At 40.1% G+C, this 139,403-nt stretch overlaps 16 protein-coding genes across 18 annotated transcripts; 4 read left to right on the forward strand and 12 right to left on the reverse strand.

Moving 5' to 3' along the window:
* The first annotated feature begins 5,887 nt into the window (after positions 1–5,887).
* Positions 5,888–7,018, forward strand: fibina (fin bud initiation factor a). The gene has a single exon (XM_079223842.1). It carries the CDS (start codon positions 5,917–5,919, stop codon positions 6,541–6,543), a length of 627 nt encoding a protein of 208 aa, XP_079079968.1. The 5' UTR covers positions 5,888–5,916; the 3' UTR covers positions 6,544–7,018.
* A 3,665-nt stretch (positions 7,019–10,683) lies between these two features.
* On the reverse strand, positions 10,684–12,245 carry tmem276a (transmembrane protein 276a; the record flags this gene model as incomplete). The annotated part of the gene is made up of 4 exons (XM_079223244.1): positions 10,684–10,931; positions 11,081–11,218; positions 11,318–11,431; positions 11,855–12,245. The coding sequence occupies 4 exons, from the start codon at positions 12,243–12,245 to the stop codon at positions 10,684–10,686; spliced, it is 891 nt and encodes a 296-aa protein (XP_079079370.1).
* Positions 12,246–13,823: 1,578 nt separating this feature from the next.
* Positions 13,824–17,281, forward strand: spi1a (Spi-1 proto-oncogene a). Its single transcript, XM_079223077.1, has 5 exons — positions 13,824–13,948; positions 14,366–14,459; positions 14,548–14,735; positions 15,620–15,782; positions 15,892–17,281. The coding sequence occupies exons 1-5, from the start codon at positions 13,922–13,924 to the stop codon at positions 16,200–16,202; spliced, it is 783 nt and encodes a 260-aa protein (XP_079079203.1). The 5' UTR covers positions 13,824–13,921; the 3' UTR covers positions 16,203–17,281.
* Positions 17,282–17,914: 633 nt separating this feature from the next.
* On the forward strand, positions 17,915–23,108 carry LOC306741651 (protein regulator of cytokinesis 1-like). The gene is made up of 14 exons (XM_079223967.1): positions 17,915–17,979; positions 18,403–18,535; positions 18,633–18,755; positions 18,845–19,078; positions 19,166–19,336; positions 19,441–19,590; positions 19,693–19,840; positions 19,938–20,074; positions 20,165–20,260; positions 20,655–20,801; positions 20,894–21,004; positions 21,134–21,244; positions 21,950–22,114; positions 22,676–23,108. The coding sequence occupies exons 1-14, from the start codon at positions 17,969–17,971 to the stop codon at positions 22,742–22,744; spliced, it is 1,806 nt and encodes a 601-aa protein (XP_079080093.1). The 5' UTR covers positions 17,915–17,968; the 3' UTR covers positions 22,745–23,108.
* Positions 23,109–24,201: 1,093 nt separating this feature from the next.
* Positions 24,202–26,790, reverse strand: LOC306740919 (uncharacterized protein; the record flags this gene model as incomplete). Its single annotated transcript, XM_079223164.1, has 5 exons — positions 24,202–24,336; positions 24,426–24,527; positions 25,092–25,262; positions 25,364–26,023; positions 26,668–26,790. 5 exons carry the CDS (start codon positions 26,788–26,790, stop codon positions 24,202–24,204), a joined length of 1,191 nt encoding a protein of 396 aa, XP_079079290.1.
* A 756-nt stretch (positions 26,791–27,546) lies between these two features.
* Positions 27,547–36,977, reverse strand: clpxb (caseinolytic mitochondrial matrix peptidase chaperone subunit Xb). Its single transcript, XM_079223748.1, has 14 exons — positions 36,863–36,977; positions 36,252–36,329; positions 35,105–35,265; positions 34,862–34,976; positions 33,382–33,536; positions 33,110–33,269; positions 31,613–31,789; positions 31,336–31,500; positions 30,529–30,617; positions 30,221–30,385; positions 29,814–30,113; positions 29,333–29,425; positions 29,147–29,253; positions 27,547–29,004 (listed from the first exon to the last, which is right to left on the reverse strand). The coding sequence occupies exons 2-14, from the start codon at positions 36,304–36,306 to the stop codon at positions 28,914–28,916; spliced, it is 1,833 nt and encodes a 610-aa protein (XP_079079874.1). The 5' UTR covers positions 36,307–36,329; positions 36,863–36,977; the 3' UTR covers positions 27,547–28,913.
* A 933-nt stretch (positions 36,978–37,910) lies between these two features.
* LOC306741436 (uncharacterized protein) lies at positions 37,911–46,880 on the reverse strand. 3 transcript variants are annotated; one of them, XM_079223722.1, is made up of 33 exons: positions 46,542–46,880; positions 45,579–45,630; positions 45,462–45,479; positions 45,304–45,375; positions 44,836–44,928; positions 44,568–44,669; positions 44,132–44,188; positions 43,932–44,015; positions 43,658–43,729; positions 43,198–43,272; positions 42,942–43,028; positions 42,763–42,852; positions 42,539–42,616; positions 42,370–42,444; positions 42,069–42,149; positions 41,883–41,975; positions 41,722–41,796; positions 41,502–41,582; positions 41,318–41,410; positions 41,157–41,231; positions 40,930–41,010; positions 40,746–40,838; positions 40,585–40,659; positions 40,363–40,443; positions 40,179–40,271; positions 40,018–40,092; positions 39,797–39,877; positions 39,617–39,709; positions 39,462–39,530; positions 39,246–39,305; positions 38,872–38,997; positions 38,607–38,757; positions 37,911–38,514 (listed from the first exon to the last, which is right to left on the reverse strand). In XM_079223722.1, exons 1-33 carry the CDS (start codon positions 46,857–46,859, stop codon positions 38,043–38,045), a joined length of 3,321 nt encoding a protein of 1,106 aa, XP_079079848.1. In that variant the 5' UTR covers positions 46,860–46,880; the 3' UTR covers positions 37,911–38,042. The 3 variants fall into 3 exon arrangements, with proteins under 3 accessions (XP_079079848.1, XP_079079847.1, XP_079079849.1); XM_079223721.1 differs by having other exon boundaries at positions 39,246–39,320; XM_079223723.1 differs by lacking the exon at positions 44,568–44,669 and having other exon boundaries at positions 39,246–39,320.
* A 1,916-nt stretch (positions 46,881–48,796) lies between these two features.
* LOC306741099 (brain aromatase-like) lies at positions 48,797–51,507 on the forward strand (the record flags this gene model as incomplete). Its single annotated transcript, XM_079223352.1, has 9 exons — positions 48,797–48,941; positions 49,478–49,628; positions 49,700–49,854; positions 49,957–50,133; positions 50,270–50,384; positions 50,471–50,585; positions 50,673–50,835; positions 50,932–51,170; positions 51,256–51,507. The coding sequence occupies 9 exons, from the start codon at positions 48,797–48,799 to the stop codon at positions 51,505–51,507; spliced, it is 1,512 nt and encodes a 503-aa protein (XP_079079478.1).
* Positions 51,508–52,897: 1,390 nt separating this feature from the next.
* ap4e1 (adaptor related protein complex 4 subunit epsilon 1) lies at positions 52,898–63,382 on the reverse strand (the record flags this gene model as incomplete). Its single annotated transcript, XM_079223036.1, has 21 exons — positions 52,898–54,455; positions 55,119–55,279; positions 55,362–55,552; positions 55,644–56,195; positions 56,443–56,698; positions 56,778–56,916; positions 57,006–57,117; positions 57,736–58,038; positions 58,707–58,825; positions 58,957–59,069; positions 59,732–59,871; positions 59,959–60,068; positions 60,175–60,297; positions 60,386–60,459; positions 60,575–60,741; positions 60,819–60,978; positions 61,118–61,239; positions 61,317–61,390; positions 61,599–61,722; positions 61,836–61,907; positions 63,242–63,382. 21 exons carry the CDS (start codon positions 63,380–63,382, stop codon positions 54,295–54,297), a joined length of 3,414 nt encoding a protein of 1,137 aa, XP_079079162.1. The 3' UTR covers positions 52,898–54,294.
* Positions 63,383–64,404: 1,022 nt separating this feature from the next.
* gnb5a (guanine nucleotide binding protein (G protein), beta 5a) lies at positions 64,405–67,688 on the reverse strand. Its single transcript, XM_079223286.1, has 10 exons — positions 67,581–67,688; positions 67,437–67,478; positions 66,528–66,604; positions 66,297–66,429; positions 65,816–65,959; positions 65,628–65,719; positions 65,331–65,379; positions 65,155–65,251; positions 64,856–65,022; positions 64,405–64,761 (listed from the first exon to the last, which is right to left on the reverse strand). Exons 1-10 carry the CDS (start codon positions 67,671–67,673, stop codon positions 64,750–64,752), a joined length of 906 nt encoding a protein of 301 aa, XP_079079412.1. The 5' UTR covers positions 67,674–67,688; the 3' UTR covers positions 64,405–64,749.
* Positions 67,689–69,224: 1,536 nt separating this feature from the next.
* Positions 69,225–79,045, reverse strand: myo5c (myosin VC). Its single transcript, XM_079223040.1, has 40 exons — positions 78,962–79,045; positions 78,481–78,591; positions 78,196–78,367; positions 77,950–78,094; positions 77,721–77,877; positions 77,374–77,517; positions 77,209–77,290; positions 76,993–77,100; positions 76,810–76,916; positions 76,442–76,707; positions 76,268–76,349; positions 76,030–76,170; positions 75,824–75,946; positions 75,610–75,693; positions 75,351–75,482; positions 75,105–75,202; positions 74,928–75,014; positions 74,729–74,840; positions 74,418–74,629; positions 74,169–74,334; positions 73,913–74,059; positions 73,673–73,837; positions 73,494–73,587; positions 73,349–73,412; positions 72,964–73,238; positions 72,802–72,865; positions 72,639–72,719; positions 72,329–72,509; positions 72,141–72,234; positions 71,976–72,039; positions 71,723–71,891; positions 71,472–71,556; positions 71,293–71,391; positions 71,032–71,186; positions 70,613–70,702; positions 70,347–70,497; positions 69,966–70,251; positions 69,712–69,886; positions 69,543–69,623; positions 69,225–69,404 (listed from the first exon to the last, which is right to left on the reverse strand). The coding sequence occupies exons 1-40, from the start codon at positions 78,986–78,988 to the stop codon at positions 69,249–69,251; spliced, it is 5,232 nt and encodes a 1,743-aa protein (XP_079079166.1). The 5' UTR covers positions 78,989–79,045; the 3' UTR covers positions 69,225–69,248.
* A 1,383-nt stretch (positions 79,046–80,428) lies between these two features.
* On the reverse strand, positions 80,429–94,753 carry LOC306741360 (unconventional myosin-Va-like). Its single transcript, XM_079223640.1, has 40 exons — positions 94,630–94,753; positions 94,108–94,218; positions 93,433–93,604; positions 93,012–93,156; positions 92,740–92,896; positions 92,515–92,658; positions 92,039–92,120; positions 91,823–91,930; positions 91,577–91,683; positions 91,205–91,470; positions 91,025–91,106; positions 90,801–90,941; positions 90,548–90,673; positions 90,216–90,299; positions 89,829–89,954; positions 89,410–89,507; positions 89,202–89,288; positions 88,986–89,094; positions 88,667–88,878; positions 88,426–88,582; positions 87,453–87,692; positions 87,050–87,298; positions 86,075–86,168; positions 85,828–85,970; positions 85,482–85,595; positions 84,990–85,124; positions 84,813–84,869; positions 84,389–84,616; positions 84,210–84,277; positions 84,042–84,116; positions 83,757–83,955; positions 83,278–83,371; positions 83,029–83,172; positions 82,793–82,947; positions 82,613–82,702; positions 82,366–82,516; positions 81,976–82,255; positions 81,343–81,517; positions 81,180–81,260; positions 80,429–81,076 (listed from the first exon to the last, which is right to left on the reverse strand). Exons 1-40 carry the CDS (start codon positions 94,654–94,656, stop codon positions 80,924–80,926), a joined length of 5,466 nt encoding a protein of 1,821 aa, XP_079079766.1. The 5' UTR covers positions 94,657–94,753; the 3' UTR covers positions 80,429–80,923.
* An 808-nt stretch (positions 94,754–95,561) lies between these two features.
* On the reverse strand, positions 95,562–97,944 carry LOC306741978 (cAMP-regulated phosphoprotein 19-like). Its single transcript, XM_079224319.1, has 3 exons — positions 97,810–97,944; positions 97,169–97,291; positions 95,562–97,069 (listed from the first exon to the last, which is right to left on the reverse strand). The coding sequence occupies exons 1-3, from the start codon at positions 97,852–97,854 to the stop codon at positions 96,899–96,901; spliced, it is 339 nt and encodes a 112-aa protein (XP_079080445.1). The 5' UTR covers positions 97,855–97,944; the 3' UTR covers positions 95,562–96,898.
* Positions 97,945–99,106: 1,162 nt separating this feature from the next.
* On the reverse strand, positions 99,107–101,630 carry rsl24d1 (ribosomal L24 domain containing 1). The gene is made up of 6 exons (XM_079223209.1): positions 101,504–101,630; positions 100,139–100,252; positions 99,982–100,054; positions 99,823–99,886; positions 99,593–99,678; positions 99,107–99,287 (listed from the first exon to the last, which is right to left on the reverse strand). Exons 1-6 carry the CDS (start codon positions 101,582–101,584, stop codon positions 99,211–99,213), a joined length of 495 nt encoding a protein of 164 aa, XP_079079335.1. The 5' UTR covers positions 101,585–101,630; the 3' UTR covers positions 99,107–99,210.
* Positions 101,631–104,857: 3,227 nt separating this feature from the next.
* On the reverse strand, positions 104,858–118,086 carry prtgb (protogenin homolog b (Gallus gallus); the record flags this gene model as incomplete). The annotated part of the gene is made up of 19 exons (XM_079223353.1): positions 104,858–105,271; positions 105,369–105,476; positions 105,635–105,773; positions 105,888–106,011; positions 106,567–106,749; positions 107,346–107,516; positions 107,681–107,808; positions 108,068–108,254; positions 108,353–108,448; positions 110,260–110,445; positions 111,256–111,561; positions 111,827–111,991; positions 112,622–112,869; positions 112,972–113,131; positions 113,348–113,644; positions 113,746–113,879; positions 114,022–114,166; positions 117,095–117,394; positions 118,020–118,086. 19 exons carry the CDS (start codon positions 118,084–118,086, stop codon positions 104,858–104,860), a joined length of 3,558 nt encoding a protein of 1,185 aa, XP_079079479.1.
* A 5,328-nt stretch (positions 118,087–123,414) lies between these two features.
* Positions 123,415–128,496, reverse strand: rfx7b (regulatory factor X7b). Its single transcript, XM_079223354.1, has 6 exons — positions 128,374–128,496; positions 128,137–128,277; positions 127,839–127,911; positions 127,534–127,741; positions 126,918–127,213; positions 123,415–126,822 (listed from the first exon to the last, which is right to left on the reverse strand). The coding sequence occupies exons 1-6, from the start codon at positions 128,481–128,483 to the stop codon at positions 123,457–123,459; spliced, it is 4,194 nt and encodes a 1,397-aa protein (XP_079079480.1). The 5' UTR covers positions 128,484–128,496; the 3' UTR covers positions 123,415–123,456.
* Between the last annotated feature and the right edge of the window lie 10,907 nt (positions 128,497–139,403).

Here is a 139,403-nt window from a genome sequence, read left to right on the forward strand (position 1 = left end):
CAACCACAGCTTCATATATCAGTTATGTTAACCACTCTCCCTCTCGTACATATTGCAGACATTAGTTCTTGGTCTCTAGGAGCACCTTCAGCTGACTGATGTGTTTCATATAGCACAGCAGAGATTTACAGTGCAGGTTGGGAAGGTAATCAGTTGGCCCACTGAGAATGGGTGCATAAATCCAACAGCACCAAGGTGTAAACAAGACAGGGAGCAGAGGACAAAAGAGTCACAACACGGTTGGCCACAATAAATCCTCTAGCTTGATGCAAGAAACGGTGTCCAACATTTTTCAACATTAAAATGAACAGAACATTCATGACAAAACATGTTTAAATTAAATGGCATGTGGTTCTAGTGCTGGCATTGGAGGTCTGTTGGTCGGTTCACTCTTTTGGTTCATACTGAAACATCTCAGCAGCTATTAGATGGACTGCCCTGGCGTTTAGTGCAGATATTTATGGAGCTCAGAGGTTGAACCCCACTGACTTCATTGATCCCTTTCCCACCGTGACATTGACATTTAATTTTCTGAGTGCCAACACATGAATGGACTGTCATGGCATTTTGTAGATATTCATGAGAAATAGAATAAATCTAAGTTGGGTATAAAAATCAGTGTCTTATTCAGCATTATGCTTCCTGGCATCACACACTGTTTGACAGTTACTTCTCTGGTTTCTGGCTTTGAGAGAGAGTGGCCTATGTTCATTATTATAAACTGAAATATAGGCCGTGGAAATAACATACTGGAATTCTTCATTTAAGTGGTGTGCCTTTAACATCAGCATGTTAGCATGTTGATGCTAGCATTCACCGCTAACCCCCGCTTTGCCTAAGTATTGCCTCACAGAGCCACAAGCATGTCTGTAGACTTGTCAAGTCGTGTTAACTGAATATACTTTCCTTACATCCTGTTATCAGGCTGTCAGTGCATTTCTCATCAATGAATTGTATTTGAGTCTACGGGCTCATATGAAGTTTATCCAAGATGAGTTTTAAGAATTCAAACTGACAGCACATGTAGAAAGCCTTGTTTAACTTTCGCAGAGCAGGGAAACACAAAAATCAGCTTTCGCATTAACTCGTCAATTTGAAGCAATAACCATTTTTTGGGGCAAAAAAGTACAGTACAGCAGGCACGGTGGTAAAATGTCTCGCTGGGTGAAAGAGGGGTGAGATTCTTGGAGTAAGTATTAATAAGTATTATAGAAAATCATGCAACATCTGCCTAATTTATGTATATCTGTTCCCTTATAAATCGGAAAAGATTTTTTCTTCTTTTGGTACAATTTCTCCTCCCATGGGTGCAATCAGAGTAAACAAGCTGCTTCAGAGTAAAGCACCTGCAAGTTCATCCACCATCTTGTCCTGAGGCCACCTCAGGACACGGGACCTGCTGCTTCATATTATGCTTTAATCTGTAAATAGCATTAAGCAGGTTTTGTGTATACACAAATGCGTGTTAGTCCAGTTATTGGAGAAAATTACACATCTGTGAGGTTGCTGATGTGAGGACACTGATGCTACAACCACAGTGCTGCTGAGTGACAATGCGTCATTAACTGGTTTGTTTGGTCATCAACATCCTCCCTTTAAACGACGAATCGTGTAGAAAAGCCACTTAAAACCATGAGCAGTCCTGAAAGGCTGGAAATCACCAGTTAAACAACAACAGAACACTTAATGTCAACAGACGTGGAAAAGGTTGCACATTTGTTTTGCACAGGAAGGATTTATTATTGGAGCAAACAACATAATGCTAAACAGTATGATGAGCAGAGTGGGGAGGCTGAGGGACATAATCCTGAGAAGTGAAGAGCAAACAAAGAACTATCCTCTTAACATAATAACAAACACAGTTTTTTTTATATTTCAGACTTAATTTTGAAGACAATTTTGCATATTTGTATAGTCAGTGTGTACGAACAGATTCAGAGGCTAAGCATGATGCATCTCTGGATTATGTGTTCATTGAACACATTAACTGTTGATGTTTCTCTACAAGAGAGAGTCCAACACACACACACACACACACACACACACACACACACACACACACACACACACACACACACACACACACATCTCTCTTGGAGGTGGTGTCAAAGTTGAGAGCAAAGAGAGTAATTTGGCATTTCCATTTAATAACAGGAAAGTGATGAAAAACATCCACTCTCATTTGCACTTTTTAATTTACATCTGTAACCTTCGGCGGGTTCATTTCCAGTGGATCCATTTGTAGTGCTCACTTTTCAGAAGGTGTGCGACCTTATTGCTTTTAAACAATGGTGAGCGTTTGGTCTTCTGTCATCATTCAGCTGTGGTTCATGTGTGTAGGAAGAGAGAGACAAATACTATAGTTGAAAGATAGAACAAACTGATATATAGTGGCTGTATTGAATTATTAGACTATTGGTGTTTCTGACAGTGGAACAAAATACTTATTCTGCTTCAGTGTGTGTGATTTTTAAACATTGGTGCACAATAGTGACTTTAAAAAAAGCTTTTTCTCGAACAATGTATTGTATACAAACTAATTTGCCCACCATGGGATGCCGCCATGTAGCTATTTATGAATATATTGTGTTTAGCTAATTCTTCTTAAATTCTCCTTCTCCTAAAATGATTAATTCATTTCAAATAAATCATTTTTCTCATTGCATCTCCTATAAATATTATTTATCTTCACTTTTAGGCGTAAATATTCCATGGTGTTTTCCTGCGTATAGAAATGTTGGCTGCCAAGTTGCTCATTTTACAAAACTGACACTTTCTCTTGAATATGTCTTATATATCATTATAATATATTAATATACCGTGCAGTTACAGCAAAACCTAAAATCAGTCTGGCATACCATGGAATCCTCCAACATTTGCATTTTACTGATAAGTAGACTTGAGTAACATGATTCATTTAAATGGGATATTACTCACTTTAAATTCTTAAAAATTCATCCTTGCATAGAGTCCTAATATTTCTTGACAGCATTTACAGCAAATATCCTCCAAAACGTATTGCCACCTTCAGCCTGACTGTAGATATTATTACAATATCAAAACAAGACTGTGCAGACGTTTGTGCTCTCAGGGTGCTTTTTACATTGATTGTTGATTAGGAGGTTTAAAGAAAGGCTACAGAAATAAACCTTGCTTCCCTGCTAATAACTGACAGAAAAACTTGCCTGAAATGAATTTGGGTCATTAATGTTCACTGTGAGATGTGAGTCGGCTTCTTGTATCTGCAGCCTCCCACACAGCCTGCAGGCCCTCGGCCCTCATGCTCCCTCAGATCAGCATTGTGTGGAAACATTACCACCATCTGAAAGGCATCTGTCCAAACTACAGCCTTCAGGCCTCCATACAGACACACACACACACACACACACACACACACACACACACACACACACACACACACACACACACACACACACACACACATACAAACAAACATACAGACACAACAGTGAACAGTAGAGGATCAACAAGAACATCCCTCCCAACTCCTCTAAATTATATTTGTTGTCACATCTGTTGCTACATCTGCTTGAGGCGGCTTTGCGCTGCTGTTCCTCGCTCTGCTTTGGCGAGCCGGTCAGTTTACTTTATCTGTGTTTATGTTGAGAGACACTGTATTTATTCAGGTGTGCTGCTGAAGAAGAAACAGTGAAAGGCCGCATGCCGGGAAACCTCAAGCTGTCTTTGCTTGTATCCTTCATTCAACAGCAATACAACAGAGGTTATAAAATGAACAACACATGCTACTATATAGTGACTCAAAGTTCTGAAATACAATTGCAAAAATATTTCCACAGCTTTGTACTGAATATTCTGACTGCACTGTTGTGGTGCAGTGTTGATAAAACCTTTCATGATGCTAACTTTTTTAAATTGTTGACCCCTTGGTGGTTTAAAAGGCTTTTGGGTCATGACTCAAACTTCCAAGATAAATGCAATTTATGTCAAAAGTATAAAAACGCTGCGATAATCAGTATGGATCGATTGTTTATTGGGACAAACCCACAGAAGTATTCACTTGACACATCTCTCACCGCAATGTTTTGATTGTCTGATCCACAACTTTTTGTTTTGGTTCATTCTTGCCGCTCTAATCAGCGACATATACATCCAGCCACATCGGCAGCTGTTCTCAGTGGAAAAATCCCACTGGAAAAGTGTACACTACCTCCTCAACACCAAACCACAGGGAGGCAGTTAGTGACCAGCTGGTGAACATTTGGCAGCTAAAGAGACAGATATTTAGTCTCTATGATGATTTTGGCATTTTGACACGGTGTCATTAATGTCATCAATAAGGGCTGCACTCCATTTATCTTTGCCCTACCACTGTGTGTGCTCTCTCAACGATACACTTAATGAAGCAGAGCCATCGTTAATGGTATAAATTACACCTGCTGTGACATTGAAAATGTCTGCTTTGAAAAATAACCATCTCCTCCATCGTTCGACCTCCACCCACCTGAGCACATCCTCCAATTCCCTCATCAGCTCCCATTAATCTGTATCTGCCCTTTAGCGCTTGTTTCCTGAGAGATTGTGCCTCGAGGCCTTCGTGTTCCAGCTCTCTTGTCTTGTTTCCTGGCTTTTTCTGGCTTTTTTTAAGTCTTTGATCACAGCAAGTGTTTTGGACTTCTGCCTGCATACTCTCTTGGTTTTGTTCGCTACTGACTCCAAAGCTGTTGCCGACATTCATCCTTCCTGTTGACAAGGTAAATCCTGCATTTATCCTTCTGCTATTGTCTGAGGAGTCGGCCGTGGCTCTCAATCCAAAATTGTTCGAACAGCAACTCCTGATTATCAAATACTACAAATATGATCAAACATATTTGATTTTTCATTCTATGATTAAATCAGATGTTTCATATACTATTGCCAACACTTTTGTTTATTTATATATGACATATTGTGTGGCAACAAAAACTCAACCCCCCGCTTCACCAAACACTGTATATGGAACATGAATGGATGGACAAAACCAGCCATATCCAGTCTTGTGTTTACAGCTTGCCATATGTTTCCAGTTTGAGCGAGGTTCGCTAGCATGTGGAGAGCCGTATCGGAGACCACCCTGTGATGATGTAATTACCCAAGACAGGATGTAACCCAGGGGACTCTCCCTCCGTGCAGTAATGCAATCACCTGTGTGAAGTAATCAGAGTGAGCTCTAACTACGCTCTCACAGAACAGAAGCGCATCACTCTGTTGAAATGCACTTCATCACTACACATTGTTAAAAGATATTTTAATACCTATTTACTGTTTAAAAGGAGACAACAGAGGACATATGTTATTGTATTGGGTGCAGTGTTTTTTGGCCTACAAAATGTGTTAGCAAAATAAAAAGTATAGACTCTGACTTCACTGCTGTATATAAATTGCATTCAGGCCGGCTTTGAATATTAAATAATGGTTTATAAAGGAAATGTTCAGATGTCATGTTAGCATTTGGTGACCTTGAAAAACGTAAATTTTGATGACAAACCCTGATAGTGATATGAGATCTAAATATGTTAGTTTGTTTGTACTGACATACATTAGATCAAACGGTTTCAGGTAATTGAGCTCCTGGTTAACTGCACATACTAAAATGTTTCATTAAATAACAATATGGTTGTATGTTAATGATAACTTCTATAGATAATATAAGGCAAAAAGAAACAGCCTACGTTTTTATTGTTGCCTCCGACCTTTGCTGGAAAGTGTGGCTGAAGTAAGCAGGGGCCACCGGGGGCCCTCCAGACTAAAAACAAGCGGACTGCCCCTTTTAGGTGACGGGGGACTTTGTAACTTGAGTCAGGATGAAAACTGTGCGCTGGATCCGGCTGCTGGTGCAGATGCTGTTGGACAGAGAGAGAGGGGGAGAGAGAGAGAGAGAGAGAGAGGAGGTGCATAATGGATCCCGTCCCACTGCTGCTCATCATAGTCACATCTGTGTCGTTGTGCTCGGCCGCCTACACCGGGCCCCTCCAACCGGAGATCTCCAATGGCACTTTCCATCACTTCTTTGTCCCGGACGGGGATTACGACGCGACTGTAGACCCGGAGGAGTGCCAGATGCTGTTTAAATTCTCGGATGTGTATCCATGTGGGGCCTCCGAAGAGAGGGACTCCGTCGTGAGGGAAGACTTCATCATCACCAAGCTGCAGGCGGAGGACGCGGCGCGGCTGCTGGAAGGCATCGGCCGGACTGTGGCGCTGGACCTGGACGGAGAGGACAGCTACGGAAAGTTCCTCCAGCGGGAGCTGTCGCAGATCGGCGAGGCGTTTTCAAGCGTGGACACGTCGCTGCTGGAGCTGGAGGTGAAGTTTAAGCAAAGTCAGGAGACTGAGCTGAGAGAGGAGCAACAGCTGAACGGCAATATGATGAAGCAAGTGAGTGACATCCGGGGAACTCTGAGGGAAACTACAGACGTCTCTCTGGGACTGAAAGATAAACACGAGCTGCTGTCTCTCATCATCCGCAGCCATGGCACCAGACTGAGCCGCCTGAAGACAGAGTATCTTAATGTTGGCTCTTAGTGGGCCAGTGTGTGTGTATGTGTGTGTGTGTGTGTGTGTGTGTGTGTGTGTGTGTGTGTGTGTGTGTGTGTGTGTGTGTGTGTGTGTGTGTGTGTGTGTGTGTGTGTGTGTGACCCTCCAGTTCAACAAACAACTGGAAAGTTAATTGTGGCTCATGAATATCCTTCCTCGAATATATATCTGACCTTCTATTTACCTTCCAGTGTCCATTCTTTGGACATGTGTCATTAAAGCACGCTTGAACCCAAACACCCAGACATTCCTCTGGTGTCAGGGGGGAAAGGAAACGTAAACATGAATTATGGCTTTGTGGAGCCCTTTGTGCCACCTCTGAGGAAGTTTTAAGGGTGTGAAAATAAAAGTTTTCACCTGTGGGAAAATAAAAGCTTTCAGCTTCTGAATGGCTATATGTTTTTTTGTCTGTATGGTTTAAAGTATACAACTGTAGGTTATTACTGATTAAATAAATGCTTATTATTCATCACATAAGACGTGTTCCATGTCATATTCACAAGTTTTCTACTGCATATTTGACTCATTTGTCCTGAGAAACACACACTGCCATACAGTACAAACCATCTCCCTTCTTTGAAGCTTGAGGTTTACATAAATAGTAAAAAGGCTTTTAAAATCTGAACTTTTGATTCATCGGCAGTTGTGTCTTTACGTCATTATGTTTTGATGTTGGCTCTGTGATTGGCAGACTCAACCGTCTTGTCAAGTGGCTCTGGTTAATTGGCGTCTACAGTCTGTCATTGCCTCCCATTTTCATCTGGAAGTCATCTACTCAAGTATGAAGTGTGTTTGTCCAAAAGCGGCCACTGTTGTGATTATCTACTCTTTTGTCTTTCACGATCTATAATATTTGTGGTTTATATGAAATGTGTGGTTTGGGATGATGACATTTTACTAAAATAGATGTATAAACGACAGCTTGTTTAAATCTCGAAGAAATATATTCTCTCTTGTTATTCTGCTGTGTTGATATGACATCTTATTTTGATTTGTGCTAGGAAAGTTGTTTTGACTTCTGAAAGGCATTCATCTCACACACACAGGAGCGTTTTTAATGTGCAGGTCCTTTAATTTAACATGTTGAAGGCCTTTGGTAGAAATATGTGTATATTCTGTCTTTAACTACTCCTTAAAATGTTCTTGTTTCAGTCAAAGTCTGTAACAACCGCAATGTTACTGCCATAAGTGTGCCCACTTTTTTACAGAGATCATGTCTATGCAGATGTGAGGGAGCCAGATGGGCGCAACTGGGTGTGATTTCCTCTGTCTGGTTTTCCTCACAGTCCAGCTTCCCCTGAGGGACCCCTTTTTAAAAAACAGTTCTCTGAAGCTCAGCGTAGTTCGGGCCAACTCCGTCAAAAAAACAAGAGCAGCAGGAGCTCTATGCATGGAAACCCTATATGTCTCTATGGCTCCTAATTTCCATGTGGTGCAGCACAGGGCTGTATCCCATGAAAATTAAGAGCCTTATAGACATATATCAAGTAAGACATACCCATGTTACCTAATTTGTCTCTTTTGGCTCTAATCATTGGTTCCACCTATAGAAAATGTGTTTTTCTGTAGATTGGTTTCAGGTCCCTGATGCTTTGAAGGAGGAAGGCCTGACTGTCAAGCCCGCTGTTCGAAGAACGTATGCTCCTCTCTGACATATACAAACAAAGAGGTCAGGAATGTAGAGCGGAGCTGACCTGAGAACACTGATCCCTCTCTGTGCAGCGCACAAAGCCCCAAAACCACATGCCTCTAGTGTTATTATTAGAAAGATGAGAGCTATTTGAATACTACAGCTGCTACTAGTCCTATACCATTATTGTTATTGCAATGGATACTGTGTTTTATTCCAAATACTAATAGTATAACCATCCTTTAGCTACACCGGCCACTATGTGTTTATATAAGGGTCCTTGTTTGAAAGAAAGACAAGCTGGTCACTGCTCACACTTAAATAAACATCATTTTAACTTGAGGTCACCACCTGCTAACTGAGCTTCATCAGGAGCTTTCAAATAATTCTCAGTGAAGCAAATCCAAGACAACGGAGAAAACTATCACTAAGCAAATTCTATTTTCTTATGAGGACAATGAGATGGTTGAAGGCTGGAGACAAAGCTGGCATGTTGCATTCATGTGTACATCACGTTTAATGCTGCAGCTCATAAAGGTGGAGCCAATTGTAACATTAAATACTGCAGGGTGCTTAAATTCTATAATAAAAAATTGTATTAGTTGATTATATTTTCTATTAATCTGAATAAGTAAATAATTTGTAACCAAAGATATTGGATAATTGTGAAAAAGTTAAAAGCTAGTAATAAAGTAACATTTGCCAAAAGGATGCAGTGAAGAAGTATAAACTAGTGTGGAAATACACGTAGTACAAGTACCTCACAACTGTAATTAAGTACAATACTTGAGAACATTTGGCCTACTATATTTAATTAGTTTTTAATAATGCTGTGGGCGCATATAGGACATGCAGGATTTTCTCCTGATTAAACAAACCGGTGTGCTGTGTCACTGTTACAACGATGCAACACTGCAAAATGAACAAGCTTCAATATGTAAATACACATTACACCAAATAATTCATTTTATTTATATTAAATTTGAAACATCCAATTGTATGTATTATTATTATTCCAGGGTGGTATTGATAAGTAAAGAAGGACTTATTCCCGCTGTGCAGTTTATACAAGTCCGTTATGAGCAGTAAGCCAGAGGGGATTACTGCTGCTATGCTAAAATAAATTCATATCATGGTTTCATTTCAACACTGTTCATCCTTCAGATTGTCACAAAGTACAGATCATTGTATTATAGTTTTTGTTCTGTGTTTATGAAATACTGCACATCATATCAGGAACATATACTTACTGACAAAAATCAGTCTCCAGTGGCCAGTATGGTTTTATCCAACAACAAGAATTCCACTAAGGCTGCAGCAGCAGTAACTGCATGAAGATTATAAATATAATTTGAGACACACAATAGTAAAGAGGAGTTGTGGAAAGGCTGGAATTGGATGTCATTAAGATTGCATGTATTATAAAAGTTGTGGGCAAGTAATTACAGCTCACAGTGGCTGGTATGTTGTTAATGGACAAGCATTAATAATAGTATCAATCATACATTGCTTGTGCTGTTATCAGAATAAATAATTATTTTTATAATTGATGTGTATTAAAGGAGCTGTTGGTCCATTGTAATGCACAGCAAACTGTTCAATTCTTATTGTTGGATTGTTTTATTTTTGTCAGTCAGCTTTGGTCACTTTTTTGTTCGTTGCTCATTTGCTCATTAAGTTTTAAAAAGTTCCTGAACAAAAAACAGACTCCTTGTAACACAAACATAAATATAGAGAGCTGCTGTTTAAAAATAATGGTGTTGAAGTTCCGACTCAATTCGCATGCCTCTCTGCTGACATACCAGTGAGCTCATTATTCAATAGAAAAGACAACCACAAAGAAGTTTATGTGACGTCTGTTCAGTGTGTTACACAGGAAGAAAAAAAATAGTTCTGCAAGGCTGTTTTATTTTTCAAAAATATTTTGATGGGGGTAAGACCTCAAGAACAACAAAACATTTCTCTCAAACACAGTTTGGTCTTAATCTTCATCTTTTTCCTTGAATAAACACAAATGCATCTGCATACATACAATTCAAAAAGTACATGTACATATCTTGTTTTGAATGGGTACATAATGATACACAGTTGCCCTTTGAAATGTGACAGTACACATCCATAATTTGATCTTTAATACATATTTCAAAGTTGTGCTATTGATTGTCTGCCAGTGTTTCTTTTTCTGATTTTTTTTCTTCTCATACTAGCAGATTTTACAGGAAGAAAATGTGTATAACTATTCTCCTCTTGAAGAGCAAGCAATTAACATTGAACAGTTCATTCATAAAGAGGGATAGGGAAATAAGCACCAGAGGGACTGAAATTGTCTTGTCAAATCTCACCTCTTTTTCAGTTTCATGTGAGTGAGAGCCAAAGTCCTGTGCTTTCTCTGTGTGAAGTCTCTCTCTGCTCTGAGTCCCTGAGTATAACTGTCTGTGCAGCAGGGCTCGTCACTGTTTCAGGATGAGACAGGTGTCTGTTAAATGTGCGGCGGCCTGTCACACACAGCCGTTCTCCTGCCGGGGCTTGTGCACCACAGGGGTGTGTGGAGGGTAGAGGGAAGGAGCGAGTGTACACAGGAAGCCAGCCAGCAACGTCAGGCCCAGTCCACCCCAGGCACAAAACATGGACCAGCCGTAACCGTGACTGATGTCCTCTGGTATTCCAAACATGTAGCGAGGATAGCGGGACAGTTCAAAGTTGATCCCAGCCACACATGTGCACAGGGAGATAATGCAGCATGTCCCTGCCGGAGAGGAAGAAAAACAAGTCACTCGACAGCATTCCATTTTCATCTCCTCTGATGCATCGTTTCATCACGCTCTCATTAACAAAGACATTACTGCCCCTCTGTGGTGATTATGGGTAGTGCTCTTTATGTATATCACAGCTTACCTCCCATGAGGAAAAGAAGTCCAGCCACATACTGCATCAGATCATGCTGCTTGCAGCAGCCCAGCACGCCTATGATCCAGCCGAACAGGATGATGGATATGGCCATGCCTACGAAGCTTGCAGTCATCCTCTGGAGGTCTGCAAAGCACACAAGAGAAGGAACAGTGTTTATTGGGGCGCTGCCAGGTTTCTCTACATTTATTCTTCAGATTATGAAAGGGGGCTTTGAGAACTCACGGAGCGCGTGCCACTCATCCTGCCTTATTGTCTTCGTCAGATCGATTGGCAGGTTTCTGGGCAACGCTGATGATGAGTAGTAGTATTTTATTGGTGTGCAGCGCAGAACCAATCCTGTGGATGTAAACAACACAAAGAGGATGTCACAAAAGCACTGAGATCAGATGAAGAGCATATCACAAGGCTCTCTGCTGCCACCCCCTTACCAAAAAAAATAGCACCCAACCCCCTTCCACCACCACCACCACCACCAACCACCCATCCACCCACACCATTGTAGAGTAGCTTATTGTACGCATCTCGAGGCTTCTGTTACTACAGCTTGCCCTTTTGTGCTGGAAACAACACAGCACGTCGAATTGTAACTGTACTCCGCGTTATACTGCGTAGGCCTTGAGGGTCCGTGCGCAGCATCAGCACCTTGGATAGCGCATTCGTGCACAAAGTATCTTCTGTGTGATGGCGCCTCGCACACAACAACACAAATGTCCAAAACAGACACATTATAGCACAAAATATGATGGCAGAAAACCAAACCTTTAAAGATCAAATCCTCTATCTCCAAGTCAAATCCCCCTCGGTGGCACTTTTTCCACAGTCCGGTGACGGTGGAGTTGAATTGCCGACTGCAGAGGGACTCCATGGCCGGGGCAGGAGGCAAGAAGTGCCGCTTCGCCCGCAGCAGCATTTCGCCGCTCCTCTTCTCCACATTTCTCTCCTTTGGCAACATGCGAAGTGGAAGGTTGTTGTTGGAGATGTAAATGTAGCCGGGGTCGTTTCTTTTGTTTGAATAATTCTTGCAGCGTTCCCGGTGCCTCCTCGCGTCGGTTTCGTACCAGTTGTCAGTGCTGATAGCCACTGCTATCAGTCCCAACGCGCAAAATGCCAAAAAGAGACCTGCCACGGTTAAAGTCCTCATAGCAGCCATGTTCCATGCGTATCTCGCCTCGGTGCCGTGATAATTCCACGGGACAGCGGGACTCCGCTGCTGGCTGCCGCTGTCAGCGTTTGATGTGGGAAGGAAATTCAGCAATACGTGGAAATCTGAAAAGCACGTAAAATCCTGAAAGCGCTCATTGTCTTAAAAGTGTCAACCGCCGCCGAAATAAGCCAAATTCCGAAGAGCAGGATAAATAAATTCGGGGCCTCGGTGAGCTATTTTGGCTGCCTCCTCGCTGCCTCTGAACTCAGTCTAGCCTAGATACTGGTCAGTCCAACATTTCTTTCCGGTAGATGGAGACAGAGTAAATATTTGAAAGAACAACAAGCCCTCAGGCCTGCAGTTACAGTAAATCATGATCTGAAAGAATGGCCGAAGTTTGACACAGTCATACTAGAGGAAGTACTCTCAGGTTTGTACATTTGGTATCACCTCGGCTGCTGCTGTCTAAAGAGTTCAGTTATGAAACACCCGAAGACAGACCACGTTAAACCCCTTAGGGCCCCATGTTTTTCTATCTGGTGTACAGGAAACAATTTCATCACATCCAACAGATTGCCTCTGGTAACTTTCCATCTCAATAGGGCCAAGCACATCACACATCAAACAATACAACAACATAACAAAATAATATAGTTTGGTTCGTTGTATTATTTTGCGAGAAGTTATGCACATTTCTTAAAAAAAGAAGAAGTTGTTTAGCCAGTTAAACAGCATATGTTTCAAGTACTAGTATTTCCTTAGGCAATTATGTTTCCGCCTAACAGGAATATTACAGCACAAACAAGTTTCACAGACACAGCGGCTTTAGACATTTCAGTGAAGTTGTCACTGGTTTCATTCGCATGGTCAATACTTCCTCAATTTAAACCATAATGCCAAACTAAAGAGGAACAAGCTTGATTCCAAACTCATTTTTGGTTTCGGCTCCTGTGGGCAGTTACTCTTTAAAAAAAATACTTATAAGTAAATTTGTCTTGGGATTTGTTGTGATTGATGGTAAGGAAACAAGTAAATCACATGTTATTGGACAGCAAGTGTAGGGAATCCTGATATGTGTTGAATCAAAAAGAATGGTATTTCACTTAGCTTTTCTGAAGGGCACATGACTGTTGAACTGACAAGAGGGGAAGTTGAAGCATACAACGACACGCCATTGAATATGTGTGATAACTAATAATGTCTATTTTAACAGTGTGACTGTTTCTACAAATATCTTTAGAGGACTCATACATGCCTCTATTTCTACTATTGTTGTACTTTATGGATAAACACATTTTAAACCACACCATATTACTATTACTTTTACTCTGGACCATTACTAATATATAGTGGAACTGCTTATAAAATACAATATTAAAACAGGTATAATTGTGCATCCTTGTATACGATTATTAAAAATGCAGGAAATGCGCCATATGCGCCATATTATTGGCTCATACATGACACTCAGCCGTCAGGAACTAGCTGATTGTATGAATTTGACAATTGGATGATATGAACGCAGACTCTATTGAGTCCAGTTTGCTTCTCACTTTCAGTTCCCATTTGTCTGGTGAAGTCGGCTCAGGGACGTTGCGTGTTTCAGTGAAGCAATAGGAAAAAAGTTAACATCCATCACAAGCTTCAAGAACAAAGTTTCTCATGCATGCTGCCTTGTTTACATGATGGAAGGATATAGCATATCATCTGTAAGTGCTGCTCTTTTATTGTTTCATGTCTTTTATTTAATCAGAGTTTGTGACATTATGATCATATTTTCCTGCTTGTTATGTTGTTTGTAGGTTTCTTTAGCTGTTATAAGGAGGCTTGGAGTTGTGTTTGTGTTTAACAAGGACATGGTTATTGGTTTCTGCTGTTAGAATTGGGAGAGTAGCTCTTAACATACTAAACCCACCTTCATGTATTAACTTATGTATTTCCTCTGGTGATCAGCTTCTCTGTTACTTGATTCTATTAATTTCTGTTTTTTATCTTTTATTAAAGCCATAAAGGTCCCCAGGTACTTCTTGAAGAACACAATGGTCATATTTGACCAGTTTTGTCAGGATAAAGAGACTCAAACCTTTACTTTCTTTGTGGCAAAATCTAATTTTCCCTCTCAAAAGGCGTCAGCGGAAATTGTTCCAATTGAACCAGATAATTATCGGCCACCTGCAGAGCTGTACCCTTATCTCACGACTGTGGGGGAGATTTATGAAGGTGAGAAGAATGGATTTAATCATTGAAGTGAACACGAATCACTGCACGACTGTGACTGTGGCCTTACAGTCTTTCTGTCACTTTTCAGACCAAAGATGGACCTTCCACTCGGAGCGCGTCCAGCCACCGGACTTTGAGAATTCTCCAGTGAATCACCTCATTGAGCTTCAGTCTGTGTCTCCTCAACAACTGGTACAACCAGCATACCGTTACAGCAGCGAGTCTATGCCTCTTCACCTGGACCCACCACTTGTACCTCTTACTGTGTCACCACAAGTAAGTGCACGTGTAGAAATGGATAATGGCTCTAGTGTGAAGAGACATAATCTATAAATATGTGACCTGAAATATTGAAATCAAAAGCATATTGATGTTATGCAGGAAAAAGCTCACTACATTTAATACTAGGCCAGTTTTGAACTTGATCTTATTATTACCATGCTGCAGTATTAGAGTAAAAAAGCATGATGTCAGGTATGACTACATTATATGATTCACATAAGTCATATTATTCAAAGTATTTCTCTAGAATGAAAAGACAAAATAGAGTTTTGTTAATTTTTTGACTTGTTTTTTAATTATGTACGTCACAAATTCAATACAGCATGTTCCCTTTTCAAGCCACTAACGATTAATTTAGTCCATAAAATGCCAGAAAACTGTATAAAATGGATATCGCTATTTTTCAGAGACCAAGTTTACTCATTCAAATGGCTGGAAAACCCAAAGTTATTCTGTTTAAGACTAATCAGCTTCTTACAAATAAGAAGGTGGGACAAGGGTATTTGACCAACAATTGTTCCTGTTATACATGTTGAATGCTCAAATAGAACGTTTTTCTTTTTGCTGCCAACATACATATCTTATGAAATACTAAAAGAAGGGATTTAGATCATTTGAAATCTAAAAGAAAATGAATTGTGTCTCTGAAAATACATGTTGTGGACAGTCAGGGATATTTTCTCTTAAATGTTGTCTGCATCACATGGTCTTGCAGAGCATAGCATTCTATTTTGGCAGAGTTACTTCCTCTTTTAGCAATGACTGAATGTTCAAGCGAAATGGCAAACGATGGATGGTTGCAAAACAAAAGAAAATTGCAGCTCGATCACTTCTCTGTGTAAACTTGAACCATGACGTGCTTTAAATTTCTCTTAAAGATTCCATATTACACCCAATCCTTGTGCTACCAGTACCAACCCTCTGTCTCGCCTGGACATTACTACTCGGAAGAGGAACAAAGAGGAATCAGTCCTCCGCTTGAGGTATCAGACGGGGAGGAACTTGAAGACCACAACCACTCCTCCTTCAGGAAAGACATTAGTGAGTATTTCCAATGCATAAATCTACTGCAAATTATATACATACATATGAAGTCTGGGAAAACTGCCAAATTAAATTGCTTGACTAAGTTTCATATTTTTAAATCTAGGCAACAAGAAGAAAATCCGCCTGTACCAGTTCCTCCTGGACTTGCTCAGAAACGGTGACATGACCGATAGTATCTGGTGGGTGGACCAGGACAAGGGTATCTTTCAGTTCTCCACAAAACACAAAGAAGTCCTGGCCAGCCACTGGGGTACTCAGAAAGGAAACCGCAAGAAAATGACCTACCAAAAAATGGCTCGCGCTCTGAGGAACTATGGTAAATCTGGAGAGATTAAAAAAGTAAAGAAAAAGCTTACCTATCAGTTCAGTGAAGAGGTGCTGAGGAATCTCTATTTACGCCAGTATCCTCACTGATGAGGGAACACAGGCTGTCTTTCATTACGCTGTAATCACTAAACTAGCCAAGATTAAGTTTTTCCTGTATGCAATTTCATTTTTCTACCAAGTTTCCTTACATATTTATTTTTGATGCCAGTATACATGCCCTACTACGCCATTTGCCTCTATAAACTCCTTCATTTCAGGCTAAAATGTAGTTTGTGCATGCAAATGTAGGTGTTTGTGTCCAAGAATTAAAGGATTATTAAACATCAGGGACAACTCAAAAACAACACTGTTTTTACATAATCTTTTGTCATGAATGTCACATTACGCAAATGAACTGAATGCATCTTTAAACACACACAAATCATGTTCTGGGCTACATATGTCTATTCCAGAGCATAGTGTGGCCTATTTTTAATTCAGCAAAACTTGAGTGACAAAGCTGAGCAACATGACTGCTAATTCATTTTTCATCATTTTGAATCCTGGTTAAAATGGGGGGAATGTAGTGGAGACTTGTACGCAAGATAAATAGAAAAGAAATACAATTGCAAGCAGATTGTAGATTTGTGGCTGGAGTCTCGAAAAAGGCATTTGGCTGACAAGGCCATGACCACAACATCTGCTCCATGCAGGCCTATAGGATACACAATAGTTACACACAAAGGCAAAAGTCAAGTATGCCATTCACACATAGGAGAAACTATATAATATATGTCCATAGGCCACACCTGAAGCAAAAACAGATATGACAAACGCTACAGAGCAAACAGTGGATGGGTCAGCAGATGGAAATGCACTGGGAAGCACAGACCAGAGTCATGGTCTGAAACCGATAGGTTAGACCTGAGAAAGATGAAGATAGATGGATAGATCTGTCTACAGTTATCTAGTCTTTATGATTACATTACACAAACAGCATATGAATTTAACAATAAAGGCAGATTCATTTTAATTACCTCACAAAACAAAGGTGGAACCAAAGGCATTGTGATGGACTCCCTAACATCAGTAGAATATTTTATAATATATCAATAGAAAAAATATTACTTTTTGTACCTTTAAAAATGATGTATTCCTTTTTTTATATAAATTAAGCATTGTATTAGAAGCAATCATGTGGAACAAAGTATTGCATTTGTTTTGTTTTTGAGTAGTAAAATATCAAATAAAATATCCCAAATAAAACAATAACAAATAGAGGACAATATATAAGTACATACATTGTAAATAATGAAAATAAACAACAACAAACGGTCTTCCGTTAAAGGTTGGTACACTCCAGGTCTTATGATTTGTACAATATTACACCTTTTAGCAGTTCAGGCATATGGGCCTATATTTCATGGATTTACATTATGAGGGAAATGCATTACAAAAAGCATTATGTTTTTCAAAATGTTGACTTTGTGTGTATAACATTTTGCCATCCATACATTACATCTACATGTGATTGGAGTTCGACAGATTATCTTTTATATTCTTCCATTTGTTTCCAATAGAGCAACAGGAAAATACAATATGCTCCGTGGGTTCAATATCAAAATAACGGACATCACTTTCAAAACGGTTTTATTTGAAACGATAGAGCCCCGCCCCCTGAAAAGCGTCCTGCTCGTCAGTCGAAGCAGCCAATCAGAGCCCAGACCTCGATTCGGTGGAGATTTCAAACCCGTCGAGTCGACAAGCAAGCTGCGGTCCGGACAACCGTCCGTTGTCGTTTGTTTTTGTTAAAAGACTGCTTTTGCGTAAAGGAAGATTATTTTTAATTGTTGTTGTAAACTTGCGGCGGTAACATGAGAGTGAGGTGAGTAACCTAACATTTAAATAAATGGGAGCTTCAATTGTTTAGCGCTATGTTAACATTAATTGTCAGATAGCAATCTTGTGTCCCGATCAGCTAGCTAGCGTCAGCTCGTGTCGAGTTGGGACGGGTGTCTCCTCTTTGTATGCTGCAATGGCACGTTTTGAATGGTAATTAGGTTTTGAGTTAATCATTCAGGCTCGATGTTTTTTTGTTGTTTGTTTTTTCGTTTACAACGAAAGCCATTGCGTCGGGAAGCTAGCTAACGTTAGCTTGCTCAGTTAGCGCTCTGCTAAAATTACTATAACTGAGTCTGATACCTGATTTTAGCTTGCTCACTAGCGCTCTGTACTATTAAACTGGTTTTACTGGTAACCGGTGTTGAGCCTACAGAAACATGACTCTCGCCGCTGCTTTTATTTCCAGTGAAGTACACGCAGCAGAGTGTGGTGCTTACCTCAACAGAGCCCAGCTCAGGCTACAGGATATTTGGGATGAAATCGGGATTCCGGAGGAACAGCGCGTACAGAGAACCAATGATGTTCACAAGCACATTAAAGTAAGTCTCAGATCCATTTAGATTAGATTTATAGTTTGTTTTTTGACCGTACAAAGATAGCAAATTGACACGTATCATGTGTTCTCTCGTCCTGCAGGGGCTGCTCGACCTAATGATTGTAGAAGAAGAGCAGCTCAAGAATAGATTACTGAAAAGCATACAGGCATTTGTTGAGGAACTTAATAAATTGTGCAGTGAACTTCAGCTGCCCCCTTTTGAGGTACAGTCTTTATTTTTTTCTAAGGATCTTCCTAAACCTGTTTGGGAAAATTCAGAATGTTTGGACTAACTTTCTGTTTTTTTGCGTAGGAGAAAGATGGCTGCACCATGTTGCAGATGGAGAAGAATAGCCGCACACGTCTAGAGGTGATGAAGGAGCACAAGAAGCGAAGAATGGAAGAGCTTAAGGGCTTCATTGACAAAGACCGCGAGCTGTCCGATATTATGTGCACGACCCCATTTTACATTGACCAAGACTCCATCCCATCACTGAAGCAACTTGAGACGTATCATGCCTATCTGGAGGATCTGGCCAAAGAGAAGGTGTATCTGAAATTCTAGTCTTAATCACTAAGTGCCTTTCTTTTATTAGGGTCGTAAGTTAACCTGCCTTGTTTTTTCTTCTTTCAGGAACGTCGTCATGCTGAATTTGTAAACGTCAAAAAGGAGATTGTTTTATGCATGGATGATCTTGAGCGACACCCAGAGACGAGCTTTGAGATGGATGTAATGTGTGAGGATGAGGAGGCATTTTGTCTGTCAAATGACAACATTGCTGCTCTCAAACTACTGCTCGGTCAGGTAATTTTGTAATATTTGACATTAGATGTTTGTTGTTCTGACTCTACGATATCATGGGCTGTATCATTTTATACTGGATGTGTGATTGTTATTCCTCCTTCCAGTTACAAGAACACAAGGCTGAGAACGAGCACCTTTGTTCAGCTTTCCGTTCTAAGATCCAGCAGCTGTGGGAAAGACTTCAGATTCCCCAAGAGGAGAGGGAAGACTTGTCTGAGCATATGGTCATGTCAAAGAAGAGAAACATCGAGGCAGTAAGAAATCTACCTCATGTGGTCATTCATATGAACTGATTTGAGAAATTGCATTGGTGTGTCGCATAATGCATTTTAATAGTGAGCTTTCTGCGTTTCCAGCTCCAGGCTGAGGTCCAGCGTTTAGAGTTGCTGAAAATGCAGAGCATGGCGACTGTCATTGGGGACATCAGAGCTGAGATTGCTCTTTTCTGGGAGAGGTGCTTCTACAGCCAAGAACAGCAGCAAGCGTTTGTTCCCTATCATGATGGTAAAGATTTGTTGTATATTGACAATGCCCTTACACCGACTATAGGCTGTTGATCATCACAAAGAGTGTGTTCTCAATGTGTGTTTCATTTCACCAGATGATTTTACTGAAGAGCTTCTCAACCTGCACGAAGCAGAGGTCAGAACCCTGAAGATGTGTTACGAGGGCCACAGAGAACTCTTCGATGGAGTCACAAAATGGCAGGATAACTGGACCTTGTACTTGGAACTTGATGTAAGTACTGTCCTCAGGAATTTAGTGGGGAGGTATTTAAAACAAATGTATCTTGGTGTGTTAATGTGTGGTTGTATGTACTTATCTCAGAAAAAGGCAAATGACCCCTCGAGGTTCAACAACAGAGGTGGAAACCTTCTGAAAGAAGCGAAGCAGAGAGCTGACATGCAGAAAAGTTTGCCTAAGGTGAGGAAATGTTTAAACATGGTGTTTATTGACATGTTCTGTGTGTTCAGTTAATATAAAAACAGGATTGCAATTTAATTCAATGATATGCTTGTAAAAGAAGCTGTTGGTTTGGATTTAAAATCTATAAAAGTCAAATTAGATTAATTAGCAATAAAACAAATGAGCTCAGGCGAACCATATGTGAGGAGTGGAAACGGCTCTGCGGTTGTTGGTGCATTACTGTTTTCGGCCAACAGATGGGGATGTTCAAACAATAATACACTCACTGTAGTTCGTGTACAAAATTGTAGGCACCAGATTTTGACAAAGGGCATTTTAGAAATTGGGACTGATGGTCAATGGGAAATGTGAACATGTCAACAAAATACAATTTTCTCCTTTTTTTTTTCAGCTGGAAAAGTGTCTGAAATCTCAAATTGATGCTTGGGAGGAAGAGCACGGAAAAGAATTCCTGGTCAATGGCCAGAAATTTCTAGAGTATGTGCAGCTGCAGTGGGATCAACACCATTCTGAAAAGGAGAGCGAAAAACTGGAGAGGGTGTGTTTTTACTTGTTATTTTTTTCCAGTCTTATATTTCTGTCTCAAAAGGATTGTAAATATGACTACATTCTTCTTTGTGTGTCAATTAGCAAATGAAGAAAACTAAACAGACACAGGAGGACATGAAATTTGGAACGTCAGTGCGAACACCATCCAAAAGGCGGATAGTTGGGACTCCCACATCTGGGAAAGTAAAAAGGGTAAGATGGTGCTGCAGGTTTATTCGCTTTATTGTGTTTCATTATTGCATGTGCAGAGTGACACTGACTGTACCGTGGTGAATGAATACATGCAAAAGTTGACCCTCTGTTTTTTCCCTGTCATCATAGCTCGATTGCACCTCAACTATCTCCACTCCGAACAGCATCCTTTCCTCACGCCTCGGTGGAACCATGTGCCTGCAGTCCTCCACCCAGAAACCACCTCTGTCTGCCAGCAAGGTATAATCAGAGTCTTTTTGAGTCATCTCATTGGAAAAATTTAATTTTGTTTTTGATGGACCTTGAAGGTTAGATTGCATAGCTCTGTATCTCTGGCTGGTTGCAGCAAAAATCCCTTAATTTAAGATTTCCCCTGAAGTCAGAGTTGCGGTTTCCTTTTCCTTAAATTGTTCGCTTCAGTAGGTGTGTGTGTGTGTATATAACATAAATTCTCATCTCAGTCTTTAGTTTAAACCATTGCACTGTCTTACCCCCATCATAGATGGATTTATGGCAATAAATGAAGAAAATAAAAACATATATGGCATACTATACCAAGACTTTTTTTGTAGCTTACTGTCATGAAAGCTTTATTGTATACTATACCAGGACTTTTTCTTCTTCTATGGTGACTATACTGTGACTTTTTAAAAGATGTTTTCAAGGCATACTTCAGCCCCTGTGCTCAGCTTAATGATGAAATGTTGCTTGTCAGTTTGTGAATAAAAAACCCTGATTGTATATGATGCTTACCAGTGTCTGGGAAATTCTCACACAAGCTACACCTGTGATACTTTGATGTGACAGCTTTGCAGGAGTGGACTGTGAATGTGTAATGCTATTTAGTTTTCATTGCACAGTGCAAGTGTGGTCCTTTTTAGTCTGACATTAAGTCAAATAAAAAAGCTGGCCAAAAAGCACATAATCATCATGTTCTTGTTGTAGGGTTTTGGCCTGCGAACCCCTGGACCTGGAAACGCTCCCCGTGCAATAGACAGAAACAAGGAAAACATCTCTCATCTAAGAAACACTCCAAGTGGCACACTAAGGTCTCAGGATACTCAAGATCACACCATTAACTGTGTTGCAGCCTCCTATTCGGATTTTGTGGTAAATGCAGTTTTGTACATATATCTAGATTTTCTCCCTGCAATTCAGTGGATGGATAGAGCTGCCCCCACCACCCCCCCTAGTTTATGTAAACCCCTGTCTGACCTTTTAAATCCCAGAAAATATATTTTATAAAGGGAAAATATTTTTCAGAATTACAAATGCCGTAAATGTATTTTAGCTGTACAGTAACAATTTGAGTATCAAATGAAGCAACTAAAAAGCAGCAGTGTATGCCTTTGCAAGACTGCATAATGTTTGGAAACTGATAATCTGCATCAATTCATAGCGTTGGACCATGGCTACAACAAATACACATATCGGATTGTTTTATGACTCGAGAGAAAATTATATCTTTAACTGTAAATGCTTAAAAAAAACTGACATACCAAAGACCCAATCACTTGTTCCCCGGGTGACAGTTTAGCTCCACCAAATTACGCCAAGAAATATTAACATGGTGACAAACGTTTTCCAAAATGACATTACCACGCCACAACATGTCACTCCTTCAATATGAACAAAGATACTAACACGGAAATTTTCCCTTTTTCTCAACAGAGAGGCCAACTCTCGAAAGCGTCTAATGTGAAGTCTGAACTGATGAACTCCACTGTCAGTCATCAGTGATGGGGTCAAATAGGCTGCTCTGGCGCCAGAAGTCATCCAGCTCTGCTGTAGTTTGGTGTTGTATTCAGATCGTGGACATTGAAATATTTACATTTTTTGAAAGAAGTTAGTCTATGTAAACACTTTAAGTTTCTATCAATTCTGTTTTCATTGCAAGTTATTGATATTTGTGTTTTTTTATTTTACATTTTTCTTTTAGGCTACAGCTTTTTAAATAAAACTTTAACCATACCTAGATCACTTTATTTTAGTAATGTAGCAGCAAGCCAATGCGCCATGGTTTTATTCCTCCAGCTGGGATGACAGCTAATTTTGCTCTTCAGAGTATTTTTTTTTAAATCAAGTTGTAAATAAACATTTAAGATACCTATTTATGATCCTGTGTCATTTGTGAATGCTTTCATTTGAGCCCTTATGGTTAAGTTGCTTGCAAAGGTTTTTATGTTAATGGTACAATGGGCCCCGAACTGAACAGTATGTTTCCTCTTACCTGTATTACTATTTATCAATCTTGATCGTTTTGGAGATATCTGCAAAATTGGTCGCTTCCTGTAGCCTACTACATACAATTGTAAGGTGTTCCTTGTCTATGGACATGTCTTGAGTCCATCCAACAGCAGGGGGGGGTACCACTTTTTTCAAAAGACACATGTACACTTGTCCCTACCAAATGATTTCCAATACGACTAAAGTATGGCCTCCGTGGAACCATGTGCCAGTCCTCCATTCAGAAACCACCTGTCTGCAAGGTAAAATCACTTTTGTCCTTTTGACTTGTCACTGACACATTCACATAATGTTTCGACAGCCTGTCGGACGCTGTAGGTTAGATTGCTCAGCTGTGTCTGACATTTTTCAATTGCATGCATTGTAAATCGTATCACGTGACGCTGCTCAGCCACGCAAATGAACATGTAAAAACTGCGGGGCAATTGATTTCTAATTATTTTTTCTAAAATTACTTTATTTTAAGATAAACATGTCTCAAAAGCTTCCTGTTATGTAACTTATTTGTAAATGCCGCATTTGCCATAAAATGCCATATTTTTCCTTGAAATGAGAGAAGAACATTTGAGTATTTATAATTCATCCACTTCAGTTTGAAAACTCAATAAATATTGAGATACTATTCAATTGAACTTTATTTGATTTGACAGTCAGTTGACTACATACAGACAATGATAGAACGGCTAGGCTACTTTGATAAATGGGACAAAATCAAGTTGTGATGTTCTGGACCGATGCATGAGGAAATTCTCTTGTATGAATATACTGAGAATGTATTTTTGTTTTCATTGTACAGTGCACGTGTTTCCTTTTGCTCTTGTTGTGGTCATGTAGTCTGAAATTAAGTCAGATGAAAAAGGTGGCAAAAGTGTGAATGCACACATCTCAACCTGTATATTTAAATATACAGGTTGAGGTCTATGCAGACTAGAAATAGGACGATGTTCTGTTTAAGCCATCCGTGTCATGAGTTCTTCAAGAGCCCTCTCACGATGATTTTCATGAACAAGCAGCACTTCTTTGATTGCATTTGGCTGGAAGCCCATTTCATTAAACTGAGTCAGGAGACGCAGGAACTCAGCAGCCTGAAATAGAATGGAAAGAAATATTCACTGGCTGTGGTGTTGCCTTTTTGCAACCTTTTGGCAAGAAGCCACTGACTAGCGGTAATCACCTTGCTTTCACAGTTCTGAAACATCTCCAAGGCCTCCTCCACCTGAGCTTCGTCATAACCCAGCTCACACAGACGGTCACTGGCTACCAGGTATTTCAGGATCTGTTGATAAAGGGACAAATAATTGAGAATGGCATACTGATGCTTGATGAAGTACAAATGGTAAAACAGTTAGATATCTAAGCAATTGTCTTATGCATAGGGTTTTAAATTAATTGTTTAAATATCGATGCTTGACAATCTGTTATGATTGCATTCGTAAGACCCTTGGTTACCAACTTATGAGCCAACATGTAAGTAAGGATCTGTTTTGCTGGTGCATTTTCTCTGCCAACCTTTTTTTTCCAATTACAACAAATATAAATGCAGGTTTGATGGATTATTCTAGTCTGTGACTTTTTGATTTTACAACTATCAAGCATGTAAGGGTATTTATGTGTTAAACCATTAATGATGCGTTATCTCAAAGACTTTCATTTAAATAACTGAACACAATGGTGATTGAGCAAATTACCCACTTTACAGTCTTACGAACTGGGAAAAATCTATACGACACTGTTTGGATCTTTGGAGTGAGAGACGCAAACACACCTGCAGTTACCGCTTATTGTCATAAGTGAAGCCAAAGATTTAACTTTACCATTAACATCAGAAAGTGGTGCCTACCTTCTCTGGGCTGTGATAGCCTGTCTTTTGCAGAGCCAGGATAGCTGTGCGTAAAGGGTAGCCCTTCTCTGTGACGGTTTCAAGTAGCTCCCTCTCTTCCTGGCTGAGTGCCGACAACAACTCTGCTGCCGAGTCAAAGAAAACCCCACGAGAGCCACCGGTCCTCAGTGCCTGGTGACAAGGAAAGAACAGATTAAAAACAGTAGGTTATGGAATTGTATCGTAAAAAAATTCATATTTTCCTCAGACACCGATAGAAAAAGAAAAAAAACCTTCTGTCTGTAGTTTGTGACAACGGGTCCTGCAGAGGAGGGTCGTTGCTGGTGCAGCCTGGGTGTAGAGGGAGCGGGTGGAGTGTTTTGGGAGTACTTTCTGCCCACAGAGCTCTGTGAACGCTGCTTCTTTTTGCTGGTCTTCTGCCTGTGGGAGAGCGGGCTGGCCTGCAGGGACCTGTGCTGCTCCAGTGCCCGCAGAGGTTGTCTGCTGTCTTGAAGAGAAGGTAAAGAGCCTCTGTGGCCTCTGAGGCTCTGAGGTGAGGCAGGTGGACAGTGGTGAGTGGAAGGACCAAGGTGCATGTCTTTGACTCTGGAGAGTTGGTCTTTGGGTGCAGCGCTCCGGGGTCGCTCTCTGCTCTTGATGGAGCGAGGTGCGTCTTCGGTAGAGGAGGCTTCATTATCCTCGTGGTAACCATCTTCATCCTCAGAGTCAGAGATATAATACCTGACTGTGCGATAGTGCAGCCAGCGAGTGTCTGCAGAGTTCAGGCTGTGACTGCGGGGCCGGGGTTTCGGGGACCATGAGTCGCTGCTCCTGCGATTGGCCTTGCGTGTCTCCGGAGGGCTGCTGAACATCCGGCAGTAGGGGGGGCATGATGGGGCCTGACAGACTGGCTGTTGCACAGTTAAGATCCACTTCTCCAGGTTGAAGTCATACTGCAGTAAAAAATAGAGATTTTCAGCAACACACAGCAGAATCTGACTTGTCATAGTAGGAAAGCACAGGTGCTACTGGTAACATTTCCAGGATGAATAAAGTATATTTCTATCGATCTAGTATTGTCCCAGTAAGGCATGACTGAGCCAGCTTGCACAATACCAGGAGTCTGAATCTGAAGCAGATAAATGGAATTCAGCCATGATTAATGTTATTTACCCTGGTACTTTTCCCTCTTTCACATGTCACAATAATGTCCTACATCAAAAAACACCTATGAGGATAATACTAATAATTAAGTGCAAGAGAAACTAGTTATCGGACTTTCTCAAAGGTAAAGATAAGATTGATAAATAGCACTTCAAGTAAGAGGTAAAATATCTATTTTTGATTTGGGGTGATATTCATATTGAGTTTTCTTTTCTGGTCTGTGACAATTATAATGTAGTTATGCATAGCAGTAGCACTCCAACAGGAATTTTATTAGTAATAATTTTTTTTTTTTTTTTAACTACATATTCCCAACATGAACAGATGATTAACTAGGAAAAGAAAGCCACTGAGTCAAACAGATCACTGCTAATGAATGGATCCCAGAAAGACATTAAACTTGTGAATGTGAACATTCATTTGGATGTGTGACCTTAGTGTCTTGTAGTATCTGAAGGCAGTCTGGTATCGTGATGTCTGGAGCCGTCACAAGCTGCACTTCCCCCTCCAGTGGACCCAGTAGGCTGTGAAATGGGACGTCCTCCAGAGTGCTCATGTTCACCAGCAAATAACCTGCATCAAAATAAACGAGTTCCTGCTTTTTATGTCATCAGACCAGAACTTCATTGTAGTTGTAATGATTCTTACCGTTGTCCGCTATTCTCTTCGGTTCACAGCCCTCTGAAGCGTTGACAGGTGGTTGGAGTAAATTACTTACACAAAGGTGATATACGTGATAAGCCTCTTCATCACTAAGCCTCTGACATCAGCTGATGAGTTGTTTACCAATATTACCCCTAAGACATTGTTATAATCCAACCTGCACATGTACAGCACAAATAATGGAGATTTTAAATGTATATACACAGAAATATATACCAGAGTAATACTAAAAATATTGCATATCAGCTCAAATAATACATGAAAATATATTGTTTTGCTTTGCTACTAATATACTGATAAAAAACAAAAAAAAGTGTCAATCTTTTCCTATTTTCCTTCCATATTCAAAGGCCCGTTTCAGACAGTGTGACTTTGTTAATTCAATCTGGATCTAAAAGGGGATTAGAGATTGCTGAGGTATTGAGAAACAAAAGAACAGCACAATACATTCCAGAGATTAACAGATTACATAAAGGTGACAGCGTAACAGGGTGGAACAACATTGTGATGTCTAGGACATCAATTTCCTATTTTATTGATGTATGTGTTGAGAACATCTGAGAAACATTTCGTCACACTGACTGTGGTGACCTGATCAATTTGAAGCTTCCGTTCGGCAGACAAGTTTAAAGGCAAAGCACAAATAAAATTCTGTACATAGATTTACATTTTATTTATATATTTTCAACAATCACAAATAATTTTAGATCCACAAACTGGGGACAGGTTACAGGTTCTGTAACAGACCTCTGAAAAAAGAAAAGCAGTTTTTAAACTCAACTGAAAAAAAAGGAAACTTAAAAGCAAAGAGAACGGATCTAGTTTAATCTCATTTTAAAGCACACACAGCATTTAAAGAGTACAGCAGCGTGGTTCAATTCAGTCAGAGAGCATATAGGCTTGATTACAGATGTGTGTATTGAGAGATAGGATTGTATCACTAACATTGAGGTGGGTTTCCAACGCTGGGGCACGCACAACGAAAATAAAAATACCTGGAGTCTGACAAAGCAGGTTTTGAGTGGCAGCCAGAAAACTGAAAGATCAACTGTCGAATTATGATTTGAGTCACGATAATTAAGCTTTAAAATCACATTTTAAAATATGATTCAGTCATCTACCGCATGTTGGAGGATATCTACTATAAATCAATATATCTGAGAATAATTACATAACTCTTCAAAGTTAGCTGGCGACCTGCTAATCCTGCTTTGAGAGACAGCATAATGACCCAGTCCTGCGATGATCGGGTCAGAAAGTAAACGCATTCCCTAAATGGTGGGCTACAAGTGGAAGCAAAACACTGAAAAATAACCATTCTGGCTGTTAAAAAGGGTCACGATTGTTTAACATCGGCTTTGTTTAGTTTGCTGGTGCGTTAAACTTTCCAATGTGTTCTCCTAATTATAAGTCATGTCGTACAAACAGTTTACAAATTCCACCTGAGCAGCGTACGAGATTTTTGTGTTTTCTGTGCGCACCATTTCTACAATGGTGGTAAAGGCATAAAAAAGAAAAGAAAATCAGAATATTGATGTGCTCGTGGAATATTATGCCCTTATGATACAAGGCATTACATTCCATCACATCTACACTTACTCAGTGCCACTTCTTTTCAAGCGTTAAGTATGATCCCATAATTTCCATTTGCTTCCCTTGCCATTACAGCCATCACCACAAAAAAAAGAAAACAAATAAACTAGCTACAAATCCTGTCGTGAATAAAATTGCATTATCTTTATATAGATAAAAATGTTAACAATCCCCAGAGATTGAAATATTTTATGAAGGTCCACCCTGTGAGTGCACCGCTAGAGAATTAACACCTGATGCACGGGACCAACGTTTGTTACGCTCTCTTAACTTGTTCATCAGGAAAACACTCCTTTACCTCTACTACAGAGTCCGCAGCTTGTTTGTCAGAGGCCATAGTAAAATCCAGAGTGTGTTTCAAAAGGTTCATAATGATCTAATGATTTCACAGACTGTCTTTAGGTGAAATAAGTGACATGTGGTTCAATTGTTAGCAGCATCCGCCTGCCGAGGCCAGTTCTCCTCCTCAATGCCCGAGTCGTATTCCTCTTCTGCAGACTCCTTGGCCGGGGCTCTGAAATTCAAATGGAAACCACAGTTCAGGTTTCAAACAACACAACATTGGCGACCCAGTGAGCTCGGCTTAAGGTCTCTGATCAGTAACACAATAACACAACACAATTGTAGCATTGCACTGTGAGTGGAGAGATACTGACCGGATATATCTCGGTAGGGATTTTCCTTGGACAATATCTTTGTTCAGCTCAACAGCGATGATGTCAGACTGTGGCACCTCAAACATAGGCTCTAGAAGGAGCTTTTCCTATATGAAATGAGGACAAGTTTAATTATTGTGCTACATCAACATTACAAGTATGATACCCATGGCAAAAATCATATACCATGATGGATCTGAGCCCACGAGCTCCAGTTTTTCTCTCCAGAGCCATCCTGGCGATGGCCTGCAGGGCGCCTGGAGTCACATTGAGTTCACACTGAGAAAAAAAACAGATTCATTTCAGTTCTAAATAGCCAGTCGTTCAGCTATAAATATATACAGATAACATTTTAACAAACATGTTCTTTTCCTGTAAGTCTGATACAAGGAAAATGTGTTGCCTTTCGGGTATCAGTGAGACAATAATCTATGTAGCAGTAGAAATACCGTGGTGATTTGACATTACAAAGTAACCTACCAGGAATGTGCCCTTGTATGCATTTGACTAGATGATGCTGCATTGCGTTGTGGCAACAGCTGAGCCATAGCCCCCTAGGTGGAAGCCCTACTGAGCAGTGGTCTCATTCAAATGAATGAGGGGGCTTCTGCCTGTCTGAAAGTGGCTTAACAGTGTACTGCAGTACCCACTATATGAGAATCCTTACTTTGTCCATGCTGAACAGAGCCTGGTACTGGGGCACCACAGCGTTGCGTGGTTCAGTCAAGATTCGGACTAGCGTTTCTTCATCCAGGCTGTGCAGAGGCACGACCACAGGAAGACGACCAACGAACTCCGGGATCATTCCAAACTCGATCAGATCCCTGGCCTCGACGTGCTTCAGCAGCCTGTCCTTCTCCTCGATCTCTGCCACCGTGTCCGTCTCACCGCTGGTGTTGGCCAAGTCTGCGGCGGCCGCTGCGCGCCGCCCTTTTCCCATGTTGGAGGGAGTTCCAAAACCCAAATACTGAAGAGTCATGAAACAAGAGGATCACATTAGAGGCAGGAATGAAGACAAACAGGAGTGTAGACTGAACGTCTGCTGACAGTCAGTGTGATCCATGTTAAATTTACCTTTTCATTCTTTCTTCTGCTGATGATTCTGTCGAGTCCGTTGAAAGCACCAGAAGCAACAAACAGAATGTTTGTTGTGTCCACCTGCACCGTCTCTCCTCTCAGTTTCCTGGAGTTTTTCTCAGGAACATTGACAATTGTGCCCTCCAAGAGTTTAAGCAACCCCTGACAGAGAGGAAAAGGAAATGAATGTTAATAATACAAGTATAGGTCAACCAACATAGGGAAAAAAATTAAAGTAAATTAGTGAAATCCATAAACAAAATGCATTAAAGTTGTCTATAATTTAACTCGGGTTGAATACTGACCTGCTGGACTCCCTCTCCTCCTACATCTCTCAGCTGATGGATTCCAGGCACACTGCCAATCTTATCAACCTCATCCAAAAACACAATACCTGCACAAATACAAGGAAAGAGTCTAAGTTTCCCTTCTCACAACATCATCACAGTTCCTTTCTCTAATAAACGGTTTGTGTATAAATGTATCCAATGTTTGCTTCAGATTTTGGCTTACACAATACTAAACATAATTCACTTTTAATCATTTAATAAAAAGGTTCAAATGTGAAGAACAGTTGCAAAGGCGCATTAAATCACAGCTGTAAAAAAAAACTAAAAAAAAATGATGTTTACTTTTGTTAATCCTCGATTGTTTTTTAAATGTCTTCCTTACTCAACAAGATCAAGCCCAATAAGACAGTCTTTGCCCATGTAAGGAATGGAAGTTTAAAAAGTGATATAAAAGTGCACATTTAAACAGATGGAAGGTTAATAATGCAGTAATTGATGTAAAAGTAAACAGAATTAATCTTTACAAGAGTTAAGTCTCACTGAGTGGTTTTCTACAAGGGACTGTTTTATTAGGTTTATATTACACCAGCAGAAAGTTTAATTGTTTGGTTATCTTGGTATATTTTAGAGAGCACACTTTAGTGAACACTGTAAAGGTGGTTCCATCAACGTGTAACAGAGTGGAACTCAATAGTCAACTGTTTGCTACAACCAAACTTATTCCTAGAGTCTTATACTGTATGTTGGCTAATGGAGGATAGAAACCTAATAACATAATGCCAATTCAAAAACTATCCCCATTTCGTGAGTCCCTCCGCCCACCTTGTTGTGCTTTCTCCACTGAATAGTTGGCATCTTGTAGTAGTTTCGCAATAACTGACTCAATGTCTTCCCCCACGTATCCAGCTTGAGTTAGTGTTGTGCAATCGCATATTGCAAACGGAACATCCAGACAAAGTGCCAGTGTTTGCGCCAACAATGTTTTTCCTGTGAAAAATTAGAAAAATCATGATAACATTTCTTTTGACAAGACAGGTCCGTATTAATTCTTAATGATCTGAGTGTCACTGTGCAATTTTACAGTTGACACAACACTAACCTGAGCCAGTTGGGCCTAGAAGTATGATGTTGCTCTTCTCCAGTTTAATTTCTGTGTGTGTGGAGTCCAGGATCTCCCCGCCCCTCTTCTCCTGAGGTGCCTGCTGGCTGGCCTGTTGCTGCATAGACGCTCCCAGAGCATTTCCATGAGGACTGATCCCTGCAATCTGCAGCAGTTCTGCAACAACAACAACAAGAGTCATAGCGGTTAGCGTTGCGACTGAAAAGTAATAACTATAAAGACTGAATGCGTTCTATATACATTTCACACAAGCCATTTATTGGTGGTGTATGTATCAAACTGTGCATAGAAACATTTACTTGTGCGAGCTAAAATTATATGTGCCGGTCTGTGTGGAGTTACCAAGTGAGGAGGGCTGGACTGGAAACAGTAAAAGTACAGTTGTTCTATTCTCAGGTCAGTCAAAGATTAACAGATATAGTCTTAGTGCTTCAGTTCTCAGCTCATTTGTATTCACGGTAAATCGATAGTCGCTGCTCAACTGGAGCGATATTTCCTCAAATAAAACAAACTGCATCATCTTGTTTATTGATTGATCATCTAGTGTATTGATTCATTAAAATTGTTTATATTTATGTTGAGTAGGACTATAAATAAGTCACTAGAAATATCTGCCTGGAAAAGGCAGAACAAAGCTCTGAGGAGCAACAGCTGTCTGTACATTTTGGCATTTGTGCAACTCATGACAATAAAGACAGAAATTGCAGTTTGAGTATTGTGATTTTTTTAAGTGGTCTCTGATAAAACAGCAGTAAGGAGGACCAATCACTTACTTGTGAACCTGTACTCATCCTCTCGTCTTCTCATCTCTAGTTCTACAGGAAGAGGATGAAAGTACCCAAATCAATATTATCATTACCATTATAACATTATCACTACAGTCCTGAAGAAACATCTATACAGTTGTAAGATGGTTATTGAACAAATGCCAAATAATACAGAATATGATTCAAGACAAGTCATAAATGAAGGCCACAGCTGCAACCTCTTATCAGTTATTTGTCTAGATTTTATGAGTAAATGACTCGATGATGACTTGATTATGTGTAGAAAATACAAGCTATTGTGCCCTAAATTTCAGTGCTTCAATGTGACAAACTTGAACAATAGAAAATGTGTTTGATTTTCAGCACAAAACAAAGTTATTATGAATTTGTAGTAGTTTAATCTATATAACTGCATCTCTTTTGTGTTTACTTCATCAGGAGCTTAATGAGAACGGCTTTGCTTTTAGAAATGTTTTAATGCCATAATTAAGTTACATTTTGAAATAGTGTTTGATAAATCCCAGAATCATATTAAAAAACAAACGGTGGCATATACAATAATTTCCATTTTAAATTACAGTTCCAGGCGCATACCGTTCCACCTCACTCTCTCACCATATTTGCGGTACGTCTCTGCTCTCCAGTATGAGGGAGTTCCACCAATAAGCAGCAGAATTAAACAATATCTATAGACAACAGTAATACTGACCACGAGGTGTTAGAGAAGGCTGCTTTTCCACCTCCACCTGTTGTCGACTCCCAGCAGGGATGTTGTTGTAGATGCGCTTGTAGTGATTGTACACTGCAACGGCTAACACCTTTTTTGCATAAGACTGGCCAACAACGTACTTGTCGAGGTAAGCATATATCTGAAGAAAAAAACAATTGCTACTTCATAACAGGACTATTACAACATGATGTGTAACATTTAAATGAGAGTCCTTTAAAAGCACATTTTGACTTCCTGCTTCAATTTCTCACCTTCTTAGGAGGAGGGGGAGGTTTCTGTGCAAAAGCCAGTTTCACTGCCTCCGCAGCAGATTCTGGCTCTTTGTTTAGTCCCTTTTTTGAGTCCATTTCAGACAGAACCACGAAAAAGTGATGACATTTCTCACATTTGACAAATCGTGTTGATGCTACAAAAGAATAAACACACAACACAAAGAAACATTTCACAACCTGGTAGAAAGAAATGTTTGAGACATTCACAGTTTTCAAGGTTGCATATCTTTTAAGATGACTCACTTAAACATAACTCTAAACATGAAAAACGGGTGGCTCATAGTGCTGAAGTGGAGAAATGGCCAAAAATGGTCTGCTGCTGGTCCTAACATGCAGGGAAACTTGCTGGATATTCTACATGATGCAACAGGATAAATGTGGAAAACAAATTGCTGTTACACATGCTGCCTAGCATTTCCCCTGGTACATTTATTTTCAACATATATGAATTAATTATCTCTTTAGAATTAACTTTAAATTTGACACCTAGCAGGCCATGGACAAGCTGCACTGACACTGCTAGATGATACTTTTTTACTGGATTATAGTGAAATGACAGCACATTGCTGCTTGTATGCATCAGATTATTTTCTCATAGTTAGTGGTTGAACAGTCAGACAGTCGTACACGGAGCCATGTTCGATCACGGACTAGTTTACAATGTCATAAAGTTACAGAAGTTACAAAACAAACCAGTGCAAAACCTGCATCTGATTGTTTAAAAAGGAGGTTTATTACACCTTTCACAACCTAAAACAACATGTCTTAGTTGAAAAATAAAAACTCACTTAGTTGATGTTGCAACACAAAGTAGGAAATAGTAATTTGACAACAATGAAACCGATCCCTCAGTATTTATTTGCAGGTCTGCATTTTGACAAACTGCAAGGAAATTACTCATAATGGTTGTTTGTGTTGAACCATTTATATTCTGGGTGTTTGTAGCGATTTCAGTCCACCACTAGTTTGTACCACAGCAAAATGTGAAAGCTGGTTCCATGCTTGGTTTGAAACGTAACAAAAGACACATTTAAACACCGAATTGTGGACAAAAATGGAAATTCTGACAAATCTGCTGCGGTTGCACTTTCCCCTGTTTATTTTATTTTTAGTCAGCCAGCGCACAACCCATCTACTCCTTTATTTTTCTCTTCCTCCTCCATGATGTGTGGTATTCAACAATGTAAACCAAATGTCTTTTTGCACTAATAATGTCAGATATTCCCTGTATGATGCCTTGTTTACATAATCATAAAAACAGAACATCTCTCATAAACTGTCTTCTACATTCTCTTTTGTTTTTTGAGCAAATTTTTGGTGTGCTCAACAAAACCTTGGTGACATTCCTCCCCTTTCAAACATCATCGTCTTGATTTCTACCTGAACTTTGCACCTAAAATGCACGTCAGATCATACGCCTTGGTAAATCTGGTTGTTGAATATTAAGAAGTTTACTCACATACAAAGGTCTCTACATGTGTGCAGGGATCTCCACATTTAGGGCAACGAAGCTGGCTTCCCCCCTTGCCTGATCCTCCAGAGCCAGATCCTCTCTTTGCCTCACTGATGCTTTTCTGTGTAAAAACAACAGCGTCCGCACATTTTTTTAATCACATAACTACCATCTCTTCCATTTACAGAGTAGTGTGTAATACTACAATGGAAGAGAGCTACAAATGAAATTTCTCCTCCAAGAGATTACCTTCCCACCATCACTTCCACTGTCCTTTGTTGTCCCATCTTTAACGGCATAGCAGACAGCAGTCTCTGAAAACGATCTCACCCGTACCCTAGGGGGTAAATAAGTTTCCCGAGATCCCTGACGACTCAGAGAAAACAACTGGATCCGGGAGCAGGATAATCCTGAAAACACAACAGCAACATTCTTTTTTTATTCCAAAAAGCATTGTCTTTTGTTAACAAACATTTAAAATGATTGACAATAATTATGGTATTTTAAATGTGTTGATGACCTAAAGAACGCATATTACCCCAACTGCTCCCATTTGTTATGAAACTAGAACCAATTAAGCTATTTGCAAATCTATAGAAAATGAATCTGCAAGTATTTTAATAATCATACTAGGTACTTATGTTAGCATATCAAATATTTTCTAGTTCCAGCTTCTCCAATGTGATAATTTCCTTTGTCATATACAGTATAGTAGTAAACAGAATGTATTTGGGCTTTGAACTGCCAACTTGGGCTTTGACATACTGTGATGGCCATTTTTCTCAATTTTGTTACACCTGAAAGAGTAATAAATCGGTTAATCAAGTAAATAATCTGCAAATTAATGAATAATAAAAATAATTGTTAGTTGCCACACTACATGAATCGTTGGGGGAAGATCACTTAATTAGTTGTCAACACATCAGATGAGTAAACTACAAAGCAACATAATGGCCTGTAGCTGATATCAGTTGAACACACAACATATTATCTAGAGCAACAGTACATGGTCTGGGGCAATGAGTCCATAGAAGGTATACGTGCTGTTGCTGTACATTTTGTATTATGCAAGTGTTCAAGTGCTTTGGCTAACGTAAAAAGCTAAGCTATAGCTAACTTCACACTATTTTGTGTTTTAATATACGTGTTTAATTTATGTATTATCACTCTTGAAGCCAAATCTCAGCTGTACAACTCTATGAGAAGCTGGGGGATGCAAGTTAACAACTAACGTCACCGCTTTATTACAGCCACTAAGAGACTTTTCCACCTGCAGTTGGCATTACGTGACGGACGAACAGCTGCAGACCTACTCCACAAACAGCAGCAACTAACGTTCGCACAATGTCCTGCAGCCGTTAGCCAGGTGGTGCGATGTGTACTCTCACTTTCTCACCTCTGTGGGCAGTGTTTAGGAACAGCCTGGCAGCGGAAGTGCATGGGCAGGACATAACTCTTCGTTTGGCTCAATATCCTGAAAAGGGAACATAAAGTCAACACTGTGTACTGAGGAAAGACGGGGGCAGTCTTCACGAGTCGGCTGCTAACAAATAGCAGCAAACATGAATGGCCGTGTAGTGTCATAGCTTCAACGTCACTGTTAGCATTAGCAGGTCATTCACTTGCGAAGGTGGCAACGCCAGAGCTGCTTGCTGTTGTGGGAATAAAGCTCGTTGAAATGACTCTTTAAATGTATAAATTTTTTGGGCTATCAAGGCCAGTTACCTGCTGCGATACAAGACTAAATAAACAACATAGCTGGTTGGGTTAAATCAATAAGTAGCTCCTTAAACTAGGCCCAAGCCAGAACTACCTGACGGTTCTGCCAGTTGACATGACAAACAGCGTCAGACAGACAGGCAGGAAGACAGGCGGTGCTACGCAGCGGTTTATATGAGCTGAAACTAACAAGTATCGTGAGCTAACCTTAGCAGGCAGACATGCAGCTGAACTCTCACAGTAACGTCACACCATAATATTTGGAGACAACATGTCCGTTTTACTCACAGGGCTCGATGAAACCAGTCGCGTCTCGACAGCCCCTTCGTTGAAAAATAAACAAACAAATGCGCAAAGTCACCACCGCTTTTCGCTCTGTTGTTCTAGTTTAACGGGTCAGTGTGTCAGACTGATATCACAGCACATACAGCAGTGAGCGTTGGCTTCTCGAGGCCGATATTTCCCAGGTGGGACACGACCCAAAGTGATGTAACGCTGTTATGCACTAGGTCGGTTACCCGGTTAGCTACTAGCTAGCCTTCTGGGTACAGTAGCTAACAGACGTGATGTAATCAATGTGAATGGGTCTTGGCAAGATGGCGGCGTCGCTTTCGTCAATGCAGCTCACACCCATCCCGATGTTTTGAGATCTGAGGTCGTCAGCAGCTAATCCACACAGGAGGCGTTAACGGTAATGACTGCTGGTGCGTTCATGTGGTCCTCGTAATGTACGGTTGTATGTGGCGTTTGGGTGATCCTCGTAAATGTGTTATGCTGTCCTTAACAAACGAAGATTCACTGAATTTGTATGCAACAATATTGTCATATTTATTACCGGAGTTGGTCGTGGAATCATATAGTGGTCTGAAATAAATTTAAAATAGCGACTGTTGTAGCCTATTGGAGTAGGAGATACCTGTCATTACGGCAGCCACGCTTGGCTACATCTATGTTAACAATCCGAGATATCATAAGAAAAAGTAGAACACAGATTCAGAGTTCTGTTATACTTAATTTAACAACAATGATAATAATAACATACATATAAAGATTTGGCACCACGATGTCCTCTTGTTGCGTCCTTGTGATTTAATGACAATATATATATATATATATGTGTGTATATATATATATATATATGTGTATATATATATATTGTATATATATATACACATATATATATATATATATATATATATATATATATATATATATATATGTGTATATATATAAATTAACATTATCCAGAATGTTTAAATGGCCTTCATGTTCAATAGTGACATTGAAAGTAGTATCTTGGAATCAACACATAAACATCAGAAGTCAGTCATTTGAGTAACATATTTATTATGAACAACATCCAGTGTGACCGAAGCCTCCTCAAAATCGAGTCAGTGTTTCAAGAAATTCTCGGAGATCAACTGAGAATTTACAAATAACTTTATTGCTCATTTGATACGTTTTGTGATTATTTCTTGATCGGTTTGAGTTTAACTTTGCATATTTTCACACTGCCGTTGTCCCACATATACAGAAGCTTTCTGTTGGGATAATATGACAGCATTGCCAAGATGCCATTGGCTGGCCTTAAATCAAAACTTGCATCCAGAGGACTCTCTTTCTTTAAATCAAAGCCATATGTAACTTTTCTGTCTTTGTCATCTGTAAAATATAGCACCCCACATACAATGAAAGCATTTCCTGCTTTAGTTGTAGGGTAGCGAGTGTTAATGACTGACTCCACAGAGAATCTGTCAGTGTTAATCTTTGCAACCATCGTATCATCATCATCTGTATCTGCTGCAAAAATGACCCACAGTCCATTTTCATCCACAGCAAACTTGAAATATGTCTTTGAGTTTCCGAAAAGATACTTCAGGTTGTGATATCTGCTGTTTGGCATAGTCAGAGTGTTTGTTTCACCAGTGTTCAGGTCAAATCTGTAAAATATTACACAAGTTAAAAAAAAGTTAGTATGAGTAAGTTAATAAGGAAGAGACCAAGTATTATACAAGTTAATACAATCACTTACTCTATAAGTCGGTTTGTTCCCGCGTTGTGAAAGTAAAATGACCGCTTATAAACAACATGACCACAGCCCTGGAAGTACCTCCTAACGTCTATAATGTTTTTGCTTGTATCATGAAATGTTGAAATGTTCCTGTGCTCCACCAAAACTCGACCTGGGAGAGAAATGTTTCAGTGTTTACTGTAAATACACAAAAACTCACAAATATATTTGATGAATGATTTGTAGACTTGTGATTACTGGAAACATAAATACATAAATAAAACACCTGAAAAATGATCGGCCAGCCAGTATCGCCCTCCATCCAGCCGGGATGCATCGGACATCCAGGCTCCAAAAGTGCTTTTCATTTTGATGGATTTCTCCGGACATTTAATAGTTCTAATGTTGCACTCTAATGAAAGAAGATGTGTTCAGTATGTGAATAAGTTATTAGATAGATAGATAGATAGATAGATAGATAGATAGATAGATAGATAGATAGATAGATAGATAGATAGATAGATAGATAGATAGATAGATAGATAGAGAGGATTTAAGAATGATTGATGGGCTTTGAGAAAAAAGCAAAATCTTATAAGAATCTTAATAAGATTATTGGTTATTATTAAAGCCACACTGCGGACACAAACAGTTTCTTACCACTTTTCATGGGGGTTTTGATCATATTTCCACTGATGTTGAAGGCCTCCCCCTCCAGATCTACAGAAAGTGAGGCTGAAACATGAAAGCAAACAAATACACATAGACACTAATGGTGTTATAGTGCAGCATCAAAATAAGACAAAAGACATAACCAAATATTTCAACAGTAATATTATTACTTTTACATATCATTTGAAAAGGAGCATTTCTTACCTGTTAATTGTATTGGTGCCTCTGTAGCATTGTTGAACGCATCACTGTTTTGGTCCGCGGAAAGTGGAGCTGTGGAATGAAAAATAACATTGTATATAACGTTTTACAGTTATGGTCACTCACTTTAGTCATAATTCAAAACACAGTGTTTCTACCTGTTAATAATGTTATCCGTCGGTCTGTAACATTTTCTCTCTCGGTATCATTCAACATGTCATGGTCGTCGTCTTGATGAAATGATATTGACTCTAGAAGATAAAAGTTACGGGTTTAACTTTTTCTCATGTCGTCAAAGTTTGTCTTTAAGTCTCTTGCTGCTCAAATTGTTTGTTTACCAGCTTCCTTGTTTGTGTCTAAAAGTTTCTCAGAGTCAGTGACATCTCTGCTGTTGTCAGTTGGACGAGGAGTTGGTGATTCTGCAGAAAGAAAAATGAGATTCAACTAGAGATGGTAGAAATATTAAATGTACTTCTTTTAAAGGGAAGATTTAAAAAAATCTACGTATGAATTGATCAACACTGTTACCAAACAATGGCACAAATGGACAGTTTCTTACCACTTTGCATGGGTGCATCAATAATGGCTGCACTGTTATTGGATGAATCACTGTTTTGGTCCACAGAAAGAGGAACTGTTGAATGAAATTAAACTTTTAATACAATGTTTTAAAGTTATGGTCACCCACTTTACTGACAATTCAAAACACAGTGTTTCTACCTGTTAATAACTTAATTGGTCCTTTTGTAACATGTTCTCTCTTGGTATCGTTCAACATGGCATGGTTGTCGTTTTGATGAAATGATACTGACTCTGGAAAATCAAACAAAGTTTAGGGTTTAACTTTTGTTCATATGGTCAAAGTTTGTCTTTAAGTCTCTTGCTGCTCAAATTGTTTCTTTACCAGCTTCCTTGTTTGTGTCTAGAAGTTTCTCAGATTCAGTGACATCTCTGCTGTTGTCAGTTGGACGAGGAGTTGGTGATTCTGCAGAAAGAAAAATGAGATTCAACTAGAGATGGTATAAATATTACATGTACTTCTTTTAAAGGGAAGATAAAAAAAAAAGCCATGTGTGAATTGATCAACACTGATACCAAAAAATGGCACAAATAGAAAGTTTCTTACCACTTTGCATGGGTGCATCAATAATGGCTGCACTGTTATTGGATGAATCACTGTTTTGGTCCACAGAAAGAGTAACTGTTGAATGAAATGAAACTTTTAATAAAACATTATACAGTTATGGTCACCCACTTTACTGACAATTCAAAACACAGTGTTTCTACCTGTTAATAACTTAATTGGTCCCTTTGTAACATGTTCTCTCTTGGTATCGTTCAACATGGCATGGTGGTCGTTTTGATGAAATGATACTGACTCTGAAAAATCAAACAAAGTTTAGGGTTTAACTTTTGTTCATATGGTCAAAGTTTGTCTTTAAGTCTCTTGCTGCTCAAATTGTTTCTTTACCAGCTTCCTTGTTTGTGTCTAAAAGTTTCTCAGATTCAGTGACATCTCTGCTGTTGTCAGTTGGACGAGGAGTTGGTGATTCTGCAGAAAGAAAAATGAGATTCAACTAGAGATGGTATAAATATTATATGTACTTCTTTTAAAGGGATGATAAAAACTACTGAAACTAAATGTGTGAATTGATCAACACTGATACCAAACAATGACACAAATAGACAGTTTCTTACCACTTTGCATGGGTGCATCAATAATGGCTGCACTGTTATTGAAGGAGTCGCTGTTTTGGTCCACAGAAAGAGGAACTGTTGAATGAAATTAAACATTTAATACAACGTTTTAAAGTTATGGTCACCCACTTTACTGACAATTCAAAACACAGTGTTTCTACCTGTTAATAACTTAATTGGTCCTTTTGTAACATTTTCTCCCTTGATATCGTGCAACATGCCATGGTGGTCGTCTTGATGAAATGATACTGACTCTGGAAAATCAAACAAAGTTTGGGATTTAACTTTAGTTCATATGGTCAAAGTTTGTCTTTAAGTCTCTTGCTGCTCAAATTGTTTCTTTACCAGCTTCCTTGTTTGTGTCTAGAAGTTTCTCAGAGTCAGTGACATCTCTGCTGTTGTCAGTTGGACGAGGAGTTGGTGATTCTGCAGAAAGAAAAATGAGATTCAACTAGAGATGGTAGAAATATTATATGTACTTCTTTTAAAGGGAAGATAAAAAAAAGCCATGTGTGAATTGATCAACACTGATACCAAAAAATGGCACAAATAGAAAGTTTCTTACCACTTTGCATGGGTGCATCAATAATGGCTGCACTGTTAATGGATGAATCACTGTTTTGGTCCACCGAAAGAGTAACTGTTGAATGAAATGAAACTTTTAATAAAACATTATACAGTTATGGTCACCCACTTTACTGACAATTCAAAACACAGTGTTTCTACCTGTTAATATCTTAATTGGTCCTTTTGTAACATGTTCTCTCTTGGTATCGTTCAACATGGCATGGTGGTCGTCTTGATGAAATGATACTGACTCTAGAAAAGAAAACAAAGTTTGGGGTTTAACATTTTTTCTCATATCGTAAAAGTTAGTTTTTACGTCTCTTTTTGCTCAAATTGTTTGTTTACCAGCTTTCTTGTTTGTGTCTAGAAGTTTCTCAGAGTCAGTGACATCTCTGCTGTTGTCAGTTGGACGAGGAGTTGGTGATTCTGCAGAAAGAAAATGAGATTCAACTAGTACAAATATTCAATATAATTAAAACTCGAATTCCTAATTCACAATCAGCATATCACGTATTGCTAGTCAAATTTATGAAAACATTTTTTAGGAGATATATTGTGAGTCTTGAACTATTGTAAACATTGGACTTTTATTCCGTTTGCGTGCAACACTGATACCAAATTGTGAGACCAATAGACAGTTTCTTACCACTTTTCATGGGTACATTAATAATAGTTCCACTGATATTAAGGAAATCCCTGTTTTGGTCCACAGAAAGAGGAACTGTTGAATGAAATGAAACATTTATATTGTTTTTAAAGTTATGGTCACTTTGCTTACTCATAATTCAAAACAGAGTGTGTGTACCTGTGTGTACCTCGTATTGTTCCTCCTGAAACATTATCTGTGTTATTCTGTGTGTCATGGTTGTAGTCATTATGAAATGATACTGAGTCTGGAAAATAAAAGGTATTGAGTTTCATCATCACAGTCACAGAGCGCATTTTCCTGCAGATACTTGATTCTTTGTGTGTGTCGATGTGTATGTGGACGTGTATATGTGTAAATACGTGTGTGTAGATTATGTTGCTAGTTGCTTACCAGATTCCTTATCCGTCTCTCGCAGTTTCTCAGAGTCAGTAACGTTAAAAACATCTGAGGCTTTATGAGTTGTATGTGTTGTTGGTAACACTGTGGAGATTTAATAAGATGAGTACGGTATGAAATTAAGATCAAATCTGAGCATATAAACATTTTTAGAATGTTTCAGCACCTCCTACCTGTTAATACGTTAATTGCTGCCTCTGTAACCTTCTCTGTACTGGTTTCCATCCACATGTCCTGTCTGTAATCTGGGCGAGGTGATACTAAGAGAAAACAGAATTTGGATTACCATACATACAATACAATCTTCCTGACATTCAAAATGGTTGTCAACTAGATTTTAAATGTATGCCTTGATCGAACTAAACATGTGTGCTTTGGTCAATACTGATGCCAAAAACAAATTCCGAAATCGAACAGTTTTTTTTTTACCACTTTTCGTTGGTGTTTCTTTAATGTTTCCGCTGCCATTGAAGGTGTTTCTGTTTCTGTCTGGAGTACGTGGGGCTGTAAAAGGATTCAGTTCACATGAAAATTGTTACCAGAAATGATCAACAGATTGAGTTGTGTTTTCAATTGATGATCACTTGTCTTTTAAGGCAAGTATCCAGTATGTTGAAAAGAGCTGAAGTGGTTTTTTTTGCTCATTGACGATGTTGATGAGTTGAACACAAATGTCTCAGCTCACTATCTTCACAAGCTGGTAGCGTTATCTGAGATTCATTACATCTCTTCCCCACCATTGTGTTTTATACTCAAAAGCGAATTGACCTGCTGTATGTCCACTAGTATGTTTTTATCCGCAAAGCAATTATTGGATCAAATTCCTACCTGTTTTGTTATTCCAAAAGTCAGAACTGAATGGGGAAAGAAAGCTTTAGATTTTGCTTACCAGAATCCTTAGCAGAGTCAGTAACGTTAAAAACACCTGGAGCTGTATGAGTTGGATGTGGTGTTGGTAACACTGTGGAGATTTAATAAGATGAGTACAGAGTGAAGTTAAGATCAAATCTGCATGTCCAAACATTTCAAGAGTGAGTTTCAGTATCTCCTGTTAATACGTTAATTGATGCCTCTGTAACATTCTCTGCACTGGCCTGCTTTATGTACACTCGTATGTTTTTATTGGCAAAGCAGTTCGAGGATCAGATTTAGATTTTGCTTACTAGAGTCCGTACTTGGGTCGAGAGCTTTTTTAGAGGCAGTAACATTCAAAACATATCTGCTCTCGTTTACTAGATGGGGTGATTCTGTGGAAATAAAGACATCATACATTACTATTATTATTACTAAGTCACAGACATCCTATAATCATTAACTCATATAAATGTTGTACACTAAATGTAAATTCAGAATTTCTTCCTACCATTCTTGTTCATTGTTGAGTTGCGCTTTTCTACGTTATTCACAGAAGGAGATGCATCTAAATATGTAGAGGAAGAGAAGAAATAGAAGGTTAACTTTTTGCCAACTTTTAAAAAAATAATAACTATCATAACAGGAATAGCCAACACTTTATGTAGATATGAAGGCCCATTCCAAGGTAACAAAAACACAACCCTAGTTTCAGGTGATTACACACTAATGAAAACATAACTATATTCCAATTCTGACAATAAATCCACCTCAATCCTGCACACTGCTCCTTTATTAAATAAAGTGGTGTGGACACAATGTTTGTCTAGAGAAGGCTGAATTTGTTATCACTATTATTATTATTTTTTTATAGAAAAGGCCTTGGTGTCGTTTATTTGAAGAGCAATTTTTGCCGGTTTACTGATCAATGATTCTGTTCTTCTCGCCCATCAAGATGTTGTTTTGACGGATGTGTTCTCCGATGGTCTTATTTCTCACTTCATTACAATAACAAGCAGGACCAGGTGGACCAGGTGGACCTGCTGGACCTTTAAATAAACATGCAGTGGCTGTATGTCAGACATGTAAAACTGGCCGATTAAACAATACTGCTGATCAATGACCGGTACTTTCCACCAACAACAAAGTGTGACTGACTTTCTCTCTGTTAATCACGCTATTTAAATCATGTTCAAATATGTCGTCACCACTCACCCTCAATGAGAATCTCATTATAGGTCTCTCCTTTCAGTCGGGGAGGCCCAGGGTCTCCTTTAGGTCCTGGTTCTCCTTTTTCACCAGGAAGTCCTATTGACAGGTATTTAGTTTAAACCAATGAGTTGAAAATGGAAATGAAAAACAGGATGATCGTGTGTTAATTGTAGGACTGAGAACATGTAAACATACATTTTAAACATGAAGTCTCAAAGTGCTAAATACAACCGAGCTGATCTGAAACCAGCATAATTCAGGTGTAATCAGTCCAGTAAACTTTTTCAACTAAATCAATCTCTAATGTGGCAGCGACAGAAAAGCGAGTGGTATTGTCATGTTATGTGACGATGGCTGAACAATGGTAGATTGTTTGAAACTTGTGACTGACTTTCTGAGTATATCTGTCTGTTGTGGTGCACACCTAGTGAGACCTAATGTTAGTCCTATTTGACACAACAGATCTCTCACCTCTTCTTCCCCGTCTCCCCTCCGGCCCGGCCACACCCCGAGGTCCTGATGAACCAGCTCTACCAGGCAAACCTAACAGGCACAAGTACTGTGGCTGCAGTAACACATTCAGCTTAGTTTAAATAACTGATGAAGTTCATTAAAGTGTTTCTTTTTACCTGGTGGTCCAGCTGGGCCTTGGGAGGGGGTGGGGGATAAATAGATATTTTACACAAGTCAAAAAGAGTGGAAGCATCAGCAGCAATAAAAATCACAGAACTGGAATGGAAGTGCACCTGTTAAACAAAGTCCTCTGGAGCTATTACACAGATCCATGAAGGCTTTGACCTGAAATAAAGAAGACAGACGGTAAGTCAGTATTGATCGTTACAACATCTGAAAGCTTTATAATGTGACCCATTTGCTCTCACGATTTGAGAGAAGATTACTAAATAAATTATTTATTATTTTAATTTCCCAATAATCCTATTATTAGAACTTAAAATAGTATATGGTGAATTGATTTTCGACACAAGAATAGCTGATAATCAATTAATCATTTGGTACTCTGGGAACTTGCTTTGAGCATTTTTCCCTACCTTCTGCCATTTTTACATTTCATTAAGCTGACGCTTTTATCCAAAGTGACTTACAATAAGTGCATTCAACCATGAGTACAAACTCAGAACAACAAGAATCAAGAAAGTACAATTTCTTCAAGAAAGCCAGACTACAAAGTGCTGCAAGTAAGTGCCATTTAAGTGCAACTAAAGTGCTACTTTCTTTAAACAATGAATCAACTAATCCAGAAAATAAAAGATGATGCTAGATATAGCCTTAACTATTATTAGTGATTATTAATCAATCAGATGAATAATAAAACTAGACTTTATTTTCGTAAAATACGAGAGTAATGATAATGTCAGAAAATACAGTAGCGCCCTCTGGAGAAATGCCAGTTCCCATCGGACGTGAGCGCAGTTGAGGGAGGAGCAGTCACGCTCCACTGATCCACGCCATTTATCCTGGAAACACGCAGTGTAAAAACAAATCACTGCAACTGACTCTTGGATTCTTTGCATTTCACGGACATACTTATTATCCCAAAAGGAAATGTTTCTATTAAAAAATCTCGCCTCTCTTCTGTCTCATTATAACATCATGAGGAATTCTCTTCTCATGTTTTTCACTGAAGTAACAGTTTGCAATATTCACAATCTCATATGAAGAGCCCACATTAAAGCATGTCGGTGTCTTACAGGAATCATGGAGTATGACATCAGCATCATCATATCCTGCTCGTCCCCGCTTTGCGTTGGTTCTCCCTCCTGGTTTCTTCTGCTGCGCTGGAGCTTCTTTAGGTCTCCAGCCTCGACCGGGTCCGCGGGCCGGAGGACTGCCTGCAGCCTGCAGCTCTGTGACAGCTCCTGCACCTGGCCGTCCAACCTCACCAGCTCCTCAGTCAGCTCTTTCTGTCGCACCAGCAGGAACACTAAACCTCCTGAGCTCAGGAGCAGCAACGCACACATCCCCACCAGCAGCACTTTCCACGGCAGAAAAACTCCACTCTCCTTCATGTTTGTGCCCTGCTCACTCTTCCTCCACTGCAGAGTAATCTGAGCTCTGACATTCACAAACACATACAGCACATATCTGACCACTTGCCAACAAATGAGACGTCAGAGGGAAACTACGCTCGAGAAATAAACATGTCAAGATCTGTTTGTAACTATGGAACCACACGATGCATTGCGCAACAACAAGCGTCTGGGAAATAGTTCAAATCTGTAAGCCTACTTCATTCAGAAGCCGCTAATGGACATATTTCCAGAATGACACGCCTTCATGTTTCTCATCATTCAGATGCTCTTCCCCTCAATATTGCAAACAGTCCGTCCTACACAAAATTACATGGAAGTGGAATAAATAAGTTGTGAACAAGTGGAGCATTCTTTGGATGTACAAAAGAGCTTTCAGAAGCTTTCCATAAAAGACTGTGTGTGTGTGTGTGTGTGTGTGTGTGTGTGTGTGTGTGTGTGTGTGCGTGTGCGTGTGCGTGTGTCAAGCGTGTTTTTCATTTATGGCGTTATGCATTTACAAATATAGAATAGTTACAGTAAAGTTCTCCATTTGCAAAAGAAGTTCTTATTTTCCAGTTTAGGCTCCACTACAATGAGGAGAGCAGGTTTTTCAGCCAACTTGGGATAAAAGCCCCCACCCAAACCCTTAAATCTGAGGCCAACATCTTCATCAACAGAATACCAGCTATTCAGGTAGAAAGCTTGAAGGACAGCTCGTCAGAAGCGCACAATCTCTGCATGAACACTGTTTCCCCTTTTTGATTTTGTATCCATTCTCATTTTTAAAGGAGCACACCAGTTCATGACATGTTCAAGACTTTCAATTCTTAAATAATAAAGCTGACATGTTCTATTTCTCGTCTTTCCTATTCTGAACTGCTGAGTAAATCCCTACTCCCTTTGACTCGGGTCAGCCTGACCCAGCTAATTAAGTTCTCCTTGAAAAGCCTGCTCAGGGGGAAGACAGTGGGGTTTCTTTCTTTTGAACAAAGCTAAATGTGAAGTAAATCCATAAAAAAAAAAACAGCTGCAGAGTAAAAGGGATGAAAGACCTGCAGGTTTTGCATTCTTATGAATAAATACCACTTTTTTGTTCTTTTTGTGGTTAAGACGTGCACTGTTATCTGGCCTGTGCACTGTTCGGCCATCTATTGGTACTTGTAAACCCAAAGTGGCCGTTTCCAAGCAACCAGTAAAATGAGGGCTTAACCAAGGATTTATAAACACTTGAATGACTGTGACTGTTGATCATCCTTACAACCAGTGGAGGAAGCACTGCATCACTTTAAACTGCACTCTAACTCGTCCGCAGTCGAAAAGAACAAGCAAAGTAAGTATTATATTTTAACGAACAATTCAAAATATGTAGAAACATCTGAGCATAGTATGTTGAACAAATATTATCTAAATTTGTACTTTAATTACTTTAATTTAATTGAATTATGTGGATGTTGTCCCTGTATTGCCAGACTGTGTTAGCTACACTGAAGTTTAACACACATGTTAGTAATGAAATTCAATTGAAACTAATGCTCTCATGTTTTATTAGGATGAGTTCTGTCCAGAATATTTGCAACTCAATGTACATGATATCTTGAGAGAAGGCACTAATATTATGAGCAGGATAAACCTGCAATAACATTAAAAGAAATGAGGGAATAACCTGTCGCCCACAAAGTGACATATTAGATGAGCAGCTGTCTGAGTAACACATAGTTCATCATAAAGCTTTGTGTGGGTGTATTTTGGTTTTAATGTGTTCCATTGCTGTATTATACGCAAGGACAAGATAATTACAAGGGATGTTCCCGGATTTAGTTTTTCCCTTGTTTTATTTTAACAAATGGATGAACTTGTTTTGTCTGCTGGTTATTAAAATGAGACGGAAGCTTTATGAGCACTGGACAGACAGAAGCCTGTTCCTGTGTGTGTTTATGAAGAGGATGCAGCCGCCGGAGACGCTCACCATTAGTGCCGAGATTGTGAACACAATGTCTGAAGTCACCACCGTTCTGCTTCTACTGCTCTTACTGCTGCTGTTCACGGCCTGGAGCCGAATAAACCGGTCACAGATAGCCGGTAAGAAACCACAGCATCTGTTCTTGGACAACACTTGCATAGATTTATCCACATGTTGTCCACAATCGACTGCATGTGTGAGCTAGAGAGAGAGGGAGAGAGAGAGAGAGAGAGAGAGAGAGAGAGAGAGAGAGAGAGAGAAGGTAACACGGCACATGTTTGCCTCATGATATACTCTGACCAACACACACACACACACACACACACACACATGCACAAACTAATCATTTTATTGTGTCAAGAAACACAACTGTTTTTTTCTTCTTTTAATTAATTTACTGTAATGTTGTTATCTTAATGCTTTGGCAATACTGTATTTTTTTTTGGAACATTCATGCCAATTTGAAGAGTTTTGTACATTGAATAATTAAAGTATATTTTTAATAATAGTGTACGATCAAACTTCGAGCCAAAATAAATGTTTTTGGTTAAATAACAATAACTGATTTCCATACAGGAAGACCTCTGTTTTCACTTGTACATTAGCAGCCTGGGGTCTATTATGTCTTCAGTCAACACCTGTTTATTTCTGCCAGGTCCATCCTTCATGGCAGGACTCGGTCCTATCCTCTCCTACAGCAGGTTCATCTGGACAGGGATAGGAACAGCGAGCAACTACTATAACAACAAATATGGCAGCATGGTCCGGGTGTGGATTAATGGCGAGGAGACCCTCATTCTCAGCGGGCAAGTCTTTTCAGATTAAAAACTCACATTTTATCCCATGGATCTGAGTCAAAGCCTGGCTACTCTTGCAGATCTTCAGCAGTGTATCATGTTCTGAGGAGCGCCCACTACACGGCCAGATTTGGAAGCAAAAAAGGGCTGGAGTGCATCGGGATGGAGGGGAGGGGTATCATCTTCAACAGCAATGTCTTGCTCTGGAGAAAAATGAGGACATATTTTTATAAAGGTAAGCAACAACCTTACACAAGAGAGTATGGAGTCAGAGTACTATGGCACCTTATTTCATACCTCTCTCTCACTGCTGTCCTGTTTCGTGGTTGCTTTACAGCTCTGACTGGCCCAGGACTCCAGAGTACGGTGCAAATCTGTGTGAGCTCCACAGCCAAACATCTGGACCACTTGCAGAAGATGACAGACCCCTCCAGACACGTGGACGCTCTCAATCTGCTAAGAGTCATAGTGGTGGACATCTCCAACAGGCTTTTCCTCAGGGTGCCGCTCAACGGTCAGCTGCATGGTTATTTTCTGCACATTCTACACTCAAACTGAGTATTTTCTGCCAGCAAATACTATTTCACATTCTTGCAGTGCAGCTAATGACTCCTGTTTTGTTGTTGTTGTTGTTGTTCCTCATTCCTCAGAAAAGGACTTGCTGATGAAAATCCACAACTACTTTGAGACCTGGCAAACAGTTCTTATAAAGCCTGATATATTTTTCAAGATTGGATGGCTGTACAACAAGCACAAGAGAGCGGCGTATGGATACTCACAAATCACAACAACTCAACATTTAGTTTTGGGTTTCTTCAACCTAATCTATGCGTTGCTTTTTGTGTAAACAGCCAGGAGCTGCAGGACGTGATGGAGAGCCTTCTTGAAATGAAAAGAAAGATTATAAATGAGTCTGAGAAGTTGGATGATGATCTTGACTTTGCAACAGAGCTCATTTTTGCTCAGGTTTTTCCCTTTTGATAAATATACACCGCCTGCGTGTTCCTGATCATATCACGTGTTTGCCGCATACCTTTACTTTCTTTTGAACAGAATGTCGGAGAGCTATCAGCAGATAACGTCAGGCAGTGCGTGCTGGAAATGGTGATTGCGGCACCAGACACACTTTCCATCAGCCTCTTCTTCATGCTGATGCTGCTGAAACAAAACCCAGATGTAGAGCTGAGGATAGTAGAGGAGATGAACACTGTCTTGAGTGAGCGCATTTGTGCTGTATTATTCTCTCTTACACTCTGACAGCTAAAGACAAAACTATTCTAACGATCCATAAATGCTGCGTTTTAATTTCCAGGTGAAGAAGGTGAAAACATTGATTATCAAAGCTTGAAAGTGCTGGAGAGTTTCATCAATGAGTCTTTGAGGTTTCATCCAGTGGTTGATTTCACGATGCGAAAAGCTCTGGAGGATGACAACATCGAAGGCACTAAAATCACAAAAGGAACCAACATCATTCTCAACATCGGTCTTATGCATAAGACCGAATTCTTCCCAAAACCAAAAGAGTTCAACTTGATGAACTTTGACAAAACAGTAAGTCAGGTGAATGTTGTGCAACATCATGTGGCTCAAGAAACACCAAGCAGCAGCTCAGTGTTTTACCTCCTCTGGTTGGCAGGTGCCCAGTCGTTTCTTCCAGCCGTTCGGGTGTGGGCCTCGTTCCTGCGTGGGCAAACACATCGCCATGGTGATGATGAAGGCCATCCTGGTCACCCTGTTGTCTCGTTACACCGTGTGTCCTCGCCAGGGCTGCACCCTCAGCAGCATCCGGCAGACCAACAACCTGTCGCAGCAGCCTGTGGAGGACGAGCACGGCCTGTCCATGCGCTTCATCCCTCGAACGACATTAACTCAGCACAGTCAGCACTGAGACACATGCAGGGGTCACGTTTACGTGTAAACTACTTGGTGAAGTATGTCACTGGTACAGAAATATTCCCTGGTTACAAGATTGCATAAATGTGCAAAAACCCACAAACTGTGGTACTCTGGGTTTTATAGCTGTAGGAATGAGTCCAACAACCAGGAAATGGTTCCCCTGTCTCGAAGTCAATGGGTGTTTTAAATGGGTCTTTGGTGAGATGCCTGAAATATGGGCTAACACAAGTTTAAGATGTTTTAAAATGTTCGATATATAATATGTCAGTAAATCCCTCTCTCTTGGATTTTGTTTAGTTTTTACGTGTATTAAAAAAGGCAGTTGTCATCACGCCAAACACAAGTCTGCTTTAAGCTTCGTGGCGATGATGCAAAGTCCTTTGACTGTGGTGGGGTTTGTTTGTAGCCTCACATTAGCATTTTACATCTGCTGATCGCATTAATGCGTGAAAGTATCATAACCTTGTGTTTGTCACAGATCTCTGCAATATATTTCTGCAATAATTACAAATCCAATGGGAAACCCCACTGGCTTTTTGTCGAGGGAACCAGTGCGATACAAAAAGACGTCATCCCTGCAGATCTCTTTTAAACTAAATGTGTGATGTCACAACTGATGTTTCGTCTACTTTGACATCTTTAACAAATACGACTGAAGGTGTTACTTGATACAGAGCAGTGCTAGCATGATGTCCGGGCCCATATGATATGGAAAAACAGGATGGACATGGATATAGTTTTTGTTTTGCTGTCTTGAGGTATCAAAATTAATATTAACATAATATATTATTTAAATGAAATGCATATCCTTATGTTGAGCTAACTTGGTTTTGTTTGACTGAATCAAACAGCTAGTTTTTAATTTTGTAATGTTGATCCTACAAATGGAAACCATTTTGACCAGACAGTATCTGTTTCCTTTAGCATTATAGGGGTTACTGTTTTAAACATTATCAAAGTTAAAATATCAATGTTAAAGTATAGAATAGTATAGAATTTCAGCGCACACTGTAATATATAAAATATTGGGTGAAAATGCATTATGAATCCAGATAAAAACTCATTAACCCTCACTATCTTATGTAGTGTTTTCATGTTAAATCTCTATAACAAAATGTTGAAAAAATATTTTTATATGTGGACTGTATGACAAAGGATGCAAATCAAATGATACTAATATATATATTTTTTGTTTGTAGTAAGTAAACAAAACCCATTCAATAAATATTTGAAATAGTATTCTTTCCATGAAGCAAATACCACATGAGAGGAAAGATCATCAGAAATGTTTTTCTTTACTGTAATAATGTCCCGCTTTGCTTCAAGTCCAGCACATCTGTGTTTATTTCATGAATAATCGTTGAATCAAAGTCAAGTTAGTTTGCATGTGTTAGATTTATTCACAAGTTAGCAGACTGTAGTGACAGGCACGGTAAGAAACAAGGACTTCCTCTGTACCACAGGCACAAATCAAACACGCCACTATGGCGTTAGAACATAAGGCGTCGGGTTAAAGTTGAGCTTTAGACACACTGCTAGCTTCACGCTGTACGTCCAACAAGGACACAGGCAACAAAGACCAACAAATACTACCAAAAATAATACAGGCTGAGCAAATCCAATCTGGCACAGCACGGTCAAACAGCGCAATGGAACACGATGACTTTCAGAAAAATTCATAAAAAATATTTTTGGTAAGAATATAAATTCAATAAATATGTTTTTAATACTGCATTGATACAAAAATAGAATAATCAAAAGACCACTAAAATCCACCTCTCACCCAAACTAACAGAAACATGAGTGCATAGATAATCATATCACACAGCAGGCAGCGTCTGCAAAACAGGAGGAAAACCTGAGATGCATCACAATGACAAATGGACAATATGAACATCACAGAGTGACATTGTTGCTTGTTTAAGACAAAACGCTCTCATCATAGATAAAATAAATACGTTGACGCCATCCTAAAAACAAAGAGGGATGCAAGACGAGGAGGTTTTCATCGAAAAGCAATGGTTTGTTTCCACGCCAGAAATAATGAACAATTAATTTGGCCATCTTAAAACAAATCAATATTTTCCCTGTGCTTCTCCAAAATACCTAATAACAAACATTAACCAGTCTAATGCAAGAATATGTCAGTCTTTCCATTTCAGTCAGTATTGATGAACTTGAAAATAACCCAAATTACATTTTTGTCTTTGTCTGATTAAAACTGTTATGATTGTTCTAGTCAAGACAATATAGCAGATTTTTTTTTTTTTAAATCATGTTACATATTAAAACGCAGGACATGATCTCTCTCTTTTTCTTCAACATACAGACCAGGGGTGCAAACAATAACTGTAGAAATTAATGACTTTCACCAAGAATAATATACTTATTATTAATTTCACTACTAACAATGTTCGAACCCATTGAAGTTTTCAAGTGAAGCCCTGTCATCATCATTTTAAGACATTATTGTTATTCTGAAATGTCAAACACTCACAAAAGGTTAAAATACAATCATTTGGCCCTGAGGTTATTCCAGCCATGATATTCAAACAGTTGTGAGCCTGTGAATTATTCCAGCAATTTACCTGTTGAAAATAAATGATTTGAGGACAAAACTCAAATTGTTGTAACTTATAGTGGAAGAGATAAACAAATAATCAACACTGTAATATAAAGATGTTCTGCGCTGTTGCTCTGTGTACCTTCTTCTTCAGAGGTTGAGGGTTAGGCGGTCACGTTGCTCAGTGGGGTAAGTGGAGGAGTTGCAGTCGGAGGCTCAGTGCTCCTCTAAAGCTCTCTGACAGTGGTACATCAGGCAGTCGGGCAGGTCGGGGACCGGAGAGCGCAGCCACACGGACAGCGTTCCCGCATGTAGGCGACAGTGCATCAAACACGGCTGATCTCGAAGCAGCCGGCAAGCTACAATACCTTCCATACCTGTGGGGAAGAATAATAAAGGTTGATTACAAATACATACTGCATTTAACACATATCCACCTATTGGTCAAATACTGTGCCGCTGCACCTTTCACATATGTATGTATGTCATTTCAAGATGCTCGGAAATATTGTTAACAAAACTAAGCTGACCTGGGCGTTCATTTTGGATCTTTAACGGCAGTTGACAAAATAAACAAGCTCTAATGCTCTGGAACAAGTGAGTAATTCAACCCTGATTGTTGCATCTGATGCATTGCTTCTCTGGCATAAGATGTAAGTTAGCATTAATCGCCAATTCATTCAAATTAATAAAGCCACAGGTACACTTTATTGTTTTTTTCCCCGGAAAACTTCGATCACATCTCTTGGTCTTCACCAGCAAGTTTAAAAGCTCTGGAAAATGCGAGTAAGTGGACTTTGCGTTAAGACTTTCATACTTTATATCTATCTATCTAACTATCTATATAAACTCATGGGGGGGTACATGTAAAGGCATAAATATATAGGTGTATATAAGGCCATACGTACACCAAGTCTTTTTAATGTATCTGCATGTTTTTCTTGTGAGACGGGAACATGTACCTTCTGGGACTTGTTACAACAGTAACTGTCTAAAAGCTCAGCTTTTACATTTCAAATTTGAACTTAGTGTCTGTTCACCTATGATTTCCACGACATGAAGCTTAAGTTTCTTCTTCAGCACATTCAGCGAGTCCGTGAGAGGTTCTTGGCCGTCACTTATCAGGGTCAGCTTCTGCTTCGTATCATGAGAGAAGTCCAGCCACATTGCCCCGTACTCCTCTGTGGACACGTTCAAAGGTCTGAAGGAAACATGTGAAATTACAGTAAGCGACTAATCTTCTCTGCAAGATCACACGTGTGAAAAGGAAGGACATATTTCACCTGATGAAGCTGGATAGAGGAAGTTTGTATGAGAACTGCGCCGACTTTGGCGTCCCGGCAGGAAACTGGTAAGACACCACCCCAACCACCTCAACATGGACTGAAGGCCTCTTCACAGTCAGGGAATACTGACACACTGCTACGCTGTGGCTTCTCGCCTCCTGCACTGGACTGTCACACACACAGGATACCTGAAACAAGCATAACAACAAAACACCATTGTATATGAAAGCCTAACCAGAGTGTAAGACTTACACTAATAATTCTCAATAGTTACTGTACCTCAAGTTCATTTGATTCAAGCTCTAGTCGTATCTGCTGAATGTCAGAGTCAGAGGAGTTGTAAATGAAAACAACCAGCGCTAAAGAATCCTCTTTCTGCAAATGACAGGCTGACAGATCCAGGGTTTGGTTTGTGCACAAAGGAGTGATTTCTGAGTGACTGAGTCCAGAGAACTCTGCAGGAAGATGAGTACTGAGGCACAAGTCTTTAAGCTTGTCTGGGTCTTCATGTGGAGCCGGATCAGCAGCTACAACAGTGTTTTCCCTAATGAGAGCGGGGCTACTTTCCTTCATGTCACTGAGTGTTAAATCTACATCACATGTGCCGTTTGCAGCAGCGGGACCCTGAGAGAGTTGGGACGTCTGTTCGAGTGAAGAAACAGCCAGGTCTGAGGTGATGGTGGAGTCCAGGAGGTTGTTACACAGCAAATTAGTCGCTGTGCTCGTAGTGGAGACGAGGGTGTTAGATATATGCTTGGTGGCACCCGAGGACGAGACCGGACCTTTTGCCTTTCTTCTGAATCGCTGGGTTGTCGACTCAGATTTTCCCATCTGTTAAAAGGAAAAGTTTTAGTTGTAACATATGCATGCATAGCCTTAACCTGCGCCTCCAGTCAGTTTTAAAATCTGTAAAGTGAGCATTAAGACCACCAGATTCATATCTATCAAATGTGAGTAGATGACTTTCAGTATTCATTGAATCTTATATTGGAATTTTAATATCAAACACATTAATCACACTTAGCATTTTTACTTCAGACTTGACCTCAAATTAAAAAAGAAGAATTAAAAAGCTCACCAGACACACAGAGCTTTGGGAGCCCAGGCCGACAAACAGCGAAGAGGCCAGCTGCTGTTTCTCTTGTTCGGGCTGAGGGGTCGATACCGGAGTGGGAGTCTGGCTGTGTGAACCGTCAGCCTCTTCCTGCTGGCTGGGTGACCGGAGGGGACTGGGAACCTCAACATGGGCAGACTCCTCCCCAGGTTCCCTCAGCGCCAGGTAGCCCTCCCTCCCCCACACCCTCTTCACACCGTCCAGCTTCAGCGTTGTCGAGCTGAAACAAAAAAACAAAAAAGTTCGAAGCCAGTCGTGCATTTGTGTGTAACCTATTTTAAAATCAGACGTCCACGTACCCTCCTTTGTGAGAGAGGTCGGGGCTATCGCCCGACAGACCAGAGCTCACAGACAACAGTGTAGGAGACTGTCTGTCTGCGATGTTGCAGGAGGACATGCTGATGGGCAGGGACAGGCCGTATGGCTCCAGGCTCAACGCTGAGGCAAAAAAACACAGTCAGAACAAATCAAAACAAGGCAGTGCTTATGAGGCCAAATCTGCCAAAATCTAAACCTACATTTTTTACCTTTTTCCTGAGCTAGCTCTTCCTGCCGTTGATGGGAAGGTTTGTATGGAGCAGCGCCAGCAGCCAACGCCTCTGACACAAATCCATCCAGAAAGGACAGAGAAGAATCCACCTAGAAACCAACATCAATAACAACAAAGTTTAAACTTCTCCTTTAGTGGAAATGGGAAGATAATTGGGAAAAGTTCTGCAGGACTAAACATGTTATTTGTGTGTGCTTGCAAATATGACTCATATGTATAATCTTTACACTTTTTTTGTCACAAAAGAAATATTAAACAACCAGAGGAAGCATTTATGTATTTAGAATACAATTATTGTTCTCTACTTCCATCCGATACTGAATGGAGTTCTGTGATAACCGGACCCATCAGACAACTCTAGACATGCTTTAACAGCTGCTTTGATTAGAGCTGAAATGATGATCCCCATTATCTTGATGAAAACAGTAATGAATTTAATATACTGTGTGTCATGGAGAGGCAAGTGTAGGCAGGTTTTGTTTTCCAACTATCAGATAAAAAGGACTTACTCTGCCAGAGAGGAGGAACTACAAAGAAACTGAGGTTCATAAAGTTATATCAAGTTTCAACAGTAGCGGTCTTTCAAAGCCAAATGAAATGTCTCCAATACCAGGTGACCATGCATATTGACTGAAAACAACATTACATTGACAATACACCGCACACTTAAACATTATTATTGTGATTCTTCAGCGTACGTATGTTACCTCCAGGGGCTCCAGGCCGGCGTCTCGGGGTAGCACCCTGGCTCGTAGTTCACAGTCTTGGCTGAGGCGCTGCAGCTCCTGAGCTCTCTGTCTCAGTACTGTGTCCAGGGAGCTGCCGTATGTTTCACAAACCTCCTGGGCCACAGAAACACCTGCCCCGCCCTCACAGAGCTTGGTCATTGCCATGAGGACCCAGCTCTTGGTTTCACTGCTGGTGCTCTTCATGTCCAAAAGTTTGGCCAGCAGCCTCAGGACTGTGGCCACTTCAAGTTCCTCCCTCAGATTGGAGTATTCACCGAGGACCTGCGTACGGCACAGAAAGGGCAAACATTGAGTGTGTTGTTCTGTCCTGCACAGTTTCCATAGATAGTGTGTTGTGAGTTACATTTTGAAGCACAATTAAAGAAGAGTAGTGTTATTGAATGTTTTTAATCTGTAAAAGATGTGTTGAAGAATTTATTTTTGTTTTATCTACCGTGAAGTATTTTTGTGTTATTCCTGTAAAAAAATATTCACAGGTGTCACCACGGTATCAGATATATACTGTATGTATACATGAAATTGACATTGGGATCTTACTGGCCAGGTTTAAACTCAGCGTGACCCGACCTGTGTTCAGTGGCACTGCAGACCTCTTAAATCCCTGTGAACTGCTTGAGATCTTCTCACTTCTGATCATCCATCAGGATAGTAAAACACTTTCACTTTTAAACAGGTATTGTTTCTTTTTGTGGTTTCTTTTTTTCTGTACCGGTAGTTATTCATCCCAATTTTCACTGAAATGCATTCTATATTTTATCTCTTCCAAAATGTCACTGTTCTTTCATATGCCTGGAAATTGGAAAGTAATTAGTAAAATGTGCTTCATGCTTTATACCTTGTTTAAATTGTCCCTCTTCTGCTTCTTGTTCTCATATTAGTAGGATTACATAAGGATGATACAAATGGCTTCATGTGCATACAACACTCACCCAGCTGATGACTTGGAGGAAGCGCTGTGGCAGTATGCCAGGCTCTCTTTGCAGCAGAGAAACATATGAATCCACAGCAAACATCCTCAACTTCCTGTCTTCCTCCACACTGTCAAATCCTAGGCCATTAAATATTAAATAAACATTAGCATTACAAGAATAAGAATCAGCAGCAAATAACTGAAGTGAAATATTACAACACAGCAGAACAACAATTACAGTATAAGTTGAGTCTGTGTGTGTGTCTCACCCTCAGAGAGCAGTTTAAGGAAACTGTTTGGGATGTCAGGCTGCATCATGTCTCCACCTACTGAAAACACTGTGCTCATGGTCTCGATGAACCATTCATTGTCTGGTGCATATGTATAATGGTTCATAGGAAAACACAATTGACACAATAAAAAAAAAGGTATAAATAATACAACAGCATGATTTTAAAAGACTGGATTTCTGTTTTTCAACTCATATCTAATTTTAATTGAATTTAAACACCAACAGTAGTTCTAGCCGAATACTGGTACGCTGTTAAGCAGTTATGGTGGTGAACAAAATGTGTTGCTGAACACGCTTTCTAACAGGATTACTGACGTTGTCTTAACTAAATGTCTGAAGGAAGCAGGAAGTTGTGAAAATTAAATCCTATTTGTGACCCTTTTAAGTCAGAACCTAAAGTCTTACTTTTCAAGATTGTGAGCATTCAGTTTTATAAAACACACTTTATCTTGCTTGTTGAAGGCCTGAATAATTGCATTTTGTGTTTAACTTCAATACAAAGCTGCCATAAAGAGGTACTGTATACAACAAGAAAGGTACTGCTTCACCACCATGATAAACTTATTTTACCGTATGCACAATTAGCTTTTTGGATCAGACATACAAGGCAGTGGGCATTGCAGGCTCTTATTTCAGTATTTATAGCAGCGTATTTATATAACTCTGGCGCATTGTTGTATGTGTTTTCTAATTATGCAGTTGCAGTGGGCCATCAGAAGTAAATAAATATATATATATATATTTAAGGATATTTTTCTGCCAACTCTGCCACCTTCCCCACCAGGTCAATTGTAGTGTAGTCATCTTTATTGACGCGCAGGAACTCCAGCATCTTCTCGACGATGACTGTGACATTCTGAGCGTTAGTGATCCGAAAGAGCAACTCCAGTGTCTATAAGACAACAGAACAAGTCACATGATGCTAAAAACCTACAATTCTATGACACCAAAATCCAGAGTGCATCAGTATCTGCCTCACCTCACGCTTGATGATGAGGTCGGGGTGATCGAGACACTCTATGATGGTCATCTGATGCTGCAGGGCCAGTTTAGGATCCTGCTGGACCACATAGGTGAGGGCCTTCAAGCCTACAGTAACACCAAATAAAAAAAATATACTACAGTCAATATCTGAAGTCTGGATTGTGAATGTAAAAAAAAAATACTTCAATCAAATGTTTTATTTGAATCTTACCGAGATATTTGAGATTAATCTTCGGTGACAGAACAAAGTTGCCAATGCACTTTGCAGCTTTTTCCAAAAGTTCAGATTTGGGATGAATTGTGTAAATGCATTTTACACACTCATATAATATTGCTGGAAATAAAGAAAGTGTGTAAATACAATACTCAAATAATTTTAGACAACCAAATTTGCAAAAAATGACACTTTAAATTGGACATACCATAGGTGATGTTATGATTTATCTCTGCTCTTCGTAAAGACTCATCGAGGACTTCATACATGATCTCACTTGTACTGTTACACAAGGAATAGACTCACAAAATGTACTCACAAGGATTTGAGTACAAAGCACAGCTACATCATGGCATAAACAACCAGACAAAACAACAACCTCAAACAAAATAATCACCTCTGATCATTTTTCCCAAGAAAAGCCAGTATTCTGAGAAGCTGCATTTGCAGCCATGGAGCAGGAACGCTGTGATAGTTAAAGTCCATGGGCAGTTTTCCTCCCACCACTTGCTTCAGTATGGTGACAAAACTTGCTGTCAGGTCTTTATAACCTTCTGGATTATCCTGTCACAAAATAAATAATATGTAATAAGGCTGGATTCATCACACCAGAATATTCAGAGTCCAGAAAAACTAATTACCTGGATCATCTGTAGGTAGATGTGCAGTGACGCCGTCATGACGCCAGGGTCCTTGTCACAGAGAGCTTTACGAAACTTGTTGTGGATGTGTTGAACTTGATTAGGTGCTATTAGGTAGAATTTATACAGTGCCAGGACTGCTTTTCTTCGAATGATTTCTCTGCAAATATGTTCGGAGAAACACTTATGAATCATAATATTCAGGCTGATTTTTCATGCTCCAGTTTACCATATGAATAAATTCACTTTAATGCATATTGGTGACTATTTAGACTTGGAATTTAAAGAGCGTTTCTTACTTTGGGTGATTAAGTTTCTCCTCAACCAGAGGAAGGATTGCAGGAATCATATCTTTGGGGAACATTTGGCTGACAACAGTGAGAGCCATGCACACTTCAATAAGATTTGTGCTCTGAAGATCCTGAAAACACAAAATACATCAACTACTCCGCTAAAAAAAGGAGCCAATGACAAATTATGTAAAAACATAGAACCCACCTTTAATACAGTGTTCACAAGGAGAAGAAGCAGCTCGTGACTTTCGTTCAGAAACAAAGACACGGCGAGATAACCTGCAATACAGAAACACAAACGTACCTTTTGCTCAAAGATGTTCAGAAAGATGCAGTGAGTTAAAGTTGCTTTGAAGCTTTAAAAGCTCTAATCTACTTATCATGCCTCTGTGTTGATAATGAGACAAAGTTAGTATTAAAGAGTGATTGAGTAAGGACTCTGAAGAAGGACGAAGCTTCACAGCTCATCACAAACAAACATACATACCAACTCTTTTCTCCAGAGCAGTGCCTTGTTGAGCCAGTTTGATGGCGTGAATATAGCTGAACGAAGCCTCGTAACCGAGCATTTCACAGTAGATCGATCTCACCATGAGCTCCTTCATCTGCCGCTGGATGAGATTATGACACAAGGAAAAAGTATAGATATCAATAACTGAAGGCATCACTTCATCTGGACTCATCTGCTTTCTTAAACCAAATTGGAAAATCAGGAGAATCGTACCATGGAGGTGTTCGGGGAGGACACCTGCTCTTTGATAGATACTAGTTCACGTTGAATAAGTTTTTCCTCTTCCTGAAAAAAAGGAAGCACACTTCAGGATGTTAAGATCAAAGAGAGACAACATGCCTGCTAACATAAGACACGACCATGCTGTTTGCTGCCAATGGTCATGTTAGGTTACAAGAACATATTTCAGTCCATTAGCTACTTATTAGAATCTTACAGAGAAATGTGTCCAGGTAGTTATTTCAAAAAGGTGAGAGATGTTTAAATTCATAATATCATAGCCTGTGAAGCATATTTAAACCTTTATAGATTTAAGACAACAATAAGTATGGATTCTTCTCTTTACAATGTGCTGATGCTTTGAATGGAACAAGCTGCCTCCTTTAATTAAAGGTGTCAAACACTCCTAACTTTAATGCAAATGTGAAACAGTGGCGAATACACAGCAAACCTCATAAGAGTGTGGATATATTAATGTATTGCTTTATGATTATCAATCTATGAATATTTACGCCTCTAAAAAATGTCTTACAACTGTTTCATTTGTATTAGTTTATTATACTAATTATTATGTGCTTTTTGGATAACTTTGTCTGCTTCTTAAAAATAAATTAGCAGTGACTGTTGATATGCTTTAACTTTCTAGTTTTCAGTTCTGTTTTTTCATATTTCTTAGGTAAGACTCTCAAAGTGATATCATCTTGATCTTGACAAAGGCTGGTGGACTGTGAATACATCTTTGTGTTAATAAACCAAACAATAAAACAATGAAATACACTTGACATTACTTATATCTATTGCCTACAGTATACCATGCAAGTATACACTGAAAATCAAGTTGTAGAGACTTTATAGAAAGGCAACACATCACAGTGAACATCATTCATATCTAGCCAATATCATTCAAACTTGTTCTGATTGGTGCATTCACGTGTTTACGGGATATTACAACACTAAGGAGTGGGACTTGAGAACTGGCTGGACAGCAGAAATATTTGTCACAATGTCCATATTTGCCTTCCAAGTTTTACTTTTCTGCAACACAGTTTGTGAATGCAAAGCATATTGGCAGCTGACTCTTCGAATAACTGAGTTTATCACAAACACTTGAACGCACCAACAAGGACAAGGTTTAAAAATAGTCCCAGCTCTGTTTTTGCCAATATTATCACGTGATAATAACATAGCAGGGACGAGAAGGTACCTGTAAATCAGTCTAAAACATAGTCTGTAAAGCAGGGAGCACACGGCCTATGTAAGTGGGTTAAAACACGTAAACACACCTTTGTTTTAGGTTAGCAGAGACATTTTAGCAAGCTAACGTTAGGGCACATCATCTAACGATGACTCGTGTTATTTCACCTGCGCTCCATTTTTTCCATTTTTAACGACGGACTCACATGTTTGGACGTTAACTCGGTGATACCTCTGATGAGGTTTCCTAGTTTCGAGGTGGAGGACAGTTTTGTAGATCCAGAGTGAGAGTCTAAAGACAGTAGGCTCGGCAGAGCTGTCAGGGTCTTCTCCACAACGTCGCTCATTTTGGCTTTCCAGCTGTTTTTTCTTCTTAAAAAATGCCCTTATTAAATCATCTATCCATCCTAGTAACAGCTTCTTAAACAGAGTAAGTTAAACGTAATTGTTAAACGTTTAGAGGATCATAAGAGGTAACGTGCTAGCTTGACAGTCGGCCATTGTTTTGATTCAGCAGACTGATCAATGATGTCACTTCCGCTTGTATTTGGGAAACTTTATTAGAAACCTTAAGAACAACAGTGCCTGTTATTCTAGTCTAAATAGCTCAGTACAAGAAAATAAAACTACAACATTGGGTAAAGAACAAAAATGAGAGTGCAATGATATTCAAAACTCAGTTTATTATGTTTGATAAACAGTCCCTTTAATAGCTGTACATTAAACTACAATTAAATAATTACAGTAAATTTTTAAATTACAGCCAGTACATTCTAAGAATTTAAACATGTTTTTTTTGTATTCATTGGTGTTAGTATGTATATATCTAGTAAGGGGCCACATATGCAGATGCAGTGTGCACATAGAGCACTGATTTCCATAGCTGGAAACAAACATTTTCAAATCATTGGGATGGAAAATCAACATCATATATTTTAGATGTACCTTTTAATATGTGCTTATTTTTACATTAGAATAATATTGGCAGGTGAGTTGCTGTCAAGGCTTGATGGGTACAGATGGTATGGAACTAAATCCATTTCCTTCTGATCTCATCTTCATAAACTACAATGTTGCACTTTTGTTGATTAATATTTTATGCTAATGCTCCATCATATGGCTTCAAACTATCTATTATTGAAAACAAATCCTCCTCACTATCCCTCATATTCCAACATTTTGCATTTGTGTCAGGAGAAACTCAAGCAAAGAGAAGCAGAGGCCTTCATAAAAACCTTACCGCTTCCTCTGCAGTTGTATTTTGCTTCCTAGTATCCAATTTCTTCTTCAGTCTGCTTTCCTTCATTATTTTTTGTGCAAAAAAACAACAACAAATAAATTAACAAGTAGTGTCCTTTATGTGGGCTCAAACAATACATCACTTTATTGTGTCACTTCTATCATAGACTGATGCTAGTCACTACCAATGGTATTTTCTGCAATATACATTTCACATCTTAAGTTGTAACCATAAGTACCTCTGTGCAATTTTCTTTCAATCATACTGTAATAGAAGCGTGCTGTTTGGTTTAATTACTCTGAAATATGCAAATCTACCGTGGCCATGAGACTGGAGTATATACACAATGCTAGTGATATGCCCTATGTACAACCAAAACTAATTCTCTATCTCTGTGATTGTACTCTAGCAAACAGAAATATTGGTGGGTCTTCAGTAGGTCTGTCTAACATTTAATCCTCTGGGTCTTCATCCTTAAGCCCAGATCTAGAAAAATCAAAAACAGCAGACGTTACAACATATCACCAAAAATGTCACTGCACATTTTCAAAGTTGTCAGATGATAACAGACATCTCATACCCGAAGAGTGTGGTCCCAGGAACCTGTGCAGAAGGCCGTCCCATCTGGAGAAACACGCAGTGTACTGACACGGTTCTCATGGCCAAACAGAATAGAGACCCGTGTTCCTTTGAGAACATCCCAAACATTTATGGTGTAGTCGTTGTAACCGCCAAATAGTAGCCGTCCTGAAAGATAAAAAAAAACAAAAACATAAATGCTTTAAACTCTGCATACAGAAATAATTAATTTTAAGCTATGGGTAATCATTAACTGTTTGGTTGAATGACCAGACTAAAACTGAGGTGTATATTTCTCACCGCTGAGAGAGAAATCAACACTGGAGACCCCAAATATGATGCTCTCTTTGGAATAAATAGCCACTTCTCTGTCTGCTCTTAAGTCAAACAGCCGGCACTGTAAAAAAATAATGGATGTTAAAGTTATTTTCGATACGTTTCTATTTGTACTTTGTGGGAAATATCTGATTACTTACTGTTGCATCATCTGAGCCAGATGCAAATGCATCTCCACTGGGATAGTATCTATTTATAAAAAGAAACAGACAACACCATTAGGAACAAATACCTCTCTTGTGTAAGATTTCATTATTTGACTTTTAGCGACTCCCAGTGGTGGTATGAAAAAACACTGTGCAGTGGTAGATGTGACAAGACATAACATTTTACACAAAGAGGTTTTAAAATATCTGCATTTTTCCTTACTAATGAATGAATAAAAAATATTCTCATTTTCACTCATCACCTAAAATGGACAATTGGCAGTAACTTACCGCACACTATTTATGTCCGATTCATGAGTTTCAAAGGACTGAATACACTGTCCTGAACGCATGTCCCACACATTGGCCTTCTTATCACAGCCCTGCAATCATACAGAATAATGCAGAATAGAACCAAATGTGTGAAGTAATTCAGTGCAATTTGAATAGCAACAAGGTGAAGTGAAAGGTGTCCTCACCCCTGAAACGAACGTATTTCCAGTCTCAGAGGGGGCGAGGTCCAGACAGAGCACGTCTGCGGCATGTCCATGGAAACTCTGCAACAGCTGCCCGCTCTCAACATCCCATAATGCACATGTTCCATCTCCACTGGACGTCAGGATCTTTAACACAAGCAGGCGATGAAGAGGAAGACAAGTGTCTGTTCTGAAGATCAGTAAAAGTCTATGTGGGCTAACAAACGGCTATAAATGGATTGTCTTTGCTGCGTGAAACATCATGTGACCAGGACGTCAAACAAGGAGTAACTGGCTGCTGTGAATTATTAACAAAGTGGGGGAGCTCTTTACATGGGAATATTGAAGACAGTGATTTCTGATTAATAATGAGGGATAGTAATGAATAGAAAAAAGCAACCGTATTTGCAGGAACCTGGGGTGTCGGGTGGGGGGGGGAATTGCTTTTGGTGCGAGTGTTTTTGTGCATGTTCGATGATCTCACCTGCATATCGGAGTTGGTGAAGCTGCAGGCTGACAGGTAGTTTGTGTGCATGGCCACTGACTTCTTCTTGGCAGCCAAGTTCTCATTTTTGTCCAGAGACAGGGGATACACCGAGCATTTATTATCCAGGCCCCTGTGACAAGAAAATCACCATGGTTTACAAAAAGAGAACAGAAACCCAAACCGATGACACGGCACATTTGGGCTCCTCACGAGCAGTAAGATACTCACCCACAAGCTACAGCACAGCCGGAGGGGGCGTAGGCGCAGGCCATCACCCAGGTGCAAGGCATTGTCACAGCGTGCTCCTAATAAATATCAAAACACACAGCTGCATGAGCCGCATCAGGACAGCAAGATGAATCAAATTCATTAGAATCAATTAATTGGAGCAGAACAGGAAAACTTTAGGCCGTTACACATCAGTGGTGTACCCGTTTGTCCAAAAGCAGACAAACAGGCATTTAAAATACATTTTAGACATTCTTGTGGTCAATGTTCAACTCTAATAGCAATCTCTGGAGTCCCTTCCCTGTCGTCCTCATTCATTAAAATATTTTGCGTCATAGCACATTGTAGATATCCTGTTGATGTGGAAATCTTCCACGTCTCCTCCTGTTTATTATGCCTCATAGATTTGATTTTCTACATGATATTGAGTGAAATTCTCAATTAGTGGCTTAATAGATGATGTTTCTATACAAAGGCTCCCTCTGCAACATTCACAATCACTACATTCCAGTTTTATGCACCAATGATACATTTTTCTGTTTGTTGTTATTTGCACGTTTGTCTAAATTAGGGTAATAAGATCAATCTGACGGGTACCAAAATGATTGTGTTAAATAAACATGTATTTTAAACCAAATTGCTTTTGTCTTTAGAAATACCAAATATGAATTTCAGACATAAAAATACTTAAAATAAAATGATCTGAGATGGAAAAACAGTCTTTGGCTGAACTAATCGGTTGACTTGGTGTCAGGGAGCATAGCGGAAAAACTGATTTATTACAAGCATGAAGGAGGATGAAGTAGGAACGGGTAAAATGTGAAAATGTTTAAAAAAAAAAAAATCTCAGCAGTTTACAAAAACAAATATAAATAATAAAAATACATGGAAGAGAAAAGAGAAAGTTACCTTGTTGGTGGTGAAAGCATCCCATACAATCACCTTTCCATCCTGCAAAGAGACAAGTACAATATAAAACACATGTACAGTAAATTATGCAATCATACACTGGGCTAAAAACTTAGAAACCAGCAGGAGCATAGAGAGTGTGACCTGTGAGGAGCTGACGATCCTCCTCTTGTCCTTACACCAGTCCATGCACAGCACTTTATTGCCGTGTCCCTTCAGAGTTCTTCGGGTCTTCATGACAAACTGACCCAACCCATCCACCTTCTCTGCCACTTGATGTACTTTAACAAAACACACACACACACACACACACACACACACACACACACACACACACACACACACACACACACACACACACAAAATGTACATTAAACCTTCTACTGAATACACACTGGATTAATATTCCCAGGAGTAATAAGGATTAACTTAAAGTCGGCTTACAATATATACAGGAATATATTTTTAAAAAATGACAGAATTAAAAAATATTATTCTGTCATATCTCCTCATAAACAAACAAGCACAATAAAGGTTTTTTTAAGGCTATTTTTAGGTTTCCTTCTAACATTTTATTCAACATCTGCCCTATGGCTGAGATGTGATGGGACTAAACCAATAGAAGAAATCCAGATGGAAGCAGTGGGCTGTAAAATGGGGAAGCAAACAAACATTCTGCTTCAGTCGCCTGTCAAATATCTGAGGTAACGTCGAGCCAATCGGGCCAATAATCAGTTCGGACACCCTCACATCTCTGATAAAACTGTCAACATTCGTCCTCATGCTGAAATGCATTTCTCTCGGAGACATTTGCTTTTATTTGTCCCGTCACAGTGTAAACGCAGCGGTGGATCGAGGCCTCTCCATTTTCAGCAGCACTCACGTTCAACGTCGTGCAGCTTCGCTCTTTCCTCCTCCAGCTTCGTCTTCAGCGTCTCCGACTCCGTTTTGAGATGGGTCAGAGTCTCATTCCGCTGTACCTCCTGTGTCGCCATTTCAGGGACTAGAGGGGATCTCATATATTTCCTTCGTGCAGGCAGCGATCGGCAGCGAAAAGGCTTGAAGCAGAGCTAACAGCTGATGCTGCTGTCATGACGTCACAGGGAGAAGATGCTCCACCAGTGTTCATATGGAGCAGGAGGAGGAGGGTCCTGCATCCTGGTGATGCTGCTGCTCCGCACGGGCTGCATCCTCAGCAGCCTCACTACTCTACCACTGATAATGCATTTAAATACTGCCGACATGGAAAACACAATACTGTTATGCAAACTGCCATTAAGAGCCATTTTGTTATTGTTTTGTAAAGCCTCCCACCACTTGGGGGCGTAGTGCCGCTGTCAATTAGGCGAGAGGTGAACATAATCAGGAGGGTGATTTGATACAGGTGTGGCTGATTGGAAAAGAAGCAAACAGTTGTTGACCGATTATTTTGTCTATGATTTAGGAAATAGACGTATGACAGAGAAAGTTTCTCTTCTATTTTGAGTTGATGTTTTAATGGTTTGATTGATTCCACTTTTATTTTTGATCACACTGATGACAGTGAGGTAATTTCTTCGTTGATGGGTATTTAATTGGCTCATATTTCTGTATTTCACACTTACTATACATAGTTTGGCTACTTTTTAAGCCAGCAAAATATCCAACAGAGACATTAGAAATGAAATAACCTCTGTATTTCAAACATTTTAGCCACATCCCTCAATTTGAAATATATTGTGTTCATTGTTTATTTAAAGTGTTCACATATTTACATATACAGTAAATTAGTCAGAGGCCACTGGACTGTCATGAGAGGTTGAAGGCTGGCTGTCAGATCCTGGTTAGGAAGCTCAGGTGAAGGCTGCTCGGGACCTGCAGCAGCTCCAGAGCCTGCGAGGACGGGCAGAAAGGAAACGTGACCTGGAAACGATAGTCTGAGTCCAGCATCAACTGTGAGCTGGGCCCGTCACGATCTTGTAGTAATGACTGCAACAGGGAGAAACTTGGCATATTTAGTCAAGTGAAAGTACGGCAGGTGAACAAGTATTTCATGACATTACTGTACTTTAAATTAGAAAAGTGTGTTGCATTAAAATGAGAAAATAAACAATCAAGCTCATGCACCTGAACTTTGCGAACAAATGACGACGTCACCCTTTTCTCAAAATCATCAATGGGAGTGTAGGAGTTCAAAATCTTGACAATCTGCAAATTTGAATGTAAGTTTTGTTTCACTGTTAAGCTGGATTTTTCCAATATAACAAATATGGCATGTGTGGCATGAATAAAGTACCTGAACCGGGTTGAGCTCAGTGCATTTTTCAGTGATCTCCTTGGCGTCGTCGTCAGTGGACTTGTTGACTTGCAGTAGCCAGGCGGCCTGAGACAACGGCATCAGAGTATCTATAGCATTAGAGCTTTGCAGTTCCTTCTCTTTCAGCCATTCTTCGAGGTAACTGATGTTACACCTGAACAAACAAAAGCTATGAACTCATTTTTGTCTGCTTAAAAGAAATCTTCTGTATTCTCATAAAAACCACCACAGACCTGATTTGCATTCCCTTTCTGCAGGAACACATGTCTTTTCGGAGCATGATGTTGTTGAGGGTGGTCGCACCAACGAGGAAGAACATTTGCTTGACTGCCTGTTTCATGAGTCCCTGCTCCATGCCGTGCTGGCTCATGGTGGAGTGGAAGACACTGAGCTGCTGAACGATGGAGGAGATGGTGTGTGTCTCTGAGTCCTCGTAGATGCTGTTGGAGCGCTTCCTGAAGCCCGTCGGCTTCATGCTGGAAATCCCCTGTAGGCTCTCGTGCTCCAACAAACCTGGCACTGTCGGGCGAGAAAGCCAAGCAGCAGATTTAAGGTAGGAATAAAGGAGGGAACACTTCCAAAATCTGCATGTGATAACGGTGATGATGAAATACCAATTGCAGGAGTTAGTGTCTTTTCCATGATGGAGACAAACTGATGGTAGATTTGAATGGCCAGGTCGCTGAGAATCTGTCTGTGTTCAGACAAATCAAAATTCTGCAAGCAGTTATTTTTCTGTCGAGCAGTATTTTGTTTCAGGAACTCCTTTTGGAACAGAAAGCAACAAAGAGACAAGAGCATGTCAAAATATGCCTACTACTACTATGTATACATTATTTTCAATAAAAACAATAATAGTGCATCCAGGGTAAACACAGACCTCTTCCCCGCTGTATTGTTTCAGACAGTTGAGCAGCTGATACATGTTTGAGAGCCAGAATGACAGCAACTCAAAGTCTTTGGGCTGACTCTGAAATAATAATTTAAAAAGTCATGTTGCTTTCATTTCTTTTCAACAACCAAATGTTTGTAATTCTAATTATTGATTGATGTGACATTACATAGTTTTCAGGTAACTTATACATTTATTTTTCCAGCTGTTGATCCTTTTCACATTATCAATATCACAAAGTAAAATAATGAACGTAAACTACACTGGTGCCAACATTCAGGCTACCTAATCTGAAATATGGTTATGAGTAATAGCTTTTGGGTTATTACTATTAGATTATGATACTATTATTTGTTTACCAGATCTACAGTTGAGATAAAGGCTCCTCGAATGAGAATTAACCTCACCGTGATAACCTTTTTGACAGCACTGATGATCGCATTCATAAGAGACTTGAGCTTGACTTCATCATTCAAATAGTCAGCATGGCGGATGCACATGAAGAGGATGTAAGCTGGCAGACCGGGGATCATATTGACCACCACACCTTTGGCCTTCAGGTCTGTGAGTAGAATATGGCAAGTTTAATTATAATTTATTTCTGCTCAACATCCAGAGGACCGCAGAATACACGTAAAGGAAGTCACAAAATGAATGAAGAAGAATACCCAGAATTATGTTTTGAATGAGCCTGGATTCATCCTCTCTCCTGTACTCCAACATGCCAAGGTAATCTTTGGGAATGGCAGGTGCAGGCGTTTGCTTGGCTGTGCGAGAGACGTTAAAGTAATGAACATACAGAAGGTGGATTCATCTCATGATGTGTGTATACAAACTGCAGCACTACCTTTCTGTGAGGTTTCGAGGCTTCTTATGTGATTCTGGAGTTTCTTTATTATTCTGTCTTTCTGGTCGAGCTGCTCTTCAAAGTCCTGAAAGAAAAGCACAATTTGTTTCTGTCTTTCATACAGACAAGACACACACGACACGCACACACATACACACACACCGCACACACACACACACACACACACACACACACACACACACACACACACACACACACACACACACACACACACACACACACACACACACCATATTCTCAGCAGTTAACTGTGAAGTCTCCTGTCTCAGTTTGTTCTTAGCTTCACTCTCCATCAGCTGATGTCTCTTCAAATGAGCAGTTTCGTCTTCCAGCTCCTCTACTCTGCTTTGAAGCTCTCTCTTCAACTCCTCCAGCTCTTCAGCTTTTGCCTCAAAGTGCCTTAAAAATAACAGAAATCAGGCCAACTCAGAAATGACAATCACTTCTTTAATCAAGAAACGTATTCTAATCTAGGTGTTTTACCTGCGTTGGGAGCTCTCTTCTTTTATCTTCTTTTGAAGAATGTTTGTGATCTCCTCAGTTTTTTCTTTTGGGTTACATGATACAAACAAAAAATAAATAAACAAAGGAACAAGTGAAATTCTAATCTGCAAAAGAGCTTCATGATGTTGGGGAAAAACAGACTACCTGCTAGCTCTCTGCTCTGCATCTCTACGTGGGCCTCCAATTCTTGTTTTTGTCTCTGCAGCTCTGAAGTCTGCAGCTTGAGCTCCAGTAAAACCTGTGGATTCATGAAATAAGGGAAATGACCGAATGTTCTGTACCTCATCTATCCAAAGGAAGGACATATGGGATTTAAGAATGCAATAACGCACTGAGTTCTCGCTACTGAGCCTTGACACTTCTTGGAGAATATTTTCGTTGAGATTACTTTTCTCCTGGAACAGGTTTTGCAACTTGCTGTTCTCATTTTGAAGGTGGTCCACCTTCAATTTCAAGCCCTCCACTTGTGTCTCGTAGCTTTCCTTCTGCTCCTTCTGGCGGTTTTCTAGTATTCTGCCGTCAATGGTGGAACCGTGTTAAACAGGATCAAGAGTAAACAAGTTTGTCACACAGGTAAAGAAAAAAACGTCATAATACTGTCATTAAGTGAAGGAATCGTTAAGGTTGTCGGTAGAAATAGACCTGGTCGCTTTCTGTAGGCCATCAAAGGCTGCCAGCAAATCTTCAACTTCGTAAATCTTCTCCGAGTCGTCTGGTTTTAGCCTTCAGAAAAACAATGTGTGAGATGAAATGACTAAACAACTAAATTTATGTTCTATATAAAATATTTGAGTATATTTGTTACCCCAAAATAACCTCCTCCTCAACAACACCACCAAGAAGTTGTCTCGTAATATCGTTAATTTTAGCTGCAGAAAGATATTCAAGTATCATCAGCACAATATTGTCGTAATTTATGTATAACAACGTTTCATTTTCAAAACTGCAGATGAGTAAAAGCATGTACCTCTTGCTTGTTCCGACTGTTGCTTCATCTTCCGGTCCATGTTATTCCTCTGGTTTTGCAGGTTGTTGAGATCTCTGCGGAGTTCGGGAATGACCTTGACGTGTTTGGTGAGCTGGATGACCTGTTCCTGCAGGTCAGAGTTCACCTGGCCCGCCTCCTCCAACTCTCTCTGCAGTCTGATTCTCTGTTCTTTCAATCTCTTAATCTCCTCTTTCAGAGTTTCCACCTCCGTCTCATGGTCCTGTCTCTGGATCTCTGCGTTGTTCTCTGCAACTCTGCCAAAAGTCATCTCATCAACTGAATAAATGAGTCAGAATTTGCCTTTGCTAGACAAATATTTGCTTTATGCTCTAAAGGAGATTGACTCTACAGTTCCATTACTTACTTTCTAAACCTTGCTTCATATTCTTTCTCTTCCAGGAGGTTCATCTTTATTTGATCAAAGCTCTCTGTAAGAGTGTAAAACCAGTCAGAAATTTGGTGCAAATTCTAATAACAGTAGCATACACAGAAATCTTGAATCCTGTTACCTTTGACCTCTTTGGTGTCAGCTTCAAACCTGTTCTCCAAGTTCTGCTTTTCAAGGTTTAGTGCATCTATTTCCTTCTGAAGCTGTGCAGTTATCTGGAGCAATAATAAAAGTGTTTTTATATGAGCAGCAGAAGACAATCTGTAACAACTGATTTTTAGCATCAACTTCAAGACTGACCAGACTTGCATCTTCTTTGCTTTTCTTCTCTCTTGCCTCCACAGACGCCTTCTGGCTGGTTGATTTTTCCAGCTGTGTCTCCAGACCCTGAAGCTTGTCCACGGTTTGAGAGTGGGAGCTGGCCAAGCTTGTAAGTCTTTCCATCAATCCACGGTTCTCTTTGTTCTGTGGGGATAGAGGGATTTAGTGATGTCCTCTCCATAAAAGCCTGAGCTGAAGTAACCTTGGAAGCATCTTTACCTGCTCTTCAACCTTCTTTCTGAGCTGTTGAACCCTGAACGAGAGCTGAACATTGATCACCAGCCGACGCATGGTTTGAAAACGCCGCCGTGCCAGCCATGCTCTGGCATACTTCTGTAGAATGAGGGCTTTCTGCTCCTCTATCATCTGAGAATTAATGAATTAAGAAACAGCAGAGCATGAATGACATGTGGTTACAATTTGTAATTTCAGCAAATTAAATGATACAAATGTCGAATTAATCAACTTCACAGACCTTCTTGTACCGTTTACGGGCCATCCAACCTCGCGTGAAGGCCTGGATGGTGATGGAAGCCAGACGGACTACCTGGAAGATCTGTGTCATGCGGTAACCTCTCCAGTATCTCTGGATCACCAGTGCTGCCCAGCCATGCTTCAGTTTTGCAGCAGTCACAGTTTTGCTGCAGAACAAGAGGCCATGTCAGAACCCTGACGGATACAAAGAGGATGCAGGACAACAAAACTGCAAGTGAATGTCTCTAACCGGATTGTCCTCTTTCCACGGACGTACTCCTGGAGGATGATGGCTGCCTCTCTCATACGCAGGTACTTCCTCCTCTTGCTCCACCCCCGGACATGTTTCTGGATGGTCACACAGGCTCCTCTAAGTCGGTCCAGACGCAGCTTCTCGAGATAAGCTACCTGACCAGCCCGGAAGAAGATCTTTGTCCGACCAAACTTGTACTGGTTGGGGTCCTGGAGATCAAACCATGAGGTCGAAGCTATACACTAACATGCAGCGCACAATAATGCATGACAATGTTGTATCAAACGGCATTTAAAGAGACGGCTGACCTGAATCAACCTCTGCAACACGTTCTTGCAGGTCTGTTTCTTGTCATTGAAGTCTGCCTCCTGATGTGACATCAGGATACTGTATCGGCCATAAAACTCATTGTATGTCCACCTGTTACCAAAAAACATGTCAACCATTACAACATGAGCAATGGAGATTTTGTTTTGGCTGATATAGAACGGTGTAAAAGAGAATCACCTGGACGGATAGCTCTGTGCACTGATACGAATAGTTTCAAGGACTCCACACGCTCGCAACTGCTGCACCACCCTCCTGGAGTCATATCTAAGAACAAACAAGGGAACACTCCTTTCAACCAATGATTGAGGCTGACACCGATTGATTCATGTCAAACACAGTTTCACCAGCACTCACTCAAATGGGAGCTTTTCATCATTGGGCTTAATGCAGCGTACATAGTGAGGGGTGGTAGCGTTCAGGGTTTCCATCAGTAAAGAGAGGGAGCTGCAGAACTACATTCCACCACAAAGTTCATCAATAAGGATAAAAATACAACACAACTCTGTTTTATTCTATATTCATAGGTAAATACAACATATTATGGAAACTTCAATGGGAGTTTAATCTCCAGTGAGCAGCGACATAAGCAAACATTGTCACCTTATCTCCCACAGAGGTTCTCAACTGTTTATTGGCTGGTTTCACTCCAGGTCTGGCAGGTCTCACTTTGACAACTTTACTCGTCACAGAGCTTTGCTTCTCCTCTCGGAAAAAGTTGGCCAGAAAAGGAAACTGATAACAGTTGCAAGCAGGAGAATTAGGTCAAAATTAGGAAAAACAAAGCTGCATGGATTGGCAGATGCTTCAATTAGCTTTTTAACCATGATATATAGTAACATGAAACAGGGCCTTTGATTACCTTACTGACTCTCATAATGTCAACCAATTCTTCATACAGAGTGTCTCTGTTCTTTTCAAGAAAACCTGTACATTGATATTCCACCTGTTAATGGAAAAGGATTTGAATAGTTAAAAAAAGGCATCTGTCAGTAATCCAAAAGCATTAATAGTGAATAATATGTTGCCTTTGACATTATGCTGGAAATGGGTTTCTAAAGGTCACCAGACTGCACCTTGTCTGCAAAGTGTTGAATAACAAATGCCTCATTTGATAACCTGGGCTTCTCAAACAGAGGATTGGCATCAAGGTAGTTGAACAGCTTTTGCAGCCAGCTTTGATCAGTTCCTTGAGGAAACTGTAAAGCAAAATACATGTATAGGAGACACAGCAAAGTGGACATTTTCATTGTAAAAATTCACATCACATCCATTCAATTACCAAACATTCTTCATCAAGCAAGTCCAGGATCCCCATCTTTGCTTCAATCAGGTCAATGACCGGCTGGTTGTCATAGAAATCTATCAACGTCCACGGTATGTCCTCTTTCATGTACTCCTCTTGCTCCAGCTTGAACACATGCTGATTGAAAATAAGAAAGACAACAGAATAACCCCCTGAGCTGAGAATGCTTTATATGGAGTGTCTTACAATGATTTAGAAATATGGTGAAGCAAACCAAGTTAAACTGCTGTTGAAGCTTCTCGTTTGCATAGTTGATACAAAACTGCTCAAAGCTGTTGATGTCAAACGTTTCAAAGCTGAAGACAAAAGAAACAAGGATCACATCACAAATGGCCATATGAGAGACATCAACCAACTGAAAAAAGAATCATCGATGCATCTGCATTACCCATAAATGTCCAGTACACCAATGAAAGCATGTTGCTGACCCGGAACCTGCAGTGCATTATTTATCCTCTTAATAATACAGTCAAACAGGTGGGCATAGATCTGCTTGGCGAGGGCATCTCGGGCATTTACAGCCCGCTCTATGGGCACCGGCTTCACCACCGTCTCAGCCACCAGAACGATCCTCCGGTGGCACAGCCATCGCCCCAACCCCTCTGCACTCACGCTCAGCAGCTCACAGAAGACCGCCAGGTGTGGATCACCGGGCTGGAAGATATGCAAAATAAGCTGTGTACTGAACCAGGTTAATGTTTTAAGATCTAACCTCGCAGACAAAAAGCCATTTAGGCTTGGAGAGGTGTGACTCACAGCAACTGATGATTTTCCATCTCCTGAGTTTCTGATTTTGACATTTCCCAAATGCAAAATGGCAGCCAAAACTTTGAACACGTGTGACTGAAAGTCCTCCTTTAACCCTGGAGAGGAAGATAGGGGAAGGTAACGTAGACGTCACACTAAAAACAAGTTTCATTCTGACAGTATTTTTTTTACCCAGCAGTGAGAAGGTCTTTCGAGTCTCCTCCATGTCTTTCTTGTCATCGACACCTTCAATACTGATATCACCGCCCTTGCAGGTGTACCGGAACTTATCCGCACTCACTACAGATGACAGGAATGTGCAATCAGGCATACTTACAATACAATAACAAACAAAAGCCGCTGCTCCATTTAAAACCTGCTCAATAAACCATCATTAGAAACACTCACACAGTCTTAGATTCTTAAACTGCGGCAGGTGAGCACAGGAACACATCTGATAGAATATGTGATAGTTTCGCTCGTCGTCTGTCTGAATAAAACAAGAGTACCATTGTTATGTATCAGATATATATATTTAAAATAACTCAACACCACCTTCATCTCATACACTACCTGAAAGACGACTCTAGATTTCTCTAAGAGATAGGTCCTCATGTTCGCTCCGATGATCCGGTACCTCTTGTCAAAGCTGATCTCTGTGTATTTTCCAAAACGGCTGCTGTTGTCGTTCCGGGTGGTCTTTGCGTTTCCTATTGCCTGAGAGAAAGTCGCCTCAGTTCATCAGGTCTCTTTTTTAAGTTTTCCCAAAGATATAAGTTGTCTTAATTAATACACTAGGTGCTTTGTATTGGTTTACTGTTGTCACAGTACTGAACAATTGACCATTCTGCCGGTTCTGTGGAGAGAACAGTGACGTGTTGCCTTGTGAGTACAGAGCTCCTGGTCCAGTAAAATCATACCTCTGTTATCGGATTGGATGCCAGGACTTTGTCTTCAACGTGAGTCTTACTTCCAGATTTGCTCACAACAGCAAAGTACCTCATGGCATACCGAGCGGACACCGTTTTCCCAGCTCCAGATTCACCACTGACGATGATAGACTGGTTTTTGTGGTTTCTGAGAAAAACAATTTCAGTTATAAGTTGACCGTACACTCCATTTCATGTGATCATTTTGTCTTTTATTTACCTGGCCATCTGTTTGTAAGCTTCCTCTGCTACTGCAAATATATGAGGGTCCATGTCTCCCATGTTCTGGCCTGAGTAGGCATGAATGATTGCATCTCCATAGACGTGAAGCTGTTTGTATGGATTTACAGCCACCAGTATAATACCTGCAATTGAGGAAGCAGCACAGGCTGAGACAAGAGCATCAACAGAATACAATTCAGTGGTAGGATCCAGTTTAACAGTCAATGATTTGTTTCCACAGTACCACAGTAGGTGTAGATGATTCTGGACTCCGCAAATCGCACTTTAAGATTATGAAGGACTGCAGGTTCGTGCAGGTAGCTGAGAGCGGTGAGGTCGTTCTCCCCCACCAAGATGTCCGGGTTGCGAAGTGGAGGGAGTTGTGGTGTCGAAGGGTCAACAGGGAGGTGGTGCTCCTGTACAATGACAGGTTATGTAAAAGAGGCAGGTCAGCTGTTTCTTCTCACTATCATAAATCCATTGCAGCTGCATGTGAAGGTTTTATTTTGTGAGGTCACATTTTACTCACAGTGCCATCTTCAAGAAGCAATTTGAGAACATTATCCCCAGAATGAAAGTCTTTCATAATCTCGGCTGATTTCCACACATGTTCTGCATCTGGTATCCACACTCTGTTGTACTATGGGAGACGATTTCAGTGGTGTCAAGATAACCATTTAACAATGTATCTATAGCGTAGTTCAAACATATAACACTGTAAATGTAACACAATTCCCTGTGTGAAAATGTACATAATAAACTATGAGGACCTTAATTACTTTTCTATTTAACAACATGTAATTATAGTTCATATGTATATACAAGTCATAAAGATTTACATTTAAAAAGTTGAGTAAGAGTAAACAGTTTAGCATTTAGACTTTAAGTCCAGCCTCCTCTACATCTCTGCAACTTGACTGAGCCCTGACAAAGTTTCCATATGTTTCTGTAAAACAACATACAGGTTTTATTATCTCTATTCAAATAGAAACATGGTGCTTTTCTCTTACCTCGGTGTACAGTTCCAACAAAGCCATATTTATGCATTATTGTTTTCACTTCTCTTGTCAGTATTGTCAGCGTTTGTATCACTGTACTTTCCAGGTTACCAACGAATTTCTTCCTTCCCCTCACAACTATGCCAGTATCCCCAGAGTCAAGAGAGACACAATCACATGGCTTTCCCGGTTGTAACTTTCAAAATAATACTCACTGAATTAATTCGAAATCCTTTAGGTTGAAAAAAGCAAACTTGAACCAGTTTTCCACAATATAATATAGTCGTTGAAATGTTCACCCACAGGTCAGTGCTACATATTAATGTGTGCTTCAATTTCATGTACATGTACTTCTAATGTCATTCTGTAGATGCATTACTTTTACTTGACCAGATCTGAGGAAATAAAAATGGGAGAACAATTAAAACTCTTCAATTCAAACAATCTGAGAAGGACATTCTAACTCAAGGCCATGATGTGGAGTCACAGATAGACATTGCTCAAAGAGAAAAATCATCCCATCAAAAGTGACAAACCTGACGCTTTTATTCTGAAAGCCTCGCCACTCATGTCCCAGTTATTCCTCGCGTCTTCCTGGTTTGCTGTCGCTCACCTGCTGCGGACTTTGCCTGGTTGACTCCGCCCTCCCGTCTTGTGACAGCGGCTTGACAGAGTGGGTGTGCTCGTTTGATCAAGGATTCTAACAACAAAAGAAACCGGATACAGACCTCAGTCAGCTCACCATATGTGAAGGCATTTCAGCCAGTGCTTCACCACAGATCGTTAAAAGAAAATAGTTTTAAGTAAATAGTTCACAATATCACTGCACTTGTGAAAATAAGGGGAACAAGTGGGAATGTCTGAGTTTTAGAAGGAAATAAACTTCCACATTCCTGGTGAGCACAGGACATAAATCAGTTATTAACTTTTTAGGTATTTACATATTTTAAGCATTTGGAAATACAGAGCAATAATGAACATGGAAGGAAACCAGCTAAAATGCTCTGGAAGCATAACACGTGAGCATGTAAGGTCCAGTAGAAGGCAGGTGTTAGTTACATTAGTTACATGCATATTTCTAAATCCTAGATCCCCAAACTTTTCCATGGTGAGGACTCTATAGCTCTTCTCCCAATTAGATGAGGCTCAGAGTGCACTTCCGTGTTTAAATATATTTCTTCCGTGAAGGATATCTCCTGCTAAATACCAATTACCCGCCAGAGTGAGTGTGTCAGTCAGTGTCACAAAAGGATTCCACTTTTTTTTTGTGACTCCCTGGTGGTTCCACTTTGAAAACAGTGAGCTTGAAATAACAGATCTGTAACACCTTGTGAGGTTGTGGAACTCTGTGTAGCACTTCAAACCCTCTTACAGAAAAGCCAGCCTTTAATATGACCGACAACATTAAGACGGGTTAAAAACATACTGGAATCATTTTCTGTTCCTTCTGTTGTAAGGACATAAATACAATCACTTGATATTAGAAGTTACAGAAGTAAAAAGTTATGGAAATAAAACGTGATTTTATAATGAGACATTTTCAACATTTAAAATCAGATGAACATCATACCTCATGGTTATCTTCTCTTTTTTTGTTTGTTTTTATTTGTTGATGGAAACTAACAAATTTGTAGTTACCAGGATACATTCAACGATCCCAATAATCAGAAACTTGTCACTTTCAGTCCAGTCAGATTTTCTTACTTGAATTCAGGTATTATATTAGAAAAGAAATCTACACATGAATTCACAAAATACTATCATAACCTGTATCGGCAATACATTAGGGGGTGTGGGGACATATGACCTTTAAAATACTTATTCTTTTGCAGATTCACCATTTATACAGTTATTAGTCTTTGGCTATGCAGTGCTGGAAAGCTGATACACAAATACAGTGAACAACATTACAACTGGTAGAAACTTTGGTCAGTCAGTGTGTTTACTCTGGTAAAAGTGTCCTAGGTCTCTGGTCTAGATGCGGGCAAGGAAGCCCAGATTGAGGCTAGCCGGGACCTGGATGGTCTCCAAGGCCACAGGGGACGGTGTGAAAGGGAGGGTGATGGAAAAGATCTTCTTAGCGTCCATCATCAATGTGGTTGACTCAACTCTGTCTTTCAAAAGGTTCTAAAATGTAAAAAGAAACAGATATTGGGAAAAAAAACATTAAAAACAATAGCCTTAATAAAGCTGCCCTACATTATTACGAACTTACAAAACCTCCACTCACTTTAATAGTTGCGATGAAAGTGGTTGGCACTCGCTCTTCAAACTCAATCACTGGGGTGTATAAGGTCAACACTTTCACAATCTGCAAAGAGAAACACACAATAATCAAAGCACTATCAGCACATCATGTCTGCCGATGAAGAAGGCAGAACCTTTAGGGATACCTGTGCTGTGGTGAGGGCAGAGCACATGGTGCAAATAACTTGGGCGTCTGCCTCGGTCTTCTTGTTGATCTGTAGAAGCTGTGCCGCCTGTACGAGAGGCTCCAGAGTCTCCATGGCACCGCAGTCTGACATCTCCCTTTCTGCCAGCCACTCCTCCAAGTGCCATACGTTGTACCTGAAGCCAGAGGCATTGAACAAACAATTCAGACTAAACCAATGTAACGTCTAGCCAGGTCCAATCTCTTCTGTGACGCCTGAGTACGGTTCATGTTGAATAAAAAAAAAGTTCTGCTTGTATGAGAACTTTGAGCTTATTCAACAAAAGTATTTTGAAAACAAAACACTAAACATAGTCCCCCTGCATGATGTTTTTATTCCCCTTAGTTATTTCAAATACTATCTGAGTAGTATGGTCTTTTTCTGTCAGTATACAATTTTAGACTCCACAATACTATGAGGATGAAGGATTGTCTAGAATCTTTGTAACAATCAGACCACTGTCTGAAATACTGCCTGAGACAGCTTGCTCGGTGTACGCGAGGACTAACACACCTCACTCCACACTCTTCTGCCCCTCTAATTTAATTGCATGAAGTATAATAACCACTGGCTGATGGCCCTTCTATGCAGTACCTGATCTGCAGGCCTTTACTCCAGGAGCACATGTCCTTCCGCAGCAGCAGGTGGTTGAGTGTGACCGCACAGATGATGTAAAACTGCTGCTTGACTAGTTGTTTAATGAGGTCCAAGTCCATCCCGTGCTGACTCATGGTGGTGAGGAAGACGCCAAGATGCTGCAGCAGGACTTCCACTGTAACAGCCTGCTCTGGGAAACTGGTGCTCCTCTTCCTCAGGCCGGTCGGTTTGGACCCCAGAACACCCTGGATTGTCTCGTGCTCCAGCATGCTTGCCACTACACAAAAAGGTACAAATTGAGGGGAAATACATTTCATGTGGTTCTGTTATAGTCAGCAGAAGAACTCATTGTTAATAATTACGTATGGTGAGATTATGTCTTCTCACCAATCAGGGGCTGCAGGGTGTCTTCCATGCATTTGATGAGCTGGCGGTAAATTTGGATGGCTAGATCACCAAAAACCATCTGGTACTCAGACAGTTCAAAGTTGGCCAGGCAGTGCTCATTCTGCTTGGCAGTGTTGTGCGTTACGTAGGCCTGTAGTAAATAGAGGTTGTACAGACATCCAGGGTTAATTAAGGGGATTGTACAGATGTAAACATAATTCTGGTATCAAAGCCTTCTCAAGCTTACCTCATCTCCACTGTACTGCTTCAGACAGTGCATTAATCTGGACGTGTTGGCCAGCCAGAAAGACACCACTTCAAAATCATTTCCTCTCCTCTACAGAAACAGTGTGAAAATTAATTCAAAAATAAAAGCATTCGTCTCTTTTTTTTTTTAAACATGTCAAAGTGTAGTTGTTTACTACACCTTAATGACCCCCTTGATGCTGGTGATGGTGGAATTGAGCAGAGTGCTGACTCTCTGATCATCATTCACGTTGTCTGCATATCGTACGCACATGAAGATGATGTAAGCCGGAAGTCCGGGAATTAAGCCGACTGCCACACCACGAGGCTTCAGATCTGAGAAGATTACAGCATTTTAAAAAAGTAAAGTCCACGAATAAGAAAATGATTTGCTTGAGCAAAATAGGTTTAACATACCTACGACCAGTTTCTTAACCAACCGGGTCTCGTCACCCTCCCTGTACTCTAACATGCCCCGATACTCTTTCTCCTTACGGGTGATATTCACCGCTCTGATAGGAATAGTCGTCACAGGGGCTTTATTCTTTTGCTGAGCACTCGCTGAATACAACAGAGAGACAACGTAAGAAATCACAGGATAAAAGCTGTTCTACTGTCTATTCTAGAAAATGTACTGTACGAACACATTCAATGCCATGTGGTTACCTTCTAAATCGGCCACTTTTTTTATGTAAAGTTTCAGTTGTTTTTTCAACTTGCGTGTAGTTTCGACTTGTTGCTCTTGCTGCTCCATGAGTTCCTAAAATCATGTAAGCACACTAGATTAGTGTGAGGGCAAACCAAACTTTCATATAGTGCAAAAGTGTATATTTAAAAAACTGTAAAATGAAAACACCCGTGTAAATAGCAACATGGTGAGAATTATTTTTGTCCCATAAAAACCCTTTCCTAACTCTTCTGTATTTTACTGTACGTTTGTATACAATATTTTTTTTGCTGAAGCAATGTTTACTCGAACAACAATACATTTAATCTCATTAAGAAAATAAAATAAAAGGGCCTTTTGTAAAAGGTAGATCCAATATAAGACAGCAACCTCTAACTGTTTATTATGAAGGAGCGCTGCATTGTGGATGGAATTACATAGCTGAAAAAAGGCAGAGTGATAGAACCAGCAGACTCACCAGGTTCTCATTGGTGATCCGTGTCATCTCATGCTTCAGGCTCTCCTCAATACGGGCATCTTCAGGCAGGAGGAGGCTCTGGGTCAGCAGCTTCTGCTGTTGCTCCTTTTCAGCCTTAAACTGTCTCACCTCCTCAAGCAGCTTCTTGTACTCCTCGTGGCTAGCACGTTTCTGTTCCTGCATCTGGCATTCCAAAAGTCTGGAAGATGGACGGAGAGTATTCAATTCCATATGGTTTGGTCTTACATTAATGCACGAACCAATTACAGAATATGATTTCATTACCTATTGGTTTCTTTCAAGCCTTCATAAGCCAGCCACAGCTCTCCATCTTCATTGAGTGTATGGATGTTAGTGGACCTGAGAAACAGCATCAGAGAATGTAAATAACACTTAACTGTACTAAACTAACTGTACCAGCTGATGGATTTAAACTGAGCCCCATGGTCTTACTTGTCAACATCTTGATATGAAGGAACTTCACTTAGATCCAAATTCACACCTTCCCCAAGCACAGAGTCCTAGAAGTCAGTTCATATGTGATTAATTAGAAATAGGAATTGTCAGATGTATGTTACATTAAATGCAAAAATATCAAGAAATGAATGCAACAATGTAATTTACTTTCTCACCCTATGTTTAAGAGCCTCTTGGCGGACCATGTGGGACCGGAGGAGTAGCACTTCCTCTTTTCGCATCTCTAGTTCATCGTTGGAAGAACCGAGTTGATCCAGCAGTATGTTGTAGGGTAGCGAGCCAGGGATAGGGGGCGCCAATTCACTATTCTCATTGGTCAGAGACTTTCTCAGCTCATTTAGATCCTGCTTCAACTTCTTGTTGTCAGACTCCAATTCTTGCCGCTAAGACATTTAGAGAAACACAAACAAGTCAAACAGCTACAAATTATTTTTGTTTCTATTTGTCGTAAAGTTCTTGTCACCGTTTTCAGGTATATTAATATGGTGACTCTTTGAGGACATCTCCTTTTTGGTTTGTTGAAAGAGATCTTGCTTTGAACACTCAACAAAGTCCTACATGCACCTGATAGAGTCATACCTTCAGTATTTCCAAGTCCAGTTCTGCTCTGCCAACAGTTCTCTGCTCCTCCACCTCCTTTTTTTAAAGATATAAATATAATGTAAATACCAACCATTCAACAGCAAATATCAACCAAAACCTAACTAATAGCTTACTGATATAAAACTCTTCTGTCTGTTTAGTTTCAGTGCATACTTTTGCCTTTTCTTGTTGGGCTTCTTCTCTGTTATCCAGCTGCTGCCATAGTGACTGTTTGTCCTGCTCCAGGTCCTTCACTCGTCTCTGGAGCTTCAGCAGGATTGGCAGGTCCACCGTCGCCTGGGTCTCATCCTAAGAAAACACAGCAAGCTTTGGGTGAATCTCTTCACAAACTAACTAGAATGCTGCACTAATGAGATTATAACACAGACAAGGCCAGAACTAAATTGTCCCACAGCTGCTCCAAGAAATGAGTGTCCAGCGTTTGTAGCCACAGTTATCATTTATCACCAGCATTGTAACCGACTGCCTTTTGTAGATGATACCAGTTTTCTCACAATCCAAACTATAATTTGTTGTAACTCACTGTGTTCACACCACAGCTGCTATTCATTTATAGAAAATAAAAATGTTTTAAGCGTACAGGGGGTGAGCATTTCATACTCAACATGATACATTTTGGGCTGATATATATGTTTTCGACACTACCTCTGTTTGTATGGAGCCGTCTTCCCCCTCAGAAGAGCATAAGTTCTGACTGAACTCAGATGAGTTGCTGCTGTAGTTGGAGTCTGTCCTCTTGTGACCAGATTTGCTTGAACTCTGGTTATGTGTGAAAAAAGCAAATTACTGAAGGAATAAGCTGTCAGACCATAGCTTATTCAGTCACGATAAACATTTTTATAATGTCACAAATCATTTTCACACTGACACTGTGTTGTCATTTTACATGTTGGTACAGGTACACGTTTGTTGTATCTGTGTAAGCTGCTGTCACTATGAGACACCATCAAATGAAACAACATTGTTGTTAATGACATAAAGTGTTGCTTACGATGCTGAGATTCATCTCTTCCTTCACGTCTCTGTGCCGCTCCTCCAGATGCAGGTGTTCACTCAGCAGACTTTGGTAGCGAGAGCGCTCTTCAGTTAAGTCCTTCTCCAGCTGTTTTGCATTCTCAACGTTGGTTTTGATATCTGAAACAAAACAGTTTTATTTATTTATTCATTCATTAACTCATTCATTCTAAATGTAGCCATTACTAAAGGAATGTGGAGGTTTGAAGTGAACGGCTCAGTACCTGTTAACTGATCTCTTTGTTCCAGGATTTGTTTGTCCAGTTCATCTTTCTCGCTGTTCAGCATGCTGTTCCTCATATTAAGGTCTTGTACCACCTGATCGTGAGAGGAGGCAAATATTTTTAATTGTTGCAAGCCAACCAACGAATGAGTGCTAGCTTAATAAAAAACAAGAACTGTACGCTTCCTAGTAGTACGGTGAAAACAACTTCCATGAAATCTCAAGTGCTGAACTCATTTGCCTCCAGGTCTGCTGTTTTGGGTTCTGATCTTTGTAACTACAGTTGGTAAAGTCACATAGCTCCAGGTATCCAACAAAAGTCACCACAATGAGAAAAAAACACTAATGACATTGTAGACTGTTCTGCTCCAACACAAATTTTGTTCAACTCGAGCCGTTTCGGGTGCTACAGCAAAAACGGGAAAAACGCGAGGCACTCAGCAACACAAAAGCAGTGGGCAAAATGCTTCCCTCTAATTGAAAACCATTACAAAAAGCTGCCCCAGGATGATAAAACATCCTGTCTGATCAAGGCCTTAGTCTTTAAACCTCTTCATTATGGCTTTTAAGGTTTAAGAGACCAACAAAAGTGGAACAAAATAAGTTCATAAAATGCCCAAAGGGCAACAATCACAAGTTCCTGTTTTGTATTTCATAAGCATTTTGTCACTCGAATGTTTCCATTCTTTCCAGAAGGTTTTGGACAAGCAAACATAAAAATCCTAAAACAATTGTTGGCTAATCAGATGAAAATGAGGAGATCACACATCCAGCAGTAGAAGCAAATGCCTGACGCCAATGGAAAAAGAAAACCTAAGATCCCACAACATAATGAATGTGGGGTCTAATAGCTTCTCCCAAATGCTATGTAATTTATCCTACCTATTATCATCCAGATAATTAAAGAAAGAGCGCTTAAATTGTAGTGACGTTGCCCAGCAGTCAAGTTGGATAAATCTAGATGAAGTAGGCCTACCTGTTGTGTCTGCTCCTTGTAGACTTTTGTCTGCTCTTCCAGGTCATCTTTCTCTCGGCGGGTGTTTTCCAGCTCGTGCTGAAGGAAGGAGAGCTGCTCCAGCAGCGAGGGAAGCTTCACGGCCTTGGCTCTGGCTTCCTGCTCTGATCTACGTAGGTTTTCAATCTCTCTGTTCTGTTTCTCTCTCTCCGCAGTCTGGGTCTTCTCCATAACATTCAGCCTTTCACTGAGCTCTCTGTTGTCTTTATGCTGCAGGGGGAGAAACATGTGATATGACGACTCCTAATGACCCAATGTTTTCATTCCTGCCACAGTTTTTTTTTTTTTCATCTTATGATTGATTTCAGAGTGAACCACAAACTAGCACAAACAAACTAGATGCCCATGCTCACGCAATACTCACCTGCTCATTTATCTTGTGCTGCAACTGCATAATCTTGTTCTCCATGCCAACATTGAGCTTCTTGAAACGCTCCACAGAGCGGGCCTCCACTTTCAGCTTCTTTATTTCCGTCTTTGCCTTCATGCGACGCACACAGCTCTGCAGCAGGACGATGGCAGCCATGGTGCGTTTGTAATGGCGTCTAGCCTGCCAGCCTTTAAACCACTTCTGGATGACAACAGCTTTTTGCTCAAATAGCAACTGCGAAAAAAAGCAAGTTTATAAATGAAATGATAATGAGAAGAATCTTTGATGGTATATTTCTATATACAAAAGTAATAAATATGTATGTGTATATACATATATATTCATTGTAGCAGTGCAAGGAACTTATACAAATATATATAGTACTTAGTTGCTTGAGCTGACAGGAAGTAAATGGACCTAAGCTGTTGAATAGCAATGCAATTCTAGTGAAATGCTCAGTATAAATTCAATACAACATTGAATATTACAGTGTAAATGAGGTCAACAAGGTCAGTATGAAAATTGTCTGACTCTATTCATATGACTTAATCTTTTCGAATCCTACACAGAGCAATCAAGGTTTAGGAAGTGCAGAACAATCGGGTGTACTTTGCTGCTACAAGCCTCACTGCCTCAACAATGCTAGTAACGGAACTTGTCACATCTGGGCTTCCTTTGAGCTGGGTATATTCATGAGGCACTGATTCCTGTTTTATTGGAGGCTCCTATTAAATCCAGTTTGGGTCATGCAATATTCAACTATCAAGTTCCTCTATCGGTTGAGACAATACCCTTTCAAACTTTTTCAAGCTCCAGAAACAAACTCAACAATACTCAACAGGTCAGCTAAAACCAAGGCTGATGTTGATATTGCCTCCTGGAATTATGTTAGTAAAATCTTATTTTGATCATCAAACTTTACAAGTGTTGAATTATAATATATCTAATTATTCAAGCATGGTATTACCTTATAGTACTGCTGTCTAGCCATGTAGGCCCTCAAGAAGCATTGAATAGTGATAGCTGCAGAGCGCTGCTGCTGGTAGCGTGTCCTGGTCACCCACATACGCACATTACGCTGAATGATAACAGCGGCTCTGGTTCTTTGCAGAAACTTAACATAGCTGCAAGAAGAAGAAAAAACATGTAAAATATGAAATGGATGTATTTTTTTTTCTTCTGCTGTTTTTTTTAACATCCCCACTCACCAGCGTGCCTGGTGACCTCGTACATGTCTCTGTATGGTGATAGCAGATTCTCTCATCCTCAGGTACTTTTTGCGGGCCAGCCAGCAGCGGATGGTCTTCTGGATGCGGACACAGGCCATTCGCAGCTTGTCAGAACGCAGCTTCTCCAGGTAAGCTACTTGACCAGACCTGAAGAAGATCTTGTTTTTGCCAAACTGATACTTATCCTGGTCCTAGGAAACAAACATAATATAAATTAGCAAACGTAATATGTAATGTTTCTGCGAAAGTTAAGTTGTTATGGATATTATAAGAAAGCTTTTATACAATTCAGACATACTGTTACAAGTTTTTCGAGGACATTTTTGCAGGTTTGTTTTCTGTCATGAAGCACATCCTTTAGCTTCATGAGGACCCGATAGCGACTAAAGAATTCCTGATAGGTCCATCTGCAATGATGATGTTAATAAGACAAGTTGGATGGAATATTTGTATAGTTCTGTGTATTATACACACATAAACTGCCCATGGCTCTATGCTGTTGTTGATACGCTACCTTGATGGGAAGCCTGCTGCTGAGATCCGGATTGTTTCGAGGATGCCACATGCTCGAAGCTGCTGCACTGCCCTCACAGGATCCATGCTTTATAAAAAGGTACAGGACATAAAAAACACCTGTAACAAAAGTAAGTGTACTTCTCTTTCATCTGTGCTTGTTGCAGATAATCATTAAAAAAAAAATGGAAGAGTGAAATTATCCTCACATGAAGGGAGATTTGTCGTCATTTGGCTTGATGCAGCGTACATAGTGAGGAGTTGTAGCATTTAGTGTGTCCATCAGCAAACTTAGAGACTGTCGAAACTGAGTAAAAAGACATCGATAAATCCTTGATAAGTAAGTATAAAAATACAGAAATTGTATAAAAAAAATAAATAAATAAAAAGGGCTTGAACATTCAGTTTAAAGATTCAATATCAGATTTTGACAGATAGATTCACTTAGAAAGGATCCAATGTTACATTTTTTGGAGGTTAATTATTGCCTTAAAGGCAATTGATTCTGATCAGTTGAGGAAATCAATAAATTGTATATAATTTTCCATAACTTTTCCACAAGATACATTTCAACAATGCATTTTCCCACACCACCAAATGCCATGTCGCCTGCTCGTTGTGCTCTGACCTGAAGTCCAACAGTCTTCTTATTATCCCGCTGAGTCTGACTAGTCCTTCCAGTGGCGCTAGCACGCTTCTTTGCAGAACTTGTTGCCTTCTCATCGTCCTCAAACAGCTTCAGCAACCAATCAACCTTAAAAAATCATTTTCAGAGATCCAAGACAAAAAACTAAGTTATAATTGAACAGCAGATGGCAGTGTTTTTAATCTGAAATTCAAATGTTGGTGTATTTTTCCCAATAGTTGTGGTTAAACAATTATAGGGTGTGTGTCAAGGGCTTGCAACACAAAATATAGTTGGTGTTGCTATTACATCCCTGTGAGCTCCAAAAACTAACTAATTGACAAGAACTAGAGAGTGACAATATAACTAACTGTTTATAAACCATTTCACCTTGCTCTTTTTCAGCGCATTTATTTGCTCCGCATTGACTGTGTCCCTGTTTTTCTCCAGGAAACCTTCACACTGGTACTCCACCTGGGCACAAAGGACCAGGTCACACAGTGTTCTTTCACCAAAAGATTAGAAGGTCATATTCACCATTGAAAGTTGAAAGTAGACAGATTAGTACTACTCTAATAAATAGAATCATCGAACATTAGTGGTGAAGACAAAGTCATTTGAATTTCACAGTTGACTCCCTTGGCGGTCTTAGATGAGATAAACATGAGTCATCCATCCATCTGCTGACCACTGAGCTGTGAGGACACACAACCATGTTGTACCTTGTCTGCAAAGTGGTGGATGATGAAAGCTCTATTTGACAACCTGGGTTTATCAAAGAGAGCCTTCTGCTTCAGGAGGGTGTTGTACATTTTCTGTGCCCATGTGTCATCAGAACCTTTGGGCATCTATGGAAACAGGAAGAGCTGACACATCATTTAGTCATGGCCTTAGTCATAACCTCCAAAAATAGCACGGGGGAGGTTCCTCCAGTGGAAACTAGCTGAACCCAAAAAAATTAAACTGGCATTTTACTTTGCACTCTTCATCCAGAAGGTCCAGAACCCCCAGCTTGGCCTCGATCAGATCAATGCACGGCTGGTTGTCGTCAAAGTCAATCAATGTCCAAGGGATCTCCTCTTTCATGTACTCCTCCTGCTCCAGTTTGAAGACATGCTAGAGGGAGTGAGAGCTGGAAATGATTAATGTGGACGCTTTGAATACGAAAATGAACAAGTTGAGCAAGAAGAGACCCGCACCAGGTTGAACTGTTGTTGGAGCTTCTCGTTGGCATAATTGATGCAGAACTGTTCAAAGCTGTTAACATCAAATGTTTCAAACCTAAGGAAAAATACATGTTGGAATTAAAACACATTGGGTCATCTCTGGAACATAAATGGAAAAAAAAAAAAATCACAAACCTGGAGATGAACACATACCCGTAAATGTCGAGCACACCAATGAAGGAGTGTTGCTTTGCGGCAGACTTCAAGGCATTGTTAATACTGCACACAATCCAGCTAAAGAGTCTGGCATAGATGTGTTTGGCGAGGGCATCCCGGCCATTGACCGCATTCATTTTGGAGACAGACTTAACATAGGTTTCTGTGGTCGTCTCGAGTTTCCTGTGACATAACCAGTGGGCCATTTCTTCACAGGGTACACCCATCAACTCACAAAACACCATCAGGTGGACATTGTCTGGCTGGAAATACATTAACATTAATCATCTTATATAGATACAACATAAAATTGCCAAGTATACTCAACACAGTGTTCTTATGCTGTGTTCAGAGGTAATGTGTGTTTACCAAGATGCTGCTTCTTTCTGCAGACTGATCCTTCACCTCCACATTGCTAAGATGGAGAATAGCGGCCATAATTTGATAAATTGCCATTTGATCACTTTCTTTGATTCCTACAATGAAAACAGAACAATAAAACAATAAGTACTCGATTATGTAAGGAAATCCAGACAATGTTTTGTATCTATACAGGAATGTCTATTGAACATGATGTAAAAGCAAAACCTTATTAAAAATGCAATCAGCGCTGACCTAACTTTGAGAAAGCCCTCCTGGTATTGCACATCTCTTTGGCATCATCCACTCCATCTATGACTGGGCTCTGACCCTGGTTAGTACAGTGGAAGTCATCTGCGCAACCTTCAAAAACATTAATCATATAAAACATTGTAGTAAATAGACCAGATAGATCAGATTTTTTTCAAAATCTTGCTAAAATGACAGCTATTATTTTGGTGACTCTCATACCTAACTTGAAGGATTTAAACTCTGGTAAATGTGAAGAGGCACACAGCTGGTAGAATATATGGTAGTTCCTTTCTTCGTCGGTCTAAAAGTATTGCAAAGAGGTGTTAAATTGGAGCCAAATAAATAACACAAATACTGCACATTCTGTGAAATTGATAGCTCTTTTGGCTGCGGATGCACGAATAGACTGTAAGCACATTGCTAAACCCATGCTTTAACTGATATCATCAAATTCTCTTTTGAAAATAGTTCACAGTTGCTTTACAAAGCCAAATATGTTGCAAGGGCCAGGCAGGCTGAACTGAGTGATGTTCATGTTGTTTGTTATGGCATTGCTAAGATATACACATGTTACATGCACATGATAGTGTTTTAAATCAATTAACTGCAAGAAGATGCACATAAGATACAGAGATGTGAAGGGCCACATTTAGACACCGACAGTAGTCACATGAAAACAAACCAATGCAATTTACCTGAAACACGACTCTAGACTTTTCCAGTAAGTAGGTTCTCATGTTAGCCCCGATGATACAATGCTTCTTGTCAAACCCAATCTCAATGTACTTCCCAAAGCGACTGCTGTTGTCATTCCTTGTTGTTTTGGCATTTCCAAGAGCCTAGAGGAAACAAACAAAAGGCTCTCAGTAACCTATGTCATTTTATAATTTTGTCTTATTCTCCTGCAGTGTTAATATTACCTCCATGATGGGGTTGGAGGCCAGGACTCTCTCCTCAACACTAGCCTCACTAGAGGAGCAGCTGACTGTGGCAAAGTAACGCATAGCATACTTAGCAGAGACGGTTTTGCCAGCTCCCGACTCACCGCTCACAATAATGGACTGGTTTCTTTCATCTCTGCCTCAAAAGATGTGATGAGATGCAGAAAATATTTAGAATGACATCATAAATAGACATTTACAACGAATTTGCTTTCAAATGTAGAAGGAAATATATTTGGAGGTTCCAAAACCTGGCCATCTGTCTGTACGCTTCTTCTGCTACTGCAAAGATATGGGGGTCCATGTCTCCCATGTTCTGTCCACTGTAGGCAGTGATGATGTCAGCTTCATAGATGGGCAGGCTCTCATAAGGATTGATGGCAACCAAGACAATCCCTAAATACCACAATAAGAAAGATCCTCTGTTAGCCTCAGCGTAAACGTTTGTTATCTGTAATTGGCTGAAACTAATGAATGTATCGGTAGTTGTTTGTTGTACATTATTCCTCACAAATTCCTAGTAATACATTTAATGTGTGTTCCTTTAAGAGCAGCCTGCTCCACAATAATCAGCATGATGTACTGTAGATTATCTCAAAGCGTGCAGTGAGCAGGGCTCCAAAGTCTACAGTGACAGGGATAGTGTGAGTCAAAGAAGATGAAGCTTATTACCACAGTATGTGTAAATCAACTTGGAGTCGATAAAGCGCACTTTGAGGTTGTGTAGCACTGCAGGCTCGTGCAGGTAGCTGAGAGCTGTGAGGTCATTTTCCCCAACCAGGATGTTAGGGTTTCTTAGTGGCGGCAGGTTGTTGGTTCGGGGGTCTATTTTGTGTTCCACCTCCTAAAGACACAAGACATTAGTTACAAGTATGAGACGAAAAAAAGTACGCTTTTTTTTTTGTTTTGTTTTTTACTGCAAAAACTTTTTGGATAACAATTTGGAAAAAATATCAAATTAGGTCAAAATAGATTGTTAAGAAATAAAACCAACTGTCCTTCATGTTAACACTAACTAGCAACCATTGTTCTTGGTTTGTTCGTGTTCACTCAAGATAACACTTTGGCCTTATTTCCATACCTGAAGTGCATGCCCAAACTCGACATCACAGCTGCAGGTAGGAACAGAGCAGAGTTGCATACAGAGGCTCAAGGTGTCTTGGGAATCTATGTGCATTTACCAAACAGCACAGCACACCCAGATTCAAGCGGCTCCATTGCCAGAGTTCTTGCAGAGAAATATGTCCATGGCTCTCTGACAGAACATCACACACCCATTTCCACCTCAGCGCCTCCATCTCCCTGCATGGGACTTGTATGTGTGTTTGTGGCATTTGCCAGCCTTACCGAGCCATCCTCCAGCTGCAGACTCAGCTTCAGGTCGCCAGGTCTGTAGTCTTTGGTGAGCTCTGCTGACTTCCACACTTCTCCTGCATCTGGCAGCCATACACGGGCATACTGATGGACACAGGCGGGAAACCGGGTCAGAGCCATTCAACCACTTCACAGTTTTTTTTTTTTTTTAACCAAAAACTACAACAAAACAGCAGTGGCATGTGTCTCAGGAAAACGGGCCGGGTAGCTGACGTTAACTTGAAGTCAGCAGACAGCAGTCATGCGTGTAATGTTTACAGATACGTGGTATTTTAAGTGGCAGGCAGATGGGGGGAAAGGCAATAAATTAAGATGAACAAAACAAACAAACTGTTCTGTAAACACCTCTAAGTGACTGGCACGAGTTTACCAGATAGTTTAGACACATATGTATCACCACAAATAAACGAGCACAACTTTAGCTCAAGAAACCCGTTGAATGTGCTGGAGAACCGTCACAGTCTCACGATCAATGAGCCCAACATGCCGACCTACCTTGGCGTAAAGTTCAGAGGCTGCCATGTCGAACAAGTCGCTCACTGAGCCCTCAGAAACTTTCTCCGGCCGCACAGCAAACACGAAACATTTTTATTGACTTCCAGATTGGAAACCGTGAACTTGTCTGGGCTGCTCTCCCTGCGGCTCGGTCGGTGCTCTCAGCCGGGAGGAGAGTTGAACTGTTGCTGCTACAACGGTTGTCATTCAGCTGCGCGTGCCCCGACACGTTTCACTCTCGTGCGCCTTGCCCGCCGCCTAGCGGCCAAACACGCTAATGACAGACGGTCGGTGGTGACGACAGGTGACGAAGGTCATAATGTATGAAGGAACATTGTACCCAGAATTCATATTGAAAGGGACCGTAAACTCCTACACACATTTATGGAAGTCCAGTTTCGCTACTTAAGATCCTGTAAGTCATAATTATGAGATATTATCTCATAATTATGACTTAACTATCTCATAATAATGAGATACTAAGTCAAAATTATGAGAAATGTTGAGTTATTGTCTCACAATTAAGAGATAGTTAAGTCACAGGATCTTATTTTTTTTTAATCAGTGTCAGAAATGGGTTTCCATAAGCATCTGTGGTATCAGAATATTAATATTCTGTAATTTGAGACTAGTTAATAACCAGAGCTGTAACTGAGCAGTATACTTTTTTCATGTGTCATGAACTACACTACAATAATACATCAATAATAAAAGCTAAATGTCTTGCAGTCCCATAACAGAAATCAGATGAACTTAAAACATAAATTGTCATTGAATTAATTTCAATAAGTGTTTGAATGTCACTTTTTTATTATTGAAATTTCACATTATTTCAATGTGCAGTTCCCTTGACTTGAGAGCTTCTATTTGTGAAACCAAATTGTACACCACTTGCTACATTCCAGATGAAATTAAAGATACATACACAAGTAGACAAGTATTTAAGACTCAAGTCCACAACAGAATAGAGAAGTTTACCTCCACAATTAAATAGATATTGGTCAAAACATCCCTAATTTGTAAATTCATCCTACATTCTATGTATATTTCCTTGCTTACTTTACTGACCTCTACATCTTCATTACAGTTGTTATTGACTTACTTTGCCATAAACATGTATGCTTGGTATTATATGTGATTGAAACCTTAATATGAATGAATATTTTAGCAAGTATTGGCTGCCGAAGAAAAAGGTTTTTGGTTTTCTATACTACACTCATCAATGAATGAAGGGATATTTTGTTATCCTTACTTTCATCTTACTTGCATTCAACATAAACTGTTCTCTTCTTTGTGTAGGCAGTTTAAAAAACATGAGATATTATGCAAAACTATTTTATTTACAAAACAAATGGCACAGTATGACTGCACAGTAAATGCACATGCACACTCCAGACATGTCATGGGAGTTTCTTTCCATAAAATCCTAAGTGATTCCAGTCAGACAGTGACAGACATTTCAGGCAAAATTCATAACTAAGATTCTCACTGAGGGAGCAAATATTGCTCAAGAGGAACAACGGTTCATTACTTTTAAGGCCATTTTAGAGGTTAGGATGAGATGGACACCAGCAGCAAGTCCTAGCAAACAAATGTCACTAAAATGAATTAAAATACAGCTGGCTATAGTATGTGGGGTCTAATTGTCGGTACTTCGAAAGCACATAATCAAACAGCTTAATGGAGAGGAGAGGAAACAAACAATAAAGGATTAGAAAACAAAAAAAAGCAAGCTTACATTACTTTTCACTATTTAAAACAGATATGCCTCCATATGAGCAGCTGAATACTCCATTTCAAACTGAAAGGCATATCTGTAAATCACACTTCTACTTCATACATCAATGCAAACTGTCTGTGGTCATAACGTAAATATTTTTTTGCCTCTGCAATATGGCAGATCCCTCTGCGCAGGCTCTTCAACTTCGGTTAGACAAGCAATTTCTATGGAGGCATATATCCTTAAAAGTGAAAATGCTACGTGAGATACCATTAACGTCTATTCTTTTTTATAATGATTATAAATCAGTCACCATTCAGTTATTTTTTTTAAGATCTTGAGAAACATTTTTCAGCAACTTCTTCGTTTGATTTAACCCACTGACAATTCAGCGCCTGACAGCTGTCACATTTTCTCAAGAATTTGGCTTAGTACATTACTTGTTCTTGGAGAATACATAGAGAGGTGAAAAATAAACAAAAAAACGTAAACAGCAGGTAGATATGACGTGGGTGTCGGAATGGTAACAAAAGAGTAAACATGAACCCATCAACCAGCCAGTTTGCTGGCCACAATTGATGTCTTTCTTTGCGGCAGGTCCTGAGGTGTTGGGATGTGGCCCCCTGTGATCTCAGTCTTCTCTGTTGGGGCTGATGGCAACTGTTTATTCTTCATTTTGGCCTTGGCCATGTTGTAGTCACCAGAGTCAAAATACTTCGGCTGGACAAAGAAGAAGATGTAAAGGGAGAATTATTATTGTTGTTGTTACATTGATATTTAAGGAATAAGGAGGAAGCCAAGTTTAGGTATGAAACGCACCCCCTTCTGAAGTCTTTTCCTCAGTAAGTCCGAGCCTCCAGGCTTGGCTGCCAGGTTAGGATACCTGGCCTTCAGTTTGGCCTCCTCTGCTTTTTCTGGACTAATTACTTTGTCCTCCATTTCCTACAGAAAGAAAACAGTGTTTGTGGACGGTAAATGCTCCACTAATCCGACTTATGGGGGGAAAGCTGTGAAGGTGCACAAGACATTAGCTAGTGATAAATGAAAATGCACTAAAATATGCTGACAGCAGCAACAAACACAATGTATATGCTCACTATTTGTTATACGTTTAAAATATATGCAGACGACGCCATGAGGGAAAACTCCTACTAGTGTTTGCACTGACGTTAGCATCAATGCTCTAAATTAACTTAGCATATTACGCTACAACATTCAACAATCTATGCTACGCTATCAACACGTGTACACGTAATTGTGGCCATATCCGCTTCTCGTCGGCCCCAAAACAACAGTATGTTTGTTTCGTTCCGAGCTCATTAGCTAGTGACTTAGCATCATTGGTGACATTAGCCCCCGGCTAACTAGCTTGCCGCTAATTTAAGCTAGCAGGCTCGACGTGCTAACGGCTCTAACGAACGTAAAATTAGTAGTCAGTTACAGTAATCGTTACACTTAACCTGCTGTTCCTCCGAAGTCCTCGTTCCTTCAACCTCCTCAGACATAGCTGGAGTGAATCCCTGCTTTGTTCGCAAAAAAAACCCGCGGGTGAAACGTTAGCCGCTAAACCAGCTCTTCTGGAAGATGAACGGTGGTTTGAGGGCGACTGAGACGAAGAGGCGGGCAGCAGCAGCCTGTCATGCACAGCCTGTCCAGCAACAGGCCGGGGAATCGATGCCAGAGATGCAGATGGGAAACAGAACGTCACATTAATCTGTCCAACCAAACGATCGTTTTAAATCGTATTTTATATTAAGTATCGCGCTATAGTAGCATTTAAAAATATGTGCAGTAAAAGGTGAACATATCGTCCTTGCTCAAGTGATGCCACACCTTGTGCTGCTACACTATGTTTGCATAATATATGGAGAAATTGCGTTACTAATTCATGCTTTTGAGCTTTGAAAGTGCAGCCGGAACACTAAGCTTTTATCTGTACATGTATTTAAATATTATACGTTGATTTTCACAATATGAACATGACATATGGTGAATTCCTATTTTCTATAGACGCATCATTGCCTCAATAATACACAATATAATCGCTTTAATTTGCCAATGAATTCGTTTGAATCTATATAAAACAAAAAAAAACATTCCATTTATGCCATCTGTTGTATAAAATATTTGTGAAAATCTAAATGCTGGCATAAGTGGTAAAGGTCAATCAGACTAACCGTTCTCAACATTAGTAATCTTGATCTATATTTCTGGAGGAAAACAACGTACCTTTGTATGCCCATTACCCAACACCATTATATAGAAGTTTGATAAAAGGACATTCAGTTAACTTGTAAATGATGATCATAGCCTACTACAGATAGGCAAACATCAGGCAATGAGGTGCTTACTTTATATACATAATTTGTGTGCAGTGTTTTCTTAGATAACATAATTACACAACTCAATCATCTTGATTTGTCATACTTCTAACAAATGTAATGTACTTCTAGCACCAACGTATGATTCATTTATGATTATAGTGTGTTCAATGTGACAGAAAATAAGAAACAACCATTACCCAAATGAAGTTTATTCATTTTTAGATGGTTACCATTAACATTTTGTGTATGACTTAAAAACATTTTACTTTGCAAAAGGATAGAGTAACTACTTTCAGTCCAAAGCATCACACTGGAAAATAATAACTGGAAGGTATGTGTTTAAATGCGGCTGGCTGCTTTGGAGGCAGATCTTTGTTAAATCAATGCTTTCGGTCCTCGTAGAGCTTTTTAAAACTGGATGCATTACTGTGTCGATCATCAGCCATATAGACATTTTTATTTCAAAACCGAAGTACAATATAATACAATGTGAACTTGCTCACGAGTCAAAAAAAACAAAATTCCTTGGGTATAGGATTAGTTAACTTCATCCGCCATGTCCACGTCTTCTTGTAATTTCTGCACCATTTTGTCTTCCATTTGTTTGGCCTTTCCTGTAAAACAAAAACAAGATTTGAACAATGCTAAAATCACAGACTAATCTTAAGTACATTCATAAGTATTCAGTTATTTTTTTCATTAAAAAGTTGTTTTTAATTATCCATAAACTGACAAATATTCATCATCCATGCATTGTAAAGTTCTATCCCATGTCCACCTCTACCAAGGGGGAAAGGCACAAATATTGTCTTTTTTCTCCCATTATGATGTATGAACATTTAGTACAATTTGTTCAGTGTGTTTTGCTACATTCATTGTCTTTGTATTTTCTTTCTTTGGTGACTCTAAAAGTTCTTACCTGCATGTGGTGCTTTGATAAGGTGAATATTTTTCTTCACTTCGACAATGTCCTCTTGCTTCTCCAACTGTTTGCCCTTCTTTAATCTATTAAGTGGAGACAAAAACAGCAAAGATGAGGCAATCATGGTTTTCCAAATTCTATCAATACTATATTTGTCAAATAAAAAACGGTCTAACATAACTGTAAGATGCAAAAAGATAAACTAAAAATATGAACGATTTGCTCACCTGTTCATGATGAATCTTGCCTGTCGTTTCTGTTTTATTTCCTGCACCCTCTTCATGGCTTCCACTGTAGAAATTAAAAGTGACACAACTCTTTAGTTAAAATCAAAGGATAAAACAAATGTACAGAAAGTGCATGTGAGAAATACATTTCTGCGTTACCTGTTTTGTCCCACAGATCCCTGTTGTACTTAACAGGTATATTTCTTCGTTTCTCGAACTCTAGGGCGTTATCCTAAAAGAGAGGTTGTGTGTTGGATAAGGAACAATAAAACAAATTTATGAAAAATAGATAGTTCTCGATAGATAACCAACTCACCACTGTCAATTCTTTTCCTGTTGCCTTTCTGAATGCTTTGGTCCATCTGGTTTTTCTTGGGTTACGCTTCTTCTTGAAGTTCTTGTGGCATTTTGATTTGCAGAATCTGAATGACTACACACATGTAAAAAATAGAGACAGAATAATACATTATTAGAGTTTAACGCAAGAAGAAACAACAAGACTTTTAATGGATATGACAATAGAATGTTCTTGCATTGAGCTAAAACGAGTGTGGGATTGTTAAGATAAAGAGTTCAGTTTGAAAAATTCAGCATTAAAGATTTGACAACACATTGGTCAAAATACAAATCTTGGGCCATATATTCAAAGCATGTTGGAGGCCGTTTAGACAACAGTGTCACCATTACATAGTCTGTCCACCAGAGACCAAAACGTCTCACTTAGTCACAAAAATGCCAATGAATAAACATGTATAAAAGATGATTCAGTATATAAAAAGGGATTATAAAAATATATTTGTCCAACAGCTTCATTTTCAGTAACACCATATCACATAATTATTTAAAAAAAAGGTGAGATGTTGACAATTATTAAATAAAATTAAAAATATATATTTAATTAAAGTGTAATAAACCGAATCTACTATAAAAGCTAAAGAGTTTTAGGAAATGTATTCAATTAAAATGTACTACAAAGAAGGTTAGCCCTTGAATCCTTTGTACCGCATCTTCCAGATAGATAGATATATACTTTATTAATCCCCAAGGGGAAATGTGTTGTCGCCTTACAACTTGAAGATACAAATAAACACACAAAATAAAATATATAAAGAAGCAACAGGGATGAAAGACATATACAACATATATCTTTGTTGTGACTGTTAAAATCACATTAACACGTGGTGGTGTGCAATATTGAGGCCGTACCACATATTTGGACCTCAAACATTAATGCAACGTTTTAAAATATCGCTGATACGTTCCAGATACAACCAGTTTAAGCTTTACAAATGATTGGGGGGCTGTTTATAATTTGCTCAGTGTAACTTCACCTTCAGAGGGCGCAATTACTCCACAACCCAAAACCCGAGGCCCTGCTATTTAAATGTCCAGCTATTCATCAACATACTTTCAAAATCAAAGGCAGTATTGATCTAACATTTCAGAAAGTATGGCCCAACTCTACATTGCACACACGTGACCGCGGCGGTAGACAATCGTCACGTTGAGTTGTTTACAGTGCGCGAGAGACTAAAACCCCACGTCGGCCCACGTGAGCGAGAACAGCACGTTCTGGTAGCTAGCTAACGTTAGCCCGCTAGCTAACGGGTCGACGCTAACAGTCAAACGAGAGCTTCTGTTGCCGTAAAAGAAATATTCAGGCAGAAAAAAAGGATCATACCTTGCAGTCGTTCCTTACGAACATAACTCCATGCCCGGGGTACACTGGCCCCGAGCAGAAGTAACACTTTTCGATGCGCATTGTCGCCGCAGAGATGCTGCGTGCGAACAGCGATGAAAACAAGACCGTCCCGTTTCCGCTTCTTCTTATTCGTTGATCCCGGCTGCTGAGGCGCGTGGTAGTGATCTACTGCCCCCTGCTGAATCTCCTGTCGAACGTCTTCTTCTTCTTCTTCTTCTTCTGTGGAGTTTAACGGCAGCATCTTTCCTTTTTGTTGCATTACTGCCATATTCTGGTTTCAGTGCGTTACTATGTTCCTAACAACCAAACATCCCGCATCAGTCCTGTTGCTCGCAGGACGTTTGTAAAGCGCCAGATTACTAGAGCCCCTCTTCAGTATATTAGTCAGCTCTCTTACTCTCATCCCTAGTCTTTACATTTCCTTCTGTCAAACCAAATTTCTACTTTGAATTTCTGACAGTGACAGGATTCAACTACGCCTTGCTGGAAGAAGAAAAACAAACTTTGCATTAACGATCGTTAAGAGGAAGAACATGTATGTTCTTACATGTGCTTGGACTTTCTCCCGAACTGCTGCAACACCGAATATTATAACCTCCTATTGTCCATTAGGACATCTCCATGCTTTGAATATGAATAAGACGAAGAAGAATACATAATAGTAAAGCATATTAACGAGGCAAATAGTGAAATAAATACATGACATAATAAACTCAAGTCATTATTCTTGATTCTAATTAGATTTGTATTTGAAGTACTGTTTTATTGGAGTTCACCTTATATACATTTTTCTCTTTCTACAATTTGTATTTCATAATAGCCCTTTTCCACATATCCTTGTCACTTTACTTTTCAGCCAATCATACGGGATGGGTAGTGAACAAATAATTTCATAATAATGAGGGGATTTTTTATATTTACATTTTGTTGTTGCTATTTCATATAATTGACTCTTATTGACTATATTTACTAATTTAATATTGAACATTTTCCTACCTAATATTCATAAATCCTTGTGTTTCTTCCACAGCTGTTCTCACACCATCTCATACAGCTGGTCACTGTGGTGTTCGCACATCAAGTGACTTTATACTGATTATGGGGTCAAAAGTAATTCTACACATTTACACACGGTGAATGAACCAACAAAACAGAGATGCTGTGGATTTCTCTTCATTGTGAAAAGGCTTAAAAGGTGTGAGAGATGAAACCTTGACTCAGTGTTGACCATCTGGCACGGTTTCATTGTTTGTCGTCTAATCTCAAGGCGAGTATTATTGTTCCTAACAAGCTGCTCATGTATACAACTACATATACTCTTATTCAAAAAATGTCTTATTATCTCAACTTTTCAAAAAATATTAAAAGTTTCATAAACGCACGCACACACACACACACACACACACACACACACACACACACACACACACACACACACACACACACAAATGCAAGGAGACAAAGTGCAACACAAATTATAATTTGTCCAAGAACAATTTTATTATCTAGTATTTGCTATCATCTTGAGAGTATCAAAAAAAGTCTGTTGCAACATTTCAACACTTAAAATAATTTGTTTCGTTGCTCACTTTGGAATAAAAGCTGTATTTTGGTATTTAAAAGAAGACATACAACTTAAATATTAACATTTAAGTCTACACTCTGAGTTAAATCAGCAAAAGTATCTGTGGCTTTAAAATTACCCTCTTATAATTATTGCATGACACAGAAAAACTTTCAACTTGAAATTTAGAAAAAATGTCACATTTAAATTGGGAAATGACTTTGCTTCTTAAACAATCTTAACAGAAATCTCCAAATGTAACCTATGTAAGTTTCATTAAAAAACATCCCATGGTGATAAAAAGACAGCAGAACAGTTTGATATCTCAAGTATAAAAAAAAACTATGTAAAAAATGCCTTTCTAGCAATCAAAACCATTGGAAATTATATCACATTTAAATGCAAATAATGTAAATGAAACCAAAGAAAATCACTAAATAAAAGGGACTTCAAATTTCTTTGGTTAGGATTATTTGTATTACAAAGATATAAAAAATGATTATGTTGCTCTTCACACATAGGGTTTTCCATTTTGATAGTCTGAATCCTTCATTGTCACACCTGGACATGAAATATCATGGAGAGAGAAAGAGAATTCTTCCCCATGCAGCTATATTGTTGATCGGTAACAGATGATTCTCCAAACAAAGAATAAATATCATCATCTATCACTGGCAGGACAAACTGGATCGTTGGTCTCGTGTCAAATATTTCCACCTCAAAGGACCAAGGATCAACTGAATGAAAAGCCATACCCATCTGAGGAAGGAGACAACTCTTTGGATAGTAGCATCGGCATCACCGCTGCATTTAGCAATGGTTGAGAAGGCAAATGGACCACAAGCCGGGGAGACTTGTGCTAAAGCTTTCACCAGAATAAAGCATCAAGAAAGTTTACACAGAGTAAAGCATTCAAACCACCATTCTAAGGGAAATTTACATCAATGGCAAGAACAATATTTTGGCAAACGCACCCTTAATGTATAATCTCTATATTTGTGGTTGCCTTAGAATATTGTATTATCAAAAACTCTTTGGGTACAATTTTTCCCGTCTTTGGATCTCATCTTCTATAGTATGCAAAGCCCTTTCGATACTAAGGCCATGTTAAAGCTTTGAGTTCAGTGCACTGGAAATGCCAAACGATATTGTATGATAAAGCTCAATTAGCTTGACAATATCTAATGCACTTGTTATTTTCACTACATACATCATTCAAAGACAAACAATGTGACACAAAAGCTCTTAAAACCGTGAAAATAAAAGTTTCGAAAATTCAAAAAAGACATGGCAATAAAATGTTTTCACTTTGCCCCCTGAGTCTGAGATAATACTGCACAATATATGGTGAAAAGGAGGTAGTAGTGTATACACAAGAACAGAACACGGAGGTAGATAATCAGTCAAAAGGGCCCCACTTCACCCTCTGCTCCAGTGGAAAGGAATTAAATATAATGAAAATGTATCACAGTACATATCTGACATTCTTTTTAACATTCATCATGGGTGAGCTTTGGTTTAGGACAGACTACGCCAAACAGACAAACAAAGGTAGAAAGTTAAAAAAAATGGAAATGAAATGTTATAACAAGCATTCATACAAAATCCTGAGGTAGATCCGAAGCGAAAGCACATTTCGTCCATCGAGGCAGCTGGCTTCCTGATCCCTTGTGCCTCAGGAAATAACCGAGGGGCTCATCTCAGGAAGCGAACGAGGTAGAAGTGGCGAAAGCTTCGGCTGCTGGAGAGCAGATCTAGGCTGTGTGGTGTCATGAGCCGATTGCTTGCGACGTGTGCGGGGCAGGATGAGCGCATACTGAGACGCAGCAGAAGCCAGTCGCATCAGGGTCGGAGTGATGGAGGGGATGGTTCAACGTCTCCTCCTTTTCCACTTCAAATGACTGTTTCAGCTGGGCGGCAGTGGGGCCATCGACCGACCCAAAAGATTCAGGTCGGGAGCTTCGGCTGGTCGAAGGGTTGCTCACCTCTTCGTTGCTTTCTTCGTTGGAGTAGTGTCCGGAGTCTCCCGTCTCTTGGCTGCCCTCACTGGTGTGAGAGCTCTCCGAGTGATACGGTCCATAGAGGATCTCCCGGGACGAAGGAGCCAAGGGCGCCGAACCAAACTGCCCCTCATACCTCAAAACTGTTTTGCCAGTCTCATACAAGCTGGCTCTCCTCTCAGCCTAATGGGATAGAGATGACAAAATGGAAATTAAGATACAAATAATGAATCTGACTGACAAGAAAGCTGATTGACCAGAATAATGATGCATCACTTACATCGCTTTCAGCTGGAATCCTGATCTCCCTCTTGAAGAACAGCCACCCCTTGCTCTGATTCTTGCTGCTGATTGGACCGGCACTATTTATGATCACATTAGCTTCACCCTGTGGCAAATGAGATGATATATGAGAAACGCAGATTCTTTTCATGGTCCTGTGCTTTTTTGAACATTGAACAAGTAACTGTGAAACTTAAAAATGTATTAAAGTAAGACTCATTATCACACGACCAATCACTCTCTCTCTCTTTTCGTTTGGCTCACCTTGATATCTAGAAAGTGGTGACTTATCATGGGTATAAGAGCCTCAATATTCTCTCTATGGTGTTCGTTGGGCAGCGACAACCCAACATGTGGACCTTCAGCAGCTCCCACAGCAATTACTTTGGGACTGGAGGATTTCCTATAAGTCATACAAAGATAATAATGTAAACAAATGTCCAAAAAAAGATTTTTCATTTTTTATGAATTAATTGTCAATAGTTTTTTCATTATTGCAAATGATCATGATCAGTACCTTGGTCTTCCCTTACTGATGAGGATTAAGGCACACATAATAATACAGGCCAAGGCGATGCTCACACCAACAATGATCCCAGTCATAGACCTGTGGTCTATGTGGTAGAGACCATCAGATATGACTGGAAGATAAACAGATGAGAAATGATTACACGTTACACAACTATTTAGATAAAATTAACAAACAGAGGAGAGATAACGCTGAAGGAAAACAGAAGTTAATACTCTCAGCCTTAAAACTAATGGCTAACAAACATTCATTCACATTCATCTATTGTTGTTTACCATTCATGATCAACGCTTTGTGCAGGACTGACGTGAATTAAAAAGTTAAGTAAAAATGTAAAATGAAGTAAAACAAATAATCCATAATGAATCTATACTAAAGTCAAAATACATCTCCTCACAGTAAAAATGCACTTTATCAGCACAATATACATAGATTTAATGAAGCTGGGATAGATTTTAATAGTTTTATCAAACCCTAATATTACATTAAACCCTGAGAGAAATTCAAAACAATACATTTTAAGCTAAGAATACGAACTTCAGAGTATAGCTTTGCTTTCATATAATCATAAACTTCCTGCCACATAACTAGCAGCTTAGTATAACAAATGAATCAACTCATCAAGTTATACCTCTATCATGTATGCTCAGTGTTTCATGGTGCTTACCTGTCGTATCGGGGAAGGTGTCAGAGTGCCTGGGGTTCTTGCTGCGGTGGGTGTTTCCACGCTTCAGCGCCAACTCCACAATGTTTGAGAAAGGCCCGTCACCGACGTGGTTGGAGGCAGAGATTTTCACCAGGTAAACATTCCCGGCCTCCAGCTTCTCCAGCAGGGCCATTGTGTGGCTCCCTGTAAACAAAAGCAGCAAGGATTAGAAATACAGGAAACATTTTTGTTTTTGTTTTAACTTTTATTATTATTTGTATTTCCTCTTATTTTGTACTTTACATTGTCTGTTTGCTCTACTTTCCTGTTATTTTCTTCCTTACTATTGTAAACAGATCAACACATACACAAAAGAAATACAGAAAACGTATACCGGTGCACTTAATGTTGCATGAATATCTGTTTCCAGCATGTATCATAATTTACAGCTCCCTGTACTCTTACAGGTATATCTGAAGCTGGAGAGTTCAGATGACACACAACCCAATATAACTTGGGGGTGAGAGAAGGGTCCTCTGTGGATGGTGATACACAATCTACAGGGTAAGATATATTAAATTGTTCCTATATGTTTAAAATTGCAGCAGCACTCCAACACTCATACTACGGTTATAAAAGTGCTTTAAATATATACAGTGGTAAGACAATTGTGCTTACGGGAATTTTGTAAATCTCTTTTGTGACATTACTTCATTGTTTTCACTATCTATCTATGTAATGTTCTGCTACTGTATGCGCTATGCATACTCTCTATATACATGATCCAGTCCACTACTCACCCTCCCTCTGCAATATTTGCCAGCGTCCCACCATCCAGGCTTTCTGGGAAGCGTACAGGATGGTGTAGCGCGTAACCACCACATTGGGCTCTACGGGCTCCCTCCAGGACACCAGAGCAGTGTCATCCTCGATCAGACTTACTCGCACTCCTGCAGGTGGTTGTCTAGGTGCTGCACACAGAGAAACCACATGCACATTAAACAACACTTACTAAGAAAAGTAATGAGAAATATGATTATCTGATATGAGTCTGGACAGCAGAGGGGTGGGATACATAAACACCAACATAGTCATGGTCATAGTCAAGTTATACTACAGCAATTTACAATATTACCTGCTGGCAGAGTCTGATGGTGAAAGACAGAACTCCAGGGACTCGACATCTGGTCCACATGAAGACGCACAACAAACTCATAACGAGTGTTTGGATTCAAATTCTGAACCATCAGTCTCTGTCTGGTCCTGTGGGCAGACACATTCATACATTATGGACATTTGGCAGACAATAATCCAGAGCTACTGACTGCGATAAAATGTGAGACTGAAGGGTAAGCTTAAATACCTATATCACCATTACAAACAGCAAGTGTTTAAAGGGCACAGACATAATTCATAAACATGCACTATAACAAAACTTAAACACAAACCAAAATATCTTTTGGAGGTGTTATTAATTATGTTGGATGTGAAATACAGATTTTCGAGAGGGTTCCCAGCTTACGTTTGTAGGTAGCGTATAGCAGAGACGTTGTGGGTGCCCACAGGTGTACAGCGGACTGTATAGCTGACAGCCTTTCCAGAGGGGAAAGTAGGACGGCTCCAGCTTAAAGACACTGCAGATGCATTGTTGGCCAAGACAGTCACATGATCTGGAGGCGGAGGGGCTGCTGCCAGTTGGTCTCTAGCCGCTGAACAATGCAAACAAAATGCATTTTTTTCATCACAGGTTTGAATTCCATTTTAAATTGTAAGACTTTTGAAACAAACAACAGAGAAATGTACTTACACACACATCCCGGGGTACTAATTGTTTGGTCTGTCTGATAGCCATCTCCAGCTTGACTGACAGCTAGAATCTTGACATGATACTTTCTCCTTGGGTCTGAAACACAAATAATACATTGTTTATTTCTGCCCATGTTGCTTAAACTAAAGGTTGGCGAAAGGTTGGCCAAATTGACATTATAATGATCAAATTCTTTCTAATAAATACTCCAATAGGGGCCAAAGATTTGGTTAATAATTCCAAACTCTGAAATATCTCCAATAACATACTAGAGGTGATGGTTAACAAATAGAGCAGACACTTTGGCAATTAGCTGCAGGAGGGGACGTTTGTAGGTCATAAATGGCCATTTCCTATGCATGAACAATGGGACATGGTCTCCTGAGTCACCCCAACCTCTCAGTTATCATGTGTTGTCATGTGTAAGGAGCATGAGAAAGATCAACCAGCCCCAAGGCCCAGTAAAAATGGTGACATGATCAATAAGCTCTATAAAAACTATCACAAAGATATATTTATTTTCCTTTTGAAAACATATACAGATTGTACAGCTATGAAACCCTATCAGCACTAGGTTGTGCTTTCAAACACAATAAAAACAAATCACAAAAATGTAATATACCAACAGAGGTGAGATTCGCTAAAACTTGAAAAGTATGGGAAAGAAAAGGCTGTATCAAGTACTGGCTAAAAGACCCAGCTAGATCGTTGGGGCCTGGGGGTGGGAAGCTTTTGTTTGAAACGTGGGTGTTAAGATTTGTTTTATGCCGCTGGTGTGAAAGGTCAGCCTATGGGTATTGACCAGTGAAGGCGGTGTGTCCAGGCCTGTTGTGGGGGCTGGGCCAGGGGCAGCGTTCAGCTGCTGGGATCCTAGGCCTATGGGACTGGGGAGAGGGGGTTGACTGGGGTCAGCAGGTCAGGCCAAGATAGAACAGAAGGAATCTGGGTGCAGGACTGTGGGAGAGGAGCTGGGCCCCTTTTGTTCCCCCTTTCACGTCCTTCCTACTGGCGTTGTGTTATAGCCTTAAACTTGGAGCAACGCAGAAAGAAACATGGCTCCAAAACAGAACGTATATTGAGATTAGTGATATCGGACCAATCACAGCAGCTTGTGTGATTATCAACAGATAAACAAACTGAAGTGTTTTTACAGATCGAGTAAGGTATTACGACAAAAACATTTTGAAATTCCTAATAATCTACCCATTGTTATTTCAACTTTTTGGGCATTAACTGCACTGTGTCTAAAGACTCACATCAGACAAAAATATTTTGTTAACAGTTTTGATGGCCCTGGTTAACGCTGCATATAGATTGCTCAGAGCTATTGACATGGACAGCACAGATGACCAGTGGGGGCAGGGTCCCAATCCAGGACTGCTGTCTCACGACTCGGGGTCAGTGGCTCGGTCCAGCTTTGGTCAGTCCCAGGGGTCTTTGTTTGTGTGCTTCAGTGTCCAGCTAAAGGGGGTAGTGGCCAGGGCCTTACAGGGCAGGTCTGGCACTGGATAGAACACAATGGCCAGGGGTAATTATGCAAGGCGCAGGATGGGAAACGGTGGTGGGAGGGACATCTGGATCCTGACCTCTAACCCTGGGAGCCTGCTCTCACACAATTCTGCAGCCAGACTGGAGGGGCTACTGGTTAGGCAAGAGGGGTCAGCCCATATTGATCAGGCCAGAGGGTAAAATGCAAATATAGCTTCCAACTGCCCATTGAATTAAATTGGGACCAAATTTGATTAAGAACCCATCGGTCACTCTCTGTTGTCTCGACACCAAATGTAGTACAGGTCTAGGTGGTAGAAATGCACTAACATAGTCAAATATACACGTTATATGTTTCTCATTCAATCCACCATCCCATCATCTCACAAACAGACAGCTATGACAAGTGCATCACTCACCAAGGCCACTGATGGTGTAGCTATAGGTTTGAGCCTGCAGCTGGATGGTAGGCTGCTCCGGTTGGCCTTCCTCGTGGTAACACAGCTGGTAACCCTGGACAACCACAGATTGTGGGGAGGTTTGCCAGCGTGCCACAATGGAGGTGCAGTTAAGCGGCTCAAGTTGAAGAGTAGGGGCTGAAGGCACTATGGGGCAGAGACAGGGGGAATGTTATCAATACACACTCATATTTAAACAATTTGCAGAGCACAAAGCAAGACTAAACAAAAAACAACAGGACATTGCATTGGGTAATGAAAAAGGATGGAGGATCATCTCATTAACACAATGTTTTGGGTGTGAACTAGTTATTAGCTAAGCTGCATATTGGTAGAAAATGCACCAATACACATTACATTTTGGGAGAATGTTCTTTCACCAGCATGTTTTAGATCTTGCTCGTAAAAGAATGTCGGCTGTGCTGCTCTTCATCACCTAAATATATAACCAAACTTTTGAAAACAAGAAGTCCAGTTTGGTGGACAAACAGCCTCCCCCAACACACCAGGCCATGAAAAGAGGCTATTCTTTCCCCCACATAGATGCCTGAGGCCCTCTCTTTATGACCCGTGACTGAGGCCACTCTAACATCACTGACAGCGAAGGGCAAAGGTTCCTGAGTAACCAACACAAAGAGTGTGGGACAATGCTACAAGAGCAAACTCTAGCAATAAGCCAGCCACTCTGCATGAGCTGTAGTGATCCTCCTGGTATTCTAAGAGCTGCAGAACAGCGACTCAACAAAAGCAAAGCATAGCCAGTTGCAATGTTGGCACCACGTGACTCTATTACTCTATAGCAACCTGTGGTTTACTTCTTATCTTGCCGAAGATGCCTGTTGCCTTATTTGACCCATAAGAATAAATTAAATTATGCTTGAAAACTTAGCAACAAAGTGAACAAAACTCCTCGATTCAACCTGGCAACATTTCTGTTTAAGCGTTCTGCAGGTTTACCTTTGCTGTTGGAGGTCTTAGGTGTGCGGTGCGAGGACCAAGTAGAAGGCTCACACCAGCCCACACGGGTGGCTGCAGCCATGCGAAGCAGGTAGATGGTGTCAGGCTGCAGGCCCTCCAGCAGATATTCAGTGCTGTTCTGAGGTAACTCCAAAGAGGTGACAGTGCTGTCCGCAGCTGTACGATAGGATAGTCTGTATGCAGACAACCGACCGCGGCTCAACTTGGCAGGCAGCGGCTGCCAAATCACCTGAATATCTGTGACGCTCTGGCTGATCAGACTCAGCTCTGGAGTACGCAAAGGCACTGTGGATATGGATATATAAAAAAATGATTGAGTCCGATTTCTTTACAATACAAACATGAATGGCAACAACCAAATTGTTATATATCTTTATATTTACAAATGTGCAGTTAGTGAGGAGAACATTGTGCTAACACCAGAATGCCATTCCCCCTTATTTCCACTCAAAATGTGCTCTGAACACAAATCACTTCGCATGCATGTTAGCTTAACTACCAGAGTGATTTACTGCAAGGAATGTTGGAAGACTCAGTGATCTATGCTTACCATCCTCCAGGGTATGCTGACTGACTTGGTCTGACATACGACTGGCTCCCATTGGCATATAAGCAACGATGTAAAAGCTGTAGTTTCTAGCTGGTTCAAGGTCATCGATTATATAACTGGTCGTGTCGTTGCCAATCACAACTTGGTATTCTTCGTTGTTTAGACCTGACATGGAACAGATCGGGTTAGGAAATAGGTGAAGATTATCCAAAGAAGAAGAGACTTATATGAAAGGTTGTCAGACATGTAACATGTAAACAGTGAGTGTTTTGAAAAGCTTGACGCTGGCAGTTTCTGAATGCTACTCATCTTTTCTATAAACATTTGTAACACAAGGCACAGCCACATAAATTCCTTCAGGACTCTTGAAGCAAACCCAATTAAACATCTAAAAATGTGTTTACTACAAATGCAGATTTATCTGAATAGAGTTACTTAACTGTTACATTGATGCATTATGTTAAATGCTACTGGTTTGCAAGACTATCAGGTTTTCAAAAAGATACCCTGTCCCTTTAACTGCAAGCAGAATGAGCTGGGGAGTGGACAATGGGCTGGCTAAACCTGTTGTTATTTCGGTGAGGTTGCCATTCTGAGTCCTCCTTGACCTCTGCTCTGTAGCAGCAACAACAGATGGCCTTCACCAAGAAAGATTATCACATGTGAGCGTGAGATAGCCTATTGTGGTTGACTGTGATCTTGCATCTTTTCACACTTTCACAACTCCCAGTTCACAACAGTTTAAATGAAACTTTTAAAATAATTGAGAATGAAATGTCTTCCTTTTGGTCTCACCTTCAGCCTTCATGTAATGGATGGAGTAGGCAATGACTTTGTCTGCATTGTAGAGCGGTCTCTCCCAGGCCAGTAAGATAGCAGAGCTTGAGATGGTCTCAGCATGGACATTTCTTGGTGCACTGGGCCTGTCCTCGGACATGACAACAATAAGGCGAGCCAATGACAGCACAGAACCCTGTTCACTCTCTGCCATGCACTGATAGATGGCATCATCTTCAGGGATGATCTGGGTAATCACCAATTTACTGTGAAGCAATAAACAAAACATTAACAATCAGTACTAACCTCAAGAAATTCAATCGAAACTGATGATTTTCACAGTACTTAGTTATGTTTGATTGCAATACCTGTTGTACATCGTAATCCTCCCATTTAAGTGAACATCTTCTCCATTCTTTAGCCACATGATGCGTGGCGGAGGCACTCCCTCTGCTTGGCACATAAACCGAGCAGTGCCTGCTCTTGGACGGGTCTGGCTCTCTGGCCTCTCGACAATGGATGGTGGCACTAAAACAGTAAGAGAAAAGTGATGAAAACCAAGGCTATCCTTTCCATTTGTTAAACTACAAAACACTAATTGTCTGGCATCTTGCAAATAACACTTCCTCTACAAGCGGGCATAGTCTTATTCTCTGCGTATAAAATGAGTTCCATCTGCAAAAGTGAAGGCTTTGGAATGTGAGAAGCAATGAGAAGCAGTAACTACTTCAGAGTTTACTGTACCTAGAACTGTGAGGTTGGCTGCAGCAATAGTGTAGTTGCGGGTTCCAGGGGTGGTGGCCCTGCAGAGGTAGACTCCACTGTGCTTGGAATTGACATCAGTAATAACAAGGTTTCCATTGCCCAGCACTTTGGCGTTGTACACATCAATGGGTTTACTGTCAGCACGGCTCCAGGAGATGATGGGCCAGGGATTGCCTGTGGCCACACACTCCAGCACCACAGTTTGGTGAAGGGAAACTGTGGCATTCTGAGGTCCTGCAATGATTCTTGGCCGCTGACGTGGTTTAGGGCGTGCACCTTCACAAAAAAGGAAAATGTAAAAAAAAAAAAATTCATTACCTATATAACATAATGGTTTAACGCTCATTCCTAAAATCCAGTTAATGCAGTCTCTGTACCTTGGTTGACTGTCAATGTGGCTTCTCTACTCTTCAAATGGCTGCCGATGTTAGTTGCCACACATCGATATTGTCCAGCATCTTCCAATTGTACATTGTGGATCTGAAGGACTCCGTTGGGCAAAACTGTTAGTCTGGGAACATAAAACGGTAACATTAGGGGAAAAACTGGAGGGCATATGTAGACTGCAACAGAATTTGGGAGCTGCTTCTAAATACACGGTCCACAAAACAAGTGGACACAATGGTGTCTAAAATGACTCAAGGCGTAGGTACCTGTCTGCTCGTAGTGGTAATGTGCTTTGGTTGAGCTCCCAGGTGATAGTGGCAGGAGGGCTAGAGGTGACAGCACAGGAGAATCGTGCCAATGAACCCTCAGCCGCCACCATAGGCACAGGATGCAACACAAACTCTGAGATACCTGTGAAAAAAAAAAAAATCAATCACGGTTGAAATATCAGCAGTAGAATATTTCAACTAAAACGTAATTCATTAGTTTATTATTAAATCAATTAGCAGTTGTTTTCGTTGTGGGCTGCTGAATGTTCAACCATGATTATTCACAGCAATTTGTTTTGCTGTTATTTGTGTGTTTGTCACTAAATATAGCATTTTCTTTCAATATTTGGTAAAGCATTATACATTATGCATGCAAAGCCCTGACTTTGATGGATGTTAACTGATTGTATGAAGGGAATTGATCTTTGGAAGACACCATGATCTTGGTTGTGTGCAGATGAGGTGCCAGACTGACCAGCTGGTCCAATCAATGGATCAATTAAAGAATGACACAGAATGATGCATTGTTATAGATACAAACTAATCAATAATCTTTGCATAAGAAGGATTGTCAGCAACCGCTATCCCTGACTTCTCGCAGAAGTCATGATGTGATACTTAAACACAGGATTTTTGTCAGATTCATGTTGTACATAATGTACTATGTTAAGCTTAGACCCTACTATGTAGACACTGATGAAGTATACTTGCTTTAAAATGACTAAAACAACTGTGAATAAGTTGCTGAGTCACATTCTGTTTATGTTTATTAAAAAAACCTTTCAATAATCACCACAAGTAACAACCCCCAATCTGCATTTCTCTCCAGAACACTCTGTAAGATATGACCAATGACCTTTATTCATTAAGGTGGTAACTCTCTCCCTTCCCCCTCCCTCACAGGAAGGAAGTCAATATCATGTTGAAGAAAATCAATACCCTGTTCTCCCACTGAAGCTCCACATTTACGGTAAATCCTCAGCTTTGGTCATCCAAATTAAAGAGCAATCCTTTAATTCAAGACCTAATCTCATCAATATTACACACATATACTGGAAACCCTGCATACGTGAAGTGAATTAGGAAGTAAGCCTAAACCATGGCAAATTATCCTTTTGGGTTTGTTTGCGAGTTATTCCTTAGGAATGGCAGTAGGTCTGCTTTAGCATTAATACATGACAACCAAATTTCATGCCAAAATACATGCAATTATGTTCCAATGTTCAATAAGTTTGGAATGATCCCTTTATTCTGTCTAAGACAACACAGGTGACTGGTGATCATGAAAAGACCTCAACACCAGGTTGGAAGTTGGAAACAATAAGTTGTTTACTCTCTACTGGGAGACCATCTTCCCTTGTGCTGGGATCAGTGATGTGGATGGTGGGTGTGGCCTGCACAGACTGATCCGCTAATATGCTCACCTCTGTTGTAAAGAACAAATCAATGTCTAGGTCAAAAAGCACAAAGGTTTCTCTAAAGAGGTCAAAGTTTGCTTCAACCCCCTGTCCATTCAATTTTAGCCCAAACTGGGAGCCAGATCGAAGTCAGTTTACCATCAGTCTACAAAAGAGGATCTTGTTAAACGTATGTTGTTCATATCACATATGAAATGCCTTAGTAGTATTTAATGATAATTGTAGAGAACATATGTACTGGTTTTGAGGATATTGTAAAAAAAATATACGAGATAGCTGACACCTCTGTAAATCCAAGAGGTGCTGAAACTAGTGATGTAGTCCTAAAACCAGGAAAATACCTCCTGAATCTAAACGTGTTTTTGAAAGGATCATCTCTTTTTACTGCAATATCAGGCCAGTTCAATCACATGACAAACTTGGCTTTCTTTAACAAAAGGGTTCTGCTTGACAGGGCAACAGAGGAACTGATCCAGTGAAAGGGATTGTGGGATGAAAGACGGAACAGCAGGGCAGCCCAGCCAGAGCAGGCCTGTGACGTCAGTCACAAAGGCTTTCCCTGCTGACCCCTGACCCCCAGGACCTCTGGACAGAAGGGAAGCACAGAAGAGGCCCATCCTCCACTCCCTGCCTACAGCTGACCAAAAAACCTTTAACCCTTTCACTGACAAAGGCTGGACGCCAGGCCGAACTTGATTTTTATGTGGTCATCCTTTTTTTTGTTTCCCTTTAGAGCAGAATTGGTGTGTCATTTTACTGTTTGTATTTTCTACTATTAGAAATATCTTCCTATCTAGGTCTTCATAGTTTTGTACTGTTGAATATTGAGACATATTAACCCAAACTTGCTAACCTCAGTGTCAGTGTCAAAATCAGTATATTTCAGAAGTTAGTTTCCATCACACCAGTCAAGAGATGTGCCTTCCAAAACCTGTGAAAAGAGTCCACGGTAGACCAGGCCCATTGAATAGACACAGCTGTCCTGTCCACTGATATGTGGACAAACAAATGCCCTGAAAACCTAGCCTTTTCTTCTGGTGCGGTCAGGGTTACTCCACACAAAGGCTAAAAGGCAAGTGGCCTTTCAGAGATTCCTCTGTGTGGCAGACCATATAGCAATTGCACAGAGCCACAATCTGCAGTGACAATACAATCCCACTAACTAACTAGAGAAGGCTAATTTCTAACTTTTTCTCAATGCTTCCTGTATACTTTTATAAGTGTGCAAGTGGTGTGTTTCCTCAAAACAGGGAACACACAGAGTACTCAGGGAGTCAGGGCTGCCTGTTTATAGCGTATTTATGAGCTTTTAGATTGACTCTCCATCTACCTTTAACTGTCTCTTAAAATGACCCTATAACTGGACTGACAGCTTTAAACTCAAGCATGACCAAGTCTGAACAACTTCCAATAACATTGAAACTCAGACTTTAGTGTTTTTTCCTCAGTAAAGAAAAAAAAAGTTGGGTGGGGTACATCTGCTTCCTATCTCCAGGTTAATAACCCATGAACTTGCCATTCTGATGCCTGGATGTTGACACCACAAAGTGGATACCACCAACAAGTTTAACACATCCTTCCAACAGTTTGAAACAGGAATACGGTCCCTGTTGGCCTCAGACAATCACTTTCACTCTGAGCTCCATACTTACTTGCGATAGTCAGACGTGATCTTTGGCTCAGGATAGCTCCATATTTGTTCTGGGAGAGGCACTGGTAGAATCCTTCATCTGAATCCTCCTTGGTGTTCTCGATCTTTGGTATGTACAAGGAGCCATTGGGCAGAAACTGTATGTGCTCACTTTCTGCCAACTTAACTCCATTCTTCAGCCACTTGATGGTGACTGGAGGCAGCCCATGGGCCTGGCAGTCCAGGACAGCAGGGTCCTTTGGTAGTAAGGTAAGGTCACTGGGCTCTGTGATGAAGGACAACTCGCTGAAACATAAAACACCTGTTGGAAAAGAACGGGACCATTACTAAACAGTTGTAATGAAAGACGACAAGTGCAAGATAACTCTGTAGCGTGACACATCATGTAATATCACAAGAAAATCAACTTGATGTTATTAAAATGCACACATAATAATGTTGTTGCCATTCATTTGTAAGTATGACAGACTGTGTAAATCAGCTGTATTCGGGTGGTTATTGATGTATATTAAAAAATAATATAAAAGACACCATATATTTTTCAGAAACAGTGATGTAATGTAAAAAAGTATGGCACGGTGTTTTAATATTTGCTGTCATAAATATCAAATATTAGGCGTCAGTTCGTCAGCATCCGCAGCCGAACCGACGTAACTTTAATGATAGAGAAACGCAGGACTAAACGTAGCGACGCAGTTAAAGTTGAACCACCTGACTAATAATCTAATTTTACTCAATGTTCAGAAAAACAACGCTGTCTTTGAACAAAATAATGACAGTTATCTGGTCGGAGCAACGACGTTAGCGAGCAATACGCATTGAAAGCCCACGTTAGCGTAACGCCATCAACGGTCCCCTTATCAGGTCAGCACACAGGTTATATTCACAACGATAACGTCAGTAACAAACACACAAAACACACTTACTTGATAAAGGAAGAAACAAAGCAATAAACAGCCAGTGTTGGTGGACCTTCATCTTAAACTTTCCCATTTATCCGGCTCTGTGTGTCATTGCCAGCGGACCGCCGCTGCCCTGCGTGCTGTCCGTAAATCCCCAAAAGCACTTCTGCCTGAGACAGAGGACCAACAGATCTACAGGGGTGCCGGGGGGCGCCCCCACGCATGCGCAGACAGTGCTGGCCAGAAGCAAGTGCGTCTCATACAACTGAGGTCTGGGGGACCCCAGGGGCCTCCAGGAGGAACTGCCACAAAACAGCAACTGGGAAATTTCCTTCGTTGCACCTACAGGAGGATGTGATGACCAGAGATGGTGATTGTTCCTATAGTTCCTCACCTGGAGGTGACACTAGCAGCAAAGATCTCCAAGAAGGTCCCATGGTTATAACACATAGCCAAACAGGATCTGTGTTGGCTAATAATAATAATAATAATAATAATAATAATGTATCGATATTCACATTTGGTTATTTGGCATTCATTACTTTGTAGTTGAATATATAGTTTGTCTATTTGGTATCATTGAGTTTAGCCTCTTATACCTGCTCACGCTGTATTCATAATAATGTCATTCTCTTTCTCCATGTTATGTTCTGTATATATAAGACATGTACTGCATATCTGTCTGTTCTGAAAGAGGGATCCCTCCTCTGTTAATCTTCTGACCTTTTCCCCGTTTTACTGTTTTTTAGTGGAGTTTTGGTGAATGGTGGAGGCTTTATAATTGATTAGACTTATCTTAAATTGTTTTTATGTATTTCAGTCAAGCTGATGACAAACTATATAAAGATGAAATGCATTTACAAGTCAAGTTCTAATTAGGCACATAGACTATGTCACTATACAGTACATTTCAAACTACGATTTGATCAGAAATCAACTATACTGATTTTCCATTTAGCAACTTAGTCTTGTGAGATCTTTCTTTCTGTGCATGGTATATTAGACAACAAAATGAGGTGAACATAGAGAATTATCAGTTACCAAAGGCCACTGGTAATAAGGTCACACTGAAGAGCATCTGCTTCTACCACAAAACCTGGTAATTATGAGGAGATATTGATGGCTGAAAGTCAGCTGCCTAATGAATTCAGATATTGATCCGGTGGCCGTGTCTTTTGACAATGACCCTCCCGTCTCCCAGCCCTCATTCAATAGCAATACAATGGGCTCCAGCTGTGAGATCAGCCATGCTGTATCAGCAAAACACATCCATTGATACAGGTAAATGCAGTCATCACATTCAGGATGGGAACTATGTTGTGCCTTTTAATAGATATTATGAAACTCATATTCTCAACAATGTCTATGAATTGTTGTGTAATGCTTTTAAGGAAGTATTGACATAGACATGCACCTCCACACTTCAATATCAAACAAATGAGAGCAGAGTGTAATTATGTATTGATTACATCTAACTATTGATTTAATCAACTAAAGCCGTAGTTATAAGTCCACGCTCAAAATCAAAGGTTAGGTTAATAGCATCGTGTAATGTGTTTACTCAATAGTTTAGATTTTAAAATAATTTTATGACTATTTTAATATGTATTTCAATCACCTTCTCTTTATTAGGAAACACACTTTGTTGTTGTTTATTTGTCATCGATGGTTATCAACTAATTTACTGATATAAAGTGTCCTCTGTGTTCAGACATATTATTGACATGCATTAGTTGGCATAGATTAAAAAAAAAGAGCAAATATTTTGTTTCTCCCTCACAAAACCGTCACTGATGATTTTAGTTGTGAGAAGGATGGTAAATGAACAAAACTAAACATGAATTGTCTACACTGCTGCCTCACTCTATCTGTAGTGTTATATTCTCCCATTATAAACATGGTGTACACAAACAGGAAATCTATTATTGTATTGCTCATGAAATCTGTTGACTCACGTTCCCAAATGGTTATAACACATTCACAGCCAAACAGGGTCTTTGTTGTGTTGTGGAGGGCTCCACATGGCTAAAAGGTTAGGCTGTTTGGCCAAGATCAATAGGGTTAAGGTCATTAACATGTTATGAATATCATGAGGCCCTGGGAAAGCAGAGCAGAGGACCAACGAGCTGGGCTCTGATTGGCTGGAGCTAGTCGCTAGGAGAGGCCACCCCCTGCTGACCTAAGAGGTCATTGGAAGAGCTGATGACCTCTGACTTCAAGCCAAGAAGGTGATGGAAAGGTTTGAATAGATTTGATTGCTAAAATATTAAGTGTGTGGTGTTTGAGCAAAAGCAATTAAACACCAGTATTAGCACATTTGGAAAAATCCACAGTATCATGTCATAAGCCTACGTTTAGTCCAATCAGAACTGTGTTTTTGTCTTGCAAAGTTTGTATTGGATCTACATTTCTTTCCTAAAACCTTGTCATTAACCAGAGACATTTTAACAGTACTGTCCATGACACATAATATATTAATTGTTTAGCCAACAAATCAACCAGTTCAACTATTAATTTAGATTATTTTTAAACTACAATACTAATAAGTTTACTTTCTCTTTTCTTTATTCACTACAGTAAAATACAAAATCATTCGCACATAAACACACAAGAACATTCTTTAAAAAAGTTTATTGGCTTTTAAAACCACTTTAAAAATCTCACCAGTGAGTACTTTCCATTGAAAAAAGAAACAACGCAATTGCAATATTAACAAGCTACTGTACATTAAGCAGTACACCAGACAACACCACGGAGGAGGTTTTTTTCTTCTTTTTTTTCTACTGTTAGAAATGGACAAGATAGTCAAACAGTTGGTTCTGGGTCAGTCAAAGGTAAAGAATCAGAGTCACTGCTTGATGGAGCTCCTGTACTCATGAAGAGGTGCATTCCTTCATTCAAATTCAAATATCAGTGCCTTATTGTTTAAGAAAAGATTACGAGAAAATGTTAAATTTCTTCACAAATGCAGTTTGCAAAATAAGAATATGTAAAATCAACAGAAAACAGTCATTATGAACATAACATATAGAACAACATTAACTTAGTAAACAGCACACAACAAAAGTAATCAAACCTATGAAACTAGCACTGCCAGTCTGGTTAACAGAACCTGCCCAAATCACAGAAGACAGTGGTTACCAAGAATACAAAGTACAACAGAAGTCATCACACATGCGTGCGTACAATCATTTATCAACATAATGAGCATGTAGGTTTTAAAAGGTTGTTTAACTTTTTCCCCCCCTTAATGCTTTATATTCTCATGTATGAGAATGAGTAAGAAATGTGTATCTCACTGAGATTAATGCACATTTTGCTACAAGACAATTAGTCATTTTCTGACAGTTAATTTCCCTACTCATCTTGTCATAAAAAATATTTTTTTTCTTTTTTTTTTGTTGGCATCCATCATTACATTTGTCCATAAAGATGTGGCAAAGCAATGTGTCATACAAATTTAGTGCAATAATGTGAACCTCCAAAGTTTGTTGAAACATGAGTAATTGTTTTTTTCTTTTCCAGTGTCTGCTGAAAGGCTTTGAGCACAATGTCTGTCACAGAGATGTTTGCAACCAGCTAACAGTATCACAACTTTTTTTTCTCAATATACCATGCTATTGATCCTGCTCAAAGCACACATCACTTCTGCAACTGCAGAGACCTATTATCTTTGAATAGAAAAAAAGTAAAAGAAAATCAGCAAGCGAGACCAGACAGCATTACTTTTACGACACACTGAGCCAGAAATGTAACACACAACATACAGTATCTTGCCGACTATAGATCTGTTAAGCTTTTTTCTCTCTTTTGATTGGCACATACTTAGCTAGAATAATGGCCATAATATAGTGTCTTGATACATCAAATCTCTATGTATCTATCCTATTTACAGATGGAGCTTAAACATGACTTATACAACATTGACAATAGCCAAAAACTCAAGCAAGCATCCTACTGTATCACATAGCCTACCTGGCTAGCAGTGATGGTTTCAACATGCTCTCAGGTCCATGGTTACCTATAAAACATAGGACAGTGACCGTTTTCACAAATTTACATACTGTACATAAGATTTACGCAACTCAACCCTTTTCTTCAAATGCAATAAAACTCTTTTATATTTCCGAGGTCGCCCTGTTTTTTGTTGCCGTTAATGTCTACTAGGAGTGTCTATGTGTAATAATCTCTTTTGTTATTTAAACAGATCATCTTTGGTATGGAAATAAGGCTGGATTTTCCACAAACATAATTTAATTTCTTTTTGATCCCAAGATGACATCAAAACATAAATGTCAGCCTCTAGCTTTCTATGTAACTAAGCCTTCTCCATACCATTGATATTCTTATCCAAGATGGGAGTATAGCATGCCAAAGAAACCCTCACGACTTAAAGTGTGCCTGCCATGTTTTATGGACAGTATATCAAATTCCTCAAAATCCATAACTGATAAGGGCACACAGTGTAGTTTTTAGCCTATACAATACGCATCTATATTGTAACACTGCAAAACAGAAATAATAAGAAATAGTACTGAAAACATCAGAGTAACAGCTGCCTTGATATGATGAAGCTCTGGATGGTTCTGAAGAGTCTTAACATTATACTATATACAGTCTCTCTACAGATGGCATAAGGCCTTGGACTTTGGGAATAAGGCAGCCAGTTGTTGATTCCTTTCGATGTATAGTCCACAAAGTGGCCTGAATTCCCATCTTCTTCCTCCTGATTAATCTACTCCCTTTATAAGATATTAAACAGTACAAGAAGTATAGGCTTTGAGAAAATTTCACTCTTGGACAATGCTCAGATGTGAATCAGTTTTCCACTGATTTGGTATATGATAAAGTATAAAGATTATGTCTTAAATTCAGCACCTGGCAGCATAAGATGCTACCCTTTTTTAATATTCAGATATGGCAGGCAAATGTACTACAACTATTATGTGCATATACTACAATCCCAATATTGTCTCCATTTGGTTAAACTTGAGCCGCACACACTGAAAATAGTATACAACAGCATACATTTTTGGTCTTTTGTGCCAATTTTACTGTCCATCTTTTCTTTCATTAAGTGTCCGTTGAATACAAATATTGCATTGTTGATTGGTTATAACAAGGAAGATTATGTTTCTCTTAATGGTCATATCATACGAACCTGCACTTTGTAAGTGCATGCTGCCGCCAAGTACTCGCACCTTTTACTCGAAATGCTTACATTTCTAATTTCAGATGAGGGAGAAAAGTGGTTAAGTACTGAATCTCTGGGTGACAAATGAAAAAGGAGAGAAATAACTAAACGTCAGTAGGAGTGATTTTCTGGTAAGCCTGGCACTTTTAACAGAACAAATGGCAAAGTCCAGACAAATCCCAACGAACTATAGTTTAAAAACAGATAAACTACTTACGCACCAAACAAACAACAGGGAACAGAAATCATACAGAGTAAAAGATGACGTTAGCCCAGCATCTCGACTGTAGTAGGCTGGTCTTTGCTTTCTAGCCAGTCAAAAGAGTTCACAGTATCACTGCATATTTGCTGAAAAAGCGGGTCGTTCTTCAGTTCTTCCAGTGTTGAGTCTTCATATTGTTCCTGCTGTTGATTAGGATCAAACAGCAGGTTGGTGTCCAACGTGTTAAGGTCAGTGATGCTACTGGACAGATCTGAGGTCAGTCTGATGTCATTTGAAAAGTCAGATGCCACAGCGTTGAGCTCGGAAGCTACCTGACCCACCAACTGGGAACTGGGGTTGAGGCCGCCATCATCCCCCAACAAGTCCTTGACGGTGTTGTTGAAATCCAGCTGTTGTTGCTCGTCCTCTGCCTCCTGTTGCTGTGTGCTCTGGAGGAGCAGTTGGGGTTGTGTCTGCACAGGATTCTCCTGGAGCTGCTGCAGCTGGTCTTGGTCACCAGGACCCGCTTGTGCTTGACTGTCCACAGTGGAGAAACTCACCTGTTCTCCACTGTTAGTGGTAAGGTAGCCATGCTGCTGGAGCTCAAAGGCAGCAGGGCTGGATCTAACAGGCAGCTGAGTCTGGTGAGCAGTTCCTTCAGCAAAGTCAGGAGTGGTCTCCAGGATCTGCGTGAGGTTCATACGGGCCGTGTAGTTAGAGGGGAGGTTGTTGATGCCCAGGCCACGGACAGAATCATCTCCATCAGCTTCCATCTTGCTGAGAAGAACATTGGTGATTTTGGCGGTGTTACACTGACCCTGCAGAGGCAGCATCTCACTCTGCATCATGATGTTCAGGGGCACAGATTGGCTACGCTGAACCATGCTGTGCACAGAGACAATTGTCTGACTGGACAGGATGCTTAACACCTCAGAGGTGATGGGGGAGTTAAAGGGTGAAACCACAACTCGGGTGGTGGTATTGGTTGGGGTATTGGTGGTGGTTGCAGGGTTGGTGTTGCCACTGACGTTTCTCTGGCGCACTGCAGGACTGACACTGCGGCAACGGAAAGTGCTGGAGGCAGATGAGGTTGATGCCTTGTTGTCCATTGGTGCAGGCACAGCAAAACTCTCCTGTTTAGTGGGAGTAGTTACACCTGTTACCAGCTGCTGCTGTTGCGGCTGTTGTTGCTGTTGCTGCTGCTGCTGCACTGGGGATATGGGGGTCAAACGGCCAAAGTGAGAAGCATCCTGTCTCGACTGAGCTTGAAATGACTGACCCGGAATTGCAAAGGCATGTGGCTTACGGAACTGGTCATCTACCAGGTCTTGGTAGCTGGGCAGAATGCCAATGCTATGGTTAGGCAAAGGACCTGCAGAGTTGCTGTTGTAGCGGTTGTTGATCCACTCCAGTTTGGCCTTGTCAGGATGCGTTGCCATTGGCCTTTGCATGGGCTTAACAGGGCTGCTGGAGACAATACTAGCATCATGATACCCTGTGATGCTTGAGTTGATTGGTGTGAACGCAAAAGGGTTCCTGCACTCCACTGGGCTTGGGGGGACGCTGCTGCTGCAGTTGGACAGTGGTGTGCTGATGGGGGTGTGGCGACCCATTTGTCCATCCACAGGGGTGATTGGAGCCATGCGGGAACAGGGGCTCTCTCTCGTTATGCTGTGCCCAAGCATCATTTCAGAGGTGGGGGTTGGTGTCGGAGTTGGAGTCGGTGTTGGTGTTGGAGTGGGAGTTTGGACAGGAGTGGTGCTGCTGTGGGCAGAGTGGAAGAAAGTAGGGCCGGCCTGGTGAGCGTTTATGATCGAGCCTTGACTGCTGGCTGACTGGCCTTGTAAAGACGCATCCACACAGCTACTAAACAGACCCTTCAGCTTCATCTGCTCTTCCATTTGCACTAGCTCCTCTACGATACTGTCCTGGGTCATGTCATCGTCATTAAAAGGGAAGTAGTCCATGTTGGGCTGAGAACCTGCAAAGTCAACCATCTCCTGCGCGAGGCTGAGCTGGCCTGAGGCCTCGGAGGGATGAGCTATAATGGAAAGTTGGTCAGAAGGGGCTTGTTTGTGTTCTGCTGGTATCTGCTGCGCAAACGCCTGCTTCCGAAGCTCATCAAGCTGTCCCTCCTCCCATATTGTGCTCTTTAAGTCTCTCATCGCAGAGGCTTCGTGTGCTCCTGAGTTGGCTGGTATGGTGAGAGGGTCCCTGGTGATCTGCCTTAGCAACGCCTGACCCTGCATGTTGTTTCCAGCTGCTGTTGTATTAGTGCTGAGAGAATGGTCTACGCGTTTCATCAGCAAGGCCAGGGGTTTGACAACAGTCTGGGAGCCCATATTGTGTGTGATGGGCGCGTCAGAGAGAGCAAGGATCTGTGTGGGCCCTATAGAGGTGTGTTTCATAGTCACTTTGCAGGGAGCACTCTCTGGTCTGGTGGGGGTTTCTGGTCTGGGGATCTTCTTCAATGCAGCACTGACTCCAGGTTTGGGATTGTCAATTACAGCCAGTGGCTGCTGGGAAATAAACACCCTCTTCACAGGAATGACATGGGACTCCCCACCCGGGCCTGTGCGCTTTCTTGGGCTCTTGACATCTAGGCAGACATCTTTCGATGTTGGGGTAAGAGCAGAGGAGCCATTGGATGATGTGTTGCTATTGGAGTTCTGATTATCAACAGTCAAGTACAAAGTACTGCCATGGCAGTTACTGCTATTGCTGTCCTGAGTCCCAACTACAGCTATCGAGGTGGGAGGGGATGTTGGGTCAATTTTTATTCTTGACCCTTTGTCGGGTCCAGGAGAACACTTAATCAGGAAGCTGGGCTCACTGGCAGCCCTGAACTTAGCCATTCTCTCCTCTTTTATCCCAACAGCAGTTCTCTCTGTGCCATGGCCGTGGTTATTGTCATTTCCAGCTTCAGACACCAGTTTGAAGTCAGTGGAGAGGATTGAGGTGGAGATTAGGGCACTGGGTCGGATTGCAGTAGAGGCAAATGAGCTCCCACCATATGTATGCTGTGAATCGTCCAGGGCAGATATGGTATTTACACCCGCCGAGGCAGAACGCACGGTTGTGCTGCTGCTGCTGCTGCTGGGAGCCAGAGCAATAGCCGTCATCTTCACCACGTTAACTGAGCTGACGTGGGAAGTTGGCATCACAGTTTTTATGGGGCTGTTGGTGATGAGCAGGGTGGGAGGTGAGCGCAACGTGATGGCACTGGTGGCAGAGGGCTTGGGCAGAATTTGTGCGTACCGTGTACCATGTCGTGCCAGCCGGTCACTCACAGGACTGGCTGATATATTCTGAGGATGTTTGGGGGACTGTTTCATAGACTGAGTGACCACTTGGAAGTTCACAGGCATCACTTTCCCTTCTGAAGTCCCCACAGGGCTGGGTGAGGTCATCAACTGCCTGCCTCGCTGTACCTGAGAGCAGAAATGTGAGAATGTAAAACAAAATTGAGGCACATTTGTTTATAACACATCTGAGCACAATTGGAGACAAAAAATCCGCCACATACCGTGACTGGGCTGGGGACAGCTGCTACCACGATGCCTATGGTGGGCTGAGGAGAGAGCATAGCAGGGCTGCCACAGGCGATGGTGGGGCCGGGAATACTGCTCTCCGTTCTCTTGACCTGGGCCTCCATGGGCAGGGGTGAGTGGAGCTTTTGCTCCTGCTGCTTCTTCTGGATCTTGCGCTGCAGTTGCTGCTTTGCATCAATAGAGGGAGAAGGCAGGGTCTTCACCTGGGGCTGGAAAGAGTTTGCCTCAGCTGTTGGCACAAACGCAGAGGCTGGAGTTGGTGTCTTCATTCCTGTCAAGCGAAGAAAAATGAAATCAAAGAATGATGTAAGAATTAGTAAGGATACAGTGTAAGTGAGAGCATAGCACTTCAAACCAGGTGCTGCTAATAGGGACAATTTAAGTAGTTCTAAACTTGCAGTGTCACACGTAAGCACAGATTATTATGCACAGTATTATCAGGTACTTCAAACCTGCGACGGATTACATCGTTGTAATACGTCATATTTATTTACAATGGCCGATGGCTCTGTTGTGCTGATCATGAGAGGCCAGGACAGAACACAAGAGTGAAATCACAACACCAGCAGAGGAGAGGAGCTCTTTCTTTACCTGTGGGTGTTCCGGTCATAACAGTGAGTGCAGCCATGGACTTAGTACCAATGTAGTGGCTATTGAGCAGGAAGCGGGCCAGGTCCTCCACGTTGTCAAACTGACGAGTCAGGACCTTTTGGGCCCACTCACACACCAGTCCACAGGCAGCAGATCTCATTTCGTCTTCAGCACTCGGGGACTGGCCTGACGGCTCCATCAGCTCACACTACAGAGAGCAGCAGGTGGACGAGCATCAGACAGTTTCACATGTCTAACTAGATATTTACAGGATGCTTTTGTTCCTTTTTCCTCGAGTAACTTACCCCATCACCAGATTTCTGCAGATCCAGGTTGGGTAAGGACGGCATGTGAACAAAAGCTTTCTTCCTTAACCCGCTATAACAGTATGTGAGAAGGAGTTAAGGAGTCTGAAACATAATGACTTAACCACAGAACATTCTATTTGCCGCAGTGACACAACTGATAACAATTAACACCAATTTCTAAAATTGAAAAGCACTTATAGAAGAAATACATGATCTGCCTCTTCAAATGGCACCACTACATGTCTGCAATCAACAAACAGCATCACACATAAAAGCAGAGGAAGACTTTGTTGACAGGTTCATCAGAATTAAAGGATATTTGGATTTCCCCCTCATGCCCAGTCGACGTGCCTTCATGTTAGGAAAGACATTCTTCATGATCTTTCCGAAGTCTGCTGCACTCAGTGGATTGTAGCCGAGATTGTCACAATAGCTCCTGCAAAAGAAGATAATCATCCATATGATTAAAAGAGAAATGCATACTGTTGTTACACTCCTTCTGTGTGGCCTTCTCTGTTTCTGTTACACTCACTTGTATTCATCATACACCTCTTGCTTTGGGAGGGAAGTCTCTGGGTGCTCTTCTAGGTGATTCCGTATCCAGTTGAAAGCATACATCTGTTGAGTACGGCTTGACGACATGGAACTCTGATCACTGGAATTAGCGCAGAAGAAGAATAAATCGGGTGAGGCAGTGTCCTCAATTTGCATGCATACATTCTTGTAAATACAGAAACTTTCATACCATAATCCAGGAGTGGAGGACCCCCTCTCATTCTCAGTCCAAATGGGTAGAATTTGGGGATTTGGGTGATGAATAGATATGGGGAAACAAATGAAACACAGACAGATAGGTATAGCAAGAATCTACATCCGTGGATTGCTTCATACTGTTAATCAATCGTACAGCTGAAAAATGAACGACAATTTTATATATATAAAAAAACTCACCAGTGACCAAAAATGTATGTGTGTGTGTGTGTGTTTGTGTCATACCTTTTATCATTGCCACTGCTGGGACCAGAAGGCAACTTCAGGTAGAGGTAGAGTTTTTCGATGTCTGTAAACTTCTCAACATCTTGCTGTAAAAATAAAATTATCGCAAAAGGATAAATATATAAATGTTGCCTCGTGAGTGTGATGTTGACTAGAGAATGAAGACAGAAGATGACATTTAACAAAAGATTGTAAATCTTATTTCAGGCCTCGTAGATATATGTTCCCAACATTTAGCAGCGATTCTTAAATGCTCCACAGGTAAGATTGTTGCACACAACCTCCTTACTATTGATTCCACCCGACTGCTTTTCAATTGGTTTCTAAGAATGGACTCATCTTTCCCGTTTCCCTTCCTATTTGCCTCTTCGTTGCTAGGGGAACCAATACTTGAATGAATGAGGTGAGAGCTGTCGTCCAATGAGCAGTAAATGAAAACGCTATTTACTACACTCCATTGCTTCAAGCACAGTGTATGAATGAGTCCTCCTCTGCTTATAGAATACCACGGTTCAATCTTTTGGCAACACCCCTGAAAATGTTTTCTTTCCTTTCTTCGGATTTTCACACCTGACAACATAAGGTCTACAGATAACGTAGGAAACGTATTATTTATAAACTCAATGTGGTGGACTTTGAAAATGCTTAATTAATGGACTAAGTCAAAAATAAGATGCTTCCAGACACACACATATATATATATATATATATATATATATATATATATATATATATATATACATACATATATATATATATATATATATATATATATATATATATAAACAAAGGTGAGAACAAATCCAAAACAAAGATGTTTTACAGTCAAAGAAGTGAATTTGTGGATTGAAAATAAAAATAAAATGTGTAAAGAATACGTAAAAATAAAATGTTATTATTAAATATAAAACCCAAGATATGAACACAACTACTGTGAATGTGGGGTATACGAACTAAACATATATTTTGATTCTCTTTTTTCCCCTAGTGTATACGTTTATGGATATTTGTTCAAATTAATTAATATAAAAAAAGGCCTACACCTCTTCGGACTATATAAACATGCTTCGGTTTGTCACTTTTTCAAAAGTAATTATTAATCTTTTTTTCTTTTCTTTTTTGTTTAGGTGTGTATTTGAGTTCAATAAGTTGATAATTAACTAAAACTTGATTAACATTAATACATTTAAAGTTACAAAATGATATATCAGCTATGTGAGCCATTCAGCGGCTACACTGTGAAAGTACCACCTATATATTTAAGAATAATCACGGACTGAAGGGAGCTATTGCTTTTATAAAATGGTCATCAAGTAAGGCCATTTTAAAGTTATAGACACATTCCAATTTGGATAGTTATTTGTATTGATAAATAATAAAGTTCACAGTAAAATAGCCGCTCCTCGGCTGACCGTAGCTTACAATAGCAGCTAGCATATTTATTTTGTTCATCACAGGGTAGCGTTGGATTGATTTCTTAATTTTGATCTTTATTTATATTTTTTTGTATGTTGCATGTCCGATCACACGCTGGACAGTGTCTGATTTGTGGCGCTGAGGAGGCCGTGGTCGTGTATTTCTGCTGCGTTTCTGCTTGCTTGCATATTATGGGCAACAAGAACGTGAAGACTTAAGTTAAGATATGTTCAGCAGTATAAACAGACCCGACATTTAAATCCCCGTAGCCAAGGCCATAATATTTACCACTTAATGTGGTTTAAAATGTACCCTTTTTTGAAAATGTCATCAATACATGCAGGAAAAATTACAAATTGTCTCAAACATGGATGGAATTAAATTAACTTTTTTAAATTTGAGACAATATGACTATATTGTGGTACAATGTGATAAAGTATTTTGATTCGTCAGTTATTTAATTTACTGAATAAGCCAATACAATACAATTTTGCCCAAATGTATATAAACATCTAGATATAAGATAAAAGATGATAAAAGATTCATAAATTCCACCCACCCCCCCAGGATTACTTTAAGATCTCGTACTATTTTGTCACCTTACCGACACATTCTGTGCACAATGTGGTGCTTCTGGTATTCAGCCCACAACCATACTTGGAAACCTTCCATAAGTGAGACACATTTTATAGTCAGTTGTAAAGGCGGTCTTTTATTTGCCCGAGCCTGACATGCTGTGTCCAACAGGGTCATTTGTAAGCCTATGATGTGCTTACGCATTGAGAGGGACTAAATATGCTTTCTGAAATCTGTCAAACACCAGACAGACTTGTTGAAATTAAAATAGAAACTGTTAACGGCCTGCATGTTCTATTAGTAACAACAAATGACAAAGCTTTATCACGTAGCTTTGATGTCACTGACATGGCTTTGTTGCTGAATACGAGATGTGGGCCACTGCAGCTCAGACGAATCCACAACATAAATACACATGCATAAATAGAAATCTTTCACATATACAGATGTGGTCCAAAAAAAAGTTGTTCCTTTGAATATTGCAAGTAAAAAGATCTATGTGTATTTACAGGCAAAAATAATGTACACTACTGTTACTATGATTTAAAATAAATACATAACAGTAACATAATAAGAGTAATATATAAAATAGAACAACTAAGCATGAAACATATACATTATTTCTCAACTAAAGCTTAATTGCACATCTGTTCTCATGATTCAATTGACTGTTACATGTGAGTGATAATAAGGGGTTAGTAGAGTGTAAGGTAACAGACAACAAAGACTTGTACAGGTAGAACACCTTCTTATGGAAACTCACCAATATGCTGTCCACTTTTGATTGTACAGATTTGCTGCAATAGAAAAGAGAGCAAACGTCAGAATTGTGAAAAGATATGACTTATTAATATAACTTTGACAAATGCAGATTTTTCCTGTTATTTCAACTAACTTTGTTTTCATTCCCTGTTGACCCATTTTCTTTGTACGGTATAAAGTATAAGAAACTCAACATTTAATTTATTACTGCAGTTTTTGAATATTTCTTTAACATACTAAATGAAGATACATTGGTCAGGTTGAAACAGGAGTGAGTGAACTGCCATCTTCAGGTCTCTCAACAGATGTTTTTGGGCTTCAGTGGGGTCATTCAAGGACGTTAAGAGACTTGACCCAAAGCCACTCCAGCGTTAGCTTGGCTGTCTGCTGCAGGTTGTTGTAGTGCTGAATGGTAAACTCCAAGGCCAATGGGTTCTTTGTCACCTCCCTGCCCATGACCTCTTTAGCCTTGAGTTGTTTACACTTGCGCACGCACGCACGCTCGCACACACACCTTTTTGAATAATTTTAATCTGCCAATCAAGTTCTATGCTGTGTCCTCATTTACTACTCCCAATGGACCCTCAATAGTTTATTGTAGATTTTTGACATTTATGAATTATAATCATCACTTTGCGTCATCATTGGCAGTTGTAGCGTCGCACCACTGCATCTGTGAAATGCAGTGAATTGCATTGTGGGATCCATGTCATGGACACTGCTTGATTGGTCCAAAGGCCTTTTTCACATCACATTTTATAATATGTCATGGTCGTAAAAGCCCAGGAGTTAATAACAACATTAAGCCATGTGAGTGCGGCAGTGAACCAGCATGCACAATACCAAGACCCTGAAACTGGAGCAGCTAAATGGAATTCGGCCATCTTTGTTATTATCATTTACACTAGTGTTTTTCCTGCATGATGTGGTGAAATGTCTTCTGCACAAAAATGCCTGTTGCGGTTTTTTAGGCCACTTTATATTTTATGTATTTCAAATTCAGAATTTGGACATAAATAGGATGGTGTTTACAGCACATTTACTGCACCATGTAGTTGATAGGAGGGTAATAGAGATTTCAGACTCATTCCAATAGGTTTCACGAGGATAATATCAAAGCAGGTGCACTAATAGCAAGTAAGTAAATTAGCAATTTTCCATTTTAAGTCAAATGATTTGGCAAAAAGAAAAAGCTTTAAAAACACGTTTTTCCTTGTGATTGTGTTATTGTGTAAGCACACAAAATCAATTTTAAAACTGTGAATGAGGTTTGAATTATTTTCAAAGCGTCATAACACCTGAGCAGATATAGGTAATAACACGTCACGTCATTTAGTTGATTTTACTGCACGACGATGGAAACACACAGACATCATTTTTGTTTTAAACGTTTCCAAAGCCACCATAGAAACTAAAACACACGGATACTGAACCATGAGCAGCACTCAATCGGTGAGAGACCGTCCCTCCGTGCGGCGGGTTCGGTTTGACACCTGTCATCCGGAGCATCAGCACCACCGGTGGGTTTAGCATCATCTATCACATGGCCTCCTCTGGCTCCATGCTAATGATTACAGCCACTACCGCTGGAAATAACCAGGCGTGAACGTCCCATTGATGCACAACCGGGGAGCAGACAGCACGGCTGCCCTCGCCGCTGTTGCATCTCCCGTTAAATGTCTCCGGTCGGCACCGAGAGCACTGGTGTTATTTCCAGACGCTTTGTGCAGCCCTCTGCACCCCTTGCCTCTCCACAAGCTAGATACGCTAATTACGAGGCTACTGCTAGCGAGAAGAAGAAGAAGAAGAAGAAGAAGAAAAGAAAAAAAAGGACAGTGTAGCTGCTCAAGGACTTAATGTTCCATTTCTTACCAAATTGAATTCTTTATTTTGAACTGTAACGCGTTCGCCTCGGGACCCTGGAGTCCTGGCACCAGCGCTGGAAGGGAGCCTAATCCCGAGGCAGGCTTCTGACCAGGTTGTTGTTGATCATCAGCCATCGCGACGGAGGGGTGGTGGGGGAGCTTTAACAAGTAGGCCTCATCCCCGGCTGTGCGCTGCACCGGACCCACCGCTGCTGGAGCGGCTCAGTCAGCTAGGACAGCGCGCTGAATCCACCGCAGAGCATGGCGACAAACACCGTGGTCGGACCCGACGCAAAACACAAAACTGAACCCAAAATAACACCCGGGGAATACAAAAGGCATTTCGCAGAGGTCTCTCCGCTGCCGCAAATAGCACGCCTGCAGCAGCCAGCAGCAGCTACAGACGAGCTGGCTGCGTCAAGGTACAGACGAGAAGCACGGGACGGCCCGGAAGTACGCGAGGACTTTGGCCTTCGAAATAAAAGCACACGTAAGTTTATGGGACAGTTTCACATTCTTTTGTTTTTGTTTTTAACAAGTGTATCTTTGAATCGTTGAAAGTCCAGATGGGCATTCAAATAGCTTTTGCAAGTTGTAATCATTTCTGCAGTTCACACTGGCCAACACACTATCCCTTCCTAACATAATTGCAAAATCCAAAGTGTGTCTGAATATATTAAGATTATCTTTGTATTTTCACAGACAGTCTTTATTTAGGGATATTAACATGAAGAGGGTATTTAGTATTAAAAACACTCCGATAAGGAAGTACAAGGACTGTAGTTTTATCCCCCCACCCTATCACTTACATTGGAAGCATACCATGAAGGGATATTTTAATAACTAGTAAACGAGAGTAATGATTATAGCATGCAAAAACTCTTTCAATGTACACATTGGAACCTGACTACTGTTTTAAGGCAGACTTGAACAATCATGAAACTGTGGTGTTAGTGTGTGCACCAGGTCCAGAAAAACCTCCTCGGGGTCCTCGGGCAAAAAAAGGAAATAAGTTGAGCCTTGGTTCCTCCCACTATGTGAGAGTTCTCCTGTGCTAGGATACAACAAGTGTGTTTGTATTGTTGTTACCTTGTAATTACCTTGAACAAATTGCAATGAACCTGGGGCACTGTAGGCACCCACCCCTGATACGGTATACATACTACACAATGTGCTTAACTCACTTTGACTACTGGCCCTTTTCAACCAGAGAGTCCCCAAAACTGAAAGGATCCTCTGGAACTAAATTCAGTACATGGGTTCAAATGATGCCAACCAAGGACTTTAAGAAAATTAATTGCTGAATATTTAGACAGTCTATTAATCAATGTAGTTACTTTTTAAAGCAGTTGTCATATGTGAGAAATTTCTACTTGAATAGTATCGTGAATATTACCTGAACATCTTTGGACTGGTTGGAAAAACAACAGTTAATTGAATATCAATGTCACCTCAATCACCTCAATTGTGCAATATAAATACATTATATTCTATCTGTATATATAATATTGTTATTGTGCATTATTTACTGTTTTTATTACTGTTGTACTGTTTATTTATTTTACTTGCTTTTTATTTGTATTTTATACTATGGGTATTTTTACTTATACTATGGGTTTAGTAACAGGTAAAGTGCACACAAGAGGTCTGCACTTTACCCGTTTGCTTCTGTAATCCTGCAAATTTTGAACTCTGGAAAATGTGAATTTTATAGAAAAAAATCATTATCCATGAATTGAAAAAAATTATTGTCAGTTGAATCAATAATTAAGCTAATCATTGGTTACAGACATATTTGAAAGCAAATCATTGTACTTTAAAAATCCGTGTACTGCTAGTTTTTCAGTTGCTGTGCGTGTTTTTAACGGTCTTAATTTTGAAATCCTGACGGGGATTTTAGTTTTCTATTGTGTTTCCTCTAACTTGATGCTGGCCTGTGTGCTGCAGTTCCGCTATCAGCCGACAGGGGCGCTGCTGCAGGAAGCTGGTTGATCAGATAGTGACAATGACGGGTAAACAGCCAGGATGATATCACCTCACCATGTAAACCGGTCATTTACCAGCGCGTGTATCGATCTAATGATCTACCAATATGTTTCAATCGAATGATTATCTGATCAGACTTTCGGTGAAGGAAGAAATGCTGAAACATCAAACAGATTGCTCCAAGATTTCTCTTAGCTCATCACACAGTTTAGTCTACTATTTTTTCCTTCGGCTGAAATATGAGACACAGCTGGCGGAAAAAAATAACCTGAGAGGATGATTTAGATTGAGACTGTCCGTTCCAGATATAAATATAACGTTCACTTATGTCACACCAGTGAACCTCCTTGAAAATGAAAGATATTAAATGGCACATGTTCAGTTAATTTGATTGTAATCACTGTTTTAACCTACCATACATATTGGGGATGTTTTTATATCTCCTTCATGAAAATATAAAGTCAGAGGAATGAAGCCACCAGGTCAAGAAAGATAATACCTAAATCACTTTCATCATGATTTATTTTATGCCGCCATCTGTTGATGGAAACAGGTAATGTTACTCCACTGACACCATGCTCATGAAACATAATGCAAGACAGCAATACACACACACACACACACACACACACACACACACACGCGCGCGCGCGCGAAAGGCATGTACGGACACGTATACAGTGACTAGGATGACTTAATACCTGTCAAGATAAGAATAACAGGAACAAGGGAGAATAATATATACGTTGCTTCTTGGTTTCAGTTTGTTTGCAGGGCGTGTAGTTGCTCTGCTCCAGTTTTGTTTATTTAATGTCTCAGAACATTATGTGCTTTTGTGTTTGTCTTTCGCAGTGACGAAGCGTTTTTTTCACAGAAGTTGATGATGAATCTTTGACATGACATCAAGATGTACAAACTTAAAATCCATGGTGATATTACATTTACTTGATCACTGTACTTTTCCCATTTATGTTTTATAATACTTTAATACTAATATACTTTTTACCCACTACATTTTAAAAAAATCATTGTAGGTACTAATTACTTAGCAGATTCGGAATATTAAAACAAAATACAAGCTACTAAAATATTATGATATGATTATTACAAATACCCAGCAATCAGTTGAAATCAGACCATATTTACCATAGTGATGCTTACATCACAATTAATCTCATAATAGAACAAACATCACTCTGAAAATGGGCCATTCTGCATACAGAGTACTTTTACTTGTGTGGTATGTGTGTGTGTGTGTGTGTGTGTGTGTGTGTGTGTGTGTGTGTGTGTGTGTGTGTGTGTGTGTGTGTGTGTGTGCGTGTGTGCGTGTGTGTGTGTGTGTGTGTGACCCTAGATGAATGGTAACGCCTTAAATGTGTTGTCAGTTATTTGACCTTAAACAATGTAATGATATAAATAAGTAGACACAAGATATAAAACAATGCTTCATCAAATAATTGAGAGACTGGAAGTATTCAAACTAAAATTAGAATATGATTTATTATGTGGTGATAATTGTCCAATTGGGTGTGTTTTTGTCTTACAAGGACAACATAATAATATCTATGTATTATATATTTATGTAATCATTATTTAAAAGCAGGTATTAGGTTGAAGATGATGGCGCTAGATTAAGAAAAAAACGTGACTCGTGAAACTTGTTATTACACCATGAGTATTTTTTTTATCATGTCATTGTTTGGCACAAATCAGTTTTGACACAAGACCCCTTTATATTGGAGAGCAATGAGTCTTGTAACGGGTGTGTATAAAATATTCTCCAATTATTTTTGTCATTATTCTGAAACATCTGGCCTGTAAGAAGATAACTGAAATGGTTTCACAAATACTTGCTATCTACAACTAATACTACACCCGAGAACACAAGCAGGACCTTTTTTTTACTGTGAATGAGGAGGACATTATTCTCTGGATTCAGTAAACGTGTCATGATAGACTTTGAGCTTTCAATTAAGCATTTTTTGTCCTCTCAGAAATGCTGATAAAACTCGATTCAACGAGGAACACCAGGTGATCTGGTGAGATCTGCAGATGGCCATCCACACCGACCCCTCAGTGAAAGTAGACGTGAGCACCACCAGAGAGAATATTTTCTGCCTTTTCCTCTAACGATTCAAGTGCTTGGACATTGTCTATGAGATTATAAATTAAATTCTGGAACCAGGGGTGTCTGAAGTAAACACTCCCACTTTTTAAATACGACAGAAAGAAACAACAATAAATGCAGTAAATAGTTTTGTAGAACAGGTCGACCTCATTCATGCAGACAGAAGGCAAACAAAACCAAAACGAGTTGTAGTAGCCGTTTGTTGGAAGAATTGTGATCAAAACTAAAATCCAAGGGCCAGTGAAGCAGCATGGGTCTGTGCAAGCAAAAGATTCATCGTCCAAGCAACAGTTCTGTGTTTCATATGATTTTATTTACCAAAAAACAAGAAAGCAACAGATGAAATAAAGAAATGAAGCCTATGGCTGCCTCTCCTGCTCTGATATTTAACCAGAAGGTGGTTTTGGGGGATTGTAAACAAATAGAGATAGATAGAGATAGACAGAGATGTTATGCTGAACGGAGCTACAACTGTTTCCTGGATAGCAGAAAAAATGGCTACAAATTAAAGGATCTCTAAAAGGTATATTGCTGATGTAATTGAATCAAACAAGTCTTTGCTTCAACATTTAAGTATTCTTGACAATTTCTTCTCTCTATAACATATCACACACACACACACACACACACACACACACACACACACACACACACACACACACACACACACACACACACATACACACACACACACACACACACACACACACACACACACATCCCTCAAACCTCATTTGCAACACCGGAGGTGTGGAACAGTGACACTTCATCTAAATCTCAAGAAAATGTTGTTTCCTTGTTAGTCATTGTTTTCTCACTCTATTTATGACCTTCGGTTGCTGGCTATTCTGGACTGATTTATTTTACTGTCAATCTCCTGTCACTACTGATTTGGGCAGGAAGGTCTCATCTCAGCAGTCTTTGCCCTTGCTCATTCTTCCGAATGTTAAGATTTACACAACACTCTTACAAAGTTGCTGCCATTTTTGTGACCATGTGGACGTGGACGCAATTTACAATATCTCCTCAATGTAGCTTACTTAGTTCATAGTTATGTGTCGACTTACATTGATTGATTATTCACATTTTACACGAAATAGGACTTTTTAGAAGAACTATTTCACATTATGCTAAACCATATTTAACAAACACATGCAGGGAAAACTCCTACTTAAATATAACTAAATATAACAAACATAAAAGATATAGATGAAGTAAAAGCTGACATGGGCCATCCAGTCTGCAATAATCAATGTTATATTGTATTTGTTCAGTTTATTATGAGAGCAATGCAATTACAGCTAATATGATGTATATTTTGCTGTACATTATAGTTTAAAATATACAGTACATGTTAGCACACTTAAACACATGTCCTCAAATACCACTTATTTGTTTGTTGTAGATTACATTAGCTCCTCCCTGGAAATCGAGCAGGTCACGCATTAGTCTAGCAGTGACCTAACGATACCTGTCTTCTCCTTTTACTCTGGTGAATATGGGGCAGCGAGGTCACCGTGGTGCAGAGGTCGCTGAGTCTGGCTCTCACGTGCAGCAGGCAGCCATAACTGTTCCAATCCTCTTACAACCCCCACTTCTTCCAGCACTCAGGCCAGACTATAAGATCAGCTTGCTGTGCTCAGGTCTTATCCCAAAGATGCAGGAGATCCTCAGTTCAGAGTCACGCCAGCAGGTATCAAACACCACAGCCAACACGCATGCATACGGATAGGAGGCCAGTTTGCTTTTGTCCTCTGAAGGAGAATATTTACAGATATTTTCTGTATGAACTGCTTCAGAAGAAACACAATACTGTAAGAAAATCCATGGTTA

The sequence above is a fragment of the Taurulus bubalis genome, assembly GCF_910589615.1.
Source record: "Taurulus bubalis genome assembly, chromosome: 9".
Taxonomy (NCBI): Eukaryota; Metazoa; Chordata; class Actinopteri; order Perciformes; family Cottidae; genus Taurulus; species Taurulus bubalis.

Excerpts from the sequence above, each read along its gene's own strand:
- fibina (XM_079223842.1), top strand. The coding sequence starts at position 5,917 with ATGGATCCCGTCCCACTGCTGCTCATCATAGTCACATCTGTGTCGTTG.
- spi1a (XM_079223077.1), top strand. The coding sequence starts at position 13,922 with ATGATGGAAGGATATAGCATATCATCT. Across the intron at positions 14,460-14,547 it reads TGTGGGGGAGATTTATGAAG|ACCAAAGATGGACCTTCCAC; the intron begins GTGAGAAGAATG and ends GTCACTTTTCAG. Across the intron at positions 15,783-15,891 it reads CTCCTTCAGGAAAGACATTA|GCAACAAGAAGAAAATCCGC; the intron begins GTGAGTATTTCC and ends TTTTAAATCTAG.
- LOC306741651 (XM_079223967.1), top strand. Across the intron at positions 21,245-21,949 it reads CACCTCTGTCTGCCAGCAAG|GGTTTTGGCCTGCGAACCCC; the intron begins GTATAATCAGAG and ends TTCTTGTTGTAG. Across the intron at positions 22,115-22,675 it reads CCTCCTATTCGGATTTTGTG|AGAGGCCAACTCTCGAAAGC; the intron begins GTAAATGCAGTT and ends TTTTCTCAACAG.
- clpxb (XM_079223748.1), bottom strand. The coding sequence starts at position 36,306 with ATGTCCTGCCCATGCACTTCCGCTGCCAGGCTGTTCCTAAACACTGCC. Across the intron at positions 31,501-31,612 it reads TCTAGGCCCAACTGGCTCAG|GAAAAACATTGTTGGCGCAA; the intron begins GTTAGTGTTGTG and ends AATTTTTCACAG. Across the intron at positions 29,254-29,332 it reads GTGGGCTCAGATCCATCATG|GAAAAGCTCCTTCTAGAGCC; the intron begins GTATATGATTTT and ends CATTTCATATAG.
- LOC306741436 (XM_079223721.1), bottom strand. The coding sequence starts at position 46,859 with ATGAAGGAGAGTGGAGTTTTTCTGCCGTGGAAAGTGCTGCTGGTGGGG. Across the intron at positions 42,445-42,538 it reads TTCAGGAGGAACAATACGAG|TTCCTCTTTCTGTGGACCAA; the intron begins GTACACACAGGT and ends TTCATTCAACAG. Across the intron at positions 41,583-41,721 it reads TGATGCACCCATGCAAAGTG|AATCACCAACTCCTCGTCCA; the intron begins GTAAGAAACTTT and ends TTCTTTCTGCAG.
- gnb5a (XM_079223286.1), bottom strand. The coding sequence starts at position 67,673 with ATGAAGACCCGAAGAACTCTGAAGGGACACGGCAATAAAGTGCTGTGC. Across the intron at positions 67,479-67,580 it reads GGATCGTCAGCTCCTCACAG|GATGGAAAGGTGATTGTATG; the intron begins GTCACACTCTCT and ends GTCTCTTTGCAG. Across the intron at positions 65,720-65,815 it reads GAAATACGTTCGTTTCAGGG|GGCTGTGATAAGAAGGCCAA; the intron begins GTGAGGACACCT and ends GTATGATTGCAG.
- myo5c (XM_079223040.1), bottom strand. The coding sequence starts at position 78,988 with ATGGCTTTGTTGGAACTGTACACCGAG. Across the intron at positions 75,203-75,350 it reads GAACCTCTGTGGGAGATAAG|TTCTGCAGCTCCCTCTCTTT; the intron begins GTGACAATGTTT and ends GGTGGAATGTAG. Across the intron at positions 74,841-74,927 it reads GCACAGAGCTATCCGTCCAG|GTGGACATACAATGAGTTTT; the intron begins GTGATTCTCTTT and ends TTTTGGTAACAG.
- LOC306741360 (XM_079223640.1), bottom strand. The coding sequence starts at position 94,656 with ATGGCAGCCTCTGAACTTTACGCCAAG. Across the intron at positions 92,121-92,514 it reads AGTCTAGAGTCGTGTTTCAG|ACCGACGAAGAAAGGAACTA; the intron begins GTAAATTGCATT and ends CAATACTTTTAG. Across the intron at positions 83,173-83,277 it reads AAAAGTGGCCGATTTAGAAG|CGAGTGCTCAGCAAAAGAAT; the intron begins GTAACCACATGG and ends TGTTGTATTCAG.
- LOC306741978 (XM_079224319.1), bottom strand. The coding sequence starts at position 97,854 with ATGTCTGAGGAGGTTGAAGGAACGAGGACTTCGGAGGAACAGCAG. Across the intron at positions 97,292-97,809 it reads GGACTTCGGAGGAACAGCAG|GAAATGGAGGACAAAGTAAT; the intron begins GTTAAGTGTAAC and ends TTCTTTCTGTAG. Across the intron at positions 97,070-97,168 it reads GGAAAAGACTTCAGAAGGGG|CCGAAGTATTTTGACTCTGG; the intron begins GTGCGTTTCATA and ends TTCTTTGTCCAG.
- rsl24d1 (XM_079223209.1), bottom strand. The coding sequence starts at position 101,584 with ATGCGCATCGAAAAGTGTTACTTCTGCTCGGGGCCAGTGTACCCCGGG. Across the intron at positions 100,055-100,138 it reads CAGGAAAAGAATTGACAGTG|GATAACGCCCTAGAGTTCGA; the intron begins GTGAGTTGGTTA and ends CCTCTCTTTTAG. Across the intron at positions 99,887-99,981 it reads GGATCTGTGGGACAAAACAG|TGGAAGCCATGAAGAGGGTG; the intron begins GTAACGCAGAAA and ends TAATTTCTACAG.
- rfx7b (XM_079223354.1), bottom strand. The coding sequence starts at position 128,483 with ATGTCGTCAAGCCGTACTCAACAGATGTATGCTTTCAACTGGATACGG. Across the intron at positions 127,912-128,136 it reads CCTTTAATTCTGATGAACCT|CGGGTTAAGGAAGAAAGCTT; the intron begins GTCAACAAAGTC and ends ATACTGTTATAG. Across the intron at positions 127,214-127,533 it reads TATGACCGGAACACCCACAG|GAATGAAGACACCAACTCCA; the intron begins GTAAAGAAAGAG and ends TTCGCTTGACAG.